General features: G+C 43.6%; 2 protein-coding genes and 2 pseudogenes across 5 annotated transcripts in view; 2 read left to right on the top strand and 2 right to left on the bottom strand.

Annotated features, from left to right (window-relative positions):
* LOC133093000 (cytochrome P450 2J5-like) overlaps positions 1-538 on the bottom strand; it is a 12302-nt gene extending 11764 nt beyond the window's left edge. Inside the window, 1 exon segment of the mRNA XM_061192748.1 lies at positions 325-538. Within this exon segment, the coding sequence (XP_061048731.1) occupies positions 325-538 (214 nt within the window).
* Positions 539-15941: 15403 nt separating this feature from the next.
* ABCC5 (ATP binding cassette subfamily C member 5) lies at positions 15942-102939 on the bottom strand. Of its 4 annotated transcripts, none has more exons than XM_061194428.1 (30): positions 102854-102939; positions 99408-99588; positions 76289-76446; positions 75947-76102; positions 75145-75292; positions 70102-70335; positions 69781-69954; positions 69024-69171; positions 66312-66460; positions 65793-65900; positions 61234-61590; positions 57552-57623; positions 55235-55359; positions 55043-55115; positions 53223-53426; positions 52200-52343; positions 49679-49781; positions 46665-46849; positions 46120-46266; positions 45690-45819; positions 44013-44166; positions 43793-43921; positions 40982-41168; positions 39183-39272; positions 36377-36566; positions 32196-32355; positions 21020-21098; positions 19915-20028; positions 19135-19299; positions 15942-17381 (listed from the first exon to the last, which is right to left on the bottom strand). In XM_061194428.1, the coding sequence occupies exons 2-30, from the start codon at positions 99531-99533 to the stop codon at positions 17280-17282; spliced, it is 4311 nt and encodes a 1436-aa protein (XP_061050411.1). In that variant the 5' UTR covers positions 99534-99588; positions 102854-102939; the 3' UTR covers positions 15942-17279. The 4 variants fall into 4 exon arrangements, with proteins under 4 accessions (XP_061050411.1, XP_061050412.1, XP_061050414.1 ...); XM_061194429.1 differs by lacking the exon at positions 102854-102939 and adding an exon at positions 100694-100777; XM_061194431.1 differs by lacking the exons at positions 15942-17381; positions 19135-19299; positions 19915-20028; ... (20 more) ...; positions 69781-69954; positions 70102-70335 and adding exons at positions 71099-72314; positions 72682-72756.
* Positions 49191-49554, top strand: LOC133093775 (small ribosomal subunit protein uS8-like; annotated as a pseudogene).
* Positions 102940-113320: 10381 nt separating the features above from the next.
* Positions 113321-118781, top strand: LOC133093478 (5-hydroxytryptamine receptor 3C-like; annotated as a pseudogene).
* The last annotated feature ends 71 nt before the right edge of the window (positions 118782-118852 follow it).

Below are 118852 nucleotides of genomic sequence, written 5' to 3'. Positions count from 1 at the left end.
AAGGGCATTTGCTGAGCCAGGCGCTGTCCTGGGCACTCTTGGCTGTGGGGCTCACTTAATCTCCCCCACATCCCGGGAGGCAAGAGCAGTCACTATCCCCATCTAACAGATGAGCACACTGAGGGACGGAGAGCGAGGCTGCCTCGCCCGGTCACAGAGCTGGTTCCTTCCCATGCTCGCCCCTCCCCTCGCACGGCGGTGTTTGAGGAGACCCGAGCCCTCCTGGCAGATTCCTCCCTGCTAACAGTTCTGGGTCACCCCAGCAGACTCCTGAGTGCGGTCTCCATCCAGCCACCCCGTTCCCAGCAGAGAGAGCAGCCTTGCCTCTTTCTCCAAACAGGTCCCGGAAGAGCGGGGTGAGGGACCGGCCTGAGAACTGCTCCGAGTTGGAGACCAGGGCTTCCTTCACCACCCGGAAGCCGCTCAGCACCACCACGGGCGTCGGGCCCACCCACACGGTGAACACGTTGCCGTGAGCCTGGGCCAGCTGCGGAGAGACAGGGTCCCAGGGCTGCAGAGAAAGCTCAGCTGGCCCCATTCCCCGGCACCTTCCTCTTGGCATGAATCTCCACCTTCTCGCACCCAACACTTACCTCAGGTGCACCTTCTCAGTGCACCCGCCACCCCATTCGTCAGACAAGCCAAACCCTTGGTTCCCACAGCCAGCACTAGTGCCAGCTGGGGTCACATCACAGGCTCCCTGAGCACCTAGAATAGTCAGGGCCCAGCACTTACACACATGGCGTCTGGTTTGGACCCCAACGATCCTGGGAGGTGGGTATGCTCTACCCATTTTACAGATGATAGTCAATTATAACTATACTTTCTTCAGGGCTCAGTGTCCAGTGTGGCCTTTACATATATTACTTGAGTGCACTTTCAGTATAAGTGTGCGAGGTAGGTATCATTATCTCTAGTTTATGAAAATGGAGGCCAGGGAATTCCCTGGCGGTCCAGTGGTTAGGACTTGGCGCTCTCACTGCCAGGGGCGCGGGTTCAATCCCTGGTCAGGGAATGAAGATCCCATAAGCTTCACAGTGTGGCCAAAAAAAGAAAAAGAAAAAGAAAAAGAAAAACAAAGAAAGAAAATGGAGGCCAAAAAAGAAAGCAAAAGACCAGGGCTTCACACCCAGGTCTTCCGACTCTCAGTGCAGTGCTTTTCCTACTACATGAGGAGCCTGGGGATCATGGTCATCTAGAATCTTCAACCAGAATTTTATAAAATACTTAGTCAACATTGATGAGAGCTGAGCATTGTCATGGGGAAGGGAATTGTCTCCTGCCCTCCAATTCTCAGCAATAATTCAGCTCTGGCCCGCATTTCAAACCCTCCACTCAGGGCAACAAAACCCTCCCACTGGTGGGATCCACCCACCCTAGAAGGGGGCTTGGTGTAGCAGTGCTACTTGAGTGTGCCCTCGGGGGTCCCATTCTCCCCAGTTCCCATCCTAAGTGGCTTTTCAGAAAATTCCTTCCAGCCACAAACAGGGCTCTCCTGGAGCAGAGTCCTGTTGAAGAGTTTTCTCCACCTCATTACATTGGCAGTGGAGCTCTGCCGCAGAATCCTCTTGGGTGACCTCTGTGCAAAGTTTTTTTTTTCTTTTAAATTTTTATTTATTTATTTATTTGGTCGCTCCAGGTCTTAGTTGTGGCATGTGGGATCTAGTTCCCTGACCAGGGATCGAACCCACGCCCCCTGCATTGGGAGCGTGGAGCCTTAGCCACTGGACCGCCAGGGACGTCCCTGTGCAAAGTTTTTACATTCAATGTTTGCAATCTCCCAACAACCCTGCATTTGACAGATGAGGAACCTGAGGCTCGAGGTCATAGAGCAAGTGAGTGGCAGGTGCAGGATTCACCCCCCCACGCGTGTCTGAGCCCAGTTCCTTGCTTCTAGTGTCCCTGGGCTGAGAGGGAGGGTCCGTGTGCCCACCCCTCTGGAGGGCCTCCAACTCAGGATGGATTCCCTACCTGGAGAAGTGTCTCTGGGTGCAGCTGAAAGCTTAGTTGCCATAGGTTTCCAAGGTTGGGGAAGGGGAAAGGACCAGGAGGAAGGCTGGCTCCTTTCCCAGTAGATGGTGCCAAGTTTCAGGAGAGGAAGGAGACAGCCAGTAAAGCCAGCCCGCTGAGCAGGGAGAACATCTCGGCCCTGCACGTCCCTCACCCCTTTGCCTCCAGCCCTGGGCTGCCAGTGCGCTCCAGCCTTCTCTTTAGCTCTGTCCGGCCACCCTCCTCTCCAGCGCCATCTGACCTCCGCTGTTATCCCAGCACAATCAGGCAGTGTCATGTTGGGAGGCAATCCCAGGAGTCTTCTCACAGTGGAGTAAATCCACTTGGTCACGCCAGTCACACCCAGGCCCGGCTACTCAGCAGGGCCACGGGGCCCCGGCCTGGGACAGGTTGGGAGAGCTTCATTCCCAGAGCAGCCTCACCTCTGGCCCATGGAGCTCAACCCCAGTCAAGGTCCTCTCGGCCTCTTCCTGCGAGTCTCAGCCGACCGCCTGGGTCAGCTCGGCGGGGATGGGGCAACCACTGGCAGTGGCGGTGTCTCCCCTCGGGATACGCTATTCTGGCTCAGCATGATGCAGACTGGGCTCATCTTTCCTGCTCCCCTCTGCCCAGGTGCTAAACAGTCTCTCTGGAGGCCTCACCAGCCTCCCAGTCACCCCCATCCCTGCTCCAGCCTCTGGTCAGCTTGCACTCTTCACCTGCCCGGGATCCTCGTGTTTGTCAGTTGTCACATTCTGTAGCCTTTACTTTTATCTCAGCTGCCCTGGAGCCAGATTGCTGAGTCGAAATCCTAGTTCTCCCCTTACTAGGTGAGGACCTTGGGCAAGTTATTCAGCCTCCCCCTGCCTTGGTTTTCTCATTTGTACAATGGTGATGATAATTTTAGGCACTGCCTCAGAGAGTTGTTGTACCAGGTGTGGCGGGAGATAAATGGTACACTCAAGTTGAGTAAATTGAAGATAGTTTAAGAGAGACTTACAAAGGTGTGTGGGCAGGAGTTAGTGGAACCACAAGGCACGGTGCAGTGCTCCAGGGTAGCCACGCGGGGGAGCCCTGCCTACTCAAGGCTGAGAGAGGAGAGGGGCATCGATTAACGAGTGTGGAGTTTCAGTTCAGAAAGATGGAAAAGCTCTGGAGATGGATGAGGGTGATGGCTACACAACAATGTGAACGCACTTAATGCCACTCAACTGTACACTTAAAAATGATTAAAATGTGGGAAATTCCCTGGCGGTCCAGTGGTTAGGACTCCTTGCTTGCACTGCGGGGGGCCCAGGTTGGATCCCTGGTCGGGGAACTAAGATCCTGCAAGCTGCACGGTGTGGCCAAAAAAAAAAAAAGATTAAAATGGTAAGCTTTATATTGTGTATATTTTACCACAATTTTTTGAAAAGCCAAGGGACAGAGACATCAGCAGAGGAGCCTGGAGCCCCTAGTTTGGTGGAGACCCACCAGTGACTCTTGGTGGATCATTGACAAGAGCTCTGGCCTTCAGTAGTGAGATGCAGCTGGTTTATGGCAATCCTGCAGAAAATAAATACCTCATCCTCACTCTGCTCTACCCTCTGATGTCTGTAATGTAATGTGCCTCCCATTGGTCAAATCCAATTAGAAGCTGGAAGGCAAGAAATCCCGTAGAAAATGTAAAATGATGCAGCTGCTTTGGAAACAATCTAGCAGTTCCTCAAATGGTTAATCATAGAATTAGCACATGATCCAGCGGTGCCACTCCTAGGTATATACCCAAGAGAAATGAAAACATATGTTCACACCAAAATGTGTACACAAGTGTTCATAGCAGCATCATTCATAACGGCCAAAAATGATGAATGGTCCATCAACTGATGAATAGTTCTCAGACTTCACTCTGCATGTGGAAACCCTGCACTAATCTCTCCATCCACACAGTCAGTCCTTCCCCATCTCTATGCCTTTGCTCATGTAGTTCCCTCTGCCTGGAGGCCCTTCCCCCATGTCTCCTCCTCTAGAAGTTCCATCTATCTTCAAGGCCTCTCTCACCTGGATGTGTTGACAAGGATGCTCCCCTCACAGGGCTGTTGGGAGGATGAGCTGAGACAACATGAGATGAAAGTGCTTGTGGGTAATGTACATGCTGGTACAAATACTGCTGCAATTTCCACAAAACTGCTGGCTTCTGCTTTTTATAAGTTGCCTTCCCCTCTCCAACATGTCATGTTCCTTCTTCCTCAAATTGTTGCTTAAGAGCCTACTTCTCTAGCCAACCTCACCGGTCTCTATCCACTACCTCCAAACACCCCAACCGTCTCCCACAGTGGTCCTTGCCTTGTTCTTGCCTTGGCTCTGTTAACTATGTGGGTGTCCACTCCATCTCTTCCATGATATGACAAGGTCCTAAGGGCAGGTGTCATGTCTCCCTTTCTTTCGGTTTCTCCAACAGTGTCACCCAATCGCTCAGAGTCCCAAGGTGCCATTAGGTAATGTGGACTTACTAACAGAAGGATCTGGTGGCCCCCCAGGCCAGTCCCATGGCTCACTTTCCTCTGTGTGAGCACACCAGTGTCCGCTGCATGAGAGCTCCTCCATGGTGGTCCTTCCACACACGTCTAGACTTCTGCTTTACCCCCTTCTCTCCCCCACCACAGTGTGGGGACCTTGGAATATCTCACATGTAACCTAGTACACCGTTGCAGCCTTTGAGTTAACTCAGATGGCTTTGGTGGTTTGGGCACATGAGGATGGTGTTCTGGGGATGGCCGGGGTGGGTGGTGCTGGCAGTCATGAGGGTTTTAGTAGAGGCTTTTGCACCGATGCAGGGAATTGGGCAGTGGCTGTGATGGTGACTCTGGTTTTGAAGATTGTCGTAGGATAGAAAGATGGGTCGGTCATCTGTCTTGTGACCCACTGACCACATTTCATTCGGGTCCAGCTACATTCTGGGTGTCTTGGCTAGGTAGGAATGTTTCTCAGAGCCTCCTCAAAATCAGATATAGCATTTGAAGCCTTTTCTTTAAGACACAGAAATTTATTCCCCTAATGGGAGACTTGCCTGGTCAACATTCCTAAGTGTGTTGAACTTTGACAAACTTCCTCCCCTCCCTCTGGCTCCTGAGGGTGGGATGTGGCTCCTGGAAGAGAGACACACACAGCACACAGGGCCAGACTGCAATCAGATTCCAGGGATGGCAGGTCCAGGACCTGGAACGGAGGCCCCAGGGCACTAACCCCCTCCTCGTTGCTTGGCCAAGGCCCTCAGTGTTACACTGTGAGGTGTGGGCTCCCCAGCAAGATGGTGGAGGTAGGCCGCATGGTTCCCACCTAGAGGGACGTCCCCATGCAGAGTGTCTGATCCTGTGGTAGCCCACCCTCAAGTCGTACCTTCAGAGATGGTCCCCTTATGATTCCAGCCACCATCACCACCCAGGCCATGGGGCTCCCTGTTTCCTTTTTAGAATTCTAAGCCAAGGGCGGACAAAGCTCAGACCCCTATCTCTTATTCCTCTAGGAACAACTCAAATCAACTAAAGATGTCTTGGCTGAGCACCTGCCCTGTGTGAGGTATTTGCCTATCAAATTCCTAAACCTGTGCTTTCTATGACACTGTGATGGATGTTACTATAAGCAGCTAAGGTAGGGGATCCCCGGAGAAAGAAAACCAAGCAAGCCTGGCTTTCTGGACATAAAAGAAGCCATTTTTGGCCTAAGCCATTTTGTGATCTAAGCCTGGCCACAATGCTGGCCCTTGATCGTTAATAACTAATGATCTTAAGGGAACAAAAGAATGCAGAAACAAACAACTGTTATCAGGCAAGAGAAGTAAAAGTAGCAAAGGTAATATCGGTTGTCAAGACTCCCAGTTCTGTTACGACGGTAAACATTAGCCTGAAGGGCTCAACCACCAGATCAACTGGAACCTAAGGGATGATGATGTTGACCTTTTCTGACCCTCGTGACTTCAATCAACTAAAGCTTGGACTCTGTAGACCGCCCAGGCCCCTTTATGAATATGCATCTACACTTAGCTTAAAACGCCCCCAGGTTTGCTGTTTGGGGAGAAGCTGCTTTGGGAAAGATCCCAGTGTTCTCCTTACCTGCTGCGAGTAATAAATCCTTCTCCTCTCCTGCTCTTTGGCTTGGTTGCATCTTTTGGCTCGACACCCACCAGGAGGCGAACCCAGTTTTTGGGTAACATTATTGCTTCTGTTTTACAGATGAAGAAAGCAAGGGTGAACTGATTTGCTCAAGAAAGTGGTAGGGCTACAATTCTAACCCAGGTTTTCTGTCTCCAAGTTCAGTTTTCTCTTTCCACAGCTGCCTCTCAGCTGGGACAAGCCAACATACTCAAAAGGGAGTTTACTAAAGGCCAAGAGAAAAACAAAAGTGAGAAACCCTGAGCCAGTCATGCTTCCAGAGATTCTGATGCAGCTATAGAGGCCTCCTTCATAGGGCCCAGGCTGGTCCCAGGCCTGGCTTTGCATCCTGTCTGATGCTGCACCCAGGAGCCCCTTCTTCGGAACTGAGATGCCTTTTCCACTCCTCCTTTCTCTCCTCTCCCCCATCCAGGGGGACCCCCTTCTGTGGCCCCTGGAGAAACAGTGGCTATGGACAGCATATCACAGCCTCAACCAAGGGGCCTGTGCCCCAGGCAGGAGGTATTTTCCAAAATAGACTGCTCCCTGCAATGTGATGGATTCCAGATAAAAGGCTGCTTCCTCCCACCTCTAGATCTACCCAAACCTGGGCCTAATCTGTGCTCACTTCCACTCCACACCCACTCCAGCAAGGTTTGGGCTATCTGTAGCCCCACCCCTACCTCTCCCTCCACTCTGAAGGAGACAAAAATAAGGAGGTACGGAGACCACTAGAGATAAAAGAAATAAGAAGAGGTGAGGGAGGAGAGGTCCCTAAATTTATCTCCGTACACATGAACAAAGAGAGGGACTTGTACTTCTTACATTTGTGTTGAATTTGCACAATGTGCCTTATGCCTCCTGGGAGTGAGTGGGAAAATATACAGGTGGCCTCCGGACAGTAAGATGAAGTCCCCAAAGAACTGGAGCTATTTCTGGGGAAGATTGGGAGACCCACAGATCCCTAACTGAAGGAGGGTCAGACTCAGAGACCATACCCAGGCAACCGGGGCAACGGCCGGCCCTAAAGGACATGTCATGCTTTGCACATTATAACATTAATTGTGCCTCTTTCATTCTCCAACGTATCCCAGTTTGACCGCTCCCCATGAACACCCTACAGCCTCCGACTCCGAAAGTCTCCAGGCTTTGCAGGCGGGGAAATGATGATGTGATGTCTCACTGTAATGAGATCTCGGCATTGAGAATTCTGCTGAGCGTTCCAGTTCCCACAGGGAGTGGCTCTCTTTCAACCCCAACTTGAGAGGGGGAGTGGGGCCACAAAAGACACTCCCACACGCCACTGCTGTGCCCCAGGAGTAGGATCCCAGGGCTCAGGAGGAGGCTTGGTGTCTGAAGAGCGCGGCAGAGGGCAGCCAACACCCTCCCCAGGCACACGGGCACACCCACACCCAACACCTTCTGCCTTCACGGAGCTCCGGGGATAGTTGAATTATTCATCAAACCAGAACGATGTTTTCATTATACTCAGCCTATTCCTCTTATGCAAACAAGATTTATGGAAGTTTTTTATTAAAAATATTAAATATATTTTTTAACAGTCAAAAGGAAAGACCCAAAATCTTATGGAGGACACTGGAAATAGACGGAGACAAACATACTTACAGTGCCTGAGCTTAAGAATAAGAGTGGAGACACCACGTGTTCCAGAATCCCCATTGAGAAGCAGAGAATTTTCCCAACAGCAAATTCTGAAAGGGATTTACTGTGTGGACTATTATCTAGTAGACAAAGTTGTCAACAGAGATTTTCTGGAAGATGAGCAGCAGCTTTCCTCATGGGTCCATTTCTGAGAGTGACTCTAATACTGACCAAGGACAAAGAATTGAAACCAGAGGAGTGACGGTCTCTCTGTAAGTACAAAATGGCTCGCCTAAGGTGGCGTGATTTACAGGGAGAATCCGATCATACCTAGGAATGGGTAGTATCACATCTCTTAGTCAAACATTGTTTTGCTTATCTAACTGTGAATGCCAGCAGTTGTATCACATGGTGGGTGGCCAGGACCGAGCACCTACAATCTTGACCAGCTGCCAGGCTCCCAAAGGAAATATCCACCAAGGATGCTCTAGGCAAAAAGCCTTCCACTGATTGCTTCAAGGCTTTGCCCTCTGTGAGGCAGCTTGGTGGGTTAGTCTGGACAGTCTGGTGCAGAGAACTCCTGTGGCTGGTCTCAGGGAGGCCCAAGGCCCAGAGGCTTTTTGGCCTTTTAGCACCAGCCCCGGGCTCACATCCTTATATTAGACCTTCAGACCTTTCCACACTCAAGGTGAGAACTCATGACCCCAAGGTAAAGAACACCACCGACAGGAGGAAAGGGTGTCTGTACAACCCAGGCCAGAACGGGTCCAGGCACCTCCCCAGTCATGAGAGAGCCTGGCTGCATGGAACAAGAGCAGAGAATCACAGAGGAGGAAGGAGGGAGAGAAAAAGAGACAGCTACAGAGAGCACATTGTTTCAGTCTCTCTTCTTTTTCAGCCATGAGCTTCATGTGTCTGTTTTTGGTCTCCAGTGGCCAGCAGAGTGCCCAACACTTAATGGATGCTCCATAAATATTTTTGGGGGAAAGGAAAAAATCCAGAGGAAGCTAGAGTCCAGGTATCGGGAAGCTGGGAGGAAAGAGATAGTTGGGTCAATAACATGGGAAGGAGAAGTGAGAGCTTGGAGGGAAGGCTTCTCTCATAGGCCCATGGGGATGAGGTAGGGGAGGACCCCAGGTGGGCCTGTTGACACATTTTCTGTCATCAGTGGACAGAATGGCCCCAGGACCACAGCCCACTAGATTCTTTGTCAAGGACACAAAAGGTTCATCAGGACAGTGTCCCTCAGCCCCTAGAACTGTTCTGGGCAAGGTGAGTGTCTTGACCCCAGCAACTGTGTACCCACAGTCCTCCCTGGCTGGCACTGGGCCACTCCTGGGTGGGTGATGGGGCTCCTCTTCAGGAAGGCGGCTGTGCCATAGCTGTGGGAGACTAATTCCAAGCTCTGACAGTTCTCACTTAGGCAGCAGCTGGCTTGGTCTTCCTATGCTGAGTCCACTGGAGGGGGTGGGTGGGAGTTTGCCAGAGCCCAGGTCAGAGACAGCAGCAGGATAGGGAGACGATCCCAGGAAAAGAGGTGACCCCCTGCCTCCAAATACACACCATCTCCCTCATGGGAGCTAGGAGGGATGGACACAGTTCTGGAGCTATGCTTCAAATGAGGTTACCAGGACCCAGGTTTTTCAGGACATATTTGTTGATCCACATTAATCAGAACTGAAGCTGGAAGAAATCTTAGAGACCATCTGGTCCAGCACATGCATTTATTCCTGAAGCAACTGAGGCTGAGGTCATGAGATGCAAGAGAACCACTAGAAGTCTAGAATCAAACTGTCTGGGTTTGAATTCTATGTAATTTACCACGTACTGGATGTGTGATCTGAGAGAACTTAATCTTCATGGACCTGTTTCTTCATCAGCAAAATGTGTTTAATAACACCTACCTAGTACAATAATTGAGAAAATTAAATAAGGTCATATTGCAGGCGCCTCCACAGTGCTTGGCACACAGGTTCTCAGATAATATGAGTACTCTCTTTCCTTGTTGAAGGTGACAGCACTGATAGGTTAGAAAGCTTATTAGGTTTAAAACCTTAATTAAAATACAACAAATCAATACCTATTATGAAATAGACATGAGGATTTTATGAGACTAGTATTTTGTTTCTATACCTGTAAACAGGCTCCAACGGGTCACTAATTTCCTGCAGCAGAGGTGGCTAGATGTTCACCAAAGCTGTTTTGTCCTCAAAGCAGTTTTCGCCTCCTGGGCATACAGCTAGACATTGCCCAGCCTCCCTTGCAGCTAGGTGCAGCTACAGAAGTGAGTTCTAGCCAGTGGAATTTGAGTGGAAGCAATATATACTATCTTTAGGTCTGGCCCACAAAAACTTCCTGTTCAACATTCCATGCTCTTTCTTCCCTGGTTTACTAGCCCACACAGAGGATCTGGCTGAGGACTTCAAGCCTAGAGGTTGGCAGAATGACCAGAAGGAGAAAGCCTGGGTTCACGAGTGACTCTCACTCCCCCCCTCCCAGCACCACACTGCTCTGTGACAGGGGTGGGGTCATTGTGATAAGCTGCTGAAAGCTTGGCTTGTTACAGCAGTTAGCACACTCTATCTACTTGGACTCAGGGAATTATAAGCTTTGAGAGGACAGAATGGTGATGTGGAAATTGCCTTTAAAAATCAAATTTAGGGACTTCCCTGGTGGCGCAGTGGTTAAGAATCTGCCTGCCATTGCAGGGGACACGGGTTCAAGCGCTGGTCCGGGAAGATCTCACATGGCACGGAGTAATTAAGCCCGTGCACCACAACTACTGAAGCCCGCGCACCTAGAGCCCACGAGCCACAACTACTGAGCCTGTGTGCCACAACTACTGAAGCCCACGCGCCTAGAGCCCATGCTCTGCAACAAGAGAAGCCACCGTGATGAGAAGCCCGCACACCGCAATGAAGAGTAGCCCCACTCGACACAACTAGAGAAAGCCCACGTGCAGCAAGGAAGACCCAAGGCAGCCAAAAATAAATAAATAAATAAATAAATATTTAAAAAATCAAATTTAAAGACAACATGGAAAAATGAAAACTGAAACAACCTAAATATCCATCAAAATTGGATTGTTTAGAGACTTTCCTGGTGGTGCAGTGGATAAGATTCCACGTTCCCAATGCAGGGGGCCCGGGTTCAATCCCTAGTCAGGGAACTAGATCCCACATGCATGCTGCAACTAAGAGTTTGCATGCCACAACTAAGGAGCCTGCATGCTGCAACTAAGGAGCCCATGAGCCTCAACTAAGGAGCCTGCCTACCACAACTAAAACCCAGTGCAACCAAATAAAAAAAAAAATTGGATTGTTCATATAAAAAGCACATCAAAGTCATCTTCTCAGTGAGACTGGACAGCCTCTCTATAATTTTACCCTCTGGTGCCCTTCCCTGCTTTATTTTTTTTTTCCTGGTCCTTATCATTATCTAATATTCCATATATCTTACTGACTGCCTGTTCTCCCAATAGGATGTTAAACTCCATGAGGGCAAGGATGTTCTCTGTTTTATTCACTACTATACTGTCAGTTCTTAGAACAGTGTCTGCCTTATACTAGATGCTCAGTAAATACTTTTTGAATGAAACAAATAAGTGAATCTCTACAAGAAAATGCTATAAAACTATTAAAATCATGTTTCTGAAGAATATTTGACATGAGAAAATGTTCATAATATATTAGTTGAGATCATACAAGTTGTATATGTAAGTTATCCTAATTTTATTTTTAATGACTTTTATTTTATTTTGGCTGTGCTGTGAGGCTTGTGGGACCTTAGTTCCCTGACCATGGACTGAACCTGGGGCCATGGCAGTGAAAGTGCCAAGCCCTAACTACTGGACCACCAGGGAAGTCCCTGAATTATATTTTAAATGAATAATGCTGTTATGTGTTTTAAAAAAATGCCTGGAAAAATATAGATCAAATTATTAACAGTGGTTGCCTTTTTTGCAGGGAGTGATTAAGATGCATTTCTACTCTCTACATTTTTTATGTTTAAGTGCTATTTGGATTTCTAACAAAAATGCATACATAGTATTTTTGATAATGTTTTAAAAAAGAAAAAAATACATGTTTAGAAAAAGCTATAAAGAATACAACCAGGCATGAAGAACCTAGGGGCAAGACGGGAATAAAGACGCAGACCTACTAGAGAATGGACCTGAGGACACGGGGAGGGGGAAGGGTAAGCTGGAACGAAGTGAGAGAGTGGTAGTGTATATATATATGGACATATATACACTACCAAATGTAAAATAGATAGCTAGTGGGAAGCAGCCGCATAGCACAGGGAGATCAGCTCGGTGCTTTGTGACTAGCTAGAGGGGTGGGATAGGGAGGGTGGGAGGGAGGGAGACGCAAGAGGGAAGAGATATGGGGACATATGTATAACTGATTCACTTTGTTATAAAGCAGAAAATAAGACACCATTGTAAAGCAATTATACTCCAATAAAAACGTTAAAAAAAAGAAAAGAAAGAATACAACCAGGGACTTCCCTGGCGGTCCAATGGTTGAGACTCCATGCTTCCACCACAGGGGGCGAAGGTTGGATCTCTGGTCGGGGAACTAGGAACCCGCATGCTGCGTGGCGCAGCCAAAAGCAAACAAACAAACAAAAAACCTGTTAAAAAAAAAAGAAAAGAATACAACAAGATAACACTGGCTATTTTTGGGTGATGGATGCCTCAGTAGCGTTGTGAAACTACCCCAAAATGTAATGACTTAAAAAAATTTTATTTTGCTCAGGAATTTGGGGACAGCTCAGGCTGGCCAGTTCATCTCTGATTTACGTGGCATCAGCTGGGATGTCTGGGGCTGGAGGTTTCACTTCCAAAATGGCTTCTTCACTCACATACACTCTCTCATCCTCCAGGAACCCTCCATGTGCTTTGTAAATCTCACGGTATGCTGGTCTCCAGATAGCTGCACTGCTGACATGGTGGTTGGCTTCCAAGAGGCAGGAAGTGTGAGCTGCTAGGCCACAAAAGGGCTTTGTGCAGAACTGGCACAGCACCACCATATTCTGTTGGTTAAAGTAGCCACAGAGCCCACGCAGATTCAAGGGGGTGGAGAAACAAGACTCCACCTCTTGATGGGAGAGTAGCAAGGTCACATTGCAGGAAAGCCCATGAGATGGGAGATGCTGTTGCAGCCATGCTTGTAAAACACACTGCCATGGTAGGGTTCAGGCAATTTTGGGTTTCTTCACTGCATCTATCTGCATTTTCCAAATTTTGTGCAAAAAGCATGCATTACTTTTATAATAAGGAAAAAAAGTTATTTAGAAAATATGTCTCATGACCATGCAGGCAACCATCAGTGCAAGGTAAGGTTTCTGTGTGCCCCTCACCACCCCGTGACTCATTTCCTCTCAATGCTAGGCCCTATTTCTAGGTGATCAATCAGGAAAGGAGCTGTCACATCACTAAGCCACACCTCAAATGCCGACCAGGGATTGAACCCGGGCCCACGGCAGTGAAAGCGCTGAGTCCTAACCACTGGATTGCCAGGGAATTCCCGAGAAATCAAATTCTTTTTTGTCATGACCACAAAGAAAAGTCTGTAACACTGGCTTCTATTAACAAATATTCATTGAGCATCCACGTATAAGGCATGATTCAAGAGTCAGCTAAGTAGTGTCATACTTATTAAGCACCTTCTGTATGTAAAACGTAACACTTAAGCCAGGAGTTATAAGGTATACAAAATATACCTTATAATTAAAGGTATATTTAATAAGATGATTTACTGCCTTCAAGTTTATATTCATGGGCTGAAATATAAGGAAATAATCAACCATAATATGCAGAGCAAAAGGAAATAAACCTTAAAATAATTTGTGAGCAAAGTGTTGTAGTAACCCAGAGGAACTTAGTTTTAAGAGAAAGGCTTTGTGGAGGACATAGCATCTGAACTGAGTTTAAGAAAAAAAAACACATGGCTTTGTTTGACAAGAGAGGATCAAGGGATTCCAGGCTAAGAAAATAGCAGACTTAAAGGTGTGAAAATATTGACTTGTTTTTGGAAATATTGAGTAGAAAATGAGGGTTGGAGCCAAATAATGGACACCCTGACTGCCAAACTCAGGAATATAGGCCACTCTACAGGCAAATGTCCCCTGAAGATTTTTGGAGGATAAAGTATTTGATCCACTTGCATTTTGGTTTGCGTTTTGGCAGTGGTATATACAGTGGTTTGGAGAAGGACACTGAGGCAGGAAGAGGCTGTAACTATGAGGCTGTAACTACAATATTTAAAAAAAGAAAGGTGAGTCTAAATTAGGGCAGAAGGAGAGAAGCGGGTGGTAGTGGTGATGCATAGGACCTGGAAGTGGCTAAATTTACTGGGAAGGGGCAGGAGAACTGAAATAACTCAAGGCTTCTAGCCTGAAAGACTTAAGGAAGTCAGAGGGGCTATTAATTAAGACAGGGAGCACTGATTTGCAAGAAGCTGTTTGAGGGGCCTGGGAGATGCACCCAGCAGGCAGCGGAGCTTGGTACTAAAGAGAGAGGTCAAGCCCACAGTTGAAGGTTTGTGTTGGTGGGAGTGAAAGAATCCAGGCAAGGAGAGCAAAGGGAGAGGGCAAAAGGCAGGGAAATGCCTCCTTTTAAGGGGACAAAGCAGGTTACAGGGGTGGGAGGAGACCCAAGAGATGAAAGAACAAAACTGAGGGAGGGGAAGTTAGTGTCATGTGCAGCAGTGAGCTTGACTAGGACAACCACGTAGGGCTCCTTCTGCTGACCTTGTTACTCTTTTTTTTTTTTTAAATTTTTATTGGAGTATAATTGCTTTAGACTGTTGTGTTCATTTCTTGCTGTACAGCAAAGTGAATCAGTCATATGTGTGCTTATATCCACTCTTTTTTAGATTTTCTTCCCATTTAGGTCACCACAGAACACTGAGTAGAGTTCCCTGTGCTATACAGTAGGTTCTCATTAGTTATCTATTTTATACATAGCAGTGTATATATGTCAGTCCCAATCTCCGAATTCATCCCACCCACTTCTTCCCCCCTTGGTAACCATAAGTTTGTTCTCTACATCTGTGACTCTATTTCTGCTTTGCAAATAAGTTCATCTCTACCATCTTTCTAGATTCCACATATAAGCAGTATTATACGATATTTTTGTTACCCCTCTTGGAGGGTAAATCCAGTGCATCCAAAAAAGTGGTTGCTTACGTTGGTGCCGTCCAACAGAACTTTCCACAATGATGGGAATGTTCTGTCTGCGCTGTCCGGTACAGTAGCCACAGGCCACGTGTGGCTACAGGAGCAGTTGAAATGTGACAACTGAGGAACTGAATTTTTTTTATTTATTTATTTTTTTAATTTATTTTGGCTGCGTTGGGTCTTCATTGCTGCACGCAGTCTAGTTGCGGCGAGCGGGGGCTACTCTTCCTTGCGGTGCGCGGGCTTCTCATTGCGGTGGCTTCTCTTCTTGCGGAGCACGGGTTCTAGGCGCACGGGCTTCAGTAGTTGTGTGTGGCTCACGGGCTCTAGAGCGCAGGCTCAGTAGTTGTGGCACACGGGCTTAGTTGCTCCACGGCATGTGGGATCTTCCGGGACCAGCGCTCGAACCCGTGTCCCCTGCACTGGCAAGTGGATTCTTAACCACTGCGCCACCAGGGAAGCCCTGAATTTTTAAGACACCGGTTTACAAAAAGGGCTGGGTTTAAGATATGATTTCTGATGACTCAGCAGAACCAATACCAAATAGTTTAATGCCGCTTTCTTGGCTGCATTCAACATGAGATATTGAGAAACTCTAGCATGAGTACCCTTTCGAATGGGCACTTAATTCTCAATGAGTTAATCTGAATGAATTGGCTGAAAGGGCCATTATATTGTTTGAATTGCTGAGAACCCTCAACGAACTTCATTTAAAATGTATTTCACCACAACCATCCATCTTACCGCATCCCTTCCCACTCCCCCCCCTCTTATTAGGAGCTTGATTTGATGACCATGCCCAGGAACACAGGCTGGAGGGACTAAGGCCCGCCGCAGCGATTCCAGGCAAGCGGGGCTCCACGCCCCTTGCAACCAACCAGCTCTGCTACTGGTCCCTCCCATCTGTCACTCCACAGCTGGATATTCAGATCCCAGGCTCCGGGACTCCGAAGCCATTCAAAGACAGCTTGTTCCCCTCCCAGAGAATTATTTTATACACCAAGAGTTTTAGAAAATCCAAAATAATTTTATTCACTTTTTCAGATTTTTGCCTCCACAAGGTGTTCAGCAAACATGCTAAGGCGACAGAATGTCTAGTTGGTCACGACATGCAACGCTGACCATTGGACGGATGACAGCAGCGACCACGCCCACCTGAGCTACTGGCCCCAGAGCACAAACGAGGTTTGCGGGGAACACACCGAACCACACGGCACTCAGAACCTGAGGTAGGTCTCTTTACAGTACAAAAAACTTCTACACCAGTGTGAGACACTGATGAGCAAGAGCTGCTTTAAGTCACAGACTCTGGGGAGAGGAAGAGACTCTGCGGCGACCACAGGGAGAAAGGGGAACAGACCCACAAAATCCTGAACCCTGTCACTGAACTGTGGGCTCGTGGGGCAAATGAAGGCAAAGGAAGAAGTACCACCGGGAAAAGCAGCAGTGGGCTCCAGGGTTCGGAACCGACGGGTTGAGGGGCCGGAGAGCTCTGTGCAGTGGCCAGCGTTAGGAACCTGAGGCAGTGGGACACTGGGAACAGACTCGATGCTTGTTGTGAAACAGCAGCGAAAAAGAGGAAAGCAGGAAGGACACTCCCCCCTCACCGAGGAACGTCTCGGCGACTCTCATTTCCGACGGAGGGAGTGAAGAGGGGTCTGGGACTTCGCCCCACTGCTCTCCCGACAGAAACAGTGAAGTGACAACAGGACAGAAAGCAGGAGCCCTGAGAATTCACGGTGCTCTGCGTGGCCTCCAGTGGCCCCCGCTCCACCCCGCCCTGGAGTGGCTGCTGGGGAGGCGACAGGGGGCCCACTGGAGGGCCCGCTATTGCCACACGCCTTCCTTTTGGATACCCAGAAAACCTGGCACCATGAAAAAACCAGCTGGGGAAGAACATATGCTACCCTTCCTATAGTCTAATAGTGAAACCAGATTCTAGTGCAGCAAACTGTACAAAAATGATAGAAAGGAATCTGCACTGTTCTTAGCACAGTGCTTATTTTAATATAAAATAAACGGCTTACATTTTCACTGGAAATATAGGCTATGTACAGAATTATATATAGATATAGCTACACGTATAAAGCTTCATTATAGGCCTCTGATACATATATAATAACGGTTCCCTGAACCTTTTAGAGTGCAATTAAGAACAAAAACTAAATTTTGTTTACATGAATATGGAATAAATACAATAATCAAAATATGACTCTCCTTAAAAGTGAAACACACAAGCCAATCCTGAATTGCTGTGCTAAAGATAAAATCGGGAAAGGCAAGGTTTCGGCAGGAGGACACGATGAGGGGCCCGCCCCAGGCAGGGAATGGCAATGCTCCAAAGAAAAGAGACTTGGGCGGTGGCGGGAGGAGTTAGCCCTTGACGGCGATCTTGTTCTCTGCAGCAGCAAACATGGCATAGAACCGGGAGCTGTCATTGGAAAGAAGGACCGATGGGGTGTCGAACTCCACCACCTGTAAAGGAAGGAGACGGTATCAGAATATGACTCGGGGACACATGGGGTGATTTAGAGGATCCACTGCTCAGGAAGGGGGGCAAAGCCCAAAGACCCCTGAGGATGGAATCAAGGTGGCAATTCAACTAGCCCTGTCATGCCCAAATGGGTTCATTTTTTTTTTCAACTAACCAGGGTTTAGTTAAGAGAAAGGTTAAAGAGAAAAACCTCCAGACCTCCTTCACATACATCTCAATTCTTTCAGCCTTGGGTATGAAGGAATCAATCAACAAGGTCCTATAAGCTGCAGGGGAAAAAATTGCAGCTCAAGTCAAAGGCATACCAGGCAAATGTCATCTTGTTGTGCAAGCTGATCTGAACCTATGGATAGAAAAGGAACAGCTCAGGATGCCTAGTTGGCAGGGGGAAAAAAGGGAAGTGAGTATAAAGTCAGTATAATCAACTCAGACAATTATCCATTCCTGTGATGGACTTCTAGGCGGCCACTGGAAATCATATTTCAATAGAAAATGAATGATGTGCTGGCAGAACCTGCCTCCCATGAGAGAGGACACATACTCTCCCAGCCTCCCTTGCTGCAGGGCAAAGGCATGGAATACAACTTTGGCCAAGGAGAGGAAGGGGACATCTCCTAGGGTGCTTCTAGGAAAGGTTGTCCTGCCCAAGAGACAGGCATAAGGACAAAGTGTTCTTCCTTAGGACTGGCTGTGTGAGGGTACGACGTTGGGTGCTAGAGCAGACATCCTGCACCATAAGGGGAAAGGTAGACACTGGCTCTACTGAGGGATAGGCAGATTATAAGCAGATCCATATGGGAGAGGGAACAAGAGGAAAGGGCATTTTAGGTAGATGGAACTGTATGAGTAAGACACAGAGGTGAAAAAGCTTAGGGGATTCAAGATTGTTTATAGCCAACAGCATTGCAAGGAAATAGCAGGAAACGAAGAAGGCTGGGGGGCCAGATTGTGGGAAAGCTGGGACCAGCAAGAAGTTTGGCACCACTACATGACTGTAAAAAGCAGACATATAGGGACTTCCCTGGTGGTGCAGGGGTTAAGAATCCACCTGCCAATGCAGGGGACACGGGTTCGAGCCCTGGTCCGGGAAGATCCCATATGCCGCAGAGCAACGAAGCCCGTGCGCCAGAACTGCTGAGCCTGTGCTCTAGAGCCCGTGAGCCACAACTACTGAAGCCTACGTGCCACAACTACTGAAGCCCACGTGCCTAGAGCCTGTGCTCCGCAACAAGAGAAGCCACCGCAATAAGAAGCCCGCGTGCCACAACGAAGAGTAGCCCCCACTCGACACAACTAGAGAAAGCCCGCGTGCAGCAACGAAGACCCAACGCGGCCAAAAATAAATAAATAAATAAATAAATTAAAAAACAAAAAAACAACCAAAACAAGCAGACATATAGTGGCTGGTCTCAATAGCTTTGGGAAATTCTTGTGCATGTGAGTGAATTACAAAGTACACGTGCTCTCTGACCTAAGTCAAAATGTTACTGTTTACAAGCAACAAAAGAACAGGTAGTAAAGCATAATGAGAACCCTATAAGAGTGCTCCCAGCTCAATCTCTTGACTGGGAGGGCTGCATCCCACCCAAAAGGAACCAGACTACAGTCATTATGGCTGCTTATCTGAATGCTCAGAACTACTCTAAGAGGGCCATCTGCCCAATCTTGCCAGGGGCCAGTTTTCCTCCCAGACAAGGCCACGTGCCAAGCCAAGGTCTCCTGGGGGCTCAGTACCTGTCCCTGGGCCAGCACCATAATCCTATCAGAGCCCAGGACTGTATGTAGGCGATGGGCAATCGTCAGCATGGTGCAGTCGGCAAATGCTTCTCGGATGGTCTCTTGGATCAGCAAGTCTGTCTCCGTGTCCATGGCAGCTGTGGCTTCATCTAGAATCAAAATCTGCCAGGGAAGAGAAGAAAAAGAGGGATCCGACCAATTCCTTAAGCATTCTGGTTAATCTAGGTTTCACTAAAATGTACTTTATGATTTGAATTTTACACCGTATATTGTTTTTTCTAAATAGGTACACGCATATGTAAAAATACTGTTTTGCTTAGAACTGATATAACTTCAAACCCCTATGTTTGCCTTGATTTCCATGAATGAAAGGATATATGTGAAATACTGATCTAACAAAAGACTCACCCCACTTGCTCTGTAACTCTAAACACGTACAGTAATCTTTCTGGACCTCCCTTTTCCAGTTTTAAAATGAGGGGACTGGATTTGATGACCTGGATATGTCTTCTACTCAGTGGCTAGAAACAAGCTGCCCTTGGAAATTGAAGGCTCAGGGAAGTTAAAAATAAAAACAAACAAGCAAACAAAATATCCACATACCCAAATCATGTCAAGGTTAATTTAGAAACATCTCTGGGCACACTCTTAAGAAATGCCACTGGGCTCGGAGCCAGGAATGCCTTTGGACCTCAGGCCACAGGCAAAAGCTGTTCTCCCATCTTCCTGCACTTCTCTGCTGATCCCCCCTCCCTGCCACCCACCAAACTGCCTTACCTTACAGTGACGGAGCAAGGCTCTAGCTATGCATAGGAGCTGCCGTTCCCCCACTGAGAAGTTATCCCCATTCTCCATCACTTCAGATTCAAGTTTCAGAGGTAGCTGAGCAATCTAGGGAGAAAGGAAGTAGAGATTAGAAGGCTAAAAAAAAAAAAAAAAGTAAAATTTGAATGTAGAAGAAAAAAAAAAGAAACTAAATTTTGTCAAAAATCCAGTGGCAAAAATAAATTATTCTGAAACAGATGAAAGAATTATTAGCCCAGAACCTAGCTCACCTAGAAAAAAGGTACAGGTGTGATGATCACATAGTAGGACCACATTTTCTAGGCCATTCCATATTTCAGCTAAACTATGCTATTAGTCTCATATCATCAAAACGTCTCAGAAATTCCAATATTTTCGTCCCCAAAGCCTGTCATTTTTGGTTCTGAAAATATGGTCACGCAATGAGAAATGGGGTAAACGAAATTACTCTCTTTCTGAAGTCCAAAGCTGTAGGCCCATGGCTGTCAAACCTTTCTTTCCATAAACTATAGAACCTATTCTTCAAGTGAACTTGTTTGAGGAAGCCCAATATAAAGGTGATGAAGGCAGAGCGGATCTAGTTGAATTAGCAGAAGAGATCCTGGGCTTGTGTGCAGGAACGCAAGAGACCCTACTCCAGGCCAGGGGTATCTGTAGATTGTGGTCCCTGGAGGGGGCCTGCTGAGTTACCCTAAGAGGTCTGTGAATCCATACACACACTTTCTCCATAAGTGATATATCTCTTACACATATATAGATGCTTCAAAAAGATGTTGTACTGTTACAATTAATAAGAATAGAACTTGATTTTAAAGCATTACTGAATTCTGAGTGGTTGTCATTAATATCTTCTAAATTAATGGATAGTAAAAAGGGCAATATGACCATGGGAGGGAGCTAAGGGGGGAGGTGAGGGTCGGGAGATAACAACCTTTATGCCCTTTCTGAAATGCCTGGGAAGCCCTGCTCTAAAGTGGGCTGCACAGCGGCAGCCAGAGCAGGCTGGAGAATGACCACAGCATCACTGTGTTTCCAGCCCTGAAATGCCAGCAAAGCTCTCCGTCAGTTCTTTACTTACACATTCTTTCATGTGTGTCCTTTCTAGGGCATCCCAGATCTGGTCTTCAGTGTACTGGTTGAAGGGATCCAAATTTGACCTAGTGAGAAACATAACAGGAATTCTCAGGGATCCAACATGTACGTGACCATGCTGCAAAGGCTGACTATGGTAAAGGTCTAGACATTGGGGCTCAAACCCCATCCAGCCACAGGGGGAGGCTGAGATGGGAGCGCTGCTGCCTGCCTGTCGCAGGAATGAGCCTCCCTTTCTTCTTTACAAAACTTTATTATTTTTATTACGTAAATGATACAAGTTAGTTATAGAAAAATTAGGAGATACAGACATACAAAGACAAAACAAAAACTAATGTATGTTTAATGACTTCTTATCAGACTCTCAGAAACAAACACTGTTAGCACTTTGGCATAGATCCTTCTAGATTTTTTCTATGCATATACATGTTAAAGTATCTCTCTCATATGTATAAACTTAGAAAAACGCCCTCTTTCTTCTTGCTGCACCAGGGTGAGAGCCCTGCCACTGAGCAGGGGTCTCAACAGCTAGCTGACCAGGAAAGGAGCCAATCCAGCAGGAAGGCAGAGGAGAAAGCTGAGCATAATGGGGTCAAGAGGAAGGATTTTACTGGCACCGAAAGCTAGTTTGGGGACTATTCTTGCTTACTGTACTAACAGTATCCACTTCAAGGACATCAAGATTGATACCAAAAGAACAGGTCTAGGTATTTCTGGAAGAGTTAAAGACAGGAGAAAAAGCTCTTGGTCATGGAGGATGAGGGTGAACAGGTGGTGATGAAACAGATATTGGGTGGAAAGTGGGCTGTTGCATTAATTTGGGGTGTCTTGTCTCAACCTAAACGTCGCATTTGTGGGTCTAGTAATCTGAAAGGTATTAAGTATAATTTGCTTTGCTCATAAATTATGGTTGGCATATAGGAAATAGAAAAATCTTTGGGAGAACCTTAGCCTTGATCCACACTCGTCTCTGTGTCTGGGGAGACTAATCCCAGGCGTGCAAATGCAAGCAGGTCATTATCGCAGAATTCTGCCCGAGAGGAGAGCGCAGGCAGGCACACGCCATCTCTGGACTCCTGGGCAACTCTCTAACTGGCCCTGCTCTCTTGTGCCCCTTTGCACGTGTGCTTCCCCCGACTTAGAACATGCGACCTCTCCCCACCTTTTTACTTGAGAGGCACTGGTAAAACAAGGGCTCTGGAGCCAGACTGCCTGACTCCTTCACAGCTTCTATCAATGACAGCTGTGTGACCTTGGCCAAGTTAGCCTAACTACTCCATGCTTCAGTTTCCTCAACTGTAAGACAGGGATAAAAGAGCACCTCCTCAAAAAGGTTTGTTTCGGGGACTACATTTCACATGTATAAAGCACTTACAGCAGTACCTGCGGCAGGACTGGCAGTGTGTATGTGAGAGCTACGATTACTGTGTTATTATTATCATTGTTCTTATTCCTTGGCTGTGATTCCTTCTTGTCCTTCAGCTCTCAACTTAGATGGGGTCTTCAGGAAGTGTCTCCTGACCCTTCAAGCCTGGACTGGGGGTCCCCCTGCTCACCACTATAATGGCACTCGTCACTTTGTTCACTTGTCTCTCTCCTCCATTGGATTAGAATCCTTGTCTGGATCTTATTCACTGTTGTAGCCCATGTATACTGTCTAATATTTTTTGCAAAAAGAAGAACTTATTCCTCCCATCCTTATTTGAGTTCCTGATAACAGACATTAGTATGTCACAACTTAAGTATTTTCAGTAATAACAGAGGCAGAAGGCAGCATGGTGGAGGGCAGGTGTGTGCACACATAGGATCTGGGCAGACTGGGTTCGATCCCTGCTCTGCATGGGATCATCTGCATGACCCTGGACAAGTTAGTCCTCAGTCTCCTCATCTATAAAATGGGGAGATAGTGACATGACCTGGTAGGTTGCTGTGAACATTAGAGCTGTGTAGATACAGTGCCTGGAACACGGCAGACACTCGATAGCTGGTAGCTGTTAAACTGACAAGGGACGTGGTCACTTTAGATGCCTGGTTGCACTGCTTGGTGGTTTTGACTCTTATATTTGATGCATTTTTCAAGTGGACACAATAATCCCAGGATCCTGAATACCAGGATCTGAAATAGTTCTGATAAAGTCCTAGCCGTGAAAGGTCTAGATGGGGAAGACATTCTCTGCAGGCATGCCATCTAGGAAGAGCCCTCTCACTTAAAGAATGATGGTCTAAAACTGAAATGGCAAAGCATGGGCCTAAGTCTAAGGAGAAGCTCGCCTGCTTCTAATCAAAAAGAGATGCTGAAAGCACCTGATGTTCCTTGTCCCTCTAACACTCTGGAGTCTGCCTGAGCTTGCCTCAGTGTTGATGAGATCTGTGTCTACGGCTCTCTCTCCAGCTGCCTTGTACACTGATACACCAACAGATCAGGGTGAAACCTGTGTTCTCCATCCCAAGTCTGAGGGATAAAAGGTTAATCACATTTTTGTTTGGTTCAACACAGACTGGTGGGAATTCCCATGGGGCAAGATTAGCACAATCCACCCCCCCCAAAACAACAACAAAAAGATTAACACAAGCCTCTGAGTGACATTTATCTAGATGGCAATGCAAGTTTTCACAATAAAATATTCTCTCTCCTTTTGTGTCTAATACGGACTTTCTCATATTTTACAGCAGGATTCCTGACCTTAGGGCTCACAACAGGTGTCTCACTTTTGAACCATAATGCTCAGAGCTCTTTTTTTCTTTTTCTTTTTTTTAGAAACAAGTTCCTCAGAGCTCTTTACAAGAGTCTTTGGAAGTCCTCATCAAACCTAGACAGAAGGGGCACCCGCCCAGTGGGAAATCACAACTGGTTCCATACAGGGGTCACGTCCTGCTTTGCCTGGTCTCTTGCTCCTCACCCTCCACCTTGGTCTCTGTACAGCTGCCCCACAGGACTGCACGCTGGAGAATGGCCTCTGCCCATTACAGGGAATCAACTCTGACCTCGGGCAGTAGGACCTGAAGTCGGTCCACATGTGGTTTAGTGCCGGGCTGCTCTGGATCTGCATCCTACTCTGACTGTGATTCCCACTTAGCGTCACGGGACCCTATTGAGCTAGAATCTCCCCCTGTCGGACAGTTCTGCTAGGTCAGTTCCTGTTGTGTCTCCATGTGCCCAGGTTCCTATCTTGACAGCCTGCTCAGGCTCCCAAGTTTTGGGGCCCCACCTTGCTCTGGTTTTATCCGTGAGCTCCCTGATTATAAATATCTGCCTTTTGGGGTCTCTGAACAAGGCCCAGTCGCCACTGCTGTGGTCTATTTGCCAGAGAAAAATCCATATTACCTAAGGCTGGAATTCCCAGCACCAATAACTTGATAAATTGCCACCTATGGTTTGATACCTCACTTTCTGGATTTCTGGTTTAGCCCATCTCCTACCTCTTAAATCTTCCCTTTCTCTACCTCTTCCTGGAAGGAATGTGTAATTCTAGGTTTTAGATTTTACCACTTGTTCAGATTCCTCCCATGTCTGCTGAGTTGAGTCCTTTGTACAGAGTTAAAGATCTCAACAAATATATGTTCAAGATTGAAGGGTCCATAATGTTGGTTTCCAGGAAAGGAATGTATAGAGTTCCCCTAGACTTAGTCTAGGAAGTGTTCTTTAATACTGTACAGTGATGCCTAGTGTCATGGGTTGAAGAGTATCCCCCAAAAAGATATGTTGAAATCTAACCCTCAGTACCTAAGAATGTGACCTTATCTGGAAATAGGGTCAGTGTAGATGGTATTGGTTAAGATGAGGTCATCCTGGAGTAATGAAGTAGGGTGGACCCTTAATCTAGTAGGACTGATGTCCTTATAAGAGAGCCACATAAAGACAGAGACACAGAATGAGAGGGCCCATGTGACAACAGAGGCAGAGACTGGGATGATGAGTCTACAAGCCAAGGACACCAAAGACTGTTGGCAAACCACTAGAATGTACTAGAGGCAAGGAAGGATCCTACCGGTTTCAGGGGGAGCATAGCCCTGTTGACAACTTGATTTCATACTTCTAGCCTCCAGAACTGTGAGAGAATAAATTTCTGTGGTTTTGGGCCACCCAGTTTGTGGTACTTTGTTGCAGCATGCCAAGAATACAAATACATCTAGTAATTCATCAGATACCTCTTACGAGACAAATAGTAAGTACACAAGAGTGTACTGCTCACTGAGCAGCTGCCCCATCAGACTTGGCAGACACATAGAGGGGCTTGGCATTCAACCCCGCCCAGGCCCATCACACCAGCTGAAGGAGACTCCCAAGACTAAGCAATGGGTTCCAGATATGTAAGGAATATTTACGTACACCAGCAGGTGGTAAACATACACATTAAGGCAGACCAGACTGATCTCAACAGGGAACTCAATCAGGAATGAAAAAAATATATATACCCTCAGTAGAGGGGCCAGACGGTCCTGGTCTGACCCACAGATACAAATGAAAGCAAAGTTATGCATCCACTGCATCAAGTACTCAGCTGGGTAGATGGAGAGTAAGAAAAGCATCTGAGCATGAAGGCACTTATTTTTAACAGTCAGAACTCCTGGAGTCCTATGTTGCTCAAAGTGCATTTTCATCTTTGGTTCTTTATATGTTATTTTTAGCAGTATTCTAAGTTTACCTATTGACTACTACTGAATAAGGTCAAGAGTATCTCCCGGGGTGTTTGAGGATACAGCAATCCCCTCCGGGCACACAGAAGACACCATGCTGAACCACATCGTCCTCTGTCGGTGGTGGGTGCCTCCCTGCAGCCTCAGCCTCAGGACAGGAGACTACGGGACCCTCAGACCTTCGTCTCTCAGGAAGTTAAAGGAAAACTCAAAATAGTTATTCAGAAACAAGGTTTGGCTTTTAGGTAAGAGTAGAGTACATGAAAAAGACTAAAGAGAACAGCGGAGGCTGTGTGAAAATTTTTTTCAAGAAGGGGTACAGAGGCTGTGCAAATCTGAAAGCAGATGAGATTTTGAAGATGTCAGAAAAAGAAAGGTAACTAATGGTCAAGACCCCTGCAGCAGCAGGCGCAACCCTAGTTTTTGGAGAAAGAGATTACCTCTCGAGGTAGTGATTAAGGGGGCTGTGGTGATAACTTCAGAGACAATACAGTGAGCGGAGTGAGGGAGAGCCCAGGCTCTCAGCCAGACAGCCCAGGTTCTTATCTTTGGGCAAATTATTTAACCACTCTGGGTTTTAGCTTCTTCATCTATAAAATAGGCTTAATAATAGTGCCTACCTCATTTGAGTTTTGAGTATTTGATGAATTAATACAATTTAAATGCTTAGGACAATTCACCGCATAATAAGTCCTCAATATGCTTAGCTACTACTATTGTTGTTGTTGTTCTTTAGAGCAGCAATATCTGGCACCAAAGGACCTTTTTCTTTCTTTTTTTTAAAGACAATTTTTTTTAGAGCAGTTTTAGGTTCACAGCAAAATTGAGAAGAAGGTACAGAGATTTCCCATATACCCCCAGCCAGAAGGACTTCCACAAAAGTTAGATAACATCTAGTGTTCTTCATATAGTGATCCTAGACTTAGCATTACTTTCTGACATTGAGATTAGAAGCTTTGGGGGATTCTCCGGTTCCACTAAGGGACTAAGACGTCAAAAAAAGTAAAAGAGGGTCCCTTAAACAACAGAATAATTCAAAGACAAATGAAAGACCTTGAGATTCTAAGATTCTGCTTCAAATCTGGAGCAACTTCCATTCCCTCTAGAGCACTAGGTGCTTCTGCTTGAAGGTGTCTGGGCCCAGAATGAACCAAAGCAGAGTGGGTCAGTTGTGGGCTCAGTTGTTTTTGTTGTGATTTTGAGTTGAGAGCTTGAAATATTCCTCAAAAGCAGAAAGAAAAAAAAAAAGTTAATGGGCAGTTGGAAAAGGAGAGAGAGCATCTGAACAGGAAGAACTGAGAACACTGCCTCTTGCTAACGAAGGGATGCCAGGCAGAGGTGCTCCAGGTGATGAGAAGTGCTCACCCCCCACAAGGAGACTGAGACTCAGAGACACGCTAGAGTGACAGCTGAGGACAACTAGTCTCACTAAGGGGCAGATTAACCACCAGCCAAGGCAGGCTGCAGACAGTCCACAAGGATGGAAAGCATTTGAGCAGGAGCTGGTTAGGGCAGAGGCAAAGAGATAGGCTTCCTGAGACCAGGAAGCACAGGTCCTCTGGGGAAAGAAAAGTACTGCCAGGACCACGAAAGAGGGAAGGTCAACAAAAGTGTTAGGGCTGGATGAGAAGGGACCTCTCTTCCTGGAGCCAACCATCAGGGCAAAAGGCAGGGGAAAGGCACTGGCCACAGAAACACAGGCCCTACAATTCAAACCCAAACAGTTGGATGAGGGAGGGCTGGATGAGCTATTGGAATGGACTGAGGTTCTGGCTAACCTAGGGAGGACTGTGCCCCTAAATGATCCGGTCTATGATTTATTTATATTTGTATGCAGAACAATTCAGAAATGTTTAACTTGCAAAATTCTCTGAGTTCTGTTTGATTTTGGTTTTACCTTGACTTCCCTCTAAGAGCTCCTGATATGTTTTAACTGCATGTCGGTATCTCCAGGAGAGGTATGCACCCCCAATGCTGGTTAAAGGCAGTGGAGAGACAGTTTCCAAATTCAGAGTCTCCTGGAGATAGCTGAGGAAGCAGCTGATCTACCCTGCCTTTGCCTTGGGAAACTCATTATAGGCCTTCTAATTTTCTAACAAAAGCAAAAGAACACCAAAAGCTGGATATTCTTTTAAACCTATGAGAAACCTGAGAGGATAAAGCGAAGATAGAAGGTCTGGGATTTAATTTGTCCTCACTACTGACTTAAAAAGTCAAAATTACAGCAGGTAGAAAGTGAAACTTATATGATTTCCTAGGTTTGCACAGCCGACTAACCAAACAGTGCTCCGAGCTCAATTACTAAAAACTCAGTCAACAGCACACCAGCCACTGAGCTTGTCCATCAAGTGGCAACATATCTCTGGAGTTGATAACAAATGGCCCCATCTCCCACGAAGGCTGTGCTTCCACAGTGTTCTACAAACAGCAGCCAGCAGGTCAATTCTTAACCATTAACTCCAGAAGCCCGAGTCACAGACCCAAATGAAGTGCTGTAAAAATTTGAAATGAACACTGATACTTCTCGGTGGCAGCATATTCAAGGGAAGTCTAATGTTTAACATGCCTTATTTCCTAGTTCTCTTCTTTTTTTAAAATTTATTATTATTTTTTACATCTTTATTGGAGTATAATTGCTTTACAATGTTGTGTTAGTTTCTGCTGTATAACAAAGTGAATCAGCTATACGTATACATATATCCCCATATCCCCTCCTTCTTGCGTCTCCCTCCCACCCTCCCTATCCCACCCCTCTAGGTGGTCACAAAGCACTGAGCTGATCTCCCTGTGCTATGTAGTTTCTTCCCACTAGTTATCTATTTTACATTTGGTACTGTATATATGTCAATGCCACTCTCTCACTTTGTCCCAGCTTACCCTTCCCCGTCCCCGTGCCCTCAAGTCCATTCTCTACGTCTGTGTCTTTATTCCTGTACTGCCCCTTGGTTCATCAGAAACTTTTTTTTTTTTTTTTTAGATTCCATATATATGTGTTAGCATACGGTATTTGTTTTTCTCTTTCTGACTTACTTCACTCTGTATGACAGACTAGGTCCATCTACCTCACTACAAATAACTCGATTTCGTTTCTTTTTATGGCTGAATAATATTCCACTGTATATATGTGCCACATCTTCTTTATCCATTCATCTGTCAATGGACACTTAGGTTGATTCCATGGCCTGGCTATTGTAAATAGAGCTGCAATGAACACTGTGGTACATGTCTCTTTCTGAATTATGGTTTTCTCAGGGTATATGCCCAGTAGTGGGATTGCTGGGTCATATGGTAATTCTATTTTTAGTTTTTAAAGGAACCTCCATACTGCTCTCCCTAGTAGCTGCATCAATTTACATTCCCACCAACAGTGCAAGAGGGTTCCCTTTTCTCCACACCCTCTCCAGCATTTATTGTTTGTAGATTTTTTGATGATGGCCATTCTGGCCGGTGTGAGGTGATACCTCATTGTAATTTTGATTTACATTTCTCTAATGATTAGTGATGAGCATCCTTTCATGTGTTTGTTGGCAATCTGTGTATCTTCTTTGGAGAAATGTCTATTTAGGTCTTCTGCCCATTTTTGGGTTGGGTTGTTTGTTTTTTCTTTTGTTTTTTTTAATTATTAGCACCTTTAATTATTATTTATTTATTTTTTTGGCTGTGTTGGGTCTTCGTTTCTGTGCGAGGGCTTCCTCTAGTTGCGGCAAGTGGGGGCCACTCTTCATTGCAGTGCGCGGGCCTCTCTTGTTGCGAAGCACAGGCTCCAGACGCGCAGGCTCAGTAGTTGTGGCTCACGGGCCTAGTTGCTCTGCGGCATGTGGGATCTTCCCAGACCAGGGCTCGAACCCGTGTCCCCTGCATTAGCAGGCAGATTCTCAACCACTGCGCCACCAGGGAAGCCCCTGTTTTTTTGATATTAAGCTGCATGAGCTGCTTGTATATTTGGGAGATTAATCCTTTGTCAGTTGCTTCATTTGCAAATATTTTCTCCCATTCTGAGGGTTCTCTTTTCGTCTTGTTTATGGTTTCCTTTGTTGTGCAAAAGCTTTTAAGTTTCATTAGGTCCCATTTGTTTATTTTTGTTTTTATTTCCATTTCTCTAGGAGGTGGGTCAAAAAGGATCTTGTGGTGATTTATGTCAAAGAGTGTTTTTCCTATGTTTTCCTCTAAGAGTTTTATAGTGTCTGGCCTTACATTTAGGTCTTTAATCCATTTTGAGCTTATTTTTGTGTATGGTGTTAGGAAGTGTTCTAATTTCATTCTTTTACATGTACCTGTCCAGTTTTCCCAGCACCACTTATTGAAGAGGCTGTCTTTTCTCCATTGTATATTCTTGCCTCCTTTACCAAAGATAAGGTGACCATAGGTGCATGGGTTTATCTCTGGGCTTTCTATCCTGTTCCATTGATCTATATTTCTGTTTTTGCGCCAGTACCATATTATCTTGATTACTGTAGCTTTGTAGTATAGTCTGAAGTCAGGGAGCCTGATTCCTCCAGCTCCGTTTTTCTTTCTCAAGATTGATTTGGCTATTTGGGGTCTTTTGTGTTTCCATACAAAGTGTGAAATTTTTTGTTCTACTTCTGTGAAAAATGCCATTGGTAGTTTGATAGGGATTGCATTGAATCTGTAGATTGCTTTGGGTAGTATAGTCATTTTCACAAAATTGATTCTTCCAATCCAAGAACATGGTATATCTCTCCATCTGTTTGTATCATCTTTAATTTCTTTCATCAGTGTCTTGTAGTTTTCTGCATACAGATCTTTTGTCTCTTTAGGTAGGTTTATTCCTAGGTATTTTATTCTTTTTGTTGCAATGGTAAATGGGAGTGTTTCCTTAATTTCTCTTTCAGATTTTCCATCATTCGTGTGTAGGAATGCAAGAGATTTCTGTGCATTAATTTTGTATCCTGCTACTTTACCAAATTCATTGATTAGCTCTAGTAGTTTTCTGGTAGCATCTTTAGGATTCTCTATGTATAGTATCATGTCATCTGCAAACAGTGACAGTTTTTCTTCTTCTCTTCCAGTTTGGATTCCTTTTATTTTTTTCTTTTCTGATTGCTGTGGCTAAAACTTCCAAAACTATGCTGAATAACAGTGGTGAGAGTGGGCAACCTTGTCTTGTTCCTGATCTTAGAGGAAACGGTTTCAGTTTTTCACCACTGAGAATGATGCTGGCTGTGGGTTTGTCATATATCCTAGTTCTCTTCTAAATGATGATTTAAAAAATTAAGAAAAATATGGTTATTTTTCCTGAGTCAAAATTATAAGGTTAATTTTATTCTCAAAGGCATTCCTGTGGCCTCTAAAAATAGAGAGATTTATGGGAAGGAAGAGCAGATTTGGCAACACCTCTCAATTTCTTAATTTTAGACCTGAGTCTTCAATAAGTTTTAATTCTCTTTAATGTTGCTTGTTTGACCTTGTTATCTCAGTACCCAAAGGGAATGACCTCCTCATCAACAGATCCAGTCTATGCTGTCCAAATTCATTAGTGCTTTAGAGAAATGCCAAAGTAAACACACCCAAGAGCGTTCACCTCACATGAATGCAGGTGAGAAGTCAGTTTATCCACCAAACCTCCTTGAATCAGTGGGTTCAAGTGCCACTTCTGAAGAAAGGGGGGGGGGTGTGGAGGCCTAGTTTTAAAGACAAGTTTGAACATTGCCTGTGGTTATTTGAAATTAAGTTGGTACCATTTTTTTTTTTTTTTGGAAACTGCTAAAAATTAAAGAGGGAATGGCAATATCACTTTTAGAGTGATTTAAAAAAAGGAGTCGTATCTAGGTCAACTGTATAGTTAAAGGTGTTTTTATTTAGAAGGAGTCAACTTAAATAGAAATGGACTCAAATTATGGAAACACATTGTTTTTAGGAGGCAGAAGCTTCAGGCTAAAGGTAGAATAAAGCATAGGAAAAGATAACGGGGTTAAACATATTTCCTTCTTAGTTATTTTATCTTTGGCAATCTGGCAGATTTCAGAGACAGGCATCATTCTAGAGTAAGAACCAAAGGCGGGGGAAGATACTGGAAGATGAAAAAACGTGAGGAGTAATAATGCCTGAAGACCATCGTGAGAACTGTGACTTGGAGTGTACCTAGAAGAGAGTACAGCATGGGGAGGACAATGATGGCTGCTACCACGTATAGGATGCTCGCCCTCTGCCAGCCTCTGTGCTTGTATAAAATTTGCACAAATTTATTCAATCTTCACAACAACAGGGCTTAGTAGTATCCCCATTTCATGGAGGAGAAAACAAGCTTAGGAGTGGTTAACTTGTCTAAGACACAGAGCCCAGATCTCTCTGACTTCTTACCACCACGTTGCAGGGCTTCTGGGCCCCACTTAGCTAATGAGATGGCTTGCACACTGGAGCTGCCCCTTCTGTGATGGGGAGCACGTGGTGTCGTGGGAAAGCGCTACATCAGAGGCCACTAGATCTCAGTCCCCGATGGGGGCCCTAACATGCCCACCTGGCCTGAAATGTGGCACGAAACATGTGGGTGCTGAGCTCCTCACCTGACAGTGCCACTGAAGAGCACCGGCTCTTGGGGAATGATGGAGAGTTTGCTCCGGAGGTCAGCAAGCCCGATATCACTGATTCTCACTCCGTCGATCTTGATGCAGCCTCCAGATAACTCCACCAGACGGAAGAGGGCCATGCCCAGAGAGGACTTCCCTGATGAGTCAGAAGACGGGCAGAAAAGTCGTTCAATTAGCAAATTCTGTGAAGACAAAACTGGTTTATTCTCAGGGCAACATCATCTATTTTTCTATTTCTGTTCAATCATTATTTCAACTGATTAACTCAGATAATGTATAAAATGATAGCCAGAAACAAAAACAAAAACAAAAACCAATGAACTTTCCTGGGACTTCCCTGGCGGTCCAGTGGTTAAGAATCCACACTTCCACTGCAGGGGGCACGGGTTTGATCCCTGGTTGGGGAACTAAGATCCCACATGCTGCGTGGTGCAGCCAAAAAAACCCCCCAAAAAACAATGAACTTTCCTGAGCTACCAAGCATACACATTTACATCACACAGCTCCAGCCTGAGAAGGAGTGGGAGGGACCGTTATACTCTCAAGAGAGTAAAATGGAGAAACGCCTCCTTTTCACCTTAGGAACAGGTACACAGGGTTAATGCTTCTCAGGCAAAGTGAGAACAGACAGCAAGGAGCTAGTGGCAAGTCAGAGGACAAACTGTCTTCTCTCTCTTCTGTCCCCTTATCTTAGCTGAGAGAGAAACAAGACAAGGCCTTGCATCGCCGTGGCAGCTGGGAAATGGAAGAAGTTCCCGGCTAAACATACAAGGGAAGGTGGTTTGGGCTTGAGAAAATGAGTGGCTATAGATTCTCTACCACAATAGGAAAATGCGGTAGAAAAGCAGGTTTGAGGGATAAAATAGCGAGTTCAGTATCACAGTGATAAGCAGAACAGCTTTGCTTAATTGACTCTTTTTTTTGGCTGCATTGGGTCTTCGTTCCTGCGTGCAGGCTTTCTCTAGTTGCGGCAAGCAGGGGCTACTCTTCGACGGTGCGTGGGCTTGTCATTGTGGTGGCTTCTCTTGTTGTGGAGCAGGGGCTCTAGGTGCACGGGCTTCAGTAGTTGCAGCACGCGGGCTCAGTAGTTGCGGTACATGGACCCTAGAGCAGGTGGGCTTCAGTAGTTGTGGCACATGGGCTCAGTAGTTGTGGCACGCAGGTTTTAGGGCACATGGGCTGCAGCAGTTGTGGCACGTGGGCTTCAGTAGTTGTGGCACGTGGGCTCAGTAGTTGTGGCGTGCGGGCCTAGTTGCTCCACAGCATGTGGGATCTTCCTGGACCAGGGATCGAACCTGTGTCCCCCTGCATTGGCAGGCGGATTCTTAACCACTGCGCCACCAGAGAAGTCCCTTAATTGACTCTTCATTTAAAAAATGATACAAGTGATTCAAGCAGATTTAACATCAATCTCCCATAATCTCACTACTGCTTTTTTTTTTTTGGACACATTTACTTTTAGTTTTTTCCTCAGAGTTGAGATCATACCAGAGAAATAATATTGTAACTGCTTTTTCCACTTAACATTACCTAGCAAGCACTCAATCATATTATTACCTTTTCAAGACAGAGTTTTAGTGGCTGCAACGAATTCCATCGTGTGGCTGTACTCTTACCTAATTAATCAGTCCTCTAATGTTGTACATGTAGTTTATTTAAAACTTACTATACTAATGCTATGGCAACCTGGTCAGTGCTCAAACTGCTCCTATCTCACACGATTTCCTTGAAACGGATTCTCAGAACTGAAACTACTTTGTCAAAAAGATATAAATATTTTAAAAGCTCAGTGTTCTACCCCACCAAAAAAAAAAAGTTTGACATAGTCCTGTCTATCTACCATTCTGCAAGTCAGACCCATAGTTTAGATGCAGAACCACAGGTTTTTATCTGTTAGAGCAGTTTTCCTAGTTCTTGACCCTCCTCCCCTCCTCTGGCTCCATGTTCTGAAAGACCTCTCATGGCAGCCTTGTGACTGTCTATTCAGAGGTCAGTAAGGGCACAAATACCTGCCTCACCCCAATGTTTGCAGCCACAGTCCTGCTGTTGAGATTTGACCCCCGTCAAACAACCTGTGGGAACCCAGAACGTCCATCTCCCTAAGGCAGGAGTCCTCAGGCCCATCTACCAGAAACGAGTTGGGAAACCTGAGTCCATGTAGCAGGACAGTTCTTGATGAGGCCTCTTTTCCTGGAACTGGCTTTTTCAGGACTGGAGGATCTGGTTAGTGGCCCCTCACCCAGGTAGAAGGGAGGAGGTGGAGGCCCTCCCCAGTGCCGTGGCAGTGGTTCAGGATTTAAGCTGAGAAAGGAATGGCGCTCAGATAAATAGGTTAAGTTGTTCCACTTTAACAAAAGATCTCAGACTAGACTACCTTTGTACTGATGGAACGTGCTGGTAAAAAAGGCAATGAGGGGGCTTCCCTGGTGGCGCAGTGGTTGAGAATCTGCCTGCTAATGCAGGGGATACGGGTTCCAGCCCTGGTCTGGGAAGATCCCACGTGCGTGGAGCAACTGGGCCCATGAGCCACAACTACTGAGCCTGCGCGTCTGGAGCCTGTGCTCCGCAACAAGAGAGGCCGCGATAGTGAGTGGCCCCCGCTTGCCACAACTAGAGAAAGCCCTCGCACAGAAACGAAGACCCAACACAGCCAAAAATAAATTAATTAAAAAAAAAAAAAAAAGGCAATGAGGTCCTCACAGCAGTTACAACCACGGCAGAGAGCCAGGGCCTATGACACAGTCTCAGAAGAAGCTTATTAGGATTACAGTTTAGACTTTGTAAGTCGGGCTATTTATAATTATTTTATTTTTGTTTATGTCTCATCTGTCACTACCCGTGGTTTAATAAAGTCTTGGTGAAAATTTCGGTCTGTCTTACCTATGTTAAAGGGAAATCACAGGAAGGGAGGTCAATCAGAGCTTTCAGGGGAGCAGTGCACCCCTGGGGGCCAATGTAGCAGAGGGAATTCGAGGGAGAAAGCAAAGAGCCGTGGGGACATTCACCCTCCTTGGCTGGGCATTCTCTTTCCAATGCACAAGCCTAGAGGCAGTATCTTGTTCTGACATGAAATAATTCCTTCAAAGAGGAAGCAGCTTTTTCTTTTCTGCTTAGCAGGCTCTTTAAAGTAAATTGGCTAGAAAAGACTCTTTTTTAATGGCAAGAAAAAAAAAGCTAAAAGAGTTTTGATGCCAAGGAAGCATGGAACTCAGAAAGCTAATGAGAAGTGACTCAGAGAGACCTCTTACACAAGGGTGAACAGGTTAGTGAAAGAAGACAAGACTCAATCTTGAAATGTTACTCAGGAAGGAAAGAGGGAAAGAAACACATTATTCAAGTCTTGACTCTAGAAATCTAAGGGGCATATAGTAACACATTTCTAAGAAGAAGAGTGAAATTAAATGCCTAAAATGAAGGCCTAGTCTCTATTTGCAACTGATGTCAGATCAAGAAAATAATTTCTGTCTTCAAAGGAACATAGGTTCCTTACTTAGAATGATGTTGGCTTCTGATACATAAGGCTATACAGGCAACACATCACAAAGACCTTAAATTTTTTGTATATTTTGACTTCATAGAAATAAGGATGCTCACTGCAGTGCTATTCATAATAGTGAAAAATTGATAACAACCTCAATGCCCTTCAATTGGAGCAGGGTTAATATAAATGATGGTACATCCATAAAATAGAATTTTATATCATGCTGCATAGAAATCATGTCATAGAATATTAATTGACATGGAAAATATTTGGTAATTTTAAAAGCAGGCCATGAAACATTGTGTATAAAAGGACCTCATTTTTGTAAACACACTTGTTGATAGAAAAAGCCTAACAAGATATCCACCAAAATGTCTGCAGTAATTATCTCTGGGTAATGGAGTTATGGGCGCCTTTCCCCTTTTGTACTTTGCTATATGTTCCAAGTGTTCTGCACTGAGAATGTATACTTTTATGATTAGAAAAAGCATTAAATGTTATGAAAGCAGGGTTGAAAATAAGCCTAGAAAAGTGGTTTCAGAGACCGAGACACTACTGCTCATCTAACAGGAATCTGATATGAAGGGATGAGACTGGTATTCAATAAACAGGAAATCATGGGCCCCAGACTCGATTCTGGTAGGTTCAAATGTTTCTCCAGAGAGGACATCCTTACCCGATCCCGTCCGTCCCACGATGCCAATCTTCTCCTTAGGTTTGATGGTGAAGGACACTTTCTTCAAGACCAGGGGGAGATTTTCTTGGTACCTCATCTCTGCATTCTCAAAGGTGACCTCTCCTTCCTGCGGCCAGTCAGGGGAGGGAGACTTGTTCTTAATTCTGGCAGGTGCTTCCAAGGAAAGAGTCTGGGGAGACAGAAGTGGCTGGTTCAGACTGACTATAGATTCTGGGGGAGCTGCAAGGCCTTGTCACAGAGAAGTAAAACCAGGACACCTGTAGCAACCACACAGAGAAAGCTGCCGCTCTGTTCCCTTGCTGTGAAAGAGTCCCCTGGCAGTGAATGCTCATCACCAGTACACTAGACAGAGACAGAGTACAGTGGTCTCTACACTTAGCAGTTTACAATGGCTACTAAGCAGCAGCTCGGGAAGGGCAGTGGCTTTCAAACTGCCTTCTGTCATAAGGAATTCTTCCACAAAAACCTTCTTGGAGGGACTTCCCCGGTGGTGCAGTGGTTAAGAATCCGCCTGGCAATGCAGGGGATGCGGGTTCGAGCCCTGGTCCGGGAAGATCCCACATGCTGCGGAGCAACTAAGCCCGTGAGCCACAACTACTGAGCCTGCATTCTAGAGCCTGTGAGCCACAACTACTGAGCCCGTGCACCGCAACTACTGAAGCCCGCGTGCCTAGAGCCCGTGCTCCGCAATAAGAGAAGCCACCGCAATGAGAAGCCCGCGCACGGCAACGAAGACTAGCCCCCGCTCGCCTCAACTAGAGAAAGCCGCACAGCAACAAAGACCCAATGCAGCGAAAAAAACAAAAAAACAAAAAAACACTTCCTTGGAGGCCAACGTGAGGCATGAGGCCTTCCATCCCTCTTCAAGCACAGCAGTTTTTATTGGAATTTTTTGAAAATATTCCCCTTGAAACAGGGTTCCATCATTTGAAAACCACTGGCCTGAACCCAAAGGAGGGAAAATACATTCATTGAACATTAATCAGACCCTGGCATCCTGCCTTCTCAGTCAGTCCAGGAGAGACAGACTCTACTCCAAACTCCACCACTAATAGCTGCGTGACTCAGACATATCACTTCTTCACTCTTTGTCTTAGTTTCTCATCTGCAAACTGTGGGGAATAGATTAGATGATTTTGGAAATCCATTCCAGCTTTAAAATGCTGTGTTTAATACAACCATTGGGTAATTTTTGTCATCAACAGTCACACTTCACGATGCTTTAAAACTCTCTGGTGACTAGTCATGGAGCTTATAGCCTCATAGGGAAGTAATGGCCAAAGACTGCAGTGCTCTGGCAGGCGGGGGTGGAGACTGAAGTCTAAAACTCCGTGTTGGGACAGGCATCCAGGGTGGGGACTGGCAGTGGGGAGCCAGTCCTCAGGAATATGACTGGTTTGTGCAGAGTATACTCTGTACCACGGCTGACCATCACCCTGACCTTTCGAGCAAGAGACTCACACCAACAGTGATATTAAATCAAACACTACACACCCACATGTACACCCACAAATTGTCCACAGACCAGAGCACTGGGCCAAGAGACTCATGTATAAACATGAAGAACAGCTTTTAGCAGATTTATCAGATAGCCATCCGCCATTCTTTCTGATAACAATTATTTATAAGTTTAAGGAATATCCTACGACTGATGAGTTGCATTGCCAAAATAAATCAGCAGGGCATGTCTCTACTAGAAAATGCAGTTTACATAATATACTCGTTCTCAGTGAAAGGCTAGTTTTTTAAAACTATGTTTGTAAGTCAACGTTCTAGTTGGAACTTGGAATGTATTCATTATCTGTAAATAACGATATAAATGCTAATAAAGTCTCTGGGCAGTTCACAAAATAGGTAACTCCTGAGAAATAGATTAAATGTGAGAATCCTAACTACTCAGGACTCTGCTTCTCTCTACAGAAAATTGCTTTCGAGTTCCAACTATGACACCAGCAAGACACTGCCCCATGGCAGGACTGCAAGGGTTACTGGGGAAAGGTGGGAAGAGCTAGATCATCTCAGTACCAACTCAATTAACTGGTTTCTGAACTGTGAATGCAGTTTAGAATTAGCTACGGAGCTTTTAAAACTTCAGAAGTCTGGGTCCTATCCCAGACCTATTGCATCAGAATCTTCAGAGATGAAGCCCGTGTTAGTCTTTGCCTCAAGCTCCATATGGGATTCTGATGGCCTTCCCTGGTTAAGAACAAGTAAACTAGACTAAGACTTGAAATAATACATGGTTTTAAATAGTGTAAGGAAAATGTTACATTAGTCAGCTTAACTGAATTAATGAGATCAGTAATACTTCGGGGACTGTCCTGGTGGTCCAGTGGGTAAGACTCCATGAGCCCAATGCAGGGCGCCCGGGTTTGATCCCTGGTCAGGGAACTAGATCCCACATGCACGCCGCAACTAAGAAGTCCGCATGCCACAACTAAGAAGCTCGCACACCGCAACTAAGACCCTGTGCAGCCAAAATAAATAAATAAATAAATAAATAAATAAATAAATAAATAAACAAACAAACAAACAAAAGGAATGCTTTGGAAATTAGCTGATGAACATAGGTTCTCAATCAGGCACAATTCACAAATATATTTAGAAAATCTTAAGATATTCTCTTCTCCACTCCACACATGCTGGAGAGACCGCTGCCTCTCCTGTGGGACAAGATAAGGCAGAGAAAACAAGCATCCTCCTAGGACATTTACTCGAGGCTGTAAAAGGGTAAAACTGTTCCATGAAAAGTCAGATTGTAGCAAAAGGCCTGTAGTAGCCTGACCTTGATGTAGTGGTTGATCCTCTCAACTGAAGTGAAGCGAGCTTCTGTCTCAGATGCCAGTCTGACAGTAAACTGGAACAGTCCTGTTAACTGATAACAGAAAACAAGAATCCAAGAGAGAATTTACTATTAATACACACCAGGCCAACGCTAGAAAACCTCCTTCATCTAAGGGATCACAACTCAAGTTATAAGAACTAACTGGGCACATGCAGCAGCTGGTTTTAGGGACCGAGTCATTCTCTAAATATTTAAGACAATGCCTAATAGCACCCAATCAACTGCAATTCTCAGTGAATGCAGGTGGCATTGTGGTACTGCTGGCACTAACTTTCCTGTATCCGAGGGCTTTCCGCCCATCTTTAAATTTCCAGTAATTCAACTGTAGCTGAATAACTGCTGTGCTTCATACTTGTACCTACAGCTGATGTAGCAGTCACAACAAATGGAGATCAATATCAACCTGTGCGCAGCAGGGAGAATGCTTCCAGCAAGGTCAAATAAGAGGAATGAGGCTGGGCCAAAACTGAACGCAGAGCCCCTGTGTGCCTCAGACTGAGGACTCTGAAACACAGTATATATAACACAGATTCTCCCCCCACCTCTAATAATCAAGGAAGTCTGCATAACATGGACAAATATCTTTGGGTATCTGTGAAGATACGTATCTCTTCTTAGGTTTCTTCTGGCTACTTATTTTTATCTTTCCAATATAGAAAGATGTCAAATGTATACAAGAATAGAGAGGAGAGTATAATGAACTCCCATGTATCAAACATCCATCTTAAAAAATTATCAACTTACAGCCAATATTGTTTCATCTATACCACCCCATCCTTCCGTATTATCTGGAATCAAATCCCATATAGGCTATCATTTCACCCATAAATATTTCAGCTTATAGCTCTCTAAAATATAAAGACTCCTTAAAAACAACCATTGTCACATCTTAAAAAGTTAGTAACAATTCTTTAACATCTTCAAATATCTAGTCAGTGCTCAAGTTCCTAATTGTTCTTTGAGCTATTTGAAGACCTTCAACCATCCCTAGGGGCCAGAAGGGTTTACATATGTAACAGTATAGGGAAAATCAGGGGCCTGAAAATAAAACACACAGAAGAAATGTATTGATATATATTTCTTAGAAGACTAGGAAGAGGCCAGAGGTGAAAGGGTAGTGAAGACAGAAACCTACAATTAAGAAACCATTTTCAGAATCATATTTATTTAAGAAAAAAATAGCACCTATTTCATAGACACATGCAACAGAGTTAAATCCTTTTATTCCTATACAGTCAACCTTCAGTATCCATGAGGGATTGGTTCCAGGACTCCCGCCAATAAAAAAAATCCACGGACGCTCAAGTCCCTTATATAAAATGGCATAGTATTTGCATATAACCTATACACATCCTCCTGTATCCTTTAAGTCATCTCTAGATTACTTATTATACCTAATACAATGTAAATACTATGTAAATAGTTATAAATACAATGTAGAAAATAGTTGGGCAAAAATAAATAGTTGCCCACCTACAGTAAATTCAGGTTTGCTCTTTGGAACTTTCTGGAAATTTTTCCCCCCAAATACTTTTGATCTGCAGTTGGTTGAATCTATGGATGTGGAACATGTGGATGTGGAGGGCTGACTGTATACCAGTTCAGAGTGTTACTGCCAAAGCAGACGGGGAAAAGCTCTAGGAGTCGGAAGTAAAACAATGGCTTAGGGTAGAGCCCCCTACCAGCTCTCTCCTAGGCCAACATACGAGCAAGAGGACGCCCCCATCCCAGAGACTAACCTGGACAGCATAGGAGATGGCAAGCCCCGCGTAGGCCGGGGGAATCTGCCCGTGCATGAGAACAATCATCAGCCCGGTGGTGGTGATCAGGGCAATGCTGATCAGGTCCAGCCGCACTGCCAGCCACCGCATCGCACACGTGAACAAGAAGAAGGGACTCTGGTTGTTATCCAGTAGCTCCTGGTACCTGTGAGGAAGACAGAACACCTAATAGGCAAATAAAGTACCACACAACCCTGGTCATGGAGGATGCCAAAGCTCTGGTGAGTTATTGGGTGGAGGACTAATACTGAAGTACTACTGTTTGTAACCAGGAGTGTGAGATGGAAACTTAAGGAGTGCAGAGTATTCCAGGCTCCACAGACAGGAGGACACGAGGGTTTTCTAGTTTTACCCTTTCAAAGAAACGTGTTAAAGATGCTAGGGAAAGATATCTACTTCAACAGCATAGGGAAAGCAGGAGGGAAGGAGATCAAATAAAGAGGCTGCTTAAGCTTTAGAAAAATGTTTTAGGTCAGGGGTCATTTTCTCAAAGAAAGAGAGGTTACACAGGTAAACTGCAGAAATGGCACAAGACCAGAAAAAAAGAAAACCTTGGACCGAAAGTGGAAATTGTCTGCTGACACACTTGTTTCCCAAGGCCATGGAGCAAAGAACCAGGGGCAGTGATTTAAACCAGAGCAAAAAGACCTAGACAACCTTTGTCACTGCAGGAGCAAGACACCACTGTCACCAGGGGGCCTAGAGAGCAGATCACGCCCCACCTGAAGGTCTGGCACCTACACACAACTAGAACTCCAGAGTGGGAGATCTGGGTGGGCAAATGTGCTTTGCTTTAAAAAAAAATCACTACCCTCCTTACAATAAGATATGTGCACTTTAGAGAAAATTAAGAAAATGCAATAAAAGAGGAAAATGTAAAATTCCAGTACTCTCACCACTCAGCTAAAACCAGAGTTAATATTCTGCTGCATTTACTCCCAGCATTTTTTTCAATGCACTCACATTTCTGTGGGTATGTACATACACACGTACACGGTCAGCATATTTTACTTTTTTTCACTTAAAGTTAGGATGCATTTTTCTGAATTGTTTAACTAGTTAGGATGCATTTTTCTGAATTGTTTAACTAAACCTTTCTATTTTAGAGTTCCTTTTTAACATTAATTACTTAATTTTTGGAATGAATAATATACTCTACAGGACAGAATATTCACAAGGTACAAAAGGTTTTATCATGAAAAGTTGGTCTTTCTCCTGCCCTCCTCCAGCTACTCAGTTCCCCCTTCCAGTGGCAACTATTAGTTTCTTATGTGTCCTTTCAGAGATATTCTAAATGTTACAGATACAGACACATAATTAAAAGGAGCACACAATACCCGCCCATCTGTACCTTGCTCTTTCACTAATATACCTTGGAGATGATTCATTATCAGCACCTAGAGAGCAGTCTCTTTTTTTTTAGAGGCCATATAATATTCCACCACATGGGGACAACACAGCTTATTTAACCAGTCCTCTACTGAATGACCTTTAGTCTAATTCAATCTCTTGTTAACACAAATCTCCACAATGACTATATATGTACAAAAATTTCTCATACAAACAATACTCAACAGCTAAATAAAATGTCAGTCTACTGTCAATGAATGTCTTTTACTGTTCAAAAGATAAAAAAGTACAAAAAAAAAAAATAATAATAATAAAAAAGCAAAACTCTGGGACTTCCCTGGTGCAGTGGTTAACAATCCACCTGCCAATGCAGGGGGCACGGATTCGATCCCTGGTCTGGGAAGATCCCACATGCTGCAGAGCAACTAAGCCCGTGCGCCACAACTACTAAGCCTGCGCCCTAGAGCCCGTGAGCCACAACTACTGAGCCTGCATGCCACAACTACTGAAGCCCATGATCCTAGAGCCTGTGCTCCGCAACAAGAGAATCCACCACAACAAGAGAAGCCACCACGGACCTCCTTGGTGGCGCAGTGGTTAAGAATCTCCCTGCTAATGCAGGGGACATGGGTTCGAGCCCTGGTCTAGGAAGATCCCACATGCCGCGGAGCAACTAAGCCCATGCGCCACAACTACTGAGCCTGCGCTCTAGAGCCCGTGAGCGACAACTACTGAAGCCTGCAAGCCACAACTACTGAAGCCCACACGCCACAACTACTGAAGCCCACGTGCCTAGAGCCCGTGCTCCGCAACAAGAGAAGCCACCACAATGAGAAGCCTGTGCACTGCAACGAAGAGTAGCCCCCGCTCACCGCAACTAGAGAAAGCCTGCGCGCAGCAACAAAGACCCAGCACAGCCAAACATAAAATAAATAAAATAAATAAATTTATAAAATAAAAATTAAAAAAATAAAAGTAACCATTCCAAAAACAGTAAAAAAAACAAAACAAAAAAACAAGAGAAGCCACTGCGATGAGAAGTACGTGCACTGTAACAAAGAGTTACCCCCGCTCTCCACAACTAGAGAAAGCCCACGTGCAGCAGAGAAGACCCAACGCAGCCAAAAATAAATAAATAAAATAAATTAATTAAAAAAAAAAAAAAAAGCAAAACTCCATCAAATATAGCCATTCAGAACTGAAAGCTAACAGACTCCAAATCTGTGTTTCTGTCTTCCCATTTGCTCAGAAGGGAGTTCCACCAAGCAAGTGAATCTTAATCAGAGATCATTAAATTACTAATACTCTTAGTAATGAGCTTTATAATCCGGAATTCTGACCTTGAAAGCCTTCTTAAACTCTCATTAAATGCTGAGATGCTGGCTCCCCATTGAGCCCTCGGGCCCCCATTGAACTAACCTGTGCAGAAATTCCTGCCCTTTGTTGTAGGCGTGGATGGTGGCAAGGCCCTGTATGCTGGATGTGATGTGGGAGAGGAAAGGTGACTGTGTGATATTGTCCAGACGCTTCAGCTCTCGGATCAGAACCCTGGAGAGAGAATGTGTTCTGTGTCAGAGGGGTAGACTAGCAACTCTGGCTTCATCCTTTGCCCTGGAAGACATGAAGACTTCCTGTTTACCTGGAGACAATGTGCAGAACTGAAAAGAGGATGATGAGGGGCCCCACTGCCACAAGGAACCACGGGAAAACTCCCGCGATCATTCCAACACAGAAGAACACAAGGATGACGTTCTGGATGAACATCTCAGCCTGGAACGGCAGGCGCACATCGACTGGGGAAACCGTAAAGGAACATGTGTCAGATGCTGGGATCCACTAACAGGGAAAATGGAATTTTAAATTTCCCCAAATTTTTAAAAAACAAAAAGAGGCTCCCTAAAATCCCTATCTGAAAGTTGTGATTTTTGCCTTTTAAACAGTCCGATCAAAGAAAAATCTGGAAACCCGGTTGCTCTAATTTTTCTTATCCCAAGAGCATTTAAGTGATCTTTCTCCCCTGTGCCCTCTTTTTGGTTCTCTATGCTGCCCAACCCCTTTAAACATTTCTTCCACTTTGCAAAGTAATATATGCTTGTTGTAAAATATTTGGAAAATAAATATGCAAAAAAGTTAAATAAACATAGTCTTTATTCTTACCAATATCAATGAACTGCTGCTAACATTTAAGAAATTTTTCATCACGGAAAATTTTAAACATACACAGAAGTTGAAAGAGTATAGAACCTCCAATAGTTCAATCAACATTTTCTTCACCGTTTTTTGAACATCTCCTCCCCCCACCTATTTTCATGCAAATCTGAGACATGTTGATACCACTGATTTTTTTTTTCCAATCTTTTTTCCACTTGTCTGTGTGCATGTGAGTTTAACAGAAGTGGGATCATGTCATGCATATGTGTATCACTGTTCTGTGTATCAGTGATGGTTTTGATCCCTTGTTACCTCTGGCCACGGCTTTACACTGGCCTGTCAACATCTGAAACAAACTCCTTCTATGGAGGCAACACAGTACAGTAGTTAAAAACATTAGCTCTGGGATCAAAAAGATCTGGGCTCAATTCCCAGCTTGTTATTTAATAGCTGTGTGATCCTGAGCAAGTTGTTTAACCTTTCTAGGCATCAGTTTTTCCATGTATTCAGTGGATGAAACGATATCCACACCTCACAGGGCTGCTGTGAGGATTAGGATAACGCATGCAGAACATTCAGTACACTGCTTGTTACACAGTAAGCCCTCAATAAATGTCAGGCAGCGTCACTATCATTATGGGCTATGGGAGTATAGTTGACCCTTGAACAACGTAGGGGTTAGGGACGCAGACCCTCTGTGCAGTCAAAAATCCACATATAACTTACAGTCAGCCCTCCATCTATGTGGTTCCTCATCCATATTTCCGTATCTGCGGATTCAGCCAACCTGTCGTTCAAGGGTCAACTGTATTTAAGTTCTGGTGCTGGCACAGTCCATGAAGCATCCAGCATCCAGCAAACCTGTCAGAGGTTGTAGGTGTCCAAGAACCTATGCACTACCCACAAGTAAATATGTGTTTTGGACTCTGAGATGCCCCTGTCCAAAGCCTCTATGCTAACTCAGTGCTCTGAACTGGTTTTCAGTTTAAATAAGATCAAATAAGAACTCAGACAAAAGGTGAAAAAGCAGATAGGTCCTCAGCCTAAAGAGAGGCTGCAATGTGGAGAAAATGCCAAAACTAAAATGTTCCTGACGCTAACATCGACAGCCACTGTGCTCTGGCTTGTGCTCCAGAGCACAACAGAGAGAAGCAGTGAGAAATACCTTCATCCATGTCTTTGGAAAACCTGTTGAGAATCCTCCCAGTGGGCGTAGTGTCAAAAAACTTCATAGGGCTTCGAAGGATCCTTCGGAAAAGCTCGTCATGGAGCCGGGAGGAGGCTCGCAATGTGCCCTGAGGGGCAGAGCACAGCGTGATCAGAGATCCGGGACTCAGGCAGGCTCAGCTCCCACTCCACGGGTCGCCACTCCACAGGACACCGACGCCCAAAGCCGGAGAAGGGCAAATGGCCATGGAGGAGGGAGGTGGCTAATAGGAGAAAGCTGAGGCTGATGGGATGCAGGTCACTTCGGCGAGGGCCGTCCTGCTTTAAAGGAGCTCCCCGACTCAGAGTAAACCCGAGAGATGCCAGGCGGGGTCCTGACCACACAGCCACTGGGGAGAGGAGGAGCAGAGGCCCCCACCAGTGCATACCTTGACAAAGACCACTCCGCGAATGGCTTTCAGGATCAGCATGACTGCCATGGAGAGGGCGTAGATGCTGGCATAGTGCTGCATGAGAGGATTGTCCTTCATGCTGCTGCTCACAGACGTCCTGTTTTCCTGAGTCACTGTGGTGTTCTGTTTGGAGGCAAGGGTCTGTGAGGCAAGACTCCCAGGGACTGCCAAGAACCCCGCGTCAGGGCCATTCTTGGCTCAAGGGAGGGTACAGGACAAAAACTCCGGGACCTGGTTGAGGCAGACACAAGGCAGACTTTGCCCCGCTCCCTCTCTCTTTTCTAAGGACGACAGCAGACAGCCTACAGTTTGCTACTGATAAGCTTTACTGCTCCGTGAGTTGGTCAGGGAGCAATTATCTGCTGAGGTTACATTAGGGACTCATCTCTTATCCTGGGTAATCCTTGTTCATTGCTTCTTTTAACTGAAAACTAGAGCAGTTTCCCTAAGGAGAGACAGGGACTATGGAGAGACGGCCACTTTATTAGACATATAATTTTCCCATTAATGAGGAACCTTACCCCACTTCCTTGCTTGATCCAGTAACCCAACCACCAGTTGCTGAAGGCGGTACTGCCCACGTTCAGCATGAAAAGGGACAGAATGACCAGGAATGCCAAGGGGCCCCCAGCAGCCTGGATGTAGACACCATATACTGACCAGGGCACGGAACCCTGCCCCTTCTCTTCCATTTGCACAAGCTGCCCTAGGTAAGGAAAAGAGAAACACGAACTCAGAAAGGAAAGGCTGCTTTTCAAAACTAAGTCACCTGTAGAAGAGCAGAATCAAAGGGAGCCTACAGTTTCACAGAGGTCTAGATGAGAATTATTTCCCCTTCATCAGGAGCATTCATTTATCCATGTAACATTTACTAAGCACCAACTATGAACCAGGCCCAGGATGAGGCCCTGGAGCGGTAACGGAGATTAAGACCAGGTCCCTGCCCTGGAGATCTGGCTCAGATCATCCTTCCACAGTCTAGTAGGACAAACAGGTAAATAAATACACAATTATAATAAAATGTGCGAACTCCAACGCTAGAGCTATTTGCAGGGCAGCATAGGAACATCCAGGAAATGCATATAACCTACTTGCGGGAGCTGTGACGGGCTTAGCAGGGAGTTTTCCGGGAAGACTTTCTATGCAGTCCATATTGCGTATTTTTTTTTTTTTTGGTCTGCACCACGTGGCTTGTGGGATCTTAGTTCCCTGACCAAGAATTGAACCCAGGGCCTCAGCAGTGGAAGCGCCAGGGAATTCCCCACACCGTGTCTTGAAAGGTAAGCCAGAGTCGGCCAGATGGGGAAATGATGGGCACAGGTGTGGGGAAACAGCAAATCGGTATACACAGATATCCAATTCAGCGTGGCTGGAACATTCTGTGCGCCTAAGGAGTGGCAGGAGATAAGGCTGATTAAGTAGGCTGTGGTCAGGGGATAAAGGCATTTGAACTTTATTCTTCAGACAAGAACTTCTCAAGAGAATGGGCTACAGGGGTGTAGAGATTTGACTCCCTGGCCCTGCTGTGCACTAGATGGGCCTGGGATGGCCAGACCAGCCACCTCAGGCAGCCTCTACCATGCATCCCAGGGGCTCAAAGAAATAGTGGCATTTTTCTGTGTGTGCCAAATCAGGAAAAAGATTAGAAAATGCTGCTTTGACATTGGGAGGCCACTGAAAGGCCTCAGGCAGGAAAGTGAGTTGGCTGGTTTTTAACTAGATCTCTCTGCTGTTCGTGTGGAGGACAGATCTAAAAGGAGGCAGCTGTAACAGTCTGGGTAGGAGATGATAAAGGCCAGAACCAGGGTCATGGCAATGGGGACGGAGTTTCAGGAGGTAAATTCAGTAGGACGGAGTGACTGGCTATGGGAGGAGAGAAGAGATTCCAGGATATTTCCTAGGGGCTCCCTGGGCTGGTCAGGTGATTGATGCTGACAGGAGAATACAGAGAAACGGCCCCACAGGAAGCAGCCTCCCCTTTATCATATATGATGTGTAATTACCTTGGAACAAGCCACACATGCCTTGAGCACTTTGTGATGTGAGTCTCCAGGTTAGTGGCTATGTAAATAAGGACAAATGTCCCCTAAAGACATTCTATTTCTTTTATACTGTCTATGGCAGGAACTGACAGATGTCTCAGGCTTCTGTGCTGTGTTTGCTTTGTGTGTGTGAGAGTAAGGCATCTCAAATCACACCGGAATTCAAAAGCTCATATGTGGCTAATTAAAAGAAAGACAAGAGGCAGGGAGTGGTAAATCAGGATGGTCACCTCCTAATACCAAATGCTTTAAGAACAAGGAAATGAAAAAAGCAGTGGAAAACCCAGGAAAGGTCCTGGATTCAACATGTCAGGTGAGGAGGTGACACAACAGAAAGAACTTTAAAACAGGACTGCATTTTTATTTATTATTATTCTTATTCTTTGCAAACTGATATGCAGCTTAAAGTTCACAAAAGTGAAAATGCCTAAGGTATTGCATATAGCTTTTCTAACTCCCAAGATTTGTTTCAGTTGATAAGATAAAGGGTTTAAAAAACAGGACCAAGGACTCTGGATAGGAAAATCAAGTAGGAAAAACCTTGGCTGTAACTCTTCACCACAGCCCTGCTGCAGTCTGCTTGGGACAAGCAGAGGAGTGTATCATTGTAACAGGGGAGGTTCTGAGGATGTAGGCATTCTTAGAGCTGGCATGCCTCTGCATTGGTTGGCATGACTTTTAAAGAGCAGAGATGAACCCACGATTCAATTTTTGCTTAGTCAAGATGACTCAGCTATGACTACCTACACCTCACCCCACCTTGCATAGGAAAAGAAGGCATAGGATTAAAGGACATTCTTGTTGCCTTGGTCGGCTTAAGCAAACACAAGGTGCCTCATGGTCTCCCAACAATCATACAAAAATCTGGTATTCTAGAAATATAAGGCCAGGCGCTCTACAACACACAATGCTATCAAACAGCATGAATTACCACATGGCGTAATTTCTGATAAACTTTAATGACACACTTTCCACCATCTTTCTGTGCTGCCAAAATGGTGCTCATGCACGTCCTGGCTGGCTGATGCTCTCAAGAGCATCATCAATGGGAAAAAGAGAGGGAAACGTCAGGCTCTTATCAGGCCATGCTCCAAAGTCATCACCTGGTTTCTAACTGTGATGGTGAAGCATGGTTATATTGGCAAATTTAACTGACAATCACAGGGCTGGGAAAACTGCTGTGAACTTAAACAAGTGTGGAGAGATCAGCCCCAGATTTGATGGGCAACACAAAGATGTAGAAAAATGGCAGGTCCCATCCTGTCAGTTTGGTTTCACTGTACTGACAACCTCACCTAGCATCATGGACCATGAAAAAGCAAGTGTGTGAAAACACACTGGAGGGAAAACCATGGGATCCTTTTTCTAGGGATGTAATACATATATGCAAATAAAATGCGTCAATGCTTCAATACATATGTGCAAATAAAATGCTTCAGTGGAAATAAAAACCAAAAAAAACTTTAATGACAAATCTCAGAAAAGTTCATTACCTTCCTCTGGCTTCACTGCTTTCTCCTTCTTTACTGATCCTGTTTTAGGACACTTGTCTTGTGTTTTCTTCTGTGAACCACTGGTTTCCTTTTTAGAATTAATCTTAAAAAAAAAAAAAAAAAAGAAGAAGTGTCTCCGTCATCATGATATGGCCATTCAGACAAATGTCCAAAGGACATGTTAGCGAATCATCCACCGAGCTGCTGCTCTTATTGAAAAGAGACACATCCAGCTTCTTAAAAGTTAACCTCTGTAACTTCCCCAACTCCTTAAGTCTTTGAGCTGGGTTCCTACCATTCCACTGACACTGCTCTCCCCAAAGTCACTAAAGACCTAAACTCCAAACACAGTAGCCTTTATGCTGTTCTCATCCATTTCAACTTGCCCAGAGTATTTGATCTGGGGTCACTTCCATTCTTTCCATCTCTGATCCCCACGTCACTAAATCAAATCATAGATCTACCATGGGACAAACTCCCACTTCTCAGCCTGCTTTTGCAGCACCTCCACATTCTGGCCCTAGCCTAGCCATGCCTCACATCACACTGCCATTTCCCACTTCTAGACTTCTGTCCACGCTGGTTCTTCACTTTGGATGCTCCTCTCCTCTCCCAACTCAACCACAGTTGTCCCCATTCAGATGGATTCAAATCTTAATTCTCCCTGAGGCAACTTAACACTCCTCTAGAATAAAGTTCACCCTCCCCTGCTCTCCCAGGCACTTGTTAGTACTTTCACAGCATGTTGCTACATACGTGACCTAGTGTTGTTACATATGTCCCCTGTACGAGCATAAAAGTATTGGTCTTCCCTAGAAGACTGTGAGTCCCTCAAGGACAGAGATGACATCTCACTCATGGTTATAACCTACACAGGGCCCAGCACCCAGAACTGCCCATAATAGGGCACACTGGGACTTAACAAAACATTCATCAAATTGAACCTGAGATAACAGAAACTACTTAATGTTCTCCTTTCCAAGTTCCTCTTATATCTTTATACAGGAAATTCTCTATACATAGTTTATTCCATTTAATTCTATGTCATTGTCAGCCTCATGACCCCCGTTTGCTCTCCAACTAGGTTTTTTAAATTGACAGTGAAAAAAAAATCAGAAAATAATATAAAATTTAGAGCCACATCTGGAACATAAGATAGGACTCTAAATTTTACATTTACCACAGTGCATGAATAAATGCACTCTCTAAAGAGAAAATTACTATTTGTTGACCACTGACTGGGATAAGAACATTACATATTATTTCAAATGCACCAACTCAAAGAGGCAGGTGCCACCCCCATTTTTAAGATGAGGAAACTGAGGCTCAGGAAAGTGAAGTGATATACTGAAAGCACGCTCCTCCACTCAACATGTTCCCTCTCGATATTCCTCTGCTCCTTGGACATTTCATGTTTTAGCTTCTCTCCCTCTCATTTTCCCCTCCATGTGTACAGTGAGGAGGAAATAATCTGAAGAGCCCAAAGTACCGTGAGAGTCACAGGGAGAGATCATAAAATCCAAATCTGGATCAGGTGTCTCTATAGCAGTTACTGATGACCCTCGCAAAAGGCCTAAAACACATCATGAACAATGAGTTGTACTGAACCTGAAATCAAACAGGATGATACCCAAACACTGAAAATAAGAGTCCCAGAAAAGGTCCCAATAACGTTTTGCTTTCATCCTACTCAACATCAAAATGACCTAGCAGCTAAGAAGCGGCTTTTAGCCCAGCCTGAGAGAACTCCTAGGACCCAAGGCGACCAGAGGATAAAAAGGTCAATACGAGAGCCAGCTCTACATATGCCCTTGTCTTTGCCTAACTCAGAGCCCAGAGGGGGCGGCCAGCTTTCCGTGTTGCTGCAGGAGGCCCGGCAGCGTAGCAGAAGGAGCACTTTGGAGTCGAACTGACCTTTCCAGCAGGCTGTTCAACCCTTCTGAGCCCCCGTTTCCTCGGCTGTACAACTGGGGGATAATCATATCTGGCCGCAGAGCTCTGTTAAAATGGCTGAACAGGATGACAGCTATAAAGTGCCTAATCCAGGAACTGGGACACAGCTGGTACTAGTTAATGAGTGTCAAGTCGGCAGCCAAGACACCATGGATAATTTTCAAATGTATGCAGTATTTAATGTCTCTTCTCTGCCACCTGATTCATTTGATTATTAAGAAAGGAGCTTCCTAATGTTTCAGTCAGGATTTGATGGAGTTTAGGAAACTAAGTTATGACTGAACAGCAGCACACACTGAGCCCACGTCCTTCTCCTTGTCATTGCCTTGCTGATAAACTCTCAGTGACAGAAGACCTCGGTTCTCTAACCCCACAACCCTGCCCTCGTACAATAGAACCAGTATGCGGACTAAAACACAGCAATCTGGTCACCAGAGAACAGGGCCCCTGCCAACAAGACACGGACAATGAGTTCAGCTGAGATTTCTCCATCACTCACTACGGTCCTATCTCTCTTGCTGGAAAGACACACACACACACACACACACACGCACACCACGAATCTTACCTCAACTGGGGGTGTCTCTCCCAGCAACAGGTTATTAAAAATGGTAGCATAATCACCATTTAGATTCATCAGTTCCTCGTGGGTGCCTCTTTCTGTAATACAGCCCTCTTTCATGAAGATCACTTCATCACAGTCAGCCAGGTACTGGAGACAAAGTCAGGGACAACATAGTGTGGCTGATATTTGTGCAAATACATCCAAACGCCTATACCTTAGTTCAGCGGTTCTCATCTGGAGGTGACCAAGCCCCCCAGAGGATACTTCGTAATATCTGGAGACATTTTTGGTGGTTACAGTTCGGGGGGAGGGGGTACTACGGCCATCTGGTGGATAGAGGCCAGGGATGCACAGGACAAGCCCCCCACAAAAGGGAGCTCTCTGGCCCCCAAACCCCACTGTGCTGAGACTGAGAACCCCTGCTTTAGTTTGTCCTGCCTCGTGATGTAGTTCAAAAACCAGTTCCTCTAATTTTTGACATAAATCTGCTGATGAAGCCACACAAAGGTCTGCATTAAACTTCACATCCCTTCCCTGCACTCAGAAGTACATACAATTACAGTCTTTCTGCGGCAGAATGGGGGGTTAGCCCCCCAAACTTGACAACATATTCAAAGCAGACGGTAACATCCTTGAGCTGCTCTCTGAAGTGGCTGCTGGTCATGGAATGAGAGAGGAAGAAGAGCTTGTTTTCCCTAAACAGTTCCCACTTGCGTATAGATGCTAACACAACCCTTTCCAAACTGTCTCATACCCAAACTCCATTTTCAGTCTACTCCTCTCAGCCCTTTTACTTACTGATTTACATGCAGAAGCTAACATGCTCCAAGGATCTCTGATTCAGATGGCCATCTGATATAACAAACTTTATTAGTACAACGGGACAGGGGGCTGTTTGCTGAGGAAGTGAACACTCATGATTCCAGGGACCTCTAGGAGCCCCACAAAGGTACCTGGACCAAGCCCACCTCCCTGTTTCTGATTTCCCAAGCCAAGGTGGGGAGCCTGGGGAAGGAAGCACCATACCTGTAACTGGTGGGTAATGAACAGAACCGTCTTGGACTTGAGGTGCTTCTGGATAGCACTGTTGAAGATGTGGTTGCCCACGTGGGCATCTAAGGCACTGAGGGGGTCATCCAGGATGTAGATGTCTCGGTCACTATACAAGGCCCGGGCAAGGCTGATCCTTTGGCGCTGCCCACCACTCAGGTTGGCTCCTCGCTCGCCAATCTATAGGAGCCCAGAAAGCACAGGAAGCCTCCAGCTCAAGTCCAGAACAATGCTCAGTGATCACCCCAGTCACCTCACCTCTCCTCCACCCAAACCAGCTTCTTCTCTTCACTTCCCCACCTGGATGAAGTGCCGCCATGTCCTCCAGGGCCCACACAGAACTGGGGGGGCATCAGCCCAGATGCCTCCTCCTCTCCCACAACCATCTGGTTACTAACCAATCCTGTATCTGAGCCTTGCCACGCCCTCTTGATGCCCCGCTACAATCCATTCTCCATGGGAAGAAAGACCTTTCCAAAACACAAAGCTGACCATGTCCCACCCTTGCTTAGTCCTAAAGGACATAATCTAAGCCCCCAAATATGGCAGACAAAGCAGGCCCTTTACCACCTGGCTTCCCAGCAACTCTCAGCCTCCACTGTCAATCCCCCTTCCATACCCTGGGATCTGAGCATTTTCAGTTGTGTGTCTATTATGAACACACACCACCACTGTCATGCCTTCTCCTGTACTGTGTCTGCTCAGTTCTGGCGTCCTCTCCTCTGTGAAGCCTCTCCTCCCCCTCTCCACTAACACCCAAAAGAAAGGGGACTCTTTCATCAGCCTATTTTGTGCCTATTTGTCGGGATGTCTCTCTCGATTGTAAGCTTTTTGAGGACACAGACTATTGTCCTTTTCTTTTATATTCCCAGTGCCCCCAGCAGCTTCTGCACATGTAGCCAGCATATAACAAGCACTTAATAAATGTTACTAAATAAACAAATGAAAAAAAATCAATTGTCAAACGGTAACTGGCTCTGTATCTTTTAAAAACCTTATCCTTAAAAAAAATTCAATTAATTCAGAGGTTTTCAAATAAGAACATGTATGAGAATTACCTGCAGGGCTTGTTAACACATATTGTGGAGCCCCACCCTTAGAGTCTTGGATTCAGTAGGTCTCGGGTGTGGCTGAGAATCTGCAGTGATGCTGCTGATCTGCTGCTAATCAGGCGACCAGGATCTGAGAACCAGTAAACTAATCAAACCATTCAAATCTGGTTTGAGGGCTTAAACTGAAGTCAGCTGAATAAAAGAGTCAGCCCCAGAGACCTCCAGGGCAGGTCATGGGAGGTGAGTGTCAACACTGAAGGCACTAGCCAGTTCCAAAGACAAGCCTCTGGGAACTGTTCCACGGCAGAGAGGCAAAGAAAGGCGGGTTTGTGCTAAGGACTCTTTCTTTCTAGAGGGAGAGGCCTCTCTAGAGACCATATGTGAGTAAGGAAGTTGGCAGAATGAAGTTCAGGAGAAGAAGCTGAACAGGCACATGCTTGACTTTGGTTTTAAAAATGAATAGGGTAGAAAACATGAATTCTGAACCAACAATGGGATTTTGTTTAAAATCCACATGACATGAAATATTTATATGCTTAAAACAGGTAGTGTTCATATTCCTGCCCTAAGGACCAAATGCTTTCCTAACATAAAGTCCCAGAGAAAGTAAAACTCCCATGTAGGTTCTTCTCCCATGCATTTAAGATGCACTCCTAGGAGGTGGCTCTGACATAGCCCTGCCACCTATCTTCCAGAATCCTCTCTGCTAAACACCCTGGCCCACCAGGGACAGAAGACTTGTACCTCCGTCAGGTCACTGTTGGGAAGGATGGCCAGGTCAGGCCTCAGGCAGCAGCTGTTCAGCACAGAGTTGTATCTGAAGGACACAAAGAGACCCAGCATCAGGGACACGGTTGGGGTAGAGCCTGCTGACTCGGGCTGCCTGTGTCTCACACAGCCAAGATGAAAGCATGACAGAAACCAAACATTCCTTGCCTTTCTTCATCAAATTCCTTCCCAAAGAGGATGTTGTCTCTCAGAGTGGCATTGAGGATCCAGGCCTGCTGCGCCACATAAGCGAAGGTTCCATTGACTGCAATGCTGCCCTCTAGAAGTGACATCTAGGGAAAGAGACACCATCTAATGGCATCACAACGCAAAACCATCACCCTAAGCCAGCAGAACCCCCGACATTCCACAATGGAGTTGAAAATCTTGGCAATTTCCTTGGATGCTTTTTGAACCCAAATCTGGACCTCACCTTTGTTCCACAGAGAGCAAAGCTACAACAGTAGCTACAGCAGTCAAGAAAATCAAAGTTCTCCTTGCTTACGTGTGATGGGAGCCCAGCATAACCCATGACTTGAATGAACAAATACTTCATTCAGCAACCCATAAGCTACTTTATTATCCTTTTTTCCTAACTGCAAACTGTTCTAATTGAAGGAAGCACAAGCAGAATTCCCCTGGGGAGTATGCTGTAAAGATTTAGAGCTAGTCCCTGCCTCAAGATGAGCGCAGGTCCACTCATCCACAGAATTAATACAGGCTGTTGGCTACGTCAGCTGCTTCTGTAAAATGAGGACCAGAGGGGGAAAAAATTCCAGTTAGACATCAACTAGTATTATTGAGTATCTACACAATGATGACAGACCCTCCCCTCCAACATGAAGAGACTACATGATGAGCCATGTGCTTTAAATTGTGTTTTCAGTTGCAGTGGTCGACATGAATCGATTTACCCATTTTATGCTCTTTCAGTGTTCCTTTTGGAACTAACAGTAGAGGTTTGTCTTGGGTTAGGAATGCTATAGCTTGAAACAGTTTCATTAACCAATCTGCACATACAAGTTTGTCCTCTCAAACATGGTAATGCACAGTGTACACACACAGGCCATAACACAGTACCACAACTGCCCCCAAACAGGTAAGTACACTGATAATGCACTCAAGTGTTCAGAAACCCCCTGAGGGTCTAACTGTGGAAATCCAGCTCTCTCGGCTGCTACAGTACAAACACCCCACACTGCAGACCGCCAACAAAGAGTTACACTCTAAAGAAGCAGGGCTGACCGGTATTCCCAGACTCTCTGTCAGAGAGAAGGCTGTCAGGATTTGATCCAGAAGCAAAGACCCACTCATTTTTCAATTTAACTGCTGCCCACTAACCCTCCTTCCCCTTCACTCCACCTGTGTCTCTCATCACTGGCCCTGAAATCTGGCTGATGATCAGAAATTACATAGGAGGTCTCTGGCTTTTTACGAAGACCAGTGGCTGAGCCCAACCACTGTACAGCCTCATAAAGCAGAAGCAGGTGTGGGTGGGAAGCTGCCCCTCCCGATGATTTGAATACAGGCTTCCTCAGACCACCCCGGGCACCACTGCTCTAGAGGAGAGCCACAACTCCACCAACTGTGACAGTGATGCCGAACAGGACCAAATATTCCACAGGCTGGATGCTACAAAACAATCTTCCCCGGCCCCTTCTCCCATTTGTTTAATTTCCTCAATATGGACAAATGACTCAGAGGACTTCATCCATCAGGAGGAATAACCTTAAGTTTATCCTCATCTCAACCAACAAGTCAAGCTAGTTTAATCCAAATGCTGACAGCCCTCTTCCGGGCCCTCTGAGCACTATTCACTCACTGCCTTGTGCTGTGCTTGTGTGTCTACAAGGCCTAGCACCCCAATCAGACCATGGACACTCCTTTTTTTTTTTTTTTGGGCAGCGCCGCGTGGCATGCGGGATCTTAATTCTGCGACCAGGGATCAAACCCGCGCCCCCTGCAGTGGGAGCACGGAGTCTTAACCACTGGACCTCCAGGGAAGTCCCAGACCATGGACTCCTTGAGGGCATAATTCTTTCAATGGTTAGGCTGAAAACGGAGTGGGTCTTCACTTCTAGATCAAATCCTGAAGGCTCTCTCCCTGACAGGGAGGCTGGTGAGGCTGGTCCATTTGTTGGCAGTCTGCAGTTTGTCCATCCCTTACCTCTGACATTTCCCAACACACTGTCCGGCATACCTATGGCACTCAGTAAATACATGCTGAATAAAAGAAGGCAAGAGAAACAAATGACTCCAGCTGGGTGTCAATCAGTCATTCAGCCCCCTTCCAGATACAGTGCTGTTGTTAAGGCATAGGAAAGTGGGGGGAACAGGCAGGGGGTGGGGTATGATACAGACCTAGGGTCATTTTGTTTCCACCTTTCCTGACTCTCTTCAGGAAATAAGTTCATTTGTCCTGAAACTCTGGCTAAGCAGAATCCAGAGAAAGCAGAAAATGCCAAGGACAATAACAAAATCTTACCTGGCCTAAAATGGATGAAATGAGAGAGGTTTTTCCACTTCCCACACTGCCACAGATTCCAACCAGTTTACCCTGGACAAAGCACACGAGAGAGGAAGGTCATTAAAGCACTACTGACCATTCATCTCTAGGACTTCGGACTTCTTTGAAGAAAAAAATGTTAACGACAGTCCATCACTATGGGAATGTCATCCTGAGGACCCAGCAAGTCACTTACCTCTTTTCTCCCTCATCAGCCACCCACGTCATAGGGTTTCTGTGGGGATGCACTGAGGTAACAGATGTGTAAGCCTTTTGGAAAAATTAAATATGCCACAGACATTAAGGTATCCCACATCACTTTTAGAAAGGCCTACTTCCTTTCCTACTTTGTTGGTAACCCATGCTTTTTGATAACTTGTTTATTTTTATTGTTGTTTTTGGAAGAGAGGACAGGACTCTTGAAAATGACCTAATTTTCATTTTATTTTATATGATTTTTTTCTCCAGGGTCTATAAATCATTTTCATAAAAATTATGTGCACTGTGCACTGTTGTTTCCATTTTTCTACAAAACACCTCCAAGAATCTGAGGGCATATTTTTACCATTAATCCCACATGAAAGTGGAAAACCAAGCCTGTGATTAACTGAATATCCTCAGGCAAAATGATGAGTTCTCCATGGGCAGTGTTAAACGTTTCCAAGAACAGACAGATGATTTTAACAGGGCCACTTGTTCAGCAACACTCTGTTGCCTCAAGACTGGCAGCGAGGAGAGGCATGGAGAGTGGTGGTGTGGAAAAAGCATGGATTCTGGAGGCAGACAGGTCTTGATTTGAATCCCAGCTCCACCAGCACTTGCCAACTGTGTGGAGTTGGTCTTATTACTTAAACGAATACTGTCTCTCTAACTGAGCTTTGAGCAACTTGGAAGGAGCCATCCTTGCAGGACCAAACACAGTGTCTGGTACTTAATAAAAGTATATTGGACAAAGTTTTTGACATGGTTCAGGAGGTTGAGAGATTACAGCCCGGTCATGATGAGGAGACCAAGTCACAGGCTCAGACTCTGCTCAGGTCGGTCAGGTTAACACAGAGAAAATGCTGTTCCGATGACTAAATGGTGACTAAAGATGTCAACAATGAAGTAAGTGCCTGGGGCACAGAAGACATCAGGCAAATATTAACTTCCCACCTCTTCCCTAAAGAGGGCAGCTGGGGGAATTGTGGTATCTCTTCAAATAGCTAAAGGTCTGTCAAGTGAACATGGGCTGGAAAGGGCAGAAGCAGGATCAATAGATAGAAAGGAGAAGAGTAAATTTCAGCTGATTACAAGGAATAATCCTCTAATAGAGCTGATCTGCAATGTGATATAGTTGCCTCAATCAAGATAATTGTTATTAAATAAGGAGCCTGCTGTTAAAAGTTAATTGAAGTCTGGACTTCCCTGGTGGCACAGTGGTTAAGGATCCGCCTGCCAATGCAGGGGACAGGGGTTCGAGCCCTGGTCCGGGAAGATCCCACATGCCACGGAGCAACTAAGCCTGTGCGCCACAACTACTGAGCCTGCACTCTAGAGCCCGTGAGCCACAACTACAGAGCCCGTGTGCCACAACTACTGAAGCCCGTGCGCCTAGAGCCCATGCTCCGCAACAAGAGAAGCCATCATAATGAGAAGCCCGCGCACCACAACGAAGAGTAGCCCCCGCTCGCCACAACTAGATAAAGCCCTCGTGCAGCAACGAAGACCCAACACAGCCAAAAATAAAAAAATTAATTAATTAATTTTAAAAAAAGTTAATTGGAGTTAAAAAAACTGACTTGTGTGCCCTCCAATGATGAACCATGCTAGTTGTTTCAGGTGGTCTCATAGAGGACCATCTCCCCCAGCTCTTGTCTATAGCTTCCAAGAGCTGGGAGCTTTTTGTTTTCCCTTTAGTCCAGCTCTGGATCTGTGTAACAGGCCTCACACCGCATTAGAACCCCCTAAGCCCACTTCCAATTAAGTAGATAAACATTCTTTACCACCTCCATTACCACCACCCTTGGTCCAGAAAACTCTTATGTTTTTCCTTGGTTCTCCTCACTTCCCTCCTTGTTTCCCTACATATTCTTCTGAATCCAGAAGCTAGAATGATTCTATTCATACGTAAGTCAGATCACATCACTCTTCTCCTCCAAACCCTCTAACGGCTTCTCTATCCATTCAGAGTAAAGCGGAAATCATTCCAGGAGGCTCTGGCGCCCCAAGCCTCTCTGCCCTCAGCGCCCTCCCCTCTCTCCCATGCTCACTCTGCTCTTGTGACAGGCACACTGCACACTCCGGGCCTTCGTGCTTCTGTTCCCTCTGCCTGAATGCTCTTCTTCCTCCACGTATCCATGTGGCTCGCTCCTTCAAGCCTATGCTCAAATACAGGCATACCTTGGACATATTGTGGGTCTGCTTCCAGACCACCACAGTAAAGCAAATATCGCAATGAAGCGAGTCACACGAATGTTTTGGTTTCCCGGTGCATATATAAGTTATGTTTACACTATACTTTAGTCTACTAAATGTGCAATTACATTATGTCTAAGAAAAACAATGTAAATACCAATTTAAAAACACTTTATTACTAAAAAATGCTAACCATCATCTGAGTCTTCAATGAGTCGTAATCTTTTTGCTGGTGGAGGGTTTGAAATATTTTGAGAATTACCAAAACGTGACAGAGACATGAAGTAAGCAAATGGTGATGGAAAAATGCCTACAGGCTTGCTTGATGCAGGGTTTCCAGCAGCCTTCAATTTGTAAAAAATGCATTATGCCTGTTATTACTTTTTTTTTCTTTTTTTGGCTGGGCCGCATGGCACGTAGGATCTTAGTTTAAGTGAGGCCTTCCCTTAAGAGGCCTATTTAAATTGACCACACCTGCTCCCCGCCCAGCAAGCACTCTATCCCCTTTCTTCGTAGCCCTTTTACTTGTTTACCATCTATCTTTGCTCAGAAGAAGGTAAACTCCAGGAGGGCAGGGATTTTGGCCTATTTGGTTTTTTGCTGCTCTATCCACAACTCTATAACAGTGCCTGGCAGGGAGCTGGCACTCAAAAATGGAATGAGTAGATATATATACACCTGGGACCCTCTGGATGCTGCAGCCCTCAACATGGCGCTGGCTCCCAGTCATATTCTGTATTTTAAAAGCCTTGAACCTGAAGTGTCTACGGCAGCCACTCTATAGGAGGACCTGTGGGAGACTCTAGTCTTGTGTTACCTGGGCCGTGACATCATATACCATAACGATCCTTTACTTACATTAAAAAATAAAGTTACAATAGAATTGCTGAGGACAGCATCACTGAGAGTACCTACTGTATGTCAGGTTCTGCGCTATGCACAGCCCAGTGCTAACAATAAGCTCACACAGAGTTACAATAACTAGAAATAATTATTACAGCTCACATACAACTAAATCAAACCTATTCCGGGCAACATTGTGGAAAACCCGCTCGAATGCTTCATTTCCTTGCTTATAAAATGAGTTATCTCATGAGAGCAGTTGTTATTCATTTCTACTGTTAAATGCCTAAATATCCCTTCTAGAGGTGGAACTGGCCAGATTTGCTCTTTAGTTCAAAACCACTCCCAGAGAGAAAGCCCTTTGCTAAAAGGACCGGCAGCTGCCTACCCCGGCCAGAACAGACACCTGGTAGATGGTTACCTCTTCAATTTCCAAGTCGATGTTGTACAGCGTCCTCTGCAGGCGGAGGGTCCCCAGGTGGGTGTGCTTGCCCTCTTCCTCCTCAGGACTGGGCCGCTCGTCACTATCCAGGAGGAGGTGGCCCTTCTGCTCTGCCAGCACCGCCTGATGCTCAGTGCGCTGCAGCTGCCTCACCTTCTCTTTCTTGCCCCTGGCAGCCCTCTTGTCTTTTTTCGTTTTGGGGGTCAGCTTGGGTGAGTTCTGGAGACTGGAGTGGGAGGGGTCCCATGCCAAGGTGGCATTTTTCATCTCTATCGTGATGTGAGGGCTGGCTGGTTTTTTCTTTATCATGTGAACCTCTTCCATTAGAAACAAACTCTGATAGGAGTTGTGAGAGAGGTGCAAAGATGAGACACTGGATCAAGACCAGGGAGACAAGCCTAGGGCGTACACTCACGAAGCAAAACACATCAGGCTATACAGTGGAAGGAAGCTGAAGGGCAAAAGGTAGCTCATTAGTGTAGCTCAGCCTCAGGCCCACGGAGAGGTCACGGGAGAGTGGGGACACCCTCGGGATGGACAGGGGCTTACTTAACTGGCCCAACACTCGACGCTACCAGTTACATCCTAAACTACTCTTTCCTTTTCCACCAGTCTAATGTGGACCAAGGGCTATTTAACTGACTGGTCTGCAGCCCCCGTTCTCACTCATGAGTTGCTGAGTAGCAGGTAGTAAAATGCAAGCAGGGAAACCAAAGGGCGGGCACGCTGCCCTCCTGCCCAGACCCTCGTCACTCTGTTTGCCTTCCAGACCACTCCTGCAGAACCCCCAAGCCTAGGCACTTCCCTCACGCACATGTCAGGGGGAGAGGCAGAGCTGAGATTGTGACCAGGCCTAGCTCGCTCCGGTTAGAAAGGAGTACCTAAGGTTTTATTGACGGCGGAGTACATCTTCTCGCCAACAAGTTCTCATGTCTTCTAAGTCCTGCCTCGGAACTTGTGAGAATTCAAACAAAGGGCTTGCGTGGAAGGGAAGGGTATCTCCCTCAGAAACATCCTTGGGAAGAAAGAAAGACTCTTCCCTCCCATTCATTCCCCAAGTCCCACTGAGTTATATCAGGGGAAGAAAAATGGAATGCTTGAAAAGCTAAGTGTCTCTGAAATTAGATCTGAAACACTGACCATAATAAACCTCTGCCCAGGACCAACATGTGCCCATGACTTTCAACCCACTTCTGACACCTCCCTTAACCCAGTGATCTTCCCTATAGGGTGCTATCCCGGTTGGATTCCCAGTACGATTAAAATTTTTTTTAAACATTAGAAAGTCTTTAGAGAAAAGATGACTTTTAATGGCAGGACTCTTTGCTTAGTTACCAAGAACCCCTAACTATTTTAAAGTTTGCAGGTGCTATTAAATGTACCATATAATCCCCTTGCCTAAGAGCAAGCTCTTTCTCCTAAATCCTAAACTCCTAAGCTTGATCTTTGCATCCCTAAATTGCCACGTCTCCTATCCATTCCCAATCCCTGATCTTCCCAGAAATGTCATGTTTCTAAATCTCCTAGATAATCTTCACTCTTGGTCAACCTTTAAAAAAAAGTAGTTTTTTTTTTAAAGTTCAGTTTTCTGAAAAGAGCCATTGGTTTCATTTGTTCAGAGCCTCCCTGAGAGACTGGGCTGAGAGTAACATGCCAAATATTCTGCCCACCTTCACAGAGCGAAACCATATGCTGACAGAATTCCTATCATTTCTCTCTCCTAAAGAGTTACTAAATGGGTCTTGTAGGCCTCATGCCTATAAAAACTAGGCTAGTGCCTCTGGCTTGCACAGCTCGTCCACACTTTCCCTTCCCACAGGCTCCCTGCAGCCCCGCACCCCTCCCAGGAGGATTTCAGCTTCAGGTCACTCTGCCTGGACATGCTGAGGCACACAAGCGCCCCACACACCTAAATTTATATCTACTTGGATTTGCACCTGCCAGGACAACAGAATCTTAGAGATACATAAACCATAAAACTCAACTTTACATCAAAACACTACTCTCACTCACTGAAGCAATCAAATCAGAATGTATCTTTTGAGCAGAAGAGGGGACTACTCATAGGGTTGCCGGATAAAATACAGGATGCCTAGTTAAATTTTGATTCCAGATAAACAATGAATAGTCTTTTAGTATAAGTACGTCTCATGCAGTTATTAACTGGGGGACCTGTGTTTTTATTTGCTAAACCTGGCAACACTATACTGGTGACTGTCTTATCAGAAAAGTTATAAGGTGGCTTCTCACTGCCTTTCTAAAGTTATCATCCTCCCAGAAGTGGAGGCGGGGGGAAGGAGGAGACTGCCAAGAGGAATTAGCTAGAATGCGACTCATTCTCATGAGGCATACAACAGAGCTGGGGGTGATTTTGCTTCTATTATTAACTCCGAAGCTTCCTGGATAGAGGAAGGATCTATAGCGTGAAAAGCCACCTGCTAAAACAGGTTCTCACTAGTAAGTTAAAAGAAGAGAGCTCTCGAGAAATAAGGGGGTTGGGGTGGTGTGTGAACAAATCTGTACTATAAAATCCTATTCCTTCGTCCAAAATGCCACCAAAGCCATTCACTAAAAAGGACAGAGAAACAAATAGGGGGACAAATTTATGCTCAAAACATCTGCCTTAGGGGTGGACATTCTGCTTATCACAGATAATTTCAACTGATCTATCTTCAAGCTCACAGACTTTCCTTTGTCACCTGTATTCTGCTACTAAGTCCATCCAATATATTTTCAAATTTTGATTAATATATTTTCTTAGCTTAACATTTTTTTATTTGGTTATTTTCTATATCTTCTATTTCTCTACTGAGATTTCTATCTTTTCATTTCTGAAGTCTTTTTCTGATAATTCCAACATTTGGGTCATCTCAGTATCTAGACTTTCTTTGTATGCAGAGTAATTTTGGATTGTATCCTGGGCATTTTGAATATTATATCATGAGACTCTAGGTCTTGGTTAAATCCTATATAAAATGTTGCATTTTTCTTTTAGGAGGAAATTGATCCATTTAGGATGAATTCTTGGTCTGCTTCCTGTGGGCTGTTAAAAACAAGACAACAGGCCCCAAATGGAGTCACTTATGCTAAGCCCCACGTCACCAAACTGAGACCTAACTATAGTTTCAGCTCTCCCAGAAATGGAATATTAAACAAGTCAATCAGGAATCACCTGATCAGCACTAGTTAGGTAACCTGCCTGATAGACCCCTGCCATCCCCTAAAGGAAAGTAACCTTGTAATAACCAATGCGATTTTCTGCCTAGAATAACTTCCTTGTTCCTGCTCCCTTCTACCTATAAAAGACTTTCATTTTGTACAGCTCCTCGGAGCTCCTTCTAGTTGCTAGATTGGATGTTGCCCAATTCATGAATCGCTGAATAAAGCCAATAAGATTTTTTTAATTTACAAAAAAAATCTGCCTTCTTCAAAACTAGATATTGTGGGTTCTGCAAAATAAGGCTCTGATTACAATTAGACCATTTCTTTTCACGTGGCTCTGGATCTTGGCCTTCTAGCAGCCAGGCTGGGGAGAGGGAGGGCTTGGGGCTAGCGTCGGGGGGCACATTCTTGAGGACTAGCTTTCTTGACCAAACAAAATTCACCTGGTTAACTGTAAACAAGTAAAATATAAATAAATCTTGGGAAGCTATTCTCCATTCTTCTTAAGAGGAAGACCCAATTTGTTTTCTCCTGAACACCTAAGGTGATGGTATCAATCCCTCAAACACCTGAGCTTCAAGCCTTCCAGGTACTGACCTTGCTTTTGTACTGCTCTCAGCAGCCAAGAAGTATTAGCAGGAGCTACTCTCTGCAGTGGCTTTGTCAAGAGAGTCCAGCCACACAGGTGCTGGACTTTTTTTTTTTTTTTTTTAAGTATTAACCACTTTCAAATATCTATCTCCCTCCACCCTCCCAAATATATCTACCTCTTGTATCATGTATTTGTATTATTCTGAAGGCACAAAAAACACAGTCAAGGCACAATCAACTAACCACCTGCAAGGAAAAAAAAACCCCTGATACGTACTTAACTGCAGTTCTCAGTATGATCTAGTCTTATGACTATTCCCATGTCACTGCATTACCTGTATCATGAGTGGCAACCACAGGGCAGGGAAAAGCATCAAAAAGAGCTTATTCCCGACAGTATTTTGGTAGAGGTCGATGTAGATGTAGATCAAGGTGAGAAAAAGCTGACAGCCTTCTGATAATTCTAACTGCCTAGGTTTGAATCACTTAAAGACCCAGTAAATTATAACATATATCCATGTTAGGTCCAGGCAGAAGCGACTAGCTCTGAAGGGGAACACTGAAATTTTGGGAGCCCAGAACTAGGCTGTCTACAAAAGGTAAAAATTCATATTTCTTTGAAAAGGTCCCCTGAGTCTCCTCCACTGCCCCCTTTCTTACCAACTTGCCGAAAGGCTAAAGGTGAAAAAAGCCAAGTGCAGCCAGCCCATGTGGCCCATTGGAATAAAGGCAGCAGTTAGTTTTGCCACGGCTCCTGACACGGAGGAGGGAAGGGAGCCACTTACCTTAAATCTGTCGACAGCAACGGATGCTTCTGAGAGGGACTTTACTGAGAACGGTGTAACTTTCAAAGCAAAAGTCATGGAATTGAAGACAGTCACCACTGTGAAAGCCTGAAAATAGGAAAAGAGAAGAAACTGAGCCTGATGAGGTTATGCGACTAAAGTAACACGACATCATCAATTTCCTTTCAGGTTTAAGGAGGGCTGTAACTTGACTGTCAAATGGTGGTACGAGTCAGATATATTTCAGATATATATTTTTTAAGGTAGAGTTTTTATGAGACCTCTAATTAAAATTCTCAGTGAATCTGAATCAAACAATGACCTGTATTTTGAGAATTAAAACCCAAAGTTGTAAAACAACCCATACACTTATTTGTGCACTGGGGCTAAATCCCCACTCTTCCACTTCTCAGATTAACCACATGAATGAAAAAAATCCAAATCTAGTAACAAGAGAACCAGAGCATCTCTATATGTGGTTATTTCTAAAACGTCCCCAAGCCCTGAGGGCTCACTGACCTGTGCTGCTGTCAGATCAAAGCCAAGGGTCATGTGAACAGAGAAGGTCACAACACTCGCGATCACCATCACAATGGGAGCCACACCGACGGTGATGCTCTGAAAGTACCCGGCTTTTTCCAACATCCGACGTTCCTCCTCTCGGATTTCTAAGAATAAAAGCAAGCCAGTTTCTAAAAATCAAGTCGAAAGAAACCATGGGATATTGCTCCTCTGTCACCAAACAAGACTTGGTAGGTCTTCAGCCACCGTTGGTTTTAAAACGACCCTGTAACATCTATGATGCAAAAAACTAGGTCAATATGGCCATCAATTACAATCACAAAAGCTTGAGGTTTGAAATGGATCAAGTCACAGGAATGAATTTAACAGAAAACAGTCACTACTTCTCAGTACAATGATCATCTTCTGCCTTAGTCTAACTCTTTTTGCAAATTTCTTATGTTTAGAAGGAATAAACACATTAATCATATCTGCTAGTGGCAGTTTTGTTTGCTTACCTGGTTGTTTATTTCTAGGTTAGGTACTTATAAGAAAGACTATACAATGATAATGGAGAATTAAAAAGGAACTAAGATTTACTAGGGTGCCTACTGTATGTTGGTGCTAGAATAGAGGCTTTCACACAAAGAGCAGTAAGGGTGATTGGAAGAAGATGAGTGAAATACAATTTTTGTAAGCAGAATGATTTTTCTTAAATATTTATAAAACTGACAACCTTATTAACAGAGCAACCATGGAGTACAAAAGACCAGGGAGTAAGAAGTATGACAATAAAGCGGTGAGGTATTTTCAAAAAATTTTCAAACATAAAAGCAATTTTTCTGGGAGACTATGAACTGACCTTTAAAGGTATTACCACTGTCCCAAACACTGGGAAATATATTGAGAGCCAGCTCTCAAGTCATACTTTTAAAAAATTCAACTCATTGCTTTAACATGTATCACATAACTTGCCCAAGTCTACAATGAGCAAGAATGCTCTTTTCAAGCTAAAACACACAGGTAAAGATACCAAAGTCAGGGGCTGAAGGATGACTGGAGTCTCAGAAATAAGATTATAAAACTGAGAAAATTAGAATCTGAGAGCCGGAAGGGACCATCATTGGTGACCCTGCCAACAGGCTTGGCAGATGTCCTGTTAGCACCCAACTGTTCCATTCTACTGGCAACAAACTCACTACTTAAAGAAGGAGCCTAATCCACTGCTGGACGCTTCTGACCACTCATAATTAAAGTTTATGAAGTGGACACAATGTTCCTGAAGGTTTAGTCAACAAACCAAGCAGTGAAAATAAAACAGCTTCCTTGATCTGAACACTGTATTTCTATGCAACCCAAAACTGCACCAACTTTTAAACTTTTTTTTACTTTTTTATTTTTTGGCCACGCCACGCAGAATGTGGGATCTTAGTTTCCCGACCAGGAACGGAACCCACGCCCCCTGCGGTGGAAGCGCGAAGTCCTAACCACTAGACCGCAGGGAAGTCCCCTGCACCAACTTTTTAACTGGATCATATTCAGGTTAGCTCACTGTGAGATTATGGTCAATGAACAGCCATATCTTTTTATTTAAATTAAATTTAAATGTAACTATGTCTTCTCATTTGAACTCTAAAGTGCCTTTAAATATTTATTTATTGATTGATTGATGGCTGTGTTGGGTCTTCGTTGCTGCGCGGCTTTCTCTAGTTGCAGCAAGCGGGGGCTGCTCTTCGTTGTGGTGCGCGGGCTTCTCATTGCATTGGCTTCTCTTGTTGCAGAGCACGGGTTCTAGCCACGTGGGCTTCAGTAGTTGTGGCACATGGGCTCAGTAGTTGTGGCTCGTGGGCTCTAGAACGCAGGCTCAGTAGTTGTGGCACACGGGCTTAGTTGCTCCATGGCATGTGGGATCTTCCCGGACCAGGGCTTGAACCCGTGTCCCCTGCATTGGCAGGCGGATTCTTAACCACTGTGCCACCAGGGAAGTCCCCTAAAGTGCCTTTAAATATATTTTTCTTAAATTCACCTTTTTTAGGGCCCAAGATTTCAACTTTTGTTGAGATCTTTTGGAATGCCCAGCTAATGTGCTAATTATTCCTCCAAACTTTGTGGCATTTACATACGACATGTTTATGTCTGCACTGAATTTACGGATCAGGATCGGGGCAGGCACTGAGAACCTTGTGACTCAACATAAATCAATTATTTGAAAAGAAACCAAATTAAAAAACCCCTGTTAGTGAGTGGCAGAGCGAGGCCCAGAGTGCAGCTGTCCTGACCTCCAGCCTAGCCCTTCTCCCAGCACTACCCCCAGGGTCTCACACCCACCTACCCGTAGTGCACGTGCACCCACAGAGCAGTGGGGGCAGAAGTGGAGCTCTCAGCGGTCACTTGATACTGTTTTCCACGATGTCCTCACAGCCAGACCAGAAAATTATGGGCTGGATGAGAGTATAGATAGGGGGCTTTGAAACTGAATGAATTACTCATAACCAGCTGAGTTATCTTGGGAAAAATCACAATTTTCTCAGGTCTCAATTTCCTCATTTGTGAGATGAGGTTATGGGTGCCAGTCTCTAAGATCCCTATCAACGTAAAGCTCATAGACTATTATAAGAACATAAGGTATTATGATCCTATGACATTAGGATTCCCAGTAGCTAATGTGCTCAGGAAGCACAGAAGCCAACATCCTTCTACCATATACACATATGAAGTCTTTAAACTCACTTTGTACACTCTGAGAGAATGCTTTGACCCAGGCATACATTTTAATAAATTTAATGTAGGTGAGGACTTCATTCATCTTCTGGACACGGTCATCTGTGATGGTCACACATTTTCTCCTGAAATATGCAGTGATCCGTGATACAAACATCTGAAAGAAAAGCGATGTCATGCCAAATCAGAGCTTATTCAGAGTTAGAACTGTCTAGTCTTTCTGGGAAATAAATCCTCTTAAGATTATTATAAATAAAGTGAGCATCCCGTAGTTGTACTGCTTTTTAATAAAAGTGGTCTATTAAATGATAATCAAATAGTATTTGACTCTTATCCTTTGGAAGAAAGTTAAGACAAGTAAATATTTGTCTCAGAGTAATCACAGATATCTATGCTACCAAAGGGAAGCGGGAGAGCCATATCAGTTAGCATCACCTTGAGGTGGCGTGACTCAACCTCTCCTGTGTTACCTGGGGGAAGCAGGGTTCACCTGCTGACCTCCTTCACTCACACTCCCTCTTTTTAAATCTCACTTAGGAGCTACTGCCTTTATTCAAGTGACATGTGACGTCCTCTGAAGTCAAAATGCTGCCTGTATGGACTGAACACTGTCTAGCTCTTTTTAGACATTTCCAAACCAGGTACCTGCTTAAAGGAAATTTCCAATCAAAGATGTGATACCTCGGTGGTGCCTACTATATATAGCCCAATGGAAGTAACTCATCTGAGGAGAAGCTGCCAAAATACGGTAAGGAGGCTTACTCACCATTGCAGGATAAAAGAGGATAAAAACAGCTGATCCCAGGAAGCCTGTTGGTCCCAGAATAATTACATTATAAATCATGCCCAAGATGGCAATAACAGGTCCTCCAGCCAACAAGCTGCCAACGGCAGCTGCCTCGAACATCCTCTGTCCATCGTTGGAGCACAGGTTGATGAGCTACGAGACACAAAGAGCAGTGAGTGGACACTGCGAGGACGCAGGCACTGCCTGAGGAAGAGGAGGGACAGAACGGGGACCCAAGGGAAGGAAAGAGCTCAGGTTGGGAGCTTTCTCTCTGCCCTGAAGCAGACACCCCTCGCTCACCTCACCCACGGACTTCTCCTTAATGTTCTTCAGCTTAAGGATCTTCTTAAACGCCATGGTCAGGATGGCCCCCCGCAAGCGGACCCCAGTTCGGTAATTCAATGCCCACGTCAGTGCAAGTGACCAAGAACGCACGATTTCTGTCAGGAGGAGGCCCAGGACTAACAGCAAGCTGTACTGGAGGTCAGACTCTGTGTCCTGGGTGTACTCCAGGAGGTGTTTCACCATGAAGGCCTACAGGGAGAAACACACACCACAGTCAGCTTCTCCACGGCACTCACACGCCACGCCACAGTTTTATGTTAGGTTAGAAAGAGGAGGCAGCTCCACTGTACAGTGACAGGTGCCTAAGCAGAGAAAGACCTTCTCGGAGGACCAGCTATTGCTGACGGTCCACCTGCAGCTATTTACGCAGAGCAATTTGCAGGAGGTAGGTCTAATTTGAAACTTTCTTCCTTCAGGACACCACCAAAACCCATACTCTTTCTAATGTAACATAAACCTGTCCATGAGCTGAAATTCATTCTCAACACACGGTCATTAAAAAGTATATATTTGACCTTATTCCAGTATCTCCACACAATGATACATTTCTTTCCATGAAATTAAGTCCCTTTTTTTTTTTTGGATCGTTTCAAACGTGCTTATTTGATAAAAAGGAACAGTGTACCTACAGTTGGACTGGGGAAGAGTGAGAAGTGCATTTGCAAAACATTCCTGAAAATAAACATCAGCAGTTTAATAGTACAGAAGAGAGCAAACAAAGCAAGACTATTCCAAATCCAGAGACCCTCCCAAGGGCCCTCCCACACTCCCCGCTCCCTCCCAAAAACAAAAACATGTTACCTCAGGTAGCACATGTCTAACACCACCTGCAGGGAGGGAAGGCAGCAGCCCCCAAGAACCACCGAGTGCCACCTCCAGCTCTGAGGTCCTGCAACGCCGGAGCACACACTCACACGAGGCACATTCAGCAACAGGATTAAATACCAGGAAGTGGGAGGTAATGTACTTTTATTGAAAATGAAAAAAATAAAAAATACCATCTTCAAAGAGCATCTCACAGACACTGTACAACAGGAGGAGCATTGCGGTAACATACATGGGAACATACAGAGTCGAGTTATACAGGGCTAGCCAGCCAACAGGTCTGGCCTCGACTGTTGTTTTAACTACACACAGTGGAAATTACAGCATAGAACCAATATCTGTTTCCAGAGTCCGGAGTAGCGCATCAAGCTGACAGCACTTAATCTGTTAGGGCTCCTGAAGTTGCAGTTAGTCTGCAATAGAGGAGATTCTCCAGGAATAAAGACCTTGCTGCTAAGGAAAGAGAATTAAAAAAACAAAAAAACAAAACTGGAAACTCCCCAAAGAGTTGACTCTGCTTAAAATCACTGGTGCTATTGGTTCACTAGGCTGTGAGGAGTGACCTCTGCTCCGGAGGGAATACAAAAATCTAGGCCTCAAGGAAAAACGGGTGGCATCCTTCAGAGTCTTTTCGAGTCCTTGCAGCTAAAGTTGATCTTGCCAAAAATGAAACAAAACAAACCACAACAAAAGAAAGCCAAATCAATCCCCCTCCCCGAAGGAAGAAAATAAAATTAAGGAGAAACCCATTCACCCATCTACACCGATCCTTACAGCAAAGGGTACTGTAGCTGGAAACCAGCGCTTGAATGACAGACAAAAATGAAGGCCAGAAGCAATTGTCCTGAAGCAGCTAACGCTGAATTCCAGAACCCAGACTCTCTCTGGGTAAATCGGTATTTCTTGTTTTTCCTGAGAGGAAATTAATATCAGATGTCGACTAGATCCTAAGAGATTCCCACCAATCAGATTTATGTCAAGTCTCAGTAAATAACCTGATCAAATAAATAGGAGATTTCAGATTCCAAGAACTATTGTATCCCATCTCTCCCCTCCCTCGGATTTTTAGGTTTTATATCCATTGCTTGGGTCACCACTGCATACAGCTGGGTTGTTGGTTTACTAGCAAGAAGATTGGCTTCTTTTCCAGTATGCAATCCAAAATGTGGAACTGAGTCACTGAGTGGCAGGGTCAAAACCCCATTTTCCTCACGTGAAGCAACTCAGTAAGATGGCGGTGCAGTAAAGCATTTTCTCACACACCTCGGCACTGACGGAGCAGTCTCCAAAGGAAGGCGTGAAAGGACAGCAGGTTGTAGTTTGGGGTTCCTTCCTTCCCATACCTTTATTGTGCCATTTTTCAGCACCAGGTAATAGCATTAGTACCTCCCAGAGAGGAGGAGCAGGGGGAAGGTAAAAGACAAAATGAATGCTTACACTATGCAAAACTTTCAAAGGGGAGGGAAAAGAGGAAACAGCAGATTAAAGAACTTCCAACACATAGGGGGTTTTTAAAAAACAATTACATTTCAAACCATTTTGTATGGAACAAAGAAAAAAAAAGGTTTTCATGAGAAATCTAACCAAAATTTCGTTTTAAAAGGTTACAAATTAATCATTTAAATTTAAACAAACTGGGAGATAACTCGAGATTGTCAGCATAGTTGTCTGGCTGTGGAAAGCATTCCCAGTGAATAAACATTACCTTACCTGAACTCTTGGCGAGAGATTCTGCCCAGCTTGACTCTCTCATTCTGACCGCAGAATACAGCCATCCTGAAAATTCTAAAGAACAGCTTCTGTCACTGGTTCCACTACAGAGACACTCCCCCCAAATCCAGATCCTGACAGCATCAAGCAAGCTGCAGCTGGAGAGAGGTTGGAAGGGTGGGAAACTTACCTCTCTAGAGGCTTTTCACTGTCCTTTCCCCAAAAGGCCCGTGAGCAGAGTTAGCATTCACCAAGAGATAGCACTGCAGGAGGGAGCCGTCTCTTGCAGATCTACAGGGCGGATGCTAATTCTTTACACACAAATCATAGGTCAGGCCTGGTCTTTTAAAACTGTTTTAATCCAAGAAGGCCACAAATCATCTCTGCAAGTTTAGCAATTTGGTCACTCATCGTAGGTCAGGACCATACCCTTAGAGATTCTGGCTCTCCATTAACACTATGGTGACCCTTGGACACCGTGCACAGAGCACTGGTCCACTGGCATCACTGAAACCTTAGATCACCTTGATCATTAATGTCCAGCCCCAGCTGGCCAGCAGTTAAAAAACAAAACAAAACACAATCACTTGATTGTGTTTTATTTGCTCATTTATATGGCTACCAAGGTTCAGTGAGACCTGAGGGGAGATTTAAAAAATATATGGTATCTGGGGAGTCAGATCTTACGTAGATTTCTGTAAGAACAGACTAAGCCAGTTTGAAAGCCTTGCCATATTAGAAAATGTGCAAAAATCTAAAATGCATGTTCTTCCAGAGGATTTAAATCCACAGGTGGAAGGTATGCTCATTGCTAATACTAATCTCAAACCCGATCCTTCAAATTTCCAATTAAAAAGAAATTTGTCAGAATTAGAGCTCCAAAAAAAGAAGTTTTCATTGCTTACAATTTGAAATCTTTTTTTATTAATTAGAGACACTGTGGATGGAACCATTGCTTTCTTGATTGTTCTAGGGGAAAATCTCCCGAAATAACACAGGCCTTAAGGTGCTCTTCCTCAAGAGGGTGGAGAAAAGGAAAAGCGTGCTGCTGTTTTCCTATTAAAGGAAGGCTCTCAGCTTTCCCTGGCATCTAGAAGAGTTTACTAGAGATTAGTATTCCAGTGCGCTGTGCCTTAAAAGAGAGATAAAGGAATATGCAGATGCTCAAGTGAGTGACTGTAAGGCCCCCAAGCTGAACAAGCATAAGAAACTTTTTTTCCCAAGTAAAAAATTAAAATCCCAACAATCTATGGAATTTTGGGGGGGAGGTGGGAGGAGCCAATTAAATTCTTGCATTGGCCAAATGGAATCAAGGAAGCCTGTATACTGTGCTACCCAGCTGAAAGAATTCTTCCAAAGATCAGAGCAGCCACCAGCCCTGTAGTGAAACAATGACAGAAGCTCTTCTTGGGGGAAGCTGGTCCTATGAAAACGTTTGCCATTTTGGTCAGTGACATGATATTCAGTTACATGGTCCCTCTTACTTAAAACTTATACAAAAATATGTTAGTTGGTCAATTAATAAGAAACCCAATACCAGAAAAGTAGTGTTCTCTGCTTCAGAAAAGAGATCAAAACTTTTAAAAGGCATCAGACATTAAAAACAAAAACAAACGAACAAACAAACAAAAAAACATAAAAGAAAAACTGCAAATTACTTTTACCTCATCACCATGCACCTTAGGCCCATACTTACCAAAACCATGAACCTCCAGCTTACCCACACACGGAAAACGCACAGAATAAGGAGTACTACAGCTCCAATGCCTCAAGGCAAATATGTAGAGAACAGATTTAATCAAAGTCTCAAGTGTAAGGCAGCACAGCAGGTGTAAGAAACAGGCGTCCAGAAAACAACGTGACCGTCACTCTTCTCCCCTACTCTGCTTCAGCAACACTAGGAAAACCAGGGCTGCCACCCCAACACCTGCCACACAGTTTACACTGTAAACCAGAACTTGAAATGGACTTCAGGTTAGCCTCTAAGAACCTCAACAGTCCTCCAGCTTCTTGAGGGCTCATGTGCCACAGAACCGTCAAACATGTGACAACTCTGCCCCCAGACCTTCAGTGTGTCACCAGCACCAACGCAACAGCCTACGCCACACAACACTGCTCACGGCACTGTGAGACACCTTTCCCGAACCAGGACTGTCGTTTCGTGTCGATATGCGGCAAAGCAGCACGGCCCTGGGCAGAGCTGGAGTCATTCAGCTTCACCCCCACCCCAGGGAAGCAAGCCAGGTCCGCTTCTCCTCTGGCAACGCGGCCCCCTCCTCCTTCCAGTTCTCACAAACCACCATTCACCCCAACATCAACTGCGCCCTTGCAACAGACCTGGAGGCATCTCTAAGGCTGCTAACTAGCCCAAAGGTGAGGGCGACCCCTGCAACAGAACAAGAAGGTTACAGCTGGCCATGGCTGGGGCCCTGGAGACTGTCAGGAAGGATGGTTAGGACTTACTGGTCCACTGAAGCCAGCCAGCTGCGTGATCATCAGGCACACGATGGAGAGGATGAGCCTGGTGCGGCAGAAGGTCCACACAACCCTCCGGAGGGAAGCAGCGTCTGGCCCAACTTCATGCAGCTCTTCTTGCCACAGTCTCTCTAGTCTTAACAAGGGCACATGTCCTCCGTCACACATCTCCCCAGGGAATACACACACCGCCCCACCCAGCCTCCCTCCTGCCACCATTCACACCAGTCTCTCCTTTCAAGTTATGTACAGTCTTCACCTTCTGGGGAAGAAAGACCTTTCCTGGGTAACTACATATTTACCCTGTATAGGGAGCCTCTCAGGATTCAGAAAATGATGAGAACGAAAGTCTTTCCTTCCACCCAGAAAAATTATCCCTGAATAGAATCTGCCTGTGGATAAGAACTTCCTTCCTCAAGGGTCCCCAACCCTTTCTGAAGGATCCTGTGGTAAAATGTAGAGTCGTAACTAGATTTTAATCATGACAATCGGCTACCACAAAAATGTATTCTGTCACAAGGCAGCAACATAATCTCCCTGCAGACTCAGGAAGAGAAGCGGGGCTGAGAGAGAGAGAGAAAGCCCGTGGTTAAAACAGGATTAAAGATGATATAGGAGATAAAGCAGAAGAGCAAAGGGAAAGTCACCCCCAGGCTACCCTCCCTCCATAGGATAGCTCAGATCCTAAAAGGACACAGAGCTCTGGACTTGACACTGCCGGACCCACACTCCTAGCTCAGGCCCTACACAACCAGTATGTGGGAGATGAGGGTGGATCAGAGACGCCTACCTTTTACAGTTCACCTCGGAAGACTCGTACTTGGACAAAGACCACACGTCTTCCGTTGAGAGCTCCCCCTTCTTGTGGGCTATGCGAGCCAGAGGAGAAAGCCAAGAAAAAGTCATACAGGAGAAGAGCCCAGCATTGTCCACTGGGTGCTGGTGTCTGAGGAGAGAAAACCCAAAGCACAAAATTGTCAACACACGTGGAGAGGCTAGCCAACACTTACAATACAATGTTTAGTATACAGAACTCCTGGCTAAACCCAGGTTTTCTCCAAATAGTCTAATCTTAGCCCGAATTTTTTTTTGGTGCTTCACAGCCAAGCCACTAACCAGCAGAACCTCTTACTTGGAAGTGGTCCGGATGGGCTTCAGAGCACTTAAGCTATGATGGTACTTTCCCTTGGGATGTTCCTCATCCAGGATTCTGAGCTGAGAATGCATGGAGGCATCCAGGGAAAGGCCCTCAGCTCGGGCTGCTGCTTCCAAGGCATCTTGGCAATCCAACTGTTTCAACAGATAGGTAGGGAAGGCAAAAGCACAATTAATGAACATTAGAAAAACAGAGAGTACCAAATCTACCTGACATAACAGCTCAAACTGCAAACCAGATTCATCTTACCCAAGAAATCCCAAGGGTCAGGAGGTTAAACACTAACTTGTATGATATGAACTTGCTAAGGAACATTAAACCAGATACTTAAAATTTCTAAACTAATAGACTTCATTTTTTTGAGCACTTTCAGAAAAATTGAGCAAAAGTACAGAGAGTTCCCATATACCTCTCCTCACCTCCCCCCGTTTCCTCCATAATTAACATCTTGCATGAGTGTGCTACATTTGTCACAACTGACAGCCCAATACTGATATATTATCACTAACGAAAGTCCACAGTTTACATCAGGATTCACTCATTGTGTTGTATATCTTAAAATTTATATTTTTATCACCAAAATGTTTTATCTTTCATTTCCCAATATAGACTGAGAGTCAATTACTATACTACTAACTGCAAATTCTATTGCCCATTTTCTGTGGTAAAAACTTCACAATCACCCCCCCCCCATTATCAGCCCTGTCATGCAGAAAAAGCCAGGATGCACACATGCCTCCTCTCTCTCTCTTATCAGCAACAGGGAGAGCAGAAGCGGGGCTCTCACCCTGGCTGCCCCGCTAAAGAGCTCCTACCCAGACTTCTGCAGCATGAAGCAGGGAGTCTCATGGGTGGAAATACAAAGTTATACATATTTACTATAAAGTTTATAAGTACCAATTAATCATATTAACAAAAATGCGTATAATTCAAAGTCTGACTGTGGCAGAAGAGGGTGGACCAAAAATCTGGACACACCTATGCCCGTTTACTCTAAAAGTAACCCAAAGTCACTTAATTTTTTTAAAAAGTTTATTGAAGTATAGTTGGTTTACAATGTTGTGTTAATTTTTGCTGTACAGCAAAGTGATTCAGTTATACATATATATACATAAATATATATATGTGTATATATATATATATATTCTTTTTCATATTCTTTTCCATTATGGTTTATCCCAGGATATTGAATATAGTTCCCTGTGCTATACAGTAGGATCTTGTTGTTTATCAACCAAAGTTACTTTTGCAGTCACTGTTGCAGAAACATAAGCATTCTTTTCCTCAAGTAAGGATTATAAGGACCTTATGCTTTTCTCACATTCTCACAAATATTTCCAGTAATTATTGTGAACTAGCAAGAAAGAATAGATCCCCAGATCAAGAAAAAGTTAAGTGGTGCAGCACCTAACACACTGTGCCTCACACAAAGTGGAGTCTCTATTTTGACACACCACCTCTTTTACACACAAAACAGAGGCAACTCAAATATTAAGGATTTGTGCCTGGTGATCACCTGCATGCCTATGTGGCTCTCTCCTCAAATACAATAGCTTTAGTTCACAGCATACTTATGAATCTTCAGGTAAGTCACTGCTTAGTATCAGGAAAGTACACAGCAACTGGGAAGCATTTTTTCCCTTTTGTCAAAGGCAAGGCAAACTTCAAAACAAAGTCTACCTTCAAGGGAATAACAACAAAACGTGACAAAGGAGTCAACACCAAGAAAAGAATGAACTCATATAAAGTCCTCAGGTATAAGGTGAACACTTATTTATGGCACCTAAAAATGAACTTAAGTCTACTGAGATTCAAGTACACAACAAAGGTTTTTTTGTTTTGTTTTGTTTTGTTTACGTAATATTTATTTAACCTTTAAGCTGTCCATAACCACAAGGGGAAGAAAAGAAAACCATTGGATTGAGAAAGCAGAAAGACACACTAAAAATACAAACATACTCTCTATAAGGGAGTAGAAACTGAGAATACGTACAGAGTAGGTACAGAAGGTGACAAGGACCAGCCTTATTTGGATGTTCTAAGCGTCAAAAGAAGACAAAAATTAAAATAATACCACTTCAAGTACACACTGGATAGCTGCCCTAAATGAACTATATGCTGGGTCACAAGGCAAACTGTAACACATTTCAAAAGACTGGTATCACAGTGTATGTACTCTGACCATGAGGGAATTCAATTAGAAGTCAGTAACAAAGATAACATGAAAATCTCCAAATATCTAAAAATTGCAACACACTTCTAAATAATACGAGTTAAAGAAGACATCAAGTCGAAATTAGTATATATATTCTGAGCTAAATGATAAGAAACTGTAACACATCAAAATCTGTGGGATGCAGCTAAGGTGGAGCACAGCGATAAATTGTGAAGGCTTTCAAAGCATATATTAGAAAAGAACAAAGAGTGAAACATCAATGCTCTAAGGTAGGGGTTGGCAAAATTTTCTGTAAAGGTCCAGATAGTAAATATTTTAGGCTTTGTGGACCAAGAGACAAAATAGAGGATATTATGTAGGTATTTATATTACAAAAGAAAACAAATTTCTGCAAAATGTTTATTGCCAAAATTCAAAATATAGTAATACTAATTGAGTACAATTTTTTTGGTGGTACAGGTCTACTAATGAGAAGAATGAAATTCTTTTATGAGGGAATAACATTTCACTTAACTGGGGTTTAAAATAGTTTTCCCTTAGTTACATTTCTTTATACTAACAATGAAATACCAGAAAGGGAATGCAAACAAATAGTCCCTTTTAAAATCACATCAAAAAAATAAAATACTTAGGAATAAACCTCACCAAGGAGGTGAAAGACTTATATACTGAGAACTATAAAACATTAATAAAGGAAATTGAAGATGATTCAAAGAAATGGAAAGATATCCCATGCTCTTGGATTGGAAGAATTAATATTGTTAAAATGGCCATACTACCCAAAGCAATCTACAGATTTAATGTGATCCCTATCAAATTACCCATGACAGTTTTCACACAACTAGAACAAATAATCCTAAAATTTGTATGTAACCATAAAATACCTAGAATTGCCAAAGCAATCCTGAGGAAAAAGAACAAAGGAGGCGACATAACCCTTCCAGACTTCAGACAATACTACAAAGCTACAGTAGTCAAAACAGTGTGGTATTGGCACAAAGCCAGACATACACATCAATGGAACAGAACAGAGAGCCCAGAAATAAACCCATACACCTATGGTCAATTAATCTTCGACAAAGGAGGCAAGAATATACAATGGGGAAAAGACAGTCTCTTCAGCAAGTAGTGTTGGGAAAGTTGCACAGCCACATGTAAATCAATGAAATTAGAACACACCCCCATACCATACACAAAAATAAACTCAAAATGGTTTAAAGACTTAAATGTAAGACAAGACACCATAAAACTCCTAGAAGGGAACATAGGCAAAACATTTTCTGACATAAATCATACAAATGTTTTCTTAAGTCAGTCACCCAAGGCAATAGAAATGATAGCAAAAATAAACAAATGGGACCTAATCAAACTTATAAGCTTTTGCACAACAAAGGAAACCATAAACAAAATGAAAAGACAACCTATGGACTGGGAGAAAATATTTGCAAATGATGCGACTGACAAGGGCTTAATTTCCAAAATATACAAACAGCTCATACAATTCAACAACAAAAAAACAAACAACCCAACTGAAAAATGGGCAGAAGATCTAAATAGACAATTCTCCAAAGAAGACATACAGGTGGCCAATAGGCACGTGAAAAGATGCTCATCATCACTAATTATTAGAGAAATGCAAATCAAAACTATTGTACAATGAGTTATCATCTCACACCTGTAAAAATGGCCATAATTAAAAAGTCTACAAATAATAAATGCTGGAGAGAGTGTGGAGAAAAGGGAACCCTCTTATACTATTGGTGGGAATGTAAATTGGTGCAGCCACAATGGAAAACAGTATGGAGGGGTTCCTCAAAACACTAAAAATAGAGTTGCCATATGATCCAGCAATCCCACTCCTGGGCATACACCCACACAAAACTATAATTCAAACAGATACGTGCATCCCAGTGTTCATAGCAGCACTATTTACAATAGCCAAGACATGAAAGCAACCTAAATGTCAATTGACAGATGAATGGATAAAGAAGATGTGGTATATATACACAATGCAATATTATTCAGTCATTAAAAAGAATGAAATAATGCCATTTGCAGCAACATGGATGGACCTGGAGATTATCATACTAAGTGAAGTAAGTCAGAAAGAAAAAGACAAATCCCATATGATATCACTTATATGTAGAATCTAAAATATGACAAATTAACTTATTTACGAAACAGAAACAGTCTCACAGACATAGAGAACAGACTTGTGGTTGCCAAGGGGGGAGAAGGGAGGAATGGATTGGGAGTTTGGGGTTAGCAGATGCAAACTATTATATACAGGATGGATAAACAACAAGGTCCTATTGTATAGCACAGGGAACTACATTCAATATCCTGTGATAAACCATAATGAAAAGAATACGAAAAAGAATATATATGTAAAACTGAGTCACTTTGCTGTACAGCAGAAATTAACATAACATTGTAAATCAACTACACTTCAAATAAAATTTTAAAAAATAGTTTTCCCTTTTCATCAAAATTGATTGTAAATTTTCATCTGTTAATGCTGATTTGTAACAAGATTTTATAATTTCATCTTTGAAAACCTCTTTTCACACAGATAGGTACAGCCAAATACTGAATCAATCCATGAGTATATGATTTTAGTTGAGCGTACTTATCTCTTGGTAGACATCATAGGATTCTATTAGATTTTCCTCTTGACATTTGCCTTTATCATATCATTACATTGCAGATTTGTCACTTCCAATTCAAAGTTAGGTGGAAGTCACTGAATGGCAAAATTAAATGGACTTTTTTTGTGTGTGGCAAAATACATACAATATAAAAATTGCCATTTTTACCATTTTTAAGTGTACCATTCAGGGGCATTACTTATATTCACAATGTTACGCAACAATCGTCACTATCTCTTTTTTTTTCAATAAATTTATTTATTTATTTATGGCTGCGTTGGGTCTTGGTTGCTGTGCGTGGGCTTCCTCTAGTTGCGGCGAGAGGGGGCTACTCTTCGTTGCGGTGCTCGGGGATATTCTTCGTTGCGGTGCGCGGGCTTCTCATTGCGGTGGCTTCTCTTGTTGTGGAGCACGGGCTCTAGGCGCACGGGCTTCAGTAGTTGTGGTATGCGGGTTCAGTAGTTGTGGCTCACGGGCTCTAGAGTGCAGCCTCAGTAGTTGTGGCACACGGGCTTAGTTGCTCCGCGGCATGTGGGATCTTCCCGGACCAGGGATGGAACCCGTGTCCCTTGCATTGGCAGGCAGATTCTTAACCACTATGCCACCAAGGAAATCCCTCATTACTACCTATTTCTAAAATGAATGGATCTTTTCAATTAATCTACCACAAAGGAGGCAAGAATATACAATGGAGAAAAGACAGTCTCTTCAATAAATGGTGTTGGGAAAACAAGGCAGCTACACATAAAAGAATAAAATTAGAACATTTTCTCACACCATATACAAAAATAAACTAAAAAATGGATTAAAGATCTAAATGTAAGACCAGAAACCATAAAACTCCTAAAAGAAAACATAGGCAGAACACTCTTTGACATAAATCGTAGCAATATTTTCTTGGATCTGTCTCCTAAGGCAAAGGAAACAAAAGCACAAATAAACAAATGGGACCTAATTAAACCTAAAAGCTTTCTCACAGCAAAGGAAACCATCAACAAACTGAAAAGACAATCTACTGAATGGGAGAAAATATTTGCAAATGATATGACCAATAGGAGGTTAATATCCAAAATATATAAACCGCTCATACAACTCAGTATCAAAAAAACAAACAACCCAATTAAAAAATAGGCAGAAGACCTGAATAGACATTTTTCCAAAGAAGACATACAGATGGACAATAGGCATGTGAAAAGATGCTCAACATTGCTAATCATCAGAGAAGTGTAAATGAAAACCACAATCAGTTATCACCTCACACCTGTAAGAATAGCTATCATCAAAAAGACCACAAATAACATTAGTTGGCAAGGATATGGAGAAAAGGGAACCCTGTACACTGTTGGTGATAACGTAAATTGGTGCAGCCACTATGGAAAACAGTAAGAAGGTTCCTCAAAAAACTAAAAATAGAATTACCATATGATCCAACAATCCCACTTCTGGGTATATATTTGAAGAAAACAAAAACACTAATTCAAAAAGATACATGTACCCCAATGTTCATAGCACCATCATTTACAATTGCCAAGATCTGAAAGCAACTTAAGTGTTCATCAACAGATGAATGGATAAAGACATGGTGTGTATATACATATATATATATACACACACACATACATATACATACAATGGAAAACTAGTCAGCCATAAAAAAGAATGAAATTTTGCCATTTATAACAACATGGATGGACCTGGAGGGTATTATGCTTAGTGAAATTTGTCAGAGAAAGACAAATAGTATGTTATCATTTACATGTAGAATCTAAAAAGTAAAACAAACTAGTGAATATAACAAAAAGAAAGAGACTCACAGAGAACAAACTAGTGGTTATCAGTGGGGAGAGGGGAAGGGGGAAAGGCAAGATACAGGTAGGGGATTAAGAGGTACAAACTACTATGTAAAAAATAAATAAGCTACAAGGATAGATTGCACAGCACAGGGAATATAGTCAATATTTTATAATAACTACAAATGGAGTGTAATCTATAAAAATTTTGAATCCCTATGTTGTATGCCTGAAACTACTATAACATTGTAGGGACTTCCCTGGTGGTGCAGTGGATAAGACTCTGCGCTTCCAATGCAGGAGGCCTGGGTTTGATCCCTGGTCAGGGAACTAGATCCCACATGCATGCCGCAACTAAGAGTTTGCATGCCACAAATAAGGAGCCCGCGTGCCCCAGCTAAGGAGCTGGAGAGCTGCAACTAAGGAGCCTGTGAGCCACAACTGAGGAGCCCGCCTGTCACAACTAAGAGCTGGTAAAACCAAATAAATAAATAAATAGATTTTTAAAAAAAGAAAAAACTAATATAACATTGTAAATCAACTACACCTCAATTTTTAAAAATTTAAAAATTAAATAAAATAAAATGAATGGATCTTGAAATATGGAAATTTCCTTTGTACTTCACTGAGGTTCTGAAACACACTGCTGGAACTGTAATTTAAGCTCAGTATTTTCTGTATAAACTACAGATCTGTAAGGGAATGGGGACCCCACTTCTTATTTCAAGTTTTGATAGCATGAGAACTATATAAAGTGACTTGACATTACTTATGATTCAAACATTAGTTGTCACTGAGATTACTTTGTCACAGTCTCATTTCAGATTCCCACCAGCAATCTATGAGAGATCCAGTTTCTCCACATACTCGTCACTGCCTGGTATTGTCGTTATTTTTTATATCAGCCACCTGAACAGGTGTGGTTTAGTGTTTAATCATGACTTTAATTTGCACTACCCTAATGGTTAATGATGTTTAACATCTTTTCCTATTCTTATTTGCCACTCACATATCCTTTTGGGTGAAGTGTCTGTTTAAGTCTTTTGCCCATTTTCTAAATGGATTGTTATTCTTAGTGTTGCATTTAGAGAGTTCTTTATCTATTATGGATTCAAGTCCTTTGTCAGATGATTTGAAAGTATTTTCTCTCTTAATAGGGTCATTCACGGAGCAAAAGTTTTATATTTTGATCAAGTTTAATTTGTTGATTTTTTTCTTTTAAGGATTGGGCATTTAGTGTCATGTCTAAGAACTCTTAGCTCTAACCCCAGGTCATGAATATTTTCTATGTTTTTTTCTAAAAGTTTTACAGTTTTAAATTTTGATCTGTGATCCATCCTGATTAGTTTTTTGATTAATTTTTATATAAGGTATAAAATTTAGGCAAAGGCTCATTTTTTTGACTATAGCTGTCCAATGTTCCAACACCATTTGTTGAAGATTCATCTCTCCATTAAGTTGCTTTTGCACCTATGTAAAAATGAGTTGGCCATACTTGTATGGGTCGATTTCAGGACTCTATTCCATTGACCTATTTGTCTATCCCTTCACTGATACCATTAACTTGATTACTGTAGCTATTTAGTAAGTCTTAAAATAGCATAGTGTGATATCTCCAACTTTATTCGTCCTTTACAAAACTGGTTTAGCCATTCTAGTTCTTTTGCCTTTCCAGGAGAACCAAGTTCAAGATTGAGGAGAGTTTTATAAACATCTTTTGACATTACGGCATCAGAGAAGGAAAACTTGGTATTGCCATCCATTAGTATTCTCACATAAGAATGGCACAGTAGCATTAAGAGAAAACTAAAATCTTCACATCTTACTTCATTCATTCTTTCAACAAATAACTTACTGAGCACCTATGTACAAGACTGTCCCAGATGCTGGGAATAAAAAATATTCTAATTTCTACCTTTGTAGTACACTAATTTCATTTTATTCATCTCTAAAATGCCTAGTTACAATTTTCATCAAACCTATGAATAGAAAAGTGAATGGATGACAACCAACAAAATCCTCTTATTGCATGAGTTTTGTTCCTTTGACTATATACATGATGTCATGTTCCACCACCTCCTGGTAGTAAGTTACTTCCCATAATGGAGAATGCCAAATTCAAAGGCTCTCTAAAAAGACTCAGATGAGAGCAGGCAGGCAAGGTTTCATTCCCAAAGGCATATCATGAGTACTGTACAAGCATTATCAAATGCCTGTAACATATCAGAGACTGAGGACTCTTGCAATGTTTTTGATTTTAGAACAAGGCACTCAGTATAATTTTATTCTGACAAAGAAAAACTCCCATAAAAGTGGTTGAAAAAGTGGTTGAACTAATTCTCAAATTTTCATAGAATAATAAAACATGGAGTAGGAAGGACCACAGTAAAGGTATGGAGAAGTCTACATTGTTGATCTAAGCCAATCAAAAGTTGCCATTCTAAGCAACCCACTTTCCAAGTCTCATCATATTTTTGCTATTCTTTCCTAAACTGCTTCCCAAACTGTCAATCTTGTTGTCATATCTTACTCACTGCCCAGATGAGGACAGTGAAATATCTGACGGAGATAAGAAGATTCATGCAGGATGCTCTGTTTTGAAACAGTCCTGCTCCATATTTGCACCTAGCTCCTTCAGAGACAGGACTCTCAAAACAGTAAGCAACAGGTGTTTAGCTCTTGAATGATAAAATAACACAATCAAGAAAATCAAGAGAAAATCCCCTTACTCCAATAAAACTATGTTCTCTAGGGTCTTAAAGTATTCATACTCCTTAGGCAGAATTTTCCCATAGCTGGAAGCCATTGTGAAGTATAATGGTTTTGCACATGGGTTTCAGAAAACAGACATGGGCTCACAGGCTGATTCTGCCACCAACTTTCCGCATGTTACCTAGCCACTTTAAGCTTCAATTTCCTCATTTTTACAATGGTACATGAACCTACCACAAAGTGTTGAGAGGAATTAATGGGATAATGAAAAGTGCTTAGCAAAGTATTGGGTATATAACAAACATTTAATATGTATTAACTATATACCAATTTATCCATCTGATAAATCATACAGCCTATCTCAACTATTCCCCTTTCCTTTAGCTTTCCCTGACTCTTTCAAGATTAGGGAATTTATTTCCCCCCTCCTATGTCTTCCCTGCACTGTGCCACTGCAATAGGATGCTTCTACTAAGAACTCCTGGACTAACTCAGTTAGGCTGACTAACTCTTGTTTGCACCCCTTGCCCCTGGCACGGTACAGAGCCTGGCACCTATTATTCAAATGGCAACCAGAATATCTCCATGTTGCCCCACAATCTGCATTATTATCATGTAAAACTGCATGACATACCACTAAAAAATCTTCTTAACCAATCCACTTCTGTTTAATTTCTCTGCTCTTTTGCTTATTATTAATTGTACAATAAACAATTACAGTTTATTTTTCTCTTTCTGGATTATTTAGGATAAATTCCATCAGTGGGATTACAGGATTAAAGAGTGTAGCTCCAAGCAACCAGACACCCATCCAGTTTGTTTAATTAACCTTATTATAGGATATGTACTCCAGTATTATTGCAAAAGAGAACTGCTCTTAGTTTTAGTACTTTCAGTTCTATTTTGTTGACCTGAGCCTGCCTCTATCCCACCTACTCTGGGACATTAGCAAGAAACAGAGGAAGTTAGGGCAATCTTCTTTGTTTATAGCCCGATCTCATGACTAGCATGTATCTGTAAAGGCAAACTGCTTACTTGAAGGTGATGGGAAAATTTGGGCAAATGAACTAATAACAAACCAACATAGCATTTACTATGTGCCAGGCATTGTTTTAAATGTTTTACAGATACTAACTTTTATAATTCTCATAACTTCCCTATGAGGTAGATACTCTTATTTCCCCTGTTTTACAGCTGAGGAAACTGTGAAGTAGCAGCAAAGATTTGAAGAGATCTTTAAAAGCAGAGATTGAATCCAGGCTCCAGAGTTGAGGCTCTTAATCACTATGTTATGTGCCATTCAAAGAAAAAACAAGCAAATAACTCATCACTGTACAAGATGACCGCAGATGTGTCTTTATAGAAAGCCAGCTCTCCTCTCTTCCCCAGGGTGAGTATCAGATTAAAATAAACTATGACTCTCCTAACTAACCTCATTATAAACAAATGGTAATTTCCAAAGTCAAGGGCACAAGTACATAATTAGAACACTAGAATGTAAATAAACTATTTTACTTAATTGCAAAAATCCACTTCCTGGTTGTTTTTCAACTAAAGATGAGTAGATGCTAAAAGATGAATACATTATGGACTGATATTTAAAAATAAAATAAAAGCATTTTTATACTACCCTGCCAGTAACTGCATAGATGTCTTATACTTGTAACTGTTTGGTTGGACGCCTAACTTCTCTTTCTTTCTAGGCTTCCCAAAAAAGCTTACCTGGCCAAGCAAGCCAGGGGGAAAAATGTCTATCTAAAGTAAAAACGAATTTAACCTACCATATTAACATTCTGTAAAGTGAGTTATCAACGTTCTAAGATTGAGTGGATTAAAAATAGAAATGAACCAAGAAAAATGACTTAATATATTTAAGCTATATGGGCTTACTATATGAACGCGTAAATAATATAACATGGTAGGGAAATACGATTCAGCAAATATCATTGGGACAAATACAAACAGATTGGAGATGAACTGAGATCCAGGTTTCACACCATACATTAATCCATCTGGAATTAACCCCAAAAGTTACATTAAAATGGTGAAATAAATAGAAGAGAATTAAACAGCATATTTAGCACACCTAGGGAAGGGAAATAGTCTCCATTTCCCCCCAAAGCCTGAAACTTATCAAAGGCAAGATGGATGGCTTAAAATATAAAAAGGAAAACTTTTTGCATAATGAAATTAGCATTAAGGGGAAGGGGAATACAGCTAAAGGAGTGACCAGGTAACTAATGTAATAATATATTTTGAACAGCCAGCTTTTACTGAAAAATATGTTTTAACCATTCATTCAGCAAGTATTTATTGAGGGGACTACACGCCAGGCACAGCTCTGGGTGCTGGGGACACAGGAGCGAAAATACAGACTTGCACCTCGAAATCACTTAAGTGATTTCGAGGTGCAAGTCTGTATTTATAAAAGGTCAAGTCTAGTATTTATAAAAGGTCAAAATCCAGAATAATCTACTAAATTGGTTCAGAAGCTTCTCTCAGTTTCTGAATTCAATGTTACCAATCAAGAAATTAAAATTAAATTTTAAGATACAACTATATATACCTTAATAGAAATAGCGATAAAATCCAACCCGAGAAGGAGGGAAATGTAAGACAACCACATATCATCTGAACCTTGACCTGATTTTTAATGTCACTGGCAGGTACTCAGGGGAGCAAACTGGTCATATGTAACACTTTACATATGCTTTGTCTCCATAGTATTATTATAGGAAGGAAAATTTTCCAAACAAAAAAAACCATTTAAACCCAATGGTTTACTGGGAACTAAATGCCTACTAGAAGATTAATGGCTAAACTACAGTAGAGCAACACTCCAGTGCAGTGCTGCTTAACAGAAATAAAATACAAGCCACAAATGTAATTTAAATGTTTCTAGTAGCCACATTTAAAAAGTAAAAAGAAACAGGAGAAATTAATTATAATAATATACTTTATTTAACCAAATATATACAAAATATTACCTTTTAAACATGTAATCAATAAAAATTATTAATGAGATATTTTATATTCGTTTTTTGGTTCTATGTCTTTGAAGTCTGGTGTGTGTTTTTTTATAAGGTTTTTTTAAAATTAATTTATTTTATTTATCTATTTTTGGCTGTGTTGGGTCTTTGTTGCTGTGCACGGGCTTTCTCTAGTTGCGGCGAGAGGGGGCTACGCTTCATTGCGGTGCACGGGCTTCTCATTGCGGTAGCTTCTCTTGATGCGGAGCATGGGCTCTAGGCGCGTGGGCTTCAGTAGTTGTCATACGCGGGTTCAGTAGTTGTGGCTCACTGGCTCTAGAGTGCAGGCTCATTAGTTGTGGCGCACGGGCTTAGTTGCTCCACAACATGTGGGATCTTCCCAGACCAGGGCTCGAACCCGTGTCGCCTGCATTGGCAGGCGGATTCTTAACCACTGCGCCACAAGGGAAGCCCTGGTCTGTGTTTTATATATACAGAACATCTCAATTCGGACATGCCACGTTTCAAATGTCCAATAGCTACATGTGGCTGGTGGCTACAGTATTAGATAGCGTAGTCCAGTAGTTTTTAATTGAGGGTGATTTTGCTTGCCCAGGGGACATTTGGCAATGTTTGCAGACATTTTTGGTTGTCACAACTGTGCATTCAGTGGGTAGAGGCCAGGGATGCTGCTGAACATCCTACCATGCATAGAACAGGCCCCCACAACAAAGAATTATCTGGCCCCCAAACGTCAGTAGTGCTAAGGTAGCCCTAGATAGCTAAACAGCTAACACGGCTAGTACTCAATGTATGATGATCTAGGGGAATGTGTCTTACGAGGCCTATTTGTTTTTTACGTTACAATGCTTTAAGTCAATTTTAGAAATAACTTTTTAAGGCTTCTCCTGAGATGGGATGAAGGCACTCATTTCTCTTTACTTCTCTTAAGGGGCACTGCAGACTGAAGGTCTCTCCATGGCCAGATGTTGCGGCCACAGAAGGTGTCAGCAGCAGTTGATTCGTTCCAAAGGGAAAAATACTGCTTGATCCAGGAGTTGAGAAAACATTAAACAAGGAAATACTGTTGCCATTTGTATCTTCCTGAGGACTGTGGCTAGGAGACATGAGCATTTTTTTTTCCTACCAAGGTGATGGGGATGGAGCAGGGCAGGGACACTGGGGAACTAAAAGGGGACAATGAAACTTAGATTCTGCCATGGTTCAAACAAAGGTCAGGGAAACACAGAGTCATTTACCTGCCCATCCCGTGAGGGAAACAAGGAACTTTGATCCATAAGCAAACAGAGAGGCTTGCACAAGAGCCCTCCATCCTCTGTGTGCTAAGACCATCCCCAGGGCTGGGATAATTAGCTCTCACTATCACACCGCATGGCTTCCGCTTATCTAGTTTGTCCCATCTCATTTTAACAGGCTGCCAGAGCGGAATGTCTGCTGACAGGGCAACCACGGGCTTCCCCCTGCGTGGAGGCCCCTGGGACAAGATACCAGGGGCCAGCAATCATTCCCCAGGCTGAACAATCCTTTCCCGACAGCAGGACAACAGCAGGGTAGCCTTGCTAAGCCTGGAGGCTGAGGAATCAACCAGAGGCACCTCTCAGCTTCCAAGGGGATTAAAGGCTGCAATATTCCCATCTGGCCCGCCCCACAAGGAAAGCCGCACTTACGGCACAATCAGAACGGACAGGCCTCAGACTCTACAGCATATTCTTCCTCCCCTCTCCTTAATTCACAAGGTCTTAACACAAATACAGACTGGGTAGCCTCTTCTCATAAACCCTTCTGGCCCAAGTAAAAGCTTTTCTGCAGGTGTCCCAGCCCCACAGCTGCCTTTACAACAAACATTTAGAAAGACAAACTTTTAAGAGGAACTGTTACACTGTCAGATACAGTTTTCAAGAGACTCAAAATGTTAACAATTAAATTAAAGTTAAATTTTCTTTTAAATTAAAACAGAAATGGGGACTTCCCTGGTGGTCCAGTGGTTAAGAATCCACCTTCCAGTGCAGTGGATACGGGTTCGATCCCTGGTCAGGGAACTGAGATCCCACGTGCCACAAGGCAACTAAGCCCGTGCGCTCTGGAGCCAGCGCACCACAACTAGAGAGAAGCCCATGCACTGCAACTAAGACCTGATGCAGCCAAATAAATAAATAAATATTAAAAAAAAAAAAAGAAAGAAATGAAAAAGCTGATACCCTCCCAGGAACAGCTGACTCCAGGCATCCCCATCCTCCCTCTCCCCGACAAGTTAACACTACGAAGGACATTTCCTCTCCCAATTCTCAGCACTTCCTTATTCCAATGGGTTATTAACATGATTCTGACCGTCTCTAGCACTTCCCTTAAGAATTTCCAAAGAGCGGTCACTTCAGTCAAGAGGGACAGTGAAATTCTAGAACGTAATCTTCACAGGAAGGAAGCAGAATATAATAGAAAGGGCTCACTATTCAAAGTCAGGGAACCTGCTAAGTTCAGCCCTATTGCTCAGCGGCTATGAATTAACTTGTACTCCAGCTCACTAATCTGTAACTAGGCTGTATTACTCTCATGCTGAGGATAAGCTATTACAATTCACAAGTGTAAATATGTAAAACCTATGGATATAACTTGGACCACCATCACGTTGAAACAGGTATTTTTCCGCAGCTCATAATCTAGCATTGCCCCAGAATCCGGAGGAATTTGAGGGCTTTCAATTGTTTCATAAGCTAAATTCCAAGGCACTTTTCTAAAGTTCCTATTACATTGGGGTGTGAGATTAACTTTGTTATTATAATGATAAGGTTTCAAAGGACTAAATTGAAAATAAATCACAGAAGGGAAAAAAAGACATGGGAAACACTTGGAGCCCCATTGGTTGAGGGGACAGAAGAGACTTTATTCCATGAGATCTAAGGTAGAGGTTCTCAGTGCTGCTGACACATTAGGATCACCAGGGCAGCTTTTAAACAACATGGATGCCTGAGTCTGACCCCAGAGACTGGTTTAATTGGTCTGGAACATTGGTATTTTTTTTTAACGCTCCTCAAGTGATTTTAATACGCAGCCTGAACTGAGAACCACTGATGTAGATAATAGGATGCTGGTCGTTTGCATTTGACAAAATCCCTTCAAGATTTTCAGGCTTTAGCTTAAAAAAAAAAAAAAAAAGCCAAAATATAATTTGTAAATGAAACTCCCTTCAGTGATCAGTAAGTACCATGTGAGCCCATGTTAAATGCCTAGAATAAGACATTAGTGGGTCCAACATGTGACTCCTGTACTGCAGAGCAGGCTGGAACCACTGACAATGGTGGGAAGCAAAGGCAAAGGTGAAGATTTGGGCAGTCTGGCTGTTTTTCCACTGTGAGAATACAACATTTAAGGAAACTGACTGCTCAACACCATATCTGCTCTAGTAAACAGAAGTTTTCATCTGATATCTAATAACAGTTAAGTTGATTCTTTGAACAGCCAATTCAGAAAATAATCTTAAATAATTAAAACATATGTAACATCTAATTAATTATCTAAATAGGTTAACTCCCTAAAAGGGGGGTAAGGAGGGAAGGAATAGACTTAATAAGCTTACTTCTACTGACAGGTTCAACCATTGCAAAGACTTCCGGAGGCTTTGTTTCCTGTTTCCGGCATTGATCTTTTTATTTTTGATTAAGAGAGAGGGAGGGACAGAATGGTGAGACATTCAAAAAAGCATTAGCAAAAGGCTACCTCAAAGCAAAACCAAAGTTTCACTGAAAAAGTTTTCATTAACCATTTGTAACTTCCAAGTTATAGATCTTAACAAAATAAAGGTTTGGGTATTTAAAACTGCTTAAAAAACAAAAAGCTAGTTCCAATACTTTTCTTCCCTTTTGACAGAAAGCTCCTTTAACTCATGCCAACAAGCTATATTTATTTCCCTTAAGCAGCAGTTCCTAGGAAAGAAGCAGCCGTCCTGCTGCAGATGGCATAAAAGAGCTCATGATCAAGGCAGCAGGCCAATCTTAGGAGACCCACGGCACTGTAGACTCAGTCACCACGCAGGAAAGCCACCTGGGCTCTGCACCAATGGCAGCACTGTTGTCATCTCTACCAGAGAGCTCTGGGCTGCTATTGGAGACCAACATCTGGCACCAGGCCAGACACCGTATCATACCGTACTAAGCTTTATAAAGCTTTATAGATGCCTTCAGGGAAAAGAAAAAAAAAAAAAAAAAGGCAGGTGTTCTTACGCATGCTATTACTAACTGTCCAGAAAATGTGCTGAGTCACTGAGTAGCATTCAAGAGAAAACTAATGCAGAGACTGCAAATACTAATCTCCCTCACCCTGCTCTCCTTCCTAACAGCAAGGAGACTCACAGGTAATACTTTTGACACTGAAAACACAAGAGCACAGAAAAATTCACATACCCTTAGTCTTAGTTTTCTTTTTAAAGAAAAGCTTTCAGAGTTAAATCCTCTAAAAGTGTAATGTACTAGACAAAACTATTTTATGGTAACAATAGTTGTCTCTAGGTAGAGGGGTTAAGGGTGATTTATTTTTTCTATAATCTACAATTTGCACATTTTCTACAATGAGACCATAATTCTTTCATAGTAATATATCTTAGAATGATATTTCTTGGTAAGAGATTACACCCACATCTTTGTCTCTAGCATGTAACTTCAATTCACCCAAATATTTCCACTCACTAATTATGAACACTCCAACCAGGGCTACAGTGTCAGCCGAACAAGGAACTAAAGGAGACACTAAGTGAAGGTCACTGGACTTTGCGAATACTTGCTTTGTTACTTTGCCTAGAAGCAGAATAGTCTAACTTGGTAGAAAGCAAATTCCACCAGTGGTACACTTCTTCTTTTTTTTTTTTTTTAATTTATTTATTTTTGGCTGCATTGGTTCTTCGTTGCTGCGCGTGGGCTTTCTCTAGTTGCGTCGAGTGGGGTCTACTCTTTGTTGCGTGTGCGGGCTTCTCATTGCAGTGGCTTCTGTTGTTGCGGCACATGGGCTCTAGGCACGCAGGCTTCAGTAGTTGTGGCGCACGGGCTTAGTTGCTCCGCGGCATGTGGGATGTTCCCTGACCAGGGCTCAAACCCATGTCCCCTGCATTGGCAGACGGATTCTTAACCACTGCGCCACCAGGGAAGCCCTGCTTATTTTCCATGTTTCCTCCTTTCCTAGATTACACATGTTAGGGAAAAACAAGTCACCTTTGGCTTTAGCCTGAGCACAGTGAGAAAACAAACAACCACCACAATAAAAAAGCTTATAAAAGCGTCAAATAGCTTTGTCTTGCTTTTGCTTAAGTTTTAATTTAAAGCAACTAAAATCCAAACTCCTTGGCCTATTATTCAAGAACACATCATCTGAAACTCACTGACCTATCCCTCTACATATATGACTTCACACTTCATGCTCAAAGCCAACAGCACCTTGTTGGTCCTACCCACAGCTCTTTCTTCTACCAGGCATGTTCTTCATTTCTCTGAATTCTACCTATTCCTCTAAGTCTCCAACCAAATGCTACCTCCTGCTGAAGTCTTCCCTGACCTCAAAGACTGAAGCACTCTCTCCTTCTTGTTAATCTCCATAGCATCTAAATTACAGTAATCTATGTACATGCCTATGAGTTTAAGCTTCTACGGAGGGCAGGCAGGCCCAGCATTAATTTATCTTCATGTGCACCAGAACACTTCATTCAGGGCTGTGCGTGTATCTTGGAGAGTGCTCAAATGTTTGCTGAATTTAAAAAATGAATAAACATCACATCTTAAAACAAACCAAGCCGGGGGCGGGGGGATGAATTGGGAGATTGGGATTGACATATATACACTAATACGTATAAAATAGGTAACTAATAAGAACCTGCTGTATAGCACATGGAACTCCACTTCACTGTACAGTAGGAACTAATACAACATTGTAAAACAGCTATACCTCAATTAAAAAAAAAAAAAAAAACACAAACCAACCAGACTTGGTGGAGTTATGTGATCGACATGTGCATATATATCTGAATGCAGTTATAAGAAAAGGAGCTGTGCTTGGAGAGTCATGCCTCAGACACAGGAACAGTGTTAAGGAGCGGTCTGGACATAAATCTTTGTTAGTTGAAATAATGCCAGCCTAACGCCAGCCAAGATTAATACTTAGGCTCAAAGAACTAACAGCAACAGAAGGCACCCCTATTAGCACTTCAGGATTAAAGGATGTCTGCAAATCATCAAGTTGTGTGTGGCCACAAGCTTTAACTCAACAGTCCTGAACAAAGGGGAAGTGTGAAAATGCATTATTTTTAACTTAATTAGCTCTAAGCAGATGTGATACAAATATCTGAAACGTGAATGATTAGAGCAATTTTCCCAAAGAGTATTCCGAAAGATTTGGTCCCAATATTAAGAAACAGGCAAACTGTGTACTCTGCAACTTTGCTTACAGCTTGAGAGAAAAAAAAATCACCGGCCTCTTTAAAATGAGAATTTAATCCCTGATACTTTGCTTCTGACTTCTGTTTGACAGTTTCATGTGTCCATGTTAACTGGACCTATTGAAGGCTAATGGTGGTGAATAAAACCTTGTTTTCCAATTAAGAGCCACAAATGATGTATCCTTATCTTTTGTTACTTTGGGAGGTACTGTTTTTTTAGTTCTGATGGATAATAGACATGCCTGGCGTCTGGGAGGTCCCATCCCAGATTTCATCTCTAACAACTAATATAGAAACAATGGTTATGATCAAGAGACATGAAACTGTAATCTCTACCCAATTATCTACTTACATTCTTAAAAATGGTATGCTTATACAGCCATTCTGCTTCCCAAATACTTAAATTACCCATTTGTAAACTATCGCTGAACCAGAAATTTGTCATCTTGCTGATTTCCTCTATTAGCAAACTGTTAACATATGAGACAAGTTCAAGATATATTTATATCTAAGATTTTGGATTTTGACAGGTAATATGCAAGAAGATTCTAGGTGGTATGTGAACTTTTAAAAACACTTGATATTTACACATTCTTTTTAACGTGTGTAAAAAATAGGTTGCATAAACCTACGATTCTATTGCTTAGGTCAAGGCTGAGCAAAAAAAAAAAAAAAAGCCAGTATATTAAAAGAATTAAGGACTTTCCTGGCAGTCCAGTGGTTAGGACTTCGCCTTCCAATGCAGCACGTGCAGGTTCGATCCCTGGTTGGGGAGCTAAGATCCCACATGTCTCGCGGCCAAAAAACCGAAACATAAAACAGAAGCAATATTATAACAAATTCAATAAAGACTTTAAAATGGCCCACATCAAAAAAAAAAAAAAATCTAGAAGAAACAGTTTAAGTAAAAAAAAAAAAAAAGTTCAGAGGGTACAGGATATGGTAAAAAACAGGAAAACAGTACTCAAATGTAAAAGTTTAGGAAACATCAAAGGATAATGAAAATGAAATTCATGTGGACTGCTCAGATTTTATAAAAGTGGTTGGTATCAGCCTCCTGTTTCTTCAAGATGAGGCTCAGTCACACAAAGGAAACTTGCTGTCTGGTGCCTGACAATAATTTAGGGGACAAAAGGCACAACAGTGACTCCATTTCCAGTTCTTCTCCACCCACAGAGGAAAAGTTTGCTGCTCCCACTGCACACCCTAATGTCAGTTCTGCTCTAACCAACGGGACAGGGCCTCTGTCGCCAGAAATTTCACAGGGCCACACACTACCTTCCCAGGTTCCATCTCTTCCTGCTCTACAAGCTACCCATGGGCAAGCTTGCTCACTCCTAAGGCTTCATCTACATGGATGCACTAATGACTCCAAAACTTGTCCCTGCTCTACTCCTTGCCTATGCTCTAATTATCTACTAATCATCTCATGTGGATGCACTTCAAATCCCACATGTTCAAAAGCAAACTCATTCTTACCTCCTCTCCTTCCTTCTCTTCCCATGTGTCCATCAATAGTTTTAAATCCTTACCACGAATCCCAGGCACCCCAATGTTCCCCTCCCCTTCCAGAGATGCCCCCAAATCTCTCCCCTCTCCTCCATCCTCACTATTATGCTTGGACACAGACCCTTGGCCTCTTTCACATGGGCTGGCACAGAAGCCTCCAGATTGCTCCCTGTATTTTGTCTCTCTCTTTCTCTCATACAGGTTTTTCCTACACTGCCTCAAAACTAATCTTCCTAAGATAAAAATCAAGTCTTAAAAATCTCAGTGCAACTGCATTAGCCATTAGGTAATGCAAATTAAAACTACAATGAGATATCAGACATACCTATCAGAATGGCTAAAATAAAATTAATAGCACCAAATATTGGCAAGGATGCAGAGAAACTGGATCACTCATACATTGCGGGTGGGAATGTAAAATTATACAGCCACTCTGGAAAAGAGTACTGAAGTTTCTGATAAAACTAAACATGCACTTACCATATGACCCAGCAATTACATTCCTGGGAATTTACCCAGAGAAATGGAAATTTTATTCACACAAAATCCTATACACAAATGGTTCAGGGCAGGTTTTTTTTGTAATAGCTACAAACTAGAAATAACCCAAATGTCCTTCAACAAATGAATGGTTAAACAAACTGTGGTCTATCTATAACATGGAAAATTACAATTAAAAGGAAAGAACTACTGATACTCACAACAAATTAGATGGATCTCAAGGGAATTAGGCTGAGTGAAAAAATCCAATGGCAAAAGGTTACGTACTACATGATTCCATTTGTACAGCATTCTTAAAATGGCAAAATTACAGAGATGGAGAACAGATAAGTGGTTGCCAAAGATTGGGGGAGAGACCGGGACTTCCCTGGTGGCGCAGTGGTTAAGAATCCACCTGCCAATGCAGGGAACATGGGTTCGAGGCCTGGTCCGGGAAGATCCCACATGCCGTGGAGCAACTAAGCCTGTGCACCACAACTACTGAGTCTGCGCTCTGCAGCCTGTGAGCCACAACTACTGAGCCCACGTGCCTAGAGCCTGTGCTCTGCAACAAGAGAAGCCACCGCAATGAGAAGCCTGCACACTGCAACAAAGAGTGGCCCCCGCTCACTGCAACTGGAGAAAGCCCGCACGCAGCAACAAAGACCCAACGCAGCCAAAAATAAATAAATAAATAAATTTATTTAAAAAAAGATTGGGGGAGAGGGCAAGGGAGGTAGCTGTGGCTCTAAAAGGAGAGCATGAGAGATTCTTTTGGTGGAGCTGATTTGTATCTCTACTGGGGTGCTGGTCATACAGATTTACACATGTGGAAAAATTGCATAGACTACACACACTTACAAATGAGTGCATGTGAAACTGGTGAAGTCTTAATAAGGTGGCTGGATGGTATCCATGTCAATCAATAACTTGTTGTGATATTATACTATAGCATGCAAGAAGTTACCACTGGGGGAAGCTAGATAAAGTATGTATGGGATCTCTCTGTATTATTTTTTACAACTGCATGTGGATTTACAATTATCTCAAAATAAAAAAGTTAGAAGAAAAAAATCCTCTCAATAGCTTCCAATAGTTCCCCAACACCCATAGTAAATGATTCCTTAGCATGGCGTGCAGAGCTTTCTCACATACATCCTATGCTCTAGACAACTAGCTCTAAGACCTAACACTTTTTGAGCACAGGCTATGTGGCAGGCACCATTCTAAGCATTTTATATGTATTAGCTCATTTAATTCTCAAGGGAGCTCACGAGTTAGGTTCTACCGTTGATACCATTTTATTCATAAACCACTAAGGCACAGATGACTTAAGCAGCTTGAAAGCATCCCCACCTCATCAGTCTTCAAAGCCCTGCTCCAGTGTTACCTTTGTGATTTTTTCCAGTTTAAGTGCTATACTAACAGTGTCTAGCATTCAAAAGATCCCCGATACGTGTTTAATTAACGTAAGGTTTGGACAAAGGGACAAAGAAAAGGTACAAAACTGGCACCTTAAGGATTTGATACTGATTACATTGAATCTATGTTTCCCCAAAGTTAAGCTCGAATGGGAAAGCACTGTATAATATACAGTAGAAACAGAAAACACCCATCAGTTAGAAAATGTTGATTAATAAGGCAACAGCTTTCAGGTAGCAAAGAGGGACAGGTAACGTCAGGCTAAAGAAACTCCAGTGTCAGCTGCAGAGCCATATCTTTCTCCAATTTTCACAGAACAAATAGATGAACACAAACCTCAACTTCCTACCCAGCAACCCCCGTTCTTCCTTATTAGTTACTTCTGCAATTCAAGAAAAGGTATAATTTTTTCCCCAGAATAAAGATATTTCTTCCAGTTTAAAATGGATATTCATTATTTCCCTTGGAGGAAATTAGGTTATTAACTAAAGGCTCCTTTACACTCATGGGTTTACTTGAAAATTTTACTGATTATCCTCCAACGATCTAGAATTGTTCCAAGTACACGCTGAAATCTGAATGAAAATCTCCAAAGGAGTCACCTTTTAAAGGCAGACAACAGAGGCAGAGGGAGAAAACAATTTTAAGTACATGAATGAAGTTTAATGGTTCACATTCCCTCTGCTCCCTGCCCAGGCCTTCCCCTACCCCAGCCGGCATAAACTGTCTTCTCTCAAGCAAAGCCTTTTTAGAGGAGAACCCAAGGGGAAAAATAGGTGAGAAGCTGAGAGCCAACCTCTCCTCTTTCATAAATAACCATAAATTCTTAACAGTGACCTGAAGCCAATAAAGAAAAAGAAACTTATTTTAAATTAGGCATCTTGTGAAGAGAGAAGGTGCGGTCTAGCACCGCAAGCAGGTAAGAAGAGGGACTCAAGCAAGGCAGTACTGACCGGTTGAGTCTTGTACTTGGAGTCCTCACGGTCTCGGTGCTGCCCTGAATTGCTGGTTCTCTCCCGCACGTTTCTATAACCAGGGCTGGGGATGATATACTCCTTTCTTATGTCAATGTCCTTCATCTTCTCTGAGTGGAGGTGCCAGGGCTCACAGACTCTTGGTTCCACTTGAGAATTTCTGAAATTAAAAATTCATCAAGGACAGATATTTCCTAAATTGTGCTTCATCATAAGCGAAAGTGCTTTAAAATAGGGGGGGAAAGGACAAAAGCATTAAAGTTTTCTGTCATTATATCTATAAAAATAAATTTTCAAAAATCTTTCAATTACCATTTTATTTTTTCAAGAAAAAAATTCAGTGTGATAGAATCAAGAAGAATTCTCTCCTCCCACCTCTAAGGGGGGGAAAAAAAAAGATTAAAAAAAATAAACACAGTGATAGAGACACTCGCCTTCTTCACCTTCAACTATGTTCAATCACTATGTACAGAGCATTTAGATAGGTCTTAAAAAAAAAAAAAAAAAGGCTTTCTGGAAACAATTTAAGTTTGTTCCAAGCATTACAAATTCCACAATTTTAAAATGGATAAATTTTACTAAATGAAAACTTATAAAACACTTATTCTACCAATGATATATCCCATCTCTGTATTTTTATAATTAGGTAATGGGTTAACTGATGCTTTTAAAGCTCTGTGAAGTTACATAGCTAAAACACAAAATAATACTACACCTTACCTTTAAAAACAAATTCTCCTTGGGTTACTGAAAGTGTTCTAAAATTAGATAGTAGTGATGATTGCACAATTCTGTTAATATACTAACCAAACACCAAGTTGTATACTTTAAGGGGTGAATTCCATGATACAAAAATATCTCAACAAAGCTGTTATTAAAAAACAATAACAAAAACAAATTCCCTACCCTGTCCTACTAAGTCTTACCTCGTATCTACCTGAAACTCTGTTCTAAACCCCTGCTAGCCTGGTTATCTCTAATCAATATCTGGTATCAACTCTGGTTACTTCTGAAAAAACAAAACACATGCATACGTCTCTAAAACATTTCCCCCACTCTAAGATGGTTCAAAGCTTCCCAGATACAAGTTGGGAAAACAATTTTCACACCAGCCTCACTAGAAATTAAAGAAGTGTAGCTATGTTGCCTTTTGAATTCCATAAATTCCTAGCTATCACTGAGACTTAAAAGTACAACAGTATGGACATAATTCTGATAGCTACAATTCATTTTTTAAGGTATCAGAAAAAAAGGAGAACACTTACAAATCCTCTAAATAAAAAGGACTAAGTCTCCTCCACAGAGACGTGTTTCCAGCACAAAGAAAGCTTTACTTCTTGCCTTTCAGGGGTCTGGCTCCAGTACCCTGAGTTGATACTGCTAAGTTACTTATCTTCAAAGAAAAAAGTCACCTTGTCCAATGACAAACTGCACCATAAAGAGCACCGGCTTACAACCAAGAACACAGCAATCACGTCACTGAGATCTCAGCAAGCCTAAACTATAAACAGACCTGGCATCTGCCAGTGTCCCCAGTGTCGGGATGCAGCTGCAGATCAGAATAATCCTTCTTACAGGGATCATTGAAGTCCAACCTCCCCCTCCAAAGGTTCCCCAGCCTAGCTGATTATCTGGAAAGCAGGAAAGATTAGTCCTACTTTGAAAAAAGGCAAGTGGAGGGGAGGCAGTTTGAAAGGGAAGAGGCCAAAGTATTGTAACTCACTCACAATACCAAATGCCATGTCAGGAAGAACACAAAGATCATCTCAATTGTCTAAGAATTCATGTAACCTCAGTTTCTTTCAATCACTTTATTCCAAGTTATTCTATGTTGGAAGGGTGTGGGGAGCAACTTCCCATTCCCTCTAACACTCCTGCTTCTTTAATTTCCTGGGGAAAGAGGCACAGCTCTGAAAGTAGGCAAGCCTTGTGCAGGGACAAAGCTACTATCTCCTGGCCTTGAACAGAAGGAGGATTCCAGCTTCTGTGGATCAGGGATATAAGACAGGGCAGCCCACATGGAGGCCAGCCAAGAGCTAGGAAGTCCAATGGGTCTGGGGAACAAGGCCCAAATCTGAAGAAAACAGTTAAGGAAAGATCACTAGCTAGACTTTTTAGGGATACTTTTTGTATTTCTCTCTTTTCTTCTTTCTGTTCTCCCTTAAAGTTGTTTAAAAGTCTTTTTAAAAATGCTAACTTGCTCCAACTATTAAGAGAGGGAAAAGGGAAGGTATTTTTATTTATTTTTGAATCAGAGCTGAACGACGGCACTAGCAGAATATTCAAAGTGGGAGAACCCAAAGAGGTGCTCAGCGCAGAGGCCACTTGGTCAGCTGCCTTTTTTTTTTTTTTTACCCAAAACTCTCTTTCCAGTGATAAAAGTGTAGACGTTCTCCTGCACGATGATGCAGTCGAAACTGCATGGGGGGAGGGGGCTGCACAGGATTACAAGGACTGTAAGTAGCCAGACTGGTGTTTCCAAATTGCCTTCATTACAACATTCCTTAGGTTTCCAACACCTCAGGAATCTGGTTCTAAGCCCTGCAGCTACACAAAAAGACCTGAGGCTACAAGGATATGTATTTACCACCCCCCTGACATCCACTTGTGCCCCAGCCTTCTGCACCTTTCACTTACTCACGCTGGAGACCCCAGAATGACCTATTCATCTTCTCCTTCAAAACCTTCTGAAACTTTGCCAGTCTTTCCTGTGCCCATCTGCCTCCTGCCTCCCCACGTCCGTGCAGAAACCAAACGACCCCTATGTGATAAATACAAAGCACCATGCAGCTCTGTGTGGCGGAAGGGGAAAGGGCACTAATGACAGTCAAGAGATCTAGATTCCATTCCGGACTCTGCCAAGTGTTTGCTGTGCGTGCTTCTGTCACGAACCTCCATCTACCCATTCGCCAAAACGAGAGGTTGGCTTCTGAGGTCGCTGGCAGCTCAGTCTCCTCTGTGGGGATTGAGCGGGGGTGCCCCAAGCCGCCTCCCTACAACCTTGAGGATGGGGGCTTCTCTCAGGCCAGCTTCGCCTGGGATGCCGGGGCCCTAGGGCGTTCCCGCGGCCAGTTCGGGCCCGCCGAGGCGATAGCTACCCACACCCACGGGCCGCGGGCGCAGCACCCCCTGGTGGCGTTAGCCGGGAATGTGGCCGGCAACCCCAACCACTCATCCCACCCTACCTGCCTTCCGACGCCAGGACCTCACCACCTCACCACCAGCACTCAGGGGGTCAAGTCCCGAGGAGGAGGCGGCGGCGGGAGACTAGAGGGAAGCCTGGCCCCGTTTCTCAGGTCTCCGGCTTCCCCTGACCTGCTCGCATCCTCGATCGCAGTCCCCCACCTCCGGACGAAACACACGGGAGATAGTCCCCGCAACAACCCGAGGGAGAAGGAAGGGGTACGGCGATCGCCGCTACCTACCAGTGTCCCAGCTCCAGGACGACCGCGTCGGCCACTCGACCACGCTCCCGAGCATCAGCCCCGGAGCAAAACAAGCCTTTATAGCGGCATTGGCCGCCAGACTGCGCAGGCGTGCTGCACAAAGAATTCCCAAGACTGAAGGGAATTGTAGTCCCCCTTCCAGGAGCCCAAGGCTCGATTCGCGGGAAAGAACTATATTTCCCAGAAGCACCGTAGAAGCCCTGGAGGAGGTGCAGGTCGCTCCTCCCTTCCACCGCGCTCCAGGCTCTGCACCATTCTTCCCAGAGTTTCTGCGATCCTGTCTGGAATCTTCTCTGAGGCCCTGTGTTCCAGTGGGTGGCCGGGAGAGTTGACAGTAGCCCTCTGTGGGCGGGCAGCACAGTCAGTGTTTGTAGGCAGGGCGGTCACGGCGGTGCTTGGCCGTTTATGCACCGGAAAGCACTGTGAAGGTCATCGTAGCCTCTATGTCCTCGCGACCAGCCAGCCCCAAATCATATGAGTGGCCCTTCACGTTTTACTACTGCTTGCTCACGACTCTGCGCTATCACCTTTCTCCTTTTAATCCCACTGCCCATCACATAATGTTATGCTGCCTGGTTTCTAGCAAATAAAGGCCAGGATCACAGTTTTTAGAGTGGCAAGAGCCTTAGAAATGGCATGCCAATTCATCCCGTTCTTTTTATAAACGAAACTGAGGTTTCCAAAGAGACTGATCACTTTATCTCTCTTGGTGTTTCATCTGTATCTTCAACATGATCATAACATAAATAGCTACTGTGTTGAGTGTCTACCTGTTCTGTATCTGGTGCTTTACACGCTTATTTTTTAAAGTCTCCATATCAACCCTATGTATAGGTATTATGATTATCCATTTCAAAGATTAAAAAAAAAAAAAAAGTAAGGAAAGTGACTTCTACCTTTATACAACTAGCTAGTATGAAACACCAATGGAGGGAATTCCCTGGCGGTCCAGTAGTTAGGTCTCTGCGCTTTCACAGCCAAGAGCGCAGGTTCAATACCTGGTCAGGGAACTGAGAACTGAGATTCCACAAGCCCCATGGCACAGCCAAAAAAAAAAAAAAAAAAAAAAAAGCGCACCAATGTACCATAAAGCTGAAGTAATTAATAGTGTTCTTACACAAGGATGGATTAATATACCAATGCAATAAAGAGCCTAGAAACAGACTCATTCATACATGTAAACTTGATCTGTAACAGAGAAAACATTAGAAATCAGTAGAGGAAGAAAGAAGATTCTATGAATAGCACTAGAACCATTGGTTATCCATATTTTTTGAAACTCAGGGATTACTACTTCATACCACACAGAAAAATCAATTTCACGTAGATTGAAGGCCTAACTGTGAAAGGGAAAACTTTCAAACATTTAGAAGAAAATGTGAAATATCTATGTGAACTTAGGAGTAGAAAAGAACTTCTTAAACAAGACACAAACAAATTAATAAAGGAAAGTTTGATAAATTTGTACTATATTAAAATTTAAACTTCTATATAAGATGCCATAGAGTACAAAGATAAACCACAAATTATAACTGACGAAGTTTTTAATACAGAATATACAAATAATTTCTACAACTCAATAAGAAATGGTAAATAACTTAATAGGAAAATTGGCAAATGACGTGAACAGACAGTTCACAAAAAAGAAAACTCAAGCAGCCACTCAAAGATGAAAAGACACCCAGGGAGATTAGCTCAAGATGGTGAAGTAGAAGGACGTGGGCTCACCCTTTCTTACGTAAACGCCAGAATCACAACCAACTGCTGAACAGCCATAGACAAAAAGCTGGAACCTACCAAAAAAGATATTCTACATCCAAAGGCAAAGAAGAAGCCACAACAAGGTGGTAGGAGGGGCGAAATCGCAATAAAATCAAATCTCATACCCGTCAGGTGGGTGACCCACAAACTGGAAAACAATTATACCACAGAAGTTCTCCCACTGGAGTGAAAGTTCTGAGCCCTATGTCAGGCTTCTCAGCCTGGGGGTCTGGCGACGGGAGGAGGAGCCCCCAGAGAATTTAGCTTGGAAGGCCAGCAGGGTTGGTTTTTTTTAAATAAATTTATATATTTTATTTTATTTATTTTTGGCTGCATCGGGTCTTCCTTGCTGCGCGCAGGTTTTCTCTAGGTGTGGCGAGCAGGGGCTACTCTTCGTTGTGTTGCACAGGCTTCTCACTGCGGTGGCTTCTCTTGTTGCGGAACGTGGGCTCTAGGCGCGCGGGCTTCAGTAGTTGTGGCACACGGGCTTCAGTAGTTGCGGCACGCGGGCTCTAGAGCGCAGGCTCAGTAGTCGTGGCGCACGGGCTTAGTTGCTCCCCAGCATGTGGGATCTTCCCGGACCAGGGCTCGAACCCGTGTCCCCTGCATTAGCAGGCAGATTCTCAACCACTGCACTACCAGGGAAGCCCCACATGTGTGTTTAAAAATGTAAAGCCAGGCTTGGGCACGATCAACAACAAATTTGAGGTGTAATTACTTCTGGTTTGGAAGGAGGAGAATAAGATCAGAGAAGGATACACAAAGGGCTTCATCTGTTTCTGTAATATTTTATTTCTTTAAGAAACGACTTTGAAAATAAAATAAAATAAAAAAAAAAAAAAAAAAGAAACGACTTTGGGCTTCCCTGGTGTGCAGTGGTTAAGAATCCGGCCGCCAATGCAGGGGACACGGGTTCGAGCCCTGGTCCAGGAAGATCCCATGTGCAGCAGAGCAACTAAGCCCGTGCACCACAACTACTGAGCCTGCACTCTAGAGTCTGTGAGCCACAACTGCTGAGCCCGCATGCCACAACTAGTGAAGCCCGCGCGCCTAGAGCCCATGCTTCGCAACAAGAGAAGTAACTGCAGTGAGAAGCCCACGCACCCCAACGAAGAGTGGTCCCCACTCACTGCAGCTAGAGAAAGCCCGCGTGCAGCAACGAAGACCCAATGCAGCCAAAAATAAATAAATTTTTAAAAAAAGAAATGACTTGAATGGACCTAGAAATTATCATACTAAGTGAAGTAAGTAAGAGAAAGACAAATATCATATGATATCACTGATATGTGGAATCTTAAAAAATGATACAAATGAACTTATTTACTAAACAGAAACAGCCTCACAGACATAGAAAACAAACTTATGGTTACCAAAGGGGAAAGGCGGCGGGGAGGGATAAATTAGGAGTTTGGGATTAACAGATACACACTACAGGGGCTTCCCTGGTGGCACAGTGGTTAAGAATCCGCCTGCCAATGCAGGGGACATGGGTTCGAGCCCTGGTCCGGGAAGATCCCACATGCCGCGGAGCAAGCCCGTGCGCCACAACTACTGAGCCTGCGCTCTAGAGCCCACGATCCACAACTACTGAGCCCGCATGCCTCGAGCCCGTGCTCCGCAGCAAGAGAAGCCACTGCAATGAGAAGCCTGCGCACCATAACAAAGAGTAGCCCCCACTCGCCGCAACTAGAGAAAGCCCGCGTGCAGCAACGAAGACCCAACGCAGCCAAAAATAAATAAATTTTTTAAAAAAACAAACAGATACACACTACAATATATAAAATAGATAAACAACAAGGACCTACTATATAGCATAGGCAACTATATTCAATATCTTGTAATAACCTATAATGGAAAAGAATCTGAAAAAGAACAAATATATATATTATATATATTATATGCATATATATATAGCTGAATCACTTTGCTGTACACCAGAAACTAACACAACATTGTAAATCAACTATACATCAATTTGTAAAAATGACTTATAAATGTTAAAATTTAACAAAGCTTGGCAGTGGGTACACAGGTGCTTCTAAAATCATTTGCTGTACTTTTGGGTAGCCTTTAAGTATTTCATAATAAAAAAGTTTTAGTATCATAGGAACAAACCATTTCTCCTCTCAGTGGGGATATGTTCAATTTAACAGAAAAATCTTGAGGATTTATATAGATATAGATATATAAATATAAATATATAGATATATATCTACTGAGAATTCCTTAAGCACCTCTGGCCACCTGGTGGGATAAGAAAAACCTTTTTCAGCACACCTCAAGCCACCTTTCCAAGGCATACTGGTACTTCCAACCATGCTTCAAACATTGTAGTACCCAAAAGCTGCATATCTGATACCTTCATATAAAATAAAAATCTTCAAAAATCTCCCTGAATACTTCAAAAATAGGCTTTTAAAAAATGAATGAGCACTATACAACCCTGGTTCAACATCTCAATACACTATGGTACTACCTCGGCCTGTCCAAGGATAGCCTGGGCCAAAGACTTAACTTATTTACATGGTATTAATTGCAAAGCATCCCCTCCTTGAAGTGTATTTACGTTGTGAAGTGTTTTGGGGCGGAGGCTGATATTCTCCAACCTTCAGGCAAGGGGCTAGAGAATCTATGTTGCAATGCAGAATTGTTAAATATATTTATGTTGTGTAAGGTACTCAATATACTCATTTATTCAATATTTGATAGAGATACAATGGAGTTAAAACAGACAAGTTTCCTGCCCTCATGGGGTTTAGAGTCCTGGATAAACATTAATCCAAATTTAAACTATAACTATGGTATGTACCAGAAAAGAAAGGTTTGTGTTACATCTGAAGAATAGTAGGAGTTAGCAAGGTGAAGATGGTGGAAGTGAGCAGAGGAGAGAGCTCTCCAAGCAGAGGGAACAACAAAGGCCGGGCAGTGGGAGAAGGAAGGGAAGGTCTCCAAAGGTAGACCATGTTATAGGTCTTTAGAGTAAGAGCAAAAACCGACCATTGCAAGGTTTTAAAAGGTGAATGGGTTAAGGGTTGAGAAATCAAATTTACATTTTGAAAACTTCCCTGAGGCCGGCAGACTGGAGAAAGAATTAGAGACAGCTAGAATGGAAGAGAAGAGTCAAGCTAGGAGTGACTATCATCATCCAGGATGGTGGCTTGGACTAGAACTGTGGTGGAAAAGATGGAGAGAAGTGGGTGGACTCATGAGAAATTTAAGAGGTCAAATGGACAAACGTTGATGGATTAGATACTGTGGGATGAGAAAGAGAGGTGTCACGAGTAACAGCTTGGTTTCTGGTTGCGGAACTGGATGGACGGTGGTCCCATTCATTGATATAAGAAATGCTCTACTCCAGCAGCCCCCCGACACCCTCCTCTACCCAGCTTGTCAGGAGCTAATATCAAGTGTGATCACCCCACATCTGCTGTGGCACTCCTGAATTCTTCTGCCAGTTATAAAAACAAAACTTCTCTTTTGCAGATCAATTTTGCAATGAAAGTCATTTTCATGGAATAAAACTTTTTTAAAAAATTAGTTAATAAATGGAATCTTTTATTTAACATCATGGTAACAATATAGTGCAACAGAATAACGCACCTCTTTAATGGTCTCAGGCAAATTAGGAAAGAAGAGAAGAGGATTTAAGATGTAAACAATGCTGAATGAAAGCCAAATAACATCATAGCATGTTATAGAGACAAAGGTTTCACAGAAATTTTTTTTTTTTTTTTTTTTTTGGTACACTTATTTATTTATTTATTTATTTATTTATTCATTCTTGGCTGTGTTGGATCTTCGTTTCCGTGCGAGGGCTTTCTTCAGTTGCGGCAAGCGGGGGCCATTCTTCATCGCAGTGCGCGGGCCTCTCACTATCGCGGCCTCTCTTGTTGTGGAGCACAGGCTCCAGACGCGCAGGCTCAGTAATTGTGGCTCACGGGCCTAGCCGCTCCGCGGCATGTGGGATCCTCCCAGACCAGGGCTCGAACCCGTGTCCCCTGCACTGGCAGGCAGACTCTCAACCACTGCGCCACCAGGAAAGCCCCTTCACAGAATTTTTAAGAGAGAACTGCGCAGGAGAAGCTGAGTGCTCACAGAGTACACAGTGGTTATGTTATGTTATGGCATGTTATGATAAGTCATATCACATATTCACCTTATGAAGGAAAGAATTACACACTCCCCACCTTTGCAGTAATAACCTCCTAAGTTCATTAGCAGTAGGGGTAGTAGTTAGAATGAAATGAAGAATTGTTTTTTAAAAAATGTTTACGGGGCTTCTCTGGTGGCGCAGTGGTTGAGAATCTGCCTGCTAATGCAGGGAACACGGGTTCGAGCCCTGGTCTGGGAAGATCCCATATGCCGCGGAGCAACTAGGCCCGTGAGCCACAGCTACTGAGCCTGCGCGTCTGGAGCCTGTGCTCCGCAACAAGAGAAGCCACAATGGTGAGAGGCCCGCACACCGCGATGAAGAGTGGCCCCCGCTTGCCGCAACTAGAGAAAGCCCTAGCACAGAAACGAAGACCCAACATAGCAATCAATCAATCAATCTTTAAAAAAAAAAAATAAAGTTTACGAACTCTTATATTGAGATGCACTATCAAATTGGCTCAACAAAATAACAGATAGGTGTTCCAAAAGCTAGCTCTGTATTATAAAGAGGGGAAAAATGACATCAATTATCTAATTTTAATAAAACAATATTATGCACTACATTAAATTAGTGTTGTGTTGATTCTGTAGTCTTGTATGTAATAATTTGTAAATTTATTTTAATTTTATAGTGCTATGCGAACTATAAAGGATATAAGGACTTTATACATGGTTTTATGAATATACATATTTAAGTAATATTATAATATAAATAATTTAGGTCAACATCAGGGGTTTAGGAGAATTGTTTCCCTTAAAAGAGGTCTGAGACTTATTCAAGTTTGGGAAACACTGGGCTATGAAATTAAACCAAACTTGAGCTTGGTATACAAGACCTGTGATCTGGACCCACGTTATACTACAGTTTCATTTCCTGTCACTCTCCTACTCAAATATGAGGTCCTGATAACACTGTAATTTCCATGTTTTTACTCTAGCTGTTCCCTCCACCCAGAACAATCATCTAAATCTACTCAGCTCAAATAACAAGCATCACAATTTATAGACAGGCCTTGGGATTTTACTCCTCCCAGAATGACAATTAAGGATTACTTACTCAAGTGAACAAAAGAATGCAGTATGTCTAACATCTCTAATGCTAAAATGTGCATGAGGGATTTTCCCACATTGTGAAGTATTGACTGGGTACCTGTCAGGTCACAGACAAGAGGCAACAGGATCCCACTAAGCCAGAGAAGACAGAACCAATAGTCCAGCCAAGATGGAGGCTTCTCACTAGAACAGGCCTAGACAAATTGGAAGAGTGGTCGCTCCCAGTCATCCCCCAGAGCTTCTCAGGTGTGTTGCTTTATAAATATGGGCTTTTGATCAGAAGAAGAGATAAACAACTTTGGTCTACATTGGTGATAACCTTTCTGGCATGAATGTCAGTCCAGAAAAATTTAAAACCGAGGCAGGCTGTGTGTATTTTTCACTCAAAATAATTCACTTATTGAATTCCATGAGGAAAAACTATACACTGTTGAAACACAAATTATATACGTTATTGATTGCAAGACCACCAATGAGAAAAATCAACATTGCCCTTCTACTAAAATGTTACTGTCTGAGCATATTTGAGAGGTAACAATACCAAAGAATGTTTTTAAACTCTCATCTTAAAATTAGATCTAGATGGATAACATATGGCCGGCAGCTGGTAAGCCATTGATCTAAAGGAAAAGAAAGAAAAAAAAGATTCCTCCTTGAGGCAGTCTAAGTTTATATTGCTCAGGGATTCAGAAACAGCTTGAAATTGGTATCTATTTACCTTTCATTTGTTTGTGGGTTCATACAGTTCTAATCAAAATTCAGGTTTAAAATACTTATCTAAAGAAAAAGCACTTATCTCGTTTATTTTTTAAATTTCTTTTCTTTTTAAATTTATTTATTATTTATTTATTTATTATTTTTGGCTGCGTTGGGTCTTCGTTGCTGCGCACGAGTTTTCTCTAGTTGCAGCAAGCGGGGGCTACTCTTTGTTGCAGTGCGCGGGCTTCTGATTGCAGTGGCTTCTCGTTGCGGAGCACCGGCTCTAGACGCGCGGGCTTCAGTAGCTGTGGCTCGCAGACTTCAGTAGTTGTGGCTCGCGGGCTCTAGAGCGCAGGCTCAGTAGTTGTGGCGCACAGGCTTAGTTGCTCCGCGGCATGTGGGATCTTCCCGGACAAGGGCTCGAACCCCTGTCCCCTACATTGGCAGGCAGATTCTTAACCACTGCGCCTCCAGGGAAGCCATATTTTTTAAATTTCTTGATTTATTTATGCATATGCTGCAGCATTCTATATTCTATCTGTAGCAAGTCTAAGACAAAATTTTCAGGTTTTCTTTCTCCTAGATTCATGCTATTTACCTAAAGCAGTGTTTCACAAAAATATCCGTGGAGTACTAGTCCTGCAAGATATTCTGAGAAAAAGAAATTTCCAAAAGTCAACTACATTTGGGAAATTATATACATGATATTCAAATCACATTAACATTTTAGTTAAATACTCTGAGAAATCCTACAGTAATAAAACCTGTTTCTCCTTAATTTTTTTTTAATAAATTTATTTATTTTATTTATTTATTTTTGGCTGTGTTGCGTCTTCGTTGCTGCATGCGGGCTTTCTCTAGTTGTGGCGAGCAGGGGCTAATCTCCGTTGCAGTGCACGGGCTTCTCATTGCAGTGGCTTCTCTTGCTGCAGAGCACGGGCTCTAGGCACGTGGGCTTCAGTAGTTGTGGCACGCGGGCTTCAGTAGTTGTGGCTCGCGGGCTCTAGAGCACAGGCTCAGTAGTTGTGGCGCACGGGCTTAGTTGCTCCGCGGCATGTGGGATCTTCGCGGACCAGGGCTCGAACCCGTGTCCCCTGCATTGGCAGGCGGATTCTTAACCACTGTGCCACCAAGGAAGCCCTGTTTCTCCTTGTTTAACTCAGCATTTCTCAGACTTATTTGAACTTGAACAATGAAAAAAAGTTTTTCAGAAAAGCATTGAACATCCTGTAGAACTAGGGTTCTGCAGAAAATGCTTTGAGAAATGCTGATCCAAAGGAATCTTTTAAAAAAGAAAAAATAAATAAATAAACTTCCTGAAGGGGAAAGAATTCTCAAAAGATGAAGAGTGGTGCTAAGGAGAGTGGAGGGAGGGTCCTTGTCAGTATGCAGCTGAGTGAAGCTGAGAGAAAACACTTTTCTGCTCATGGGAACTGGGGTTAATTCAGTCTACTCAGACATTCTAAGTCCAGAAGATTCCATTCAGGCTGAAGCAACCTGAACGACCTTGAGAGAGTGAGGATAACAAAAACAACTATTCTTACTGCCATTTTTAATGTATTGCTGCTCCAATTCATTAGCTGCTTAGGATGGGATAGGCAACGTACAAATATTATATCAAACCACATAAAACTCCTGCGTGACAGGTTTTATCGTCTCAATCTTAGAGAGGAGGAAACTGAGGCAGAGAGAGGGTGACATGATTCTAATAGAAACAGGATTTGGCCTTAGACCTTTCTTACTGTCTCATACCAACTAGTCTGAAAAGCTTCTTCACTGAAGCAACCTCTCCCTTGGTTTTCCTAGCCACTGATGACAATCCCTGGGGCCTTCCCTAACAGAAATCATTCTAGAATAAAACAGGTTAAACAACTGATGACTCTGGCCCACTTTCTCACATGTCTGGTTTCCACCAGGAACCAAATATTTGCACATTCTAAATCTGACAAGAACAAGACCCGTGATCACCTAGGCATGGCATGGTATTTTAAAATTACTTCCTAAGGCACTTTAAGAATCGAACAACAAAATTAATCTTAACACTCAAAAGCAAACTTAAACACCAACCAAGGCCAAGCAGGTAGCATAAATGAGGGGAGCTGGTCAGGAATAAGACAATAGTTGGTGACAGAAACTGTGATGATCTAGAGACAAATATTCTGCATCCAAAGGGCTTAACCACTTCTTAGCTTTGGCAGAAAGCATTGTTGTCAAGCAGAAATGTGAGCCCAGTACTGCTTGATCTTATTTTTCAAACAAAGCCAGAAACAGTTTTTACATGAAATCTTCCTATTTTTAAAATGTTGACAACTAACTAATTTCCTAAAAACACTAGCAGGGCCAAAAACAACATGAATTTGCAGGCTGATTGGTCATGACCTCATAAAGCAACTTCTACTGAAAACCCTGTGATCTCCCCTCTACCCCACCCCCTCCTCCAGTATACCTGGGTCCAAATTGCTTTTGACACACGCAAAAAATCAAAAGTTAAGACTTGCCAGTACAGAAGTCATATTTAAAACCTCAGAGTCTGAAGTTGATTATATAAAAGCAGACCCCACCCCTGCAATTTTTTTGAAAGATGGCAGCAGGGTTAAAATAAGTACGTGTGCCACTTGAAGGCAATAGAGTCATTTTGTGCCTTTCCTATGGTGCATTATATGCCAGAGTGACTCTAAAGTATGAGGAAGTCATTAGCACTGCTCCAGGGACCAAATATTTTTTCTTCCTCCTCTCCAAACTGATTTGTCAGATTACTTTTGGAGACCAGGTTCAGGTCTAGTTAGGGCATGGGGTGGGGTAGTCCTCCATGATATTCTGTTGTCACTGGGGGTGCTCGTTAGAGAGATGGCTAAGGCTACCTGACACCTGAATTATTCAAAGCTAAGGCTTGAGGTGTGGCCTATGGTCTTTTAAGGTCAACATCATCACTAAGTCCCCAGAGAAGAGCCAAGGAGAGGAGGATGGAAAGAGGTTGGCTCCATGGGGAAGGATTCCTCCTCTGCCTCATTCTCCACCTGCTGCTTCAAGGTAAGATGGGACAAGAGCAAGAGCACAGCATCCATATAACTTCTGGGAAACAGAGAAACCAGGCTAATTTTTATTTCTAGACAGTCAATGACTGGGTGTTCATTTTGGTAAAAATGGAAACTCATGACACTGACAGCTTTGTAGCTCTTTCTAGGGTCCTAAACAGTTAGTTGACGCCTCTGTTAATCTATTTCTCCACTCCCCATACATCTATGGGCCTCTTCCCTTTCCCCATGTCATTCTCTTTCCAGGCATATAATCTACCCCACGGTTTCTGGGTATCAACTGACATTGAGAAGAAGAAAATTCTTTCTCGGTTCCCTTAAGCAAATGAAAAGAAAGATGCCAAGGGGAAGGAGGTAGAAGAGAAGATCTGTTGTGAAAGAGGGAAACTTTTTCAGTACAATTTTCCCAGTCTAGAGTAATATCTTGTTCATTATTGAGAATAAGCAATGAGGGATAGGACAACATCAAGGATAGGACAACATCAGCGACAGATAAAAACAGACTCGACCAGAAAATGTTACCACATCTTCTCTGTGGGCACATACATTCTCTGTTTCTGCCCCACAAAGTATGACAAGAAAAGGTTTGGGTATAAGATGGGTATCAAGGAACTCTTTTTAAGATAGTCTTTAAGATAGTGGTGATGAGTCCTGAGTTTTAGAAGAGAACAATTACAGCACAAAGCAAGGACACGATATATACCATTAAACTGAAAACTGAGTTCCTTCTTTAAGGAGTTCCTTCATTAAGGTCCCACTGGTTGCTCACTACCTACCTGATTATTTCTCTCATCATTAATTCATGACCATCTATCTATGCCCTGTTCATATAGTGAGGAAGAGAACTGTGATTGCAAAATCTGTCACTGACATTCACCCAAATGGCTCAAGGACAAAGGTTTGTGGTGAGATTGTTAAGAACACAACAGGACACTAAAAAGTGGTGGTCAGGACTGAGTTTGCATACGCATTTAGACAAGTTTTGCATAGAGAGAGAGACAATGGAATTGAGGATGGAGCCCTGACTCAGCTCACCTCATCAACTTCCCCCATTTGCCTACCAGCCCAGCCCAAGCTCCCTGGTCCAGGAAGGAGGAGTCCAGACATTTCTCCCATGACCCCTGTCGTCTCTCTGTGCAGAAACACTGCCCAGACCCCAGTGCCGGCACTCCTTTCACAGTCTCTGCTCTCTACAGGAAGAGGAGACAATTTCACCATCACTTGCTCAGGATTCGACCAGCATGGGGTGGATCCTGCTGCCTTCCAAGCAGTGTTTGACAGGAAGGCCTTCCGTCCAGTCACCAACTTCAGCATCCCCACTCATGTCCACATCTCCTTCACCCTGTCTGCCAACCTGGAAGTAGTAAGTCCTGACCCAACTTTGTAATGGTCTAGTGGTGAGCAGTGGGTTCCCTGACTGGATTTTGTAAAATTAAAAGCTCAGTCTATGGGGTAGGGAGGAATGACAGGGAATGCTACAATGACATCACTGCAGGCAAAAGCTCTCCCTTTTTTGCGAATACGCCACAAGAAACATGATCCCAATGGACTCTCATACTGGTGCTTTCACTTACATTTCTCCTGTACCCTGGATTATATGACCTACCATTTTTAGTGGCTTATGAAAAATATCATAATTGCCACACAGAACAGCCTTGGAAATGAGTAAGAGGTGGGTGGTTGCACTGGACCTGACTTCATAAAATTAATGGTCCTGGATGAAAACTGTTTTTCCAGGATACACATCTTCAACTGATGACATCATTCCTGTGGCTAAATGTGGTAAGATAGACTCAGTTTCCCCTTTGTTATGGTACCTCTCTTTTTCCACTCCAGGGTCCAAGTTCACAGATTAAAATGGATAAAGCTGAGAATACCCACAAATTAGACAAATTCATACAGAACCAGCCAATAATGAAAACATAAAACTTCCTGATTATTCTGCCAGTTTAAGGAGGGCAGAGATGGGGCTCAGGGAGCAAGTGGCATAAACCAAAGTCATGGAAGCCAATACTTAAGTGGCTCCAACCCAGGGAATCCAAAGCCAAGCTCAAGGTCTCCCTTGAGACCACTGAGGGAGAAGTGGAAGCAAGTAAAACTTTGTCAGTGACATTGTGACAGCTGTCACCAGAGAGAGGGTGGGAGAGTAAAGAAATGAGTAAAAAAAGGGATGTAAAGTGCAAGAGACAGAGGAAGACTAAGACCAGTTCCCACCTCCTGTTTGTCCCACACCACGGTTTCCTCTAGATGTGGTACAATCCATTCCTTAGGTGGAACCCAGTGGAATGTGGGGGCATCAGGAAGCTGAGCGTGGCAGCTGAGAACCTGTGGCTTCCAGATATCTTCATCTAGGAGTTGTGAGTATCGGGGCTGAAAAAAGCAAGAAGGAGACCATATCTCCAGGGAAGAGCATGAGTAACCAATAGGGGCCACGCAAAGACTCACCTTAGAAAGGAGCAGCGTCTGAAACCCCCAAAACGTGGCAATAGGTGGAAGGCGGAGGTCAGATGAGTGGGGCTGGAGCACAGGAATGGGTGACCTGAGAGAGGAAGAAGGCCAAGTCTGGTGGGGAACCCACAGCACTCACCTCCCTGTCCTTCTCACACACAGCATGGATATGGATCAGACCCCTTCAGGTCTCATGGCTTATGTCAACAGTGATGATCACATTGAATACAGTAAACCAATGCAGGTGACCAGCATCTGCAACCTGGACATCTCTACTTCTCCTTTGATGAACAGAACTGCACCCTCACCTCCAGCTCTTTCATCTACACAGGTGAGTGAGGCTCACATGTTGAGAGCTAGAGAAAGGGTTTGGGAAGAAGAGGACAGAAAGCTGGGAACAGTGAGGGAATCTCACCGAAAGGGGTGTGAAAGCTAAGTGGTAAGGAATCCAACAGTGTGGGCAAAGGGGTTGGGAGCGCTGGGGGAAGCTGAGTTGCCTGGATCTCCTTTGCAGTGCAGAACATGGTGTTGGGCATGGAGCAGGACGTGCAGGAGATTTTGAAAACATCACAGAACGTCGTTTGGAGCAAGGGGGAATGGGTACTTCAGGGTATCCATCAAAGAATGATGAAGATGACTGTGGGCACCAATGATTATGACCAAATCATCTTCTATGTGAGCTCACGGGCCCTGGATGAGATCTTCTCCTTAGATGCATAGCTTATGTCCCCCACCAGAATGTAAGCTCTCCCACGAGAAAATAAGCTCCACAGGGACAGAAACTGTTATCACTTTTTTCACTGATAAATCTCCAGTACCTAAAACAGTACCTGGCACTCCGTAAATATTGATTGAATGGATCCTCTCCGAGGAAGAAACAAAGCTCCCATGGCAGTGATTTATAGTGAGCATGAACCTCCGCCCCCTGCCAGGGCTATCAGAACTTTTTGGAGGGCAGGAATTTTTTTTTTTATATCTAAATTTTTTAATCATAAGATGCATGAGTCACAATGGATGTAATTTTTTGCATATGGAAAACATTGACATTTTAGGACTGTTGCAGTTCTATCCTAAAATGTCAATATACCCAACAGAATCAAATATAGCAATTTGATTCCAACCATCACCCATAAAAAGTACAGAAACTCCTCTTTGTAAGGAAATGTACTTTGTTTCCTTCTCAGACTTTCATTTCTGATCCAATTTTCCCACAGAATTTATCCTTATGTAATTTATTTTTATGCTTGAAAGTCTTTTATTGATTGCCTGGAGGGCAGGAATTTTTATATTTATTTTTTAAAAGAGGTGGTGGAAAAGTTATGAAACACTGTCTTAGGGATATTATGATTCCAAATCCTGGTGACCCCAAAATGTCTGCTCTGTCTTGTTTTCCCTCCCCCTGGTTTTAAATGTCCACCAGCAAAGTCACTAGAGATTAGACCTTGATGAGGAAAGCAAGCAGAAATACAATGCACACAATACCTAAGAATCTGGTCCCTCGATTCTGCTAAGAGCACATTGGTAGTAATAAAAATTTAGGTGGAGAAAGTTGAACTTTGGGCCAAGAAGGAATGAGATACATTTCAATGGTAAGCAGCATGGTAGAATCAAACCATGGAAAGGCAGTGTGGTGATTGAGATGGCTTTGCTGGAGAGGCAAGACAGAGAAAGGGACTTGAGGTAATGTTTCCTTACTAGAAAGTAAGGAGCAAATCTCAACTCTTGCTTTTAACTGGCTTGGCAGCCTCCCAGGCTTCTCCTCAGTTGCCTCCCTCTCTCCTCCGCACCAGGTGACCATCAGGCGCAGGCCCAGCCTCTAATGCCCAGCGTCATAAGCCTCCTGGTGCCCAGTAGCTTTCTGATAGCCATCGACGCCCTCAGCTTCTACCTGCCGGCAGAAAGCGAGAGCTATGCCCCATTCAAGATGACACTCCTGATGGGCTACAACGTCTTCCTGCTCATGACGTTGAATGACTTACTCCCTGCCAGTGGCAACCCCCTCATCAGTATGGCCCCTCCCTCCACCAGGAGAAGAAAAGCAAGGTGGGGGGTGGAGTGGGGAGAGGGACCAATGAAACCAGGTCAGAGTAAAAAGAGATCCTGCAAATGGGCCCTCCGGGAAGAGGAAACAAGAAGTCCCTGGCTGGTGCCTCTGGCCCTCAGGCAGGCCCAATTTCCCTCCAGGTGTCTACTTTGCCCTATGTCTGTCACTGATGGTGCTCCGCCTACTGGAGACCATCTTCATCACCGACCTGCTGCACCTGGCCACCACCCAGCCTCCACCCAGGCCTCGCTGGCTCCGTTCCCTGCTTCTACACTGCACCAGCCCAAGGAAATGTCGCCCCGCTGCGCCCCAGAAGGGAAACACGGGCCTGGGCCTCAGCCCTGCCCACCTGCCTGGTGAGGGAAATCAGCACTGCCCTCGCGTCCTCTCCCATCACCTCCCCTTCTCTGCTCCCGCCTCCTTCCTGCCCCCACAACCCCCCAGCTGACCTTGGCAGCCCACAGCTGAGTCTCTGTCTCTCCGTAGGCGTGAAGGAGCCCGTGGAGTTGGTGGGAAGGTGCCAGGTCCCAGAGAGGCAGAGCTAAATGGGTGCCCTGGGTCAGCGAGGGCCCAGCAGGAAGACGAGGCTCAGAAGCAGCACTCGGTCAGCCTGTGGATGCAGTTCAGCCACATGATGGACACCCTGCTCTTCCGCCTCTATCTGCTCTTCCTGGCCACCTCCATCGTCACGGTCATCATCCTCTGGAACACCTAGGCAGATGCCCACCTGCAAACTCCAGGCAAGAGCTTCTCTAGCCTCCAGGAACCAGCCAGGCTCTCATCCCT

This window comes from Eubalaena glacialis, chromosome 6 (assembly GCF_028564815.1).
Source record: "Eubalaena glacialis isolate mEubGla1 chromosome 6, mEubGla1.1.hap2.+ XY, whole genome shotgun sequence".
NCBI classification, from domain to species: Eukaryota; Metazoa; Chordata; class Mammalia; order Artiodactyla; family Balaenidae; genus Eubalaena; species Eubalaena glacialis.
Note: the sequence above shows the minus strand (reverse complement) of the source record. Positions and strands in the feature narration are given on the sequence as shown.

Excerpts from the sequence above, each read along its gene's own strand:
- ABCC5 (XM_061194428.1), bottom strand. The coding sequence starts at position 99,533 with ATGAAGGACATTGACATAAGAAAGGAGTATATCATCCCCAGCCCTGGT. Across the intron at positions 65,901-66,311 it reads TTGATCTGACAGCAGCACAG|GCTTTCACAGTGGTGACTGT; the intron begins GTCAGTGAGCCC and ends TCCTATTTTCAG. Across the intron at positions 36,567-39,182 it reads GGATCAACCACTACATCAAG|ACTCTTTCCTTGGAAGCACC; the intron begins GTCAGGCTACTA and ends CTGTCTCCCCAG.